The sequence below is a fragment of the Platichthys flesus genome, chromosome 5, assembly GCF_949316205.1.
Source record: "Platichthys flesus chromosome 5, fPlaFle2.1, whole genome shotgun sequence".
In the NCBI taxonomy this organism is placed as follows: domain Eukaryota; kingdom Metazoa; phylum Chordata; class Actinopteri; order Pleuronectiformes; family Pleuronectidae; genus Platichthys; species Platichthys flesus.
In genome coordinates this window covers 19,249,932-19,356,809 of record NC_084949.1, presented here as the reverse complement: position 1 = coordinate 19,356,809, position 106,878 = coordinate 19,249,932, and the positions used below count along the sequence as shown (strand labels likewise).

At 40.6% G+C, this 106,878-nt stretch overlaps 5 protein-coding genes across 7 annotated transcripts; 2 read left to right on the top strand and 3 right to left on the bottom strand.

The window, feature by feature from the left end:
• Positions 1-4,774: 4,774 nt before the first annotated feature.
• On the bottom strand, positions 4,775-46,786 carry gstcd (glutathione S-transferase, C-terminal domain containing). Of its 2 annotated transcripts, XM_062388736.1 has the most exons (12): positions 46,661-46,786; positions 46,098-46,528; positions 44,445-44,903; positions 42,887-43,156; positions 38,064-38,157; positions 19,375-19,490; positions 19,004-19,048; positions 18,544-18,672; positions 12,495-12,628; positions 10,238-10,268; positions 7,122-7,191; positions 4,775-5,151 (listed from the first exon to the last, which is right to left on the bottom strand). In XM_062388736.1, exons 2-12 carry the CDS (start codon positions 46,515-46,517, stop codon positions 4,955-4,957), a joined length of 1,965 nt encoding a protein of 654 aa, XP_062244720.1. In that variant the 5' UTR covers positions 46,518-46,528; positions 46,661-46,786; the 3' UTR covers positions 4,775-4,954. The 2 variants fall into 2 exon arrangements, 1 of the variants encoding a protein (XP_062244720.1); XR_009920775.1 differs by lacking the exon at positions 10,238-10,268 and having other exon boundaries at positions 5,072-5,151.
• A 178-nt stretch (positions 46,787-46,964) lies between these two features.
• On the top strand, positions 46,965-51,494 carry ints12 (integrator complex subunit 12). The gene is made up of 7 exons (XM_062388541.1): positions 46,965-47,089; positions 47,936-48,099; positions 48,230-48,388; positions 48,845-49,026; positions 49,168-49,327; positions 49,464-49,607; positions 50,673-51,494. Exons 2-7 carry the CDS (start codon positions 47,944-47,946, stop codon positions 51,231-51,233), a joined length of 1,362 nt encoding a protein of 453 aa, XP_062244525.1. The 5' UTR covers positions 46,965-47,089; positions 47,936-47,943; the 3' UTR covers positions 51,234-51,494.
• Positions 51,495-51,576: 82 nt separating this feature from the next.
• arhgef38 (Rho guanine nucleotide exchange factor (GEF) 38) lies at positions 51,577-65,484 on the bottom strand. 2 transcript variants are annotated; one of them, XM_062388539.1, is made up of 14 exons: positions 65,136-65,484; positions 59,356-59,540; positions 58,652-58,769; positions 58,400-58,547; positions 58,255-58,272; positions 57,604-57,803; positions 57,331-57,464; positions 57,010-57,114; positions 56,795-56,914; positions 55,601-55,963; positions 55,383-55,520; positions 54,689-54,896; positions 52,911-53,203; positions 51,577-52,272 (listed from the first exon to the last, which is right to left on the bottom strand). In XM_062388539.1, the coding sequence occupies exons 1-14, from the start codon at positions 65,350-65,352 to the stop codon at positions 52,090-52,092; spliced, it is 2,430 nt and encodes an 809-aa protein (XP_062244523.1). In that variant the 5' UTR covers positions 65,353-65,484; the 3' UTR covers positions 51,577-52,089. The 2 variants fall into 2 exon arrangements, with proteins under 2 accessions (XP_062244523.1, XP_062244524.1); XM_062388540.1 differs by lacking the exons at positions 51,577-52,272; positions 52,911-53,203; positions 54,689-54,896; ... (5 more) ...; positions 57,604-57,803; positions 58,255-58,272 and having other exon boundaries at positions 58,396-58,547.
• A 3,225-nt stretch (positions 65,485-68,709) lies between these two features.
• On the top strand, positions 68,710-73,948 carry ppa2 (inorganic pyrophosphatase 2). Its single transcript, XM_062387229.1, has 12 exons — positions 68,710-68,944; positions 70,315-70,379; positions 70,490-70,534; positions 70,624-70,677; positions 71,406-71,525; positions 71,736-71,822; positions 71,957-72,083; positions 72,649-72,776; positions 72,951-73,036; positions 73,152-73,221; positions 73,325-73,364; positions 73,457-73,948. Exons 1-12 carry the CDS (start codon positions 68,755-68,757, stop codon positions 73,477-73,479), a joined length of 1,035 nt encoding a protein of 344 aa, XP_062243213.1. The 5' UTR covers positions 68,710-68,754; the 3' UTR covers positions 73,480-73,948.
• A 1,566-nt stretch (positions 73,949-75,514) lies between these two features.
• On the bottom strand, positions 75,515-101,334 carry tet2 (tet methylcytosine dioxygenase 2). Its single transcript, XM_062387228.1, has 10 exons — positions 100,951-101,334; positions 81,237-84,155; positions 81,066-81,156; positions 80,866-80,959; positions 80,550-80,758; positions 80,223-80,373; positions 79,414-79,503; positions 78,966-79,103; positions 78,452-78,806; positions 75,515-78,203 (listed from the first exon to the last, which is right to left on the bottom strand). Exons 2-10 carry the CDS (start codon positions 84,109-84,111, stop codon positions 76,840-76,842), a joined length of 5,367 nt encoding a protein of 1,788 aa, XP_062243212.1. The 5' UTR covers positions 84,112-84,155; positions 100,951-101,334; the 3' UTR covers positions 75,515-76,839.
• Between the last annotated feature and the right edge of the window lie 5,544 nt (positions 101,335-106,878).

Sequence of the window (106,878 nt, the reverse complement as noted above, 5' to 3'; positions counted from 1 at the left end):
ACAATGCAGGTGGGAATTACTGGGGCTTGAATTTGAAGAGGACAAACAGAGGAGCATCGCACAATATATAGTTAATGAGAGGTTCCAGGAGCACGTGATTAGGCCCACCGGGTTTTGTTGGAGAGCTGTGGGGAGATTGTAAATAAAACCACAAGTGATGTGACTTCTGATTGGAATAATTATTGATGTAGAGATTACAGCGGCAGACAGCGTGTCTCTGCTTGTGTGTCAAATAGTTTTTCTTTGTGTAAAGATGTTGATCTAACTGCTTGTAATTAACATTTCAAATTAAACAACACACAGTTTGAACACTTGATGCTTTATCACTCTGGTTCATCAGTCAGGGTGATTGTTATGTCTGAGTCCTGATCAGCACCAATGGAGAAGAAAGTACTCCAACATTAAAAAGGTTAAAATACTATCAATAGTATACTTTCATTTCTCTCCTTTAGTATAAGTCAGTACTTGCTTTTGAATATACTTAAAGTAATATATAATATAAGTAAAAGTACTTACAGAGTGTATCCTATTCCCTACTGTCTCCTACATCGTTATTATGCTGCAGCAGACTGGGTGTGGTGTTACCTACCTGCTCTGGATCATTGGACCAGTTCCCCTCTCATTATCGATAACTTTAAAAAACATATATAAAAAAAAACATCGTGAACATTTAATGAACTAAAATGTATGCATTTACTGGAGTAGAAAGACCAAATATGTGGGGAAAAGGGAAAAATACCTGAACACAAATCCACTCAAGTAAAGAACAGATACATGAACAATGTAGTAAAGTGCAGTAACAAAGTAAACCAGGAAACCAGGAAGTCGGCAGTTTGATCCCAGTCACGCATTCTGCCTGCCAAAGATACAAAACTGAAACCCAAATGTATTGAACCAATTTGGCAGTGCTATGAGTGATGTGTGATAAAGTGCAGCTCATAGAGGAACTGAATGACGTGTATGAATCTGTGTGGGGATGAGTGAATAGCAAGAGGTGTACTGTAAAGAGCGTTGAGTGGTCATCAACACCCCTTACTGCACACCACTGATCAGCACTTCACAGCCCTGGTGAATTCTACTTCCTGTGGCACAATCACAAAGGCCTCCCTCAGCCTTTAGACTCCAGAATCCAAGGCGGGAAAATACTGTTCTCGCACGAGGACTCGGTTGACAGAAAGGAGAGAAGTGAGGAAAATGTGTAACATGTAACCAAACATCATCATTTTCAGTAATGGAGCAGGAGATGAATGAGTGTGAGGTTTGATGTACTGCGGGACCGTGAACAGGCCGGAGTTCCAAGTCACCGCTGCTGTTTGATACATGACAGCGCCTTGTTACGCCCCGTCACCCGGTTTGATGAATCTGCACGGTGGCACCGAGGTTCGACGTCTCGAGAAGCAAGCGATCGGAGAAACGCAGGTTGTGTATAATTACACCATTAATCACGTTATTTTCACCGAGACGGAACTGGAACAACGTGATTCAGTGACGACTTATCGCTTTTCAAAATGAGTTATGGGTTCTGCAGATCAACAGAATCACGCCTCACTACCGACAATATTCATATGTTGTTGAAAGCTGGAGTCTGATAAAGGTTTAAAGAGTCTGTTCACCCAAATCACAAAAATACATCGCTGACATTCAATCCATTCATCTCACTCAGCCAACTTGTTTTTTTTAATTTTATCTAGAATTCAAAGCAACTGTTGATTTCTATTGGGAGTCCTTGAAAGATTAGCGCAACTTAAATCCAGATAAAAATGAATTCATTGGCCAATGACCTCCGGAAGGGGAAATGAGCCACAGAAAACAAAAGCGTAAAATAAATGGAAATATTTGAATAAAAGCGTGGTGATCTTATATAAAGGGTTATATAAAAGGTGACGTGTGATGTGGCAAGAAAGATGAGAAGCGTCAGGGAACAGATTACAAGATTATTAGGGGGCGCAAAACAACAGCAGCTGGGACCGGCTGTAGGCAAGTGTGTGCATAATGATTGTTGTTATTCTGGGAATCCCATAATTATTTCTCTACATTGTTTATTTGGAAAATTAATGAATGCAAGTCAAATGAAGCATGGAGGTGATAATGCATGTTAAATGGAAATAATGACAGAGCAAGCCTGATATTTTAGATAATTGGAAGGGGCAGCTCGGAGCCATTTCATCTCCACTCGTCCTTTATACCAGAGCCAGGAAAAATGAACTGATAATCACAGATTGTCAAAAAGGGAATCTTTCAAATCAGCAGAGAGGAACCTCAGATGCACCGCGATGAGCTGCTGCACACAAACGGCCGTAAACGCCATCCAGGGTAATGAAGCTGAAAACTGTCAAGCTGAACATCAAGCAGAGCAGATTTTTAATCACAATTAAAAAGTGAAGTTAATTAAACAATGAAAGCGGCGTCATGTCCTGGTAGACGTTCTCTGCAGATTGTGGAGTTCAGAGCTGCTTTGGAAATACTCAAACAGTGCGAAGAAAGTTATAGAGTGAGTCCAAGTTTTAAGTCACCATTATTTTATCCACAATATCACAACTGCTGGTTAAATTACATTTTACTATACATGAAGCAAACCTTTGTTTCAGGTTCAGCTCACATGTTGGTAACTTAAACCTTAAAGGACAATCAGTTGATTACACCAGGAGCTAGAATGGTTCTCAGTCAAGCACAAAGCTCAACCAAGGCCCTTATACAACCTCATTTAAATTCACTAGATGTGGATTTTTATTTGGATCTGCACCAAACTGCACCCGTTCATGAATATCAGTCCCCTAAACATGACGGATTTCTTCCAACAAGATCCATGAATTATTCTTTACTCCTGGATCCGCCCCCTCATCTGTATCGCTGATCCCTCTTCCTCCGCAATGTTTTTCAGGCTCATTTTCTTACATTTTCAATATCGTCTATCGGATAATTGTCTGCTCGTTGATTTCAGCCGCTACCCACCATCTCTATATCAGACTGCAAACATAAAATGTGGAGGTGCATGTGGAATTTCTAGCACACAGCTGGCAAAAGTCCTCAATTGAGGTAAAATGGTAACCTGCCCAACTTTTGGCAACAAAAGATGGGAGGGTATCCTGGTCCAGGCAACTCAGGTGGAAATTAAACATTGCTCATCTTCATATACACTCGATATTGAGAACAATACAAGGCGGATTCAAAATGAATGGGTTCTTTGTTGGATTAAGTCCAACGCCTCCACAAAATGTAGGAGAAAAATTAGTTTTTGCTTAAAAAACTAACAGCACAGACGAGAACAACCTTCCTGGTGGAGGTGACAATACATTCTGCTCATAGAGGCTTCGTGACGCTGATCATTAGTAAATAAGCGGCCCATTTACAATCAGGTATCATTTCATTCGTGACATCTCGGTCTGGCCCCGGGTGTTCAGGTTAAATGCACCTCAATGTTCTCCTCTCTAATGTCAGCTCTACAGGGTGCCACCAACTACCTCTCCCCTCTCCTTTACACCTATTTGCACTGCTGAAATATCCACTTGTGCAGAGCCACCAGCGAGAAAACAGGCAGTCCGACGTCCTCCTCTTTAGAGGCAATTCCAGTCGTTGGAAGGACTTGTGTCTGTGGCCATTCACCTCAGGATAGATTGACTCTGCTGACTGAATTCAGATGAGCCCAAAGCTGGAGACGAGTGCAAGAGGGAAAAACCGGCGCTCCAGCTACCTGCTCAGTTTTCTCAAGAAGCTGCAACGCACTGTCAAAGCTGAACAGTGTTTTTTTTTTTCTTTCACAGAGACACAGGTGACCAGTTTCAGTCCTCGAGAATGAAAACTCTCAGGCCATCGTGCGTCCACGGTGCACATGATTGGAAATGGGGAGCATATTGTGTGATTTTTAGCTAATGGGCTCTGAACACTGCACATCTAATCAAGCACCCTGACCTTTTCGCCGGCATCATAAAATATTCATTGTTGCTGAACGTTTTACTGGATGCATAGCATACTCGCATCCATTCTTTATGAGGAATAATCAGTTTCTCTGTAGAACCTTGACAAATGCTATATTTCACCCGATTTGATACGGGTTTAAATCCGGTTCCTCCCACTCAGTTTCTAGCAAACACACACAGGAAAGGTAGATCATGATAATTCCCCTCTCATCTAGGTGCAGATGAGTTTTCTAGCACCGAGTTTCTCTTTCTTCTGTTAATAAGAGGCGACAGAGAGCCGACTGCTGGGATCCATCACATTTGGCTGCAGACACACTGTTCGCAGAAACAGCATGTGGAGGGATGGTGTACTTAATTCACCATGTGGGCGTGTAATTGTCATGGCTACTGTTTACCCTGACAGCTTGATCACAGTTTATAATTGAGCACATTTGTAGGATAATTCAAATATTTTTCAACTTGATACGTTCCCCCGTTAATGTGGCCCTATGGGCTGTGGTGGTGACTCGCCACCTGCGCTGGAGATTCGGAGGGGGGGGGGGAAATGTGGTCTGAGGTGATTTCTGGGAAATCAGCGCGAGTCTCCTTCAGCTTTCTGAATAAATGATTTTTCTCGGTGTCTGACCGAGTCACTGTGTACACGTAGGATCACATGCTGACTTACAAGGACCTACATCCAGGTCACAGAGCTCTGCAGATTCATCCACCCACATCGGTTTGTTTCCATATTTGATGGAACCTCCACTGCAGTCGTATTGTTCTCTGAGGTTGTTATCCAGTCAAGCATCATGGTAACGGTGCTTTTACCCTCAAGGCTGACAGAAATTGTGGAGGTTGACTTTTCAGGACACACGAAATAAGCAGACATCTCTTTTTATTTTCTGAGGCCATTACTTACAAAAACGAGACGCTTGTTAAAAGTGAATAAAAAAAAAATGTGGAGATTGGATACAAAATAGTCGTATTTTCAGCCCAGACACTGAGGACCTTATCGAACCCTGACCATGCAGACGATGCTCTGCTGTTCACTGCTGCTTTCAGTCCTTGTTTTGCACCACTGCTTCCAGTTGGCTTGCACTGACTTCCAGTCTGCTCTTCTGCGGCAGCTGCCCCACCAGCATGTTGTTCTTCGGTGAACAGCTTTCAGGCTCCATGGTCATCACCCGCACCAAGTAGCCGTGGGTCTCTGCTGCCCACGACCGGTCCAAGTCGACCAGGCCCATACACTCTTTACCTGTAGAGATCGATACAGAAACATACAGCTGTTCATCACATAAAAACTAATTCCAACATTTCCACAATTTTCCCAGGAAGAATTCATGGATTTTGATGGGGAAAAAAAACATTAAAACGTGACGTTGACAACCAAACATGTTCAATATACAATAAGATACAGGATAAAAACTAAAAAAAGCAGTCCTCACAGTGTAGTAGAATAAGAAATGCTTGATAGGGTTTGGGTTACTCCAGACCAAACCCTAATTGATCGGGAATAGCTACAGATTAATTTCTATCAATTAATTAATCCATTAATCCATTTATAATTTCAGCATTTTACAATTTAGAAATTCTGTTCAGATATCTTCAAGATGTAGAGCAGAATAAAAACTATACAATTTTTGGGTTTAATCTTTAATTTGTTCAGCAGGACATTTTAGAACAATAAAATGTATTATTTACTTTGAAGTCGATAATAGCTGTAAATAGAAATTTGTCATTATTTAAAAGGCACTATTATAATTGAACTGTAAACTTTATTGTTCAAATTGAATTTGATAAGAACTGTAAAAACATTTTGTTAAGGAAAACGGGAATTGACCAGCCTTAGGTTAGCAGATACTGCCACACATGTGCACTGTGCCATTAAATTACACATTTAATCGTGCCAGGCTTTACAACAGTTATAAACAATCCAGGGAGGGGGCCAGCTAACTCAATTTTGACTCTAAATGCCAAGAGGAGGAGATGCTGCTGTCCTGATGTGAGACGTCTCTTAGAGGAAGACAATGTCCTCATCCTCGGGGCACGGGGGGGTTAGGGTTAGGACGAGTATGAAAATGACGAGAATCGTATCCTGTCGCCTCTGCAGAGATCCGACTTTAACGCAGCTGAACACCTGTGAGACAAGCTGTCTCCAGTAGAGTTAAAGTGTTAGAGGAAAGAAGCCATTTTGACAGGCTTGGTAAATTAATTTTTTTTTTTTACGAATATGTGCATGATTCCTTTATCTCACATTCATTCATATGTTCTTCTCACTGAGTATCCTGCTGTTCTCTAAGGATCTTCTCTAAAAGCAGACTCCAGTTAAGCAGTTGCGTAGCAGGTGGCAGACACAGTAATCTGCGGTGCTGCCAGACGGTCGCAGTCACTGACGGGCTCCGCAGAGAGACGAGATCAAACACGGTTAGCAAAGTATTTGGGAGAGAGGTTGAGCCCCGCTAACTGATAAAGAGCAGGAGCTGCAGTGACGGGTGATGTCAGGTACATGTGAAAAGGCTTCAGAGTGACAGGGCAATGAAGAGCTATCAGGGTGAGGAGGGTCCTCAACGTAATGAAACACTGAACACTGACGTTTCAGCTCAGGCCCGAAGGTTTCAAACAAAACACTTCCCATCTGACTCTGACAAAACTGATGTGGCAGCTGCTCAGCGCAGCTGTTTGGTCCCGCTGCACAGATCCCTGCATTAACATTTGTCACACTTCTCCAAAGTCTAGATCGGTTGCAATCGTAGAGAAGTGATGTCAGGTGACGGTGTGAGGCTACATTCACAAACTATCTTTGAGTTGTAAATGCAGCACTGTTGCTGCTTTTATATGTTTATACCGTCTTCCAAAACACTTTCTCATCAACAGTTTCACTTCGACAGTCCAAGAAAAGAAGTTAATTATACTTCTTTGTCACCATTGATGTTTCAATCTGTACAACAGCACTCCAGGCCCAGTGTACGTGAATGTCCATGTGATTTGTGTTTTTAGTTGTGTTAGTATGGACAGGTATTATTACTGACATCAAAATGCTGTTTTAAAGAAAAACATATTTGTGTGGATGCAGCTTAAGAATCTCGCAAATCACGTCCGATGCTGTGGTAGCAGCATCACAGAATTCAGTAATTCTAGAAACAAGTAACTTTGATCTCTTATTCTTAATGAGGCTTTTATTTCTATCACCAGACATGTGAAAAGAAAGGGGGTTAAAAATAGTACCGATGTGTCGTCGGTCAGGAGGGAGCTGGCCAGCAGTTTGGTCTGCAAAGCGGCAAAGGATCATGTGTTCCTGAAACGAGGACAAGACAATACGCACAGGAACAGATTATACAGATGAAATTGATGTTAACAGTAACGCATGTTGATCCGGTCGATGCGAAATCAGCAAAATCATCAATCAAGTCTATCAGGGAGAAATAATTTTATGCATGCACATACAGGCATGCATGCAATTTACCAATCTACTCATCCATCATTTTCCTACGTATTCTCATTCTGCTTGCAGCTGTGGACGGTGTGTGCGTGTGTGTGTGTGTGTGTGCTGTGATTAGTCGAGGACCCCGATACTGCGGCTCCGCTCCACTGTCACTACTGTGGGGAATCTCAAAAGCGCAAGATGGCAGCCCCCACACCTGGGATACGTTTGGCCTCATATTCAGTGTGATAATTATGGGATGCTAATATTAGCAAACTCTTGACTGGAATCAGTTATTTTCCTTGTACAACATCCTCAGTTGATCATTTTAAAGGAGACTACACCCGTTTCCCTGATGTGAAATGTAGAACATCTTCGTTAAGTCTTCCCTGTAAACTCTGCTGAAAGGTCACACCCTGGCTATTTACCCTGTTTATTTAGTTCTATCAATTTTTTTTCACTCCTGTTTTTTTACCTCGCTACGGTTCATGGAACAAGTGACTCATGAGAGCGGTTAGTCATTACTAACCTGCTTCCATTTTAATTGATTCTATCCCTCACTCTGCGGGGTTGACGCTGAATGCAGGGCCACAGAGTAGGTGCTTAAACTTAGAGCTGAGCACCGATGTTTCACACCATTAGCCCTTTATACCGGCGATACACCATTTGTCAAAGTGCTGTCATTCTGTTTAACTACTGTAGTTGGGGAAGGACAGCTATGGTCCTGCAATAAAACAATGGGATGGAGCTTTTATATCTTATAGTTCCAGCTGGGGTTTGGAAGCAGAGAGACGAGGAAACGTTGGGATTCGTTGTATTGAGGCCAAACGAAGGGAATATATCAAACAGGGTTGATGGAAGCAAAACCATACGGGCAGGAAGGGGAGATTTGTAGTCCAGGTTTAAAATGGCAGATAATACGTTCGCTGGTTTGATCAGAACATTGATTTTTTTTTTCAGCCGTGCAGCAACATTATGTTTCGCTTCTTATTTCCGAAAAAGAAAATATTGCAATTGTGATTCCTTCTTCCTCTCTGGGCTGTTGGACAAACACGGCTCAGACACAACAATTTACCCGTGTCTAGTAAATAATATGAAATCTTATATGGTTCTCGAGCCTCATCTGTAAGAATGTGTTTCTTCAAGAGCACCAAAGAAAATAAAAGTTCGAGGTGGTCTGATTTCGGGATATGTCAACTCCTGATGTTGCTACGGTGGAGACCTGCAGCAACCTTTTTTTGTAGAAACTCTCCCCAGGCGCAGTGGCAGGTCCCATAGATCACCACGGGATGGGCCCTCCCCCAGCACAGAGCTTCGTCTGTGCTGCTGAGCGATACGGGATTGGAAACTGGAGGGTGTGAGCCGGCCTCTTGGAACTGCCGGAGGGAATCTTTGTTCCCGAGACAGTGATGGGCCCGGAGATCTCATCAATGTTTTACTACTAAGCCGTAAAATGAAATACAATTGAAATAAGTAAATGAAAAACAAATAGAGCAATAGAAAATCTTATTCATGCCAAGCCAAACAAATAATTTCATGTGAAATATGTTTTAATGGATTTTTAGATTTATGGTGAATCCAAACCCCAGCTGGCACAAAATAATTTGATTGCACCAGCTCTTAGTGAGTTAAGTATAATCTGATTCATAATATAAATGTAGATTAAATTACAAATGTGTTGGTGTAGCTTGGGAGATTTTAGACCATATTAAACCAAAATAACCAGCACAGGCCAAATTGAAATTAGAAAAATGAAATGCCGGTTTTGTATTTCCTATTTCAGAAGCACAGTGTGCAAGTATAAAAAAAACAGTGAAACCTGCTTTAACAAAGGGCTGCAGTTTTATTATATTACAATCTCAGAGCCCATCGCCTAGTGTCGAATAAGCCTCAGGGGGAAGCAGCCAATATATTTTGGGCTTCTGGTGTAGATGGCAGATATCCGGGCCAAGACTCCGCCTTTATCGCTACAAACTGTTAAAGGTCCACACAAGTTATGTTTCTCCACACAAAACACAAGCAGTGATACTTTGTGTTTGTGTTCTTGGTCCAGAGGACATTTTGGCTAATCACCTTTAACAGCTAACTGCATCTGAATGCAGATAAATTTAAAATCCATTAGCCCATGCATTTGGGTCTTAACACAAACTGTTTACCTGCAGGCAACTGACACCTGCTCAAACTGAAACTATAAACAGAAACCAGAACCCTGTCCCTTACCTACAGATTCTGAATATTCACATGCAAAATCAGTTTATAGAGAATAATTATATCTATACCGCCCTTACCCTGCAATTTTTTGTTTTATGTTTAAATTTTGGTGCTAGATAAACCTCCTGTTTACATACTGTAGTCGCACAACGGATATTTTTCAAGCAACCAATTCACATTTAAAAAATCAAACTCTACTTGTTAGACCTAGAGATGGATATACGATAATCTTGTGCAAACAGGTTTGTGTTTCTCGGTTGTCTGAACATCTGTCTGACTCTTGTGTGGCTGGTGTGTTTGCTGCGTGTTGACAATCGTGCTGGGACCGAACATTCCACCTCTCTCTGGGTCACTGCTCTCAGGTCTGGACGTGTGAAGCGATTCACTTTTAAACCATGTGCCTCTGATTCAATTAGACCTCTGATAATTCACAGGCAGCTCAATTAAAATGCAATTAGCGAGAAGTAAAAAACATGTGTCTCACTGTGTTGTAGCAAAGTACGTAGAATAATGAATACCAGGTTTTGAACAAAGTCATGTCCCACAAAGGCCAACAGCGGTTCTTTCGGTGTGTGTGCTCAGTGAACGGAATCTTAAACACAATCCTTGTAGAAACTTGCTGTAATTGAATATTCTGCACTTGATATTTTGCCTCAGTGCAAATGAATAATACATGCAACAGAGGGATTTAATCCCATTTAAATCCTACCTTATAAGTCAGAGTTTCTTTGAACCTTTTGCTGTAGAAACAGAAAAAAAGAGCAGATTTTTTCATGTTAAATTTACAGCGGGTACAAAATAGGAGGAAAATGTAAACTATAAACTTCTGTGTCATATGTTTACAATCACATTTTTAAGGAAAATATCTTTAAAAACAAACTTGGACAATATACAAATGAACCACATCATTAAAACCAGTTATCTAGTCTTGCATATTTAAACCCCCTCCCTACTGTGTGTGTGTGTGTTTTGTGGCGTGTGTGTACATATAGCCCATGCATGCATATAGCATACAGTAAAACTAAAGGCTCCAGACAAAAACAGCCTGCACGTCTCCCTACTAAAACACAGTCTCTCTGGGAAACATGAGCTTCTATAAAAACAAGGCTCCTGCATTAACATGAGAACGAGGTTTGTTTGTTTGTGGTGGTTAAACAAAGTCAGATCATTGTCAGAGCTGATTAAAAATCAACATGAGGAGGGTCAGAGGTTGGTCAGATCACATGGAGAGGCGTCTTAAGTTCAACTGGAACTCTTGGAGCCTTAATGAAGATGGCAGTTCACAGCTCGTAAAAAAACCTGTGAACTCCCAGAAATGTCTACACCTGCAGAAAATCCACACCAGTACCTGGAACATGACCTGAGGGGAAAACACTAAAAGTAGCGAGATGGAGATTGACACGGTCAGGTGCGTGGGCCCCTCGCACACACTGCCCTGCAGAAACACACAGCTTCTGGTCCATTACAGCTGCGTTGGGCGTTAATAAATATTTTATGAGGTGTCAGGAGAGGTGGAGTGTCAAGTTGGCAAAAGTCAGGAGGGTAGAAACTAAGTTGGTGAAAACTCCTGAATATCATCACTACATCTTGAGGGTCCTCCCCAGGGCACAGTTATTTTGTTGATTGGCTCTTTTACCCGCTAGGGTTATCTTTTTCTCTACGTTCCTCGCTCTAGTTGAAGTTGGACAGATGATGATGCAGCTTGTTTAGGGCAATCAGGCAAATGGTAATTTGTGAAAACAGGCTATAAAACTACAATTTAATATGATCGATAGAAAACAAAATCCAGCATCTGTAAAGAATATGCCACTGCTTTTCACCATCAGGTACATTGCTACTGCCATTCACATATACCACATTATACATGCTACAAGTGATCCTTGCTATTCAAATCTCACTGGCAGATAATACAGGTGTTGTGCAACAGTTTTTTCTCAAAATCCTCAGGTCTATGTGAAGCTGGAACTTTTAATTCAATAATAGAGCGCATGCAGCCGTGCAAAAACTTTAAATTAGATTCTTATCCATTAAACAACACCAGCAGTGAGGAATGCGACTGTGACATTAAGATAAAAATAACCATAAAGAGGTAGTGACTGATTTGGAAAGAACATTTGAAGAATCCTTAACCACCACACACTGAGTGATGTTCTCACACAAAAAGCCAAAATAAAAACAGACCTGTCAGTCCTAAAGCCCCAACCGTCGCTATAATCAGCCCAACGATTACACCCGTCTCCCCCTTCGCTTGCTTGTGATCACAGTCTCTCAGTTGCTACAACAACAATCCTACACAACAGCTTTGTGTGGTCTTCCACCGCTTCCCAATGTTGTTTTAGCGACATTCTGACTTGCGTCGGTTCTGAAGCCATTACAGTGCTGAGTGCTGCTATAGCGACAGGATCAACACCATTTAAATACACCCTCTCTTTCCACTTTACCTCGCCGCTGTTCTTTCTGCAATCCGTCTCTATTCAAACAGCAGCATAGTTAAGCTTACAGAATTGGCAGAGATGAAAGATTGAATGGTTAATTCTCACTAATACCATGTGATAATCTAATACTGATAAGATCAGCTAATATCGTCTGCACCTTAAACTGGATTTCCCTCTCACTCACTAATATCCAGGTGAGAAACCCTATTCTGTGTGGCCTCACCATTGGAGGCAATGCGATGCCGCTGCCTCACACAGTCAATGGCGATGGAAAGTAGTAGGTGAAAAAAAACGCAATGACGAGAGGTAAAGATTGTCTGTATGTGCGAGTGAAAGAGGCTGAAAATGCTAGAGCGCTAAAGAGAGAGTGGAAAAATCCCTCAGAGACAGTAGAGAGGGGGGTTGTGGGGGGGGGAAGAGGCACAGTGATCTAACAAGAAAACAACAAGGTCAGACACATCCTTCTTCTTTTTTAAAGACAGAAATCTGGAGAGGTGACACTGGACCGAAGTGCGGCGTGTAGCTACAAACCTCTTGGGGAAGGTGAACTTGACTGCGTTCTGAATGAAGCCATAGCAACAGGGACTGATGACAAACGCGGCTGCTGCCTGGATACAATGCTCCATCACCATGTCCGTCGCAACGCCACATGCATGGAGGGCCACCTGAAGGGAACCCGAGAGAGAGAGAGAGTGAGAGTGAGAGTGAGAGAGAGAGAGAGAGAGAGAGAGAACAACAACTTTCACTAATAAAATCTGAGCTTCCTGGAAAAGCAACTTCATTCAACAGAAAGGCCAAACCTCAGAGCGGCACAGAACAAGCACTCAATCTAATTGATTACTTCATAATGGCTGCTGCTATTAAATACATCTATACTCTCAAAAGGTGTGGACCCGGGGAGTTAGAGCAAACTAAATTTATTTTAGTTTGCTCTAACTCCCCGGGCAAACGGTGCTGATGAACACCTACCTATGCATTAGTAATGACGTGCTTATATATTGGACAGCAGAATAAAAGACAGACTATTACCGCCTTTCGGTTTTCCAGCCATCCCTCTCCCTAAAGTAAATCTGCAGAAATACATTCAAACTCTTACAAAGTACAGTGGTAGAAGAGATGATTACCTCTCAAGTGTATATTATCACACAATCAAAATGCATCATCAGCCGTCCGATGTAACAATAGATGCTCAGACTGGGTGAAATCAACTCGAGTAGCAGCTCTATTCTCCTCTTCCAAGAAGTTGTCATGGTGGCGTCTGGGAGTCTGAAGGCACCGCATGTTGCCCTGACAGCAGTGCCGCGGAGCAGAAGTTCAGAGCCGGTTAGGACAGGACTAAGCAAAGATTGGCTGCAGCTCCAGAGATTAGTGGAGATACAGACACTCTGAACATGGCCTAACCCACTCATAACGAGGGTGGTGGGGGGTGGGGGGGGCACATTTCTCAGATTTAAATGAGCTCTACCTCAAGCTTTCAAGTACATGAGAAACCAAAAGGCATAAGCTGAAAAACCTGCTGTCTTTTTATATGTGCAATTTCACAACCCGCTCTCGCAAATTAACCTTATTCATCGATGTAAAGAGCTCCACGTGGAAATATGATGCGTCTGCTCTGTGACTGCTCTTAAGCGATCAATGATTTCTTCTTCTTCAGAGAGATGTGCATTTATTTAAAAATCAAGTTAAACACGGTGAGTCTGCACAGGAAATAACAACCAGAGAGGGAAAATTGAGAAATTAGCATCAATTACCTGCATGGCCTTGCATGTATTTAACACCTTATTTCCGCTCAGGCATTTATTCATTGCATCAGGGAAAAGCTGTATTTTCTTTCACCAGCGTTTATCAGACTGCTGATTAGGAGGAGGAGCCCTATCAAAGATTGCATGATGTGACTCCCCACACATCTAAAGCAAAAATAATTAACAAAGTAACACTATCACTCTTACCCAGCTACTTAATGTCGTGCATTAGTCATGCCATGGTAACTCCTAATTACATTTTATAACCTTTAGCCTTGATTTAACACGGACACAAAGCCGCTCAAGCTAGACAAACGCTAACAACAAAAAATAACACACATTCCTTTATGCTGTAGGAACTAATTATGTTTTCTCCAATTCTCAATGTGGACAGAATCCTCGTTAAGGATGTTCACCCTGCTCGTCGCGAATTCTGGTTTATTATTTTCACCCTCGTCTGTGTACGTGCTTGGAAAAAATATCTCAATGCATGAGCAGATTTTCTACAAGCTTGGTCGCGTGGGCGTATATATCTCTAGTTGATTAACTGTCGGTCCGTCAAAGGTTAAGGCCTGGGTCAACAATAACACGGTAGGAAACACATTTTCTAAAATACATGAGGAAATAATAGGTCGAGGTTTAGAATTGATCTAAAGCTTTTATTTATCAGAAAACTGATTCCCCATTATATGATATATAGCCAGTGAAGTCGTAATGAACTCAAGGATGACATCATGCATATTTCAAAAACACAATTTACTGGGTAACTTACTGCCACTTGATGCCACTATGAATTCGGGGGAATAATATCATATAGCATAGTGCTGCATTACTTTTTGCAAACATAATATTAGAGATGCCACCGTTTATATAGATGAAACATTAAATCGCCTGTATATGGTATAAATGGCATTATTACAATATAAAAAGGTTAGCAGCACATGTTTGGAGTACAGTATATGCAGGGAGCATTCAGGGTAGGCATTGTCCCTCTGAAGATGTCTTATTTTCTCTGATTGAAGCATTATAGACAATGAATCGCCTCAACCCAAAATGTCTTTGTATTATACTAAATGAAAATTCATATTTGAAGATGACAATGTGTGCCTATTTTTAGGGGTTTTCTTACAGAACCTGCTAGGATTTACTCCTGCACAAACATTTAACTGCAGATTAACTCCAAGATGACTATCCATTCGTTAATTATTATTAATTTGTCCTTTGAGAAACCGAAAAGCTGCTTTAATCTGCATCACTCTCTAATCACATCAGAGGAATAATGAGGCTTCATTATTCACTCTTATTCAAGTAATTAAATCCCTCTGCTGTCCTATATGTGCACCTGAGACAGAACTAGTTCCTGCAATACAGGTTACTAATGCTCTACTTAATCACCATCACACCAGCACCATACTGTTGCAGGAGAGAGGGATGCAATCATTTCAAAGATTTGGTGCCACAGCTTTGCTGTGTTGTGTTTTGAAAATGTTGTTTTGTTTGTTGCAGAGTTTTTTAGAAGAGCTGCATTTAACTGGACATAAGCAGATTCAGTGTTAAAGTCTCAGAAAGAAGAAAGAAATAAATGTCCTTTAATCAGAATTAGAATTACACCTCATAAAGACAGTCTTATTAGAATTGATCAATACCCATTTCTACTTATCGCTCAAAGCAACAGCAGAAAGTACAATTTCCTTCCCACAGCATTAAGAAGCCAATTAAGAGAATCAATCACAAACAAACTTCAAGCAGAACCAATAACAGACCAGGATCCAATTAAATCAAGCACTTCCTGCCTCTTTGGCCTGTTTACTCAGTGTTTGGAGAAAAATAAAACTGTTAACAGTACAGACGGGTCCTGATACCAGTCTAATACATTGGCAACTACAGACAACAAGGCAACTATTTGGCAACTACAGACAACAAGAAGAATGAGACGCCTCACAACTTAATTAGCCTGATTAAATGAATGTGACTAAAAAATGGAACCGGTATAATACATAAGATGATTAAAACTGGTTCTTCAGGTAGAAGTATCTGTATCATGTGGGAGGAATCTTGATGAGGCTGCATAAATGCTGATTTGTGAATCTCACGCGGAGGAAACATAAGCACCTGCCTCAAACATTAATATTAACCTTTGTGTGAAACAAAATCCTTGTGTGCGCATTAGCACCCACATAATGTGTAGAAGAATAATCTGTGCTGTTTGTTTCTTGCCAAGTGGAACAGGTCTCAGCGGAGTGAAGACGCTGGAACAATAGCGATTTCTAATTACAGCAGGTTCAAAAATATTCCTGTTTGTTCCAGAGAGAGTTAAAATCAGGCTACTGGAACATCTGGCTTCTCTGGAATTGGGCTACGACACACATGAGGAAGACGGATTCTCCCCGGCATGTTTGGGTAGAAGACACTGACCTGAGAGACATAAATAATGAAAGCGATCAAGAGTGATTATAGTGATACGAGTGGGGAAAGCAAAATGATGCGTGTGTGAGAACAGGAATTCAGGAGAGTGTCTGCTGAGGGATTAGAGTATTTCACTTTGGATCCTAACGACTTGTCTTTGTGCGCTGGAGCGAGATTCAAACAGCCCATAAACAACCACAGTTAAGGACCTATTTGCTCTAAATTGATAGTCATTATCTGTTTGAGAAGTCAAGAGCTGTGGTGATGAAGGTGGGCGTTTTAAATAACACCAGCGAGGGTTTTTTCGACTTGCAGTTTGTGAGTGCTACTCAAAGCTGAATTTTAGTTTGTTTTAGCCCCATTAGGCAAAGAGTTTAAAGTGTGGTTTGAAAGCTACTGAAATATTTACTCTGTTGTCGCAGGTAGCTTTGCAGAATTAAAACACATTTGCAGAACTGGAGCGTTGTGCTGAACATACAGAAACAGGCACAACTGGCGTCTTGGCAGAGATATAGATGGGGAAAAAAATCTGTGATGAATTAGGCAGTAAAAGAGTGACATGGAAGCATTCAACTTGAACTTGATATTGGCTGGCGAACCATTTTCTTTTTTTATTACAAACCCTTTCCAAAGATTACACTTTCCTTAAGCCTTTAATAAGATCTTGGGAAAAGCTAAACCAAAAGTATCTTTGGACTACAGATGTTTTTACAGTAAAAAAATATTTCTCATGAATACCTTGGGGTACTGTCTGGTTAACACTACCTTTTCACTTTCCATTTATTAAAGAGGGAACAGTGACTAACTGTACATTTCTTGACTGAAATACATCGCTAAACGGCTTCTGTTTAAAAAAACCACGACAGGAAAATAAAAAGCCATCTTAGCTTCTCTGAAAAGACTAAGACGTTGACATTTCAGTTCCTGGAACAGTTTGAAAGAATGACACGTCTCTCAACGTGAACTGTTCTCTGTAATGTTAAGGCTGGAAAAACAATGTTCAGACACCAGTTTTGACTGTAGGACAAAGGAGGATAACACACATTGTTTATGCGGTGATAATCAAAAAGGTATTTACTTCGCAGTTTCAGTCTAACATCAGAAACAGTAAGCACTGGATTATTGGCTTTATTATTATCATTGATGTTGTGTTGTGCCTCGCGGCGGGAAAAAGAGGTTAATGTCTCGAAATTGCTTATAAAACACTTCTTTGTAATCTACCTCAGTAATAAGGTAGTGGGCCAACCCTTGTCTGATGATGTGATGGGACTGATACCTTTCACTTTATTTATGCTAACCCTAACCCTTTAGGCAATGTTATCCAATAGCATCGTATAAATCAGCCCTCACATTCCAATGCTACGCGGATGACACACAGCTGTATTATTTATCTCTGCAGCTGGATGATACTAATCAGATTTCAGGAATGTGTTAAAGACATAAAAGTTAGAAGACAAACTTCATATGATCGTTTAGTTACTTTGGAGGCTCTAACGTGGCCTCTCCTAAGGCCTGGATGACCGAGCTCCATCAGATATTAATGAGCTCATAGACCCATATTCCCCTGATGCACTGAGCTTCTCTTTCTCTCTCCATGTCACATAACTGCATGTCATTAACTTTTTGTTTTCACTCTCCCACGGCTTGTGCTTTGACCGTGTGCCCCCCCTTTCTCCTCGTCCTCATTCTGCAGGTGTCCCTTACTGAACAGCTTCAGGGTCCAGATCTATCACGGCCAATCAACTACCTTATAATTGTTAATGGTATTGCAGACATAATTTGTCATGGAATTCATAAAGAAACCTTATTATTATCATAACAACAAGTTAAGGCAGATGACCCCCCCCCCGGAGAAAGGTTCTGTTAGAGGTTTTCTTCCTGTTCAAACATATTCGTCTCTACACTGTCAACTACTGCTTTCTCATTGTGGGGAATGCTAGATTTCTCTGGATAATAATATGAATAATGTATGATCGAATTAGATGCTGTGCAATGAATTTGAATGGACTTGGAATCAAATTCTTTGCATTTTCCATGTACAGATGACGTTGCCTATCAAGCCTTACTAATTATATTTCCCCTTATTGAAAATTGTTGTGTTAACAGGAAAGGTTTCAAAGTGGAAAAGGTAATTTGATTTAACTAAAGTGTGGAGTTTGAAAATTGAAGAAAATGCAAATCCAATTAGATTAATTTACTGCAATAGATGTTGCTAAACTATGACAAACAAAACATTGTATAGTCCATGTAACATTATGACTACAGGTAATTCTAACATTTGTTTGATTTTAGTACCTCTATGACTACTTGAGCATCAGTTATTCAAACAATCAAAGTCAGGTCTATAATAGTTACCATCTTATCTACACAGTATGAATCATCAAACATAAGCTGAGAACAGAGACACAAGGCACCTTTCCTCAATTACTCACCCCAATTTGAAAAGGTCCAGTGAAGTAATCCAAATTAGCCTGAATGAAGCCAATGTTTTTCAGCCCGAGCTCTGCACCGCGACACTGGGCCCTGACCAAGGACTCTTCTTTGTTCTCTATGAGGATGACCTAGAATAAAGATAGAGAACAGTCACAGAGTTACATGTGATTCATGCTTTTTCTAAAGAATCGTACATAATAAAGTCCAAATGTATGGGAACATATAACTAGGTTCAAACCAGCTGCCATTAGATCTATGGAGGAAATAACAGCTCCAAGTCTTTCATTATCGTGAGATTACAAAAGGCCTATTTAATGATTTAAATAACCACTTTATTATTAGTTGATCTGTTAGTTTGACTGTTCATCTTTTAGTCTGAACAAGTAAACACTGCACTTGACAATAATTTTCACAAACGCAAAAATACACACACACAAACACATTAAACAAAGACATTACCTGGCAATCTGGAAGAGTGTGAGCCAGAACAATCCCTACATGGCCCTGAGAGACAGCAGAAAGAAAAGCAAAACAATTAACAACAGGAAGGAAGGACACATCAAACAGGCACATTAAACAGACACATTAAACAGTGGCAGCCATTTTTATTCATATACATTAACCATGCTAAACAGCTCCCCTGCTCCGGGTGTGCATTTTCATGAGTTTAATTACCAGTCCACCTGTGTGCAGAACCCAAAAAACAGGTTTTAAAAGTGAGAGGAACAGTTAGATATATAGTTCCTCCTAAAGGGGCAGGAGTCTAATGTACCCAAGGTCAGATAAATAAATATAGATACAAAGCTGGACTGATGGATGAGCACATTTACCGTTCCACTGCAGAAATCCACGATGGTGTCTCCTGGCCTGGCCATCTCCGTAACCATGGCGACCAAGTTATTCAGCTGTTGCCTCTTCCTGACGGCGCGGATGTTTGACATTTTACCTGCAATAGAAACACACCTTCCTCATTGAGTCTGAGCATGAAGTCGAAAGGCAACAGGTTTTTACAGGCAATTGCCTTGAAAACTCAATTATGGGAAGAACAAATCTCTCAGCTGTCAAACGTGCATGTTTTAAAAATGTTTGTAGCTTGGTTGGTTTCAGTCAATATCTCCTCTTTACATTACACCCAACTCAAGCAACGAAATGATGTCGCAATACTTTTCATTACTCTAATGAATTCCTTCCCTCCTTCCCTGGCAGCTGCTCAAATCGTGATTTACAACCAAACATTTCAGGTAATGGGAAAAGCACACAGATGAAAAGGCTCTAAACTCTCTCATCAGCATGATTCCAGCCAATGGACGACTGGAGAGTTCAAACATTCTTTCAATATCAACAACAGAAAGACTCCAAGATAACATTGTGTGCCCCCCCCCCCCCCCCCCTGTTTGCAGCACAACCTTCTGCGGCTGTGCGAGCAGTATATGTAGCCCATTAACTCAAAGCAGATTTCTGTCTCCTGCACGTCCGCCTCCCATCTTCCAGCACGCCACGTCGGTAGTGAGCTGTTGACACGATGTGCGGAAACCATCTCTGGTCCATAAGTCTAGAGTGATGAGTGGTTCATATTTACTCTGAGTCACACCCTCACATTCACACGACTGGAATAATATACTTTCTGGCTCACCTTGCATTGCCTATGACAACTGGGGAGGAGCGATGGCAGAGGAGACTTTTCAATCTGGCTACACAAACAGGAAATTTCCTTCAGGCTCTCATACTGGCTGTTATTGAGCTGATGCCAATTGAAGTGAAATGGATTTAAATATGGAGAGATTGCAGGAGGGTAGTGATAGGACTCTGGTCTTCATTTGGATGAGTAAATCACACGGGTGCAGCACAAGTGGATACTTGCACTTGCAAGTATCCACAGCTCGGCAGAAGCCTCAGAGTAGAACTCCTTTTGATGCATCTAAGTGCATTAAGATTGTTAATCGCTAATTCCAAGGCAGTGGGCGATACAATTCAACAAGGCAGAAATGAAATATTATTATGGAATTATATAAACCCAAATATAAACAGAGAACCTTATCCACACAGGACGCATTGGATATAGAACATTTTAAGAATAATTTAATATTTGCCCGTTTGGGGGCATTGGACAGTGCTTTTGAAAGAGGGTACAAAATTTATACAAAGATGGACAATGTGTCTCCACTTCCTCACACAATCCATAAATGCAGCTTAAATATCCCACATATAAAACTCGCCTTCTTGTGCATTTGGGCCCAGAGTCTGAACTGAACCAATTATGAGTCAGTCTGAGCCGTCAACCAAGACGTTTCACCCAGTTTTTACAGAATCAAATAACTAATTAAAACTAAACTTACAGAAAAAGGATTTGAACAAGGAGTGTATATTAACTAAAATGAAAAGAACCATCATTGATAAAGATTATTTTGTCTGACTCATGTTCTACCCATTAACATGGAGAGGGCGGAACTGATGACGCTGCATCCAGCCACCAGGGGCGATTGAGTCACTTGGCTTCCTTTTTTTGTGAGCAGTCATGTCATCAATCTTTATGCACGTTTTATGAAACAGAACAACATTTTTTTGAGGGAACCTGATTGATATACCTGCAATACTCACTACTTTTAGCTCTGTTTTCCTCTCCACCAACTCCTGAGGAAAATATCTGGCTAAAGGCTACTGTGCACTGTCTGTTCTTGGGTACTGGGCATATACTGTTTCTATATCATTCTTGCTGAAATCCTTAACTGCACACGGTGCATCGACAGGTGGTGAGGGGACCTGCACAGTTGTATATACACTTCTTAGGGTTTCGGGTTCTTTTAAGCAGTCATGTGATCCATTGGTAAAAATACAAACTCTAGCCACTGCAAGAGTAGAAGGTTTTGCCTAGAACTTTTAACAAGGATATGCTTTTAAAACCGGTAACTACAAACTTTGAATTGCTGTTGATGTAGTTGTGAGGATGCACACATCCTGGTTGCAGAGGGAGGCACGTTTGTGAGGTCACACAAAGGTGTTTACACATAGTTCGACAAATGTATCAGACACAGCGTTGCCGAGAAACAAAGAACTGAGGTCGGTTACACAAGTTCTAACAAAACAACACTGAAGTGCAAAAGGTGTGTGTTGCTTGTACAAATTGCTTTTACAGTCCGTGTGTGTGTTTGATGAGAGTTCATACACTGCTTAAGGTCAAAGCCATAAACTACGTAGAACTGAGTGGGTGGCAACAGAAGAGCTCACCACTTGCCGCCTCTCCCTTTGTTTTCCGTCTCATTTCTTGAATGTGGGTTCAAGGAAAAGAGCAAGTCTGAGAGAGGTCTTTTAAGTTCACGCCCTGGGTCACTGTAATTGCATCGAATTCACACAATTTCACATGGACATTATATTGAAGTAAATGTCAAATAGAGTAGATGTGAAAATAAACAGTGCAAACACATTGTGAGATAACTACAAGAACTTGTTTCATAATGTTTCTTTCTTTAATTTCAAGTCGTTAACTTATAAAGCAAACTGGACTTCCTTGCAATAACATATTTATTTAAATAGCATAATTTTATATATTTTCTTTTGACTAAGCTTATGTTTTGATATAGGTAGAAAAAAGGTAGAAGATCAATATCTCCAAATTAGGTTTGTAGTTTTAACATCATCACAATCAAAATAACATCAATCCATCAAACATAATTTCCCTCTCGACTTCATTTAAGGGTTTAATTAGTCCTCTGGTTTTTCCCTAACACAGCTGGAAGTGTGGATAAACTCTCTGGTTCTTAAATATTTAATCCCTAATTTATGTGTTGATCTCCACTGGCTGACACTTGCTAAAAATCAATGATCAGTATCAGTGTAAATTCCAGTAAAAAATTGCAGTAATTACACCCTAGTCAAATATTGGATTTTAGGAACTCTGAGTTATATTTTTTTCCAAGCACTTTCAAGCAAAAATTTGGTTCCTAATTATTTCAAACTAATATCTACGGATGTGATGCGTTTATTTCCAGAGCCGGTGTATGCCTTCGACCTGCCCTTTGCCCTCTATGCAGTGGAGATGAGTCCACTGGGTAATGCTGCTGTATAGCTTCTCCGCTGTAGGTGCAGGCAGTTAGACCTTTCAGAAGCTTTCAAGACACAAGAAACTTAGAGGAACCTAAGGGATACAGTGGAGGGTAAAGTCTCTCACATGGTGTCCTAAATTACGTGGGATTCGTAGTAAGAAATCGAAAAGGTATCTGATTTTCTCCAGTGGAGCTAAGAACAGCTACTCTGCTGGATGGAAAGATGGGTCATCATTGTCCTGCGTTGTACGATGTGTGCATGAACCTTCTTTGTGACTATACAAATTTAGACCATTCAACTTTGCTACCCTTTGAGTACGAGATGTACTGCACAATGTAATGGAGAAAAGATAGTCATTGTTGCACGGCTTGAAGAAGCCATTCAACGACAATGTGATACTCGAAATACTGGCTTAGGAATAATGTATATGCTAGCAAACACTGCCTCAATTGCAATGAGTACAGCAACTGCATCAGAGTGAAGCTTGGAAAATTGGAGCACATCACCACAATTCTGACATGGAGGACTTTATCCCGCCAACAACTCACAAGAGAAAAACAATCACAAACCATGTAATTCACGGAGCGAGAAGCCAATCTGCACGGTGATTTCTTTTGTACTTTTTTTTCGTGAGGAGTTGTTGACAGGTGGACATTAAATAAGCTCTCACACTGTGTACACACAACTGAGGCGAGCTCCATTATTTCAGCAATTAGTTTGTTTGCAGGCAAATCAAAAAGTATGAATCATCTTTGGAGGAGTGCAAATTAAGACATCAAAAGCTAGGAGTACACGTTCCAGGGAATGAAAGACTTTAAAACTGGATTCAAAGACACCTTTCAAACTGAACGTTGGCATCATGAATCTAAATCTTTATGTGTATTAAGCAATGGGATCTGAGGCAAAGGAAAGAACAATGTTGAGCCAACTGTGATTTGTCGTGGCAATTTCTGTAATCCCACTCTGACAATGACGGAAGAGACACATTGCATAATGACAATTTATTGTACCTTTATTTTCTCAAGGTTACAAACAAACAGATAATCCATAGTTTCATACAACAAAGCACAATCTACTTTAGATTTATATATTTGCTTAGTTTAGTGGAGGAAGACATTAATTTCGTTCATACACCATGGCCGTCCGCAATTCAAGTCTTCCTTTGCAGTGGAAAATGTGATTTGTTTCCTTGACCTCTCACCATTATTCTGCCGACACGTGCTTTGGATTGCAAGTTGATTTGAGCTCTTGTGCTTTCCTCTGAAATACTTTTCTGTTTAACCTCCTTCCACAGTCTGATGTGAGCTGAAAACAGAATATACTGATGTTGGTGGAGTTTATGAACAGGTGCACAGACACCATTACTCTTGGATAACTGCTGGCACAAAACCAGAGATGACAGAACCATTGAGAGTCTGGGTAAGGCTAAACAACCTGTTTTTTTTTTTCCAAGAGGCTGATGTCTCCCATTGCTCACTGACTACAATCTGTGTCTGCGACATTGGGGGCGAATGAGGATCTATTACCCTGTGTGTCCTCTAATGTTAATAGGTGCCTTCCTCGGCTGCTGCTGGCAAGGAGTCCTTTTCCCCTGATGCTGCAGAAGTGCCCACGGCCTTATCAAACAGGTCCATCACACAGATTAGAATGTAAAAACACTGCTGAGGCACAGGGGGCCTCTGTTTAGGCTCTGCAGGTTTCAACAGCCATTCATGCTCAGAGGACATGCTGGTTTGAAGACCAAACATGTGGAGAACCGGTTGGAGATTTAGATTTAGATGAACATTTAAAATATGAGACTGACCAAATTTTAGTTGTTGGATTTTATATTTGTTTGATCACAATGTATTTAAATTTAAGAGAGGGTCAGTTGAATTACACTCTTACTCTTACCCATATGTTCACCTAAAGCATGGGCCGCCCCAAAAGTGTTGAGTAGCCCACAGAAGTTGTCTGTAGGCTCACGTTACTCTTCAGGAGAAAACAAATTCCTTATGGATGGAAGGCGTCTCCAGACGTGTTTACAACAGAAATGTCCCAGACAGACTCATCTGTCAACGACCCAAACATATGGTGTCACAGGAAGTCATGTTAGAAGAAGTCAGGCCTCAAAGGACGTTCTTAGAAACACTTATGTTACAGACAAACTCTGTAAATGGTTAGAAAGTTGACTGCTTCCAGGAATGCGAGTTGTGTTTGACAAAAAAAAATCTTTTTTAACCTATGACAGTGATATTTTTATTTTATAAAAAATATTAAATGTGCTATGTCTGTCTACTCTGTTTAATTCCGTGGTTATCATCTTCAGATAGTCTTTACCCAGACCCGCCACTGCATAGCTTGTCATTTTATATTCATCATCTTAATTTGTGCCGAGATGAAATACTGCTCTGAGTTTTGCACAAAGTAAAAAGAAAACTGATTCAGGCAGCTATTCATGTAGGATAATAATACAATTTATCTCATAATATTGACTGTCAGCAGCTATCTAAGTAAAAGCAAATAATACATTTGAAAAGACAAGCCGTTAATAAAATGAACGAGGGACCTGCTAATACTTCTCCAAGAGATGGCGACTTTAATGAGCTCCTTTTTTTCACACCTCATCACCAGTTTAATGAAAACAAATATGCAAAACCACAAGTCAATAAATCAAGGAGAACCTCAGAGAGATAAATAGTAGGAAAGCTCTGTGTTGCATCTGAGGAAAACAAAAGTGGTAAACCTTTGCATTCAGTTAATGTAGGTGTATAAAAGGACCATGTGCACACGGAGCAAGTAGAATTCCACCGTATCACAGTGTGATTCTACACCAGATTATAATTGTTCATGTTAACACAGGGGCACAGAATATGAATAAGGGGAAATGGAAACAGGAAGGTGTGGTTGATCATTATCTTCCCAGCCTGGCTTCCAGCGGCTCCTGTGACTCCTATCATGTCTGAATACCTGGATGCTGCTCAAGTATATTGCATCCATGACTGATGAGGAGACATGGATGCTGAATGTACAGTCATGATCAGATTACTCTGTCTTATTCCTTCTGAGGAACAATAACAATGCACTCTTACTTTGGCAGCTGCTGAGAACAATGCAGTGTGTGTCGTAAAAACGCAGAGAGGATACTGTGGGAGCTCTAAAAATGTTGATTCCTGCATTCTGCAGCAACCTGATGTTGATAGAAAACTGCAGTTTACATTGGCATGTCTACATTGGCATGTGAATACGCCAGGTAACAATCGGCTGGCTAATGCCACCATGGCTCCTGTCAGGTAAGAGGGAGCATGCTATATTGCTTTATGGGACTGAACAAGTACAAATTACTGTGAATGTGCTGCAGCATTAAACTGACCACTGTAAAGAGTGACCACCTGATCAACAGAGTGCCTGGAGCTCAGCAACAAAGGTAAAATGGATTACCAATGTACAAGGAAGGATACAGGCTAAACAACATGGTGCCTGGTATAATATTGGCAGAGAAGAGCAGGGAAAACGTTGCATCGTAAAAATAGAGGAAAGTGAAAAATACTTTCCCTTTAATATGCCCAATACTTTCACAGACATTAAAACAGGTGGTTCAAGGTGATAACCCTGTACCACCGTCAAACACTTAAATAAAAACAACCACTTAATTATGTTCACTAAGTAGTTATGGTTAGAGTAAATCAAGTCAAAGAGTTTATGGTTTTTATAACTGCACCAATATAACGAACTGAAATATTCAGATGTTTTTTTTTTCATGTAAGACATTTGTCGCAAATTATAACTCTTATCACACAAAGCTAATTACACATTTGCTGTAGCCCGTAAGCACACATGCAAGACCTCAGCCTTTCAAGTACAACATTTTCTCAATGCATTCCTTGAATAACTGCAGAACAAAACAGAATAAGCCAAGCAATCCTCCCTGGGAACACAAGGTCTCTCACAACAAGTCTGTGTTGTACGTGCTGATGTGTGCGTGTGCAGCTGCTGCTCATAGAGAAGTGAAAGTACGATCAGAGGGAGATCAGAAGGAAAAGAGAATTGTTGCATAATTGTAGGAGCAAATAAAACTGTCAAGGTCTACTCCAAACTTTACAATTTGATCCACTGGTGCAAACAATCTTGCATTTAGCCATATAACCTTTATCTATATGGATGGAAGGAAAGCGTTAATGGGAGCAGAGGAGGAGAGAAATCTAAATTCAGAATGCTTCTTCCGGTCGTGTAAATATTCTAGGAACAATCGCAAAAGCTACAACACCAGACAACACGACTGCAACGGTGCTGTGAAGTATTGAGAAAAGTTTGGGGCTAGACAGCCAAACACTGAGCAACAACTAAATATAATCTTCCTGATTTGGCTTGAAGTGGCAAAGAAAAAATAAAGATATTTAAAAAACTGAAAAGCTTCAATTGTTGGTGGGCTGCAAGAAAAAAACAAAACGATGCTCCGTCTCATAGAACCAGTTACTGAATGTTTTCGATGTATTTGCACATCGAAGATGAGATGACAAGAAAAATCTAAAGGCAATGAAGACAAACATGAGCAGGAAAAAACACTCCTCGCTGTGCATCTCTCAGCAGCTTTGGAATGTCTGTCACAACATGACCAGACGTAGCTGTAGGCGAGAGGTCTGCATAATTATGGAACTCCCATGGTCCCCCTCACAGGTCACAGCACATACCTAATTTGTCTGCGCCGATTTGTTTTTAAATGAGCAAAGAAGCAAAGAGAGGCATCAATAAGGCTATTCTGAACACATCCAATTACCGACTTCCCTCTGACACAGAGCATCACATCCACACATGCTTAACGCTTTAACTGGGCAGAAACTGTCACCCTGATAATCTAGACTTGCACTCGTATGCTAAAGGCTGTTTTTTTAATAACTTGATCTGTCGTTGGAAGAATTAATTACTGCAAACAGCCTTTCAAACTCTAATTTGCTCATGTTTCCCAATATTATACCCAAACAGATTTTGCCCATTTGTATATTTTAGATTTCATTAAGTAAGAAAATTATGCTAACCTAAGCCAATGACACTTTAATTGACAAGTCCCATAGTCAACTCAAAAGGCTTTGTAAGTAATGCCATTTTAAAATGGTAAAAGTAGATGGATGTTTACTAATCATTCTACAAAAAACATAGAATTAAATTAATTAATTTTTTTTCCATTAATTGCCAAACAATGTCTCTACCAGTGGAAAGCAATGCCAATTTGAACGTTTGCTTCTATTTCTATCACTTCTTTGCTTCTACTGAAGTTGACGTGCTAACCAGCAAGCCCCAGCTTGTCCTGTTTACTTGGGTCTGAACAGTTCATAAAAAGAAACTATTTTGGAATTATAATCTTTGTGATAAAAAAATGATGGCAAGTACAACAAACAGCACATTTCCGATATTTCCATTTTATTTCAACATTTATTATTTTGTATATAATTCAGGTGTAACAAATTTACTGTGAAATCTTGTATTTCGCAGTTCAATTTCAATATCTTATATGTGCAATCCTTACATCTCCTCTAATGGGTTATAATTGCACTAGCTTCACATTGGCACATCCCTGGCAGACAGAGCGCTCACTCCTTTTGGCTACAGTTCGCTGTGCAAGCCAAGTGTTGACTTGCAGTCGGTCTCCTGAGTGCTGTTCACGGCGCTGTGTGAAGTGCATGTAGCAAAAGAACATCCACACTCCTCTGCTTTAAAACTGGGAGAGTTTGGATCCATCCTGTCAAAGAATCTGTATTTGCCAGCGGCAGAAAAAATATTGTGGTTGTTCAGAGAGGATTCAAATGACTCAGCTGCACTGATCCTAACCAACACGTTCACAGCTCAGGTAAGAAACAAATGACCTGAGGCTGCCCATGAGCTGCCACATCGGTAAACCATGCCAGAGGGGAAAACATAAGATGTTATATCTATGGACTTAAGATGGGGTTAACACTTTTCAAGGTCAACCTGTGATATAACAAAAGTATAGTTGTTCCTTATACCATCAAACAACCAGGACAAATTCCTTTCCATGACCTTAACTTTGACCAAAATACTCACTCTCCCTTTACTGATCTTAACATGTCACATTTAAGATGCATTACTGCACAAGACATTATAAGAAAGCTACTTTCAGATACTTTCATGTGTGAAGTAATATTTTTTTCATTTTCCTGAAAAAAGCAAAATTTCATTGCCTCCACAACTGCTGTCAATGCACCATAAAGAGATGGATTTACTCCACTGCTCTGAATGTCTGCTAAGATTTGGGCTCCTGACATTTTATTTTATACAGCATCAAATCACATAATACATTATCTCAAGGCAATTAAAGTAAGGTCAAGATCTTTTGATATAGAGAAACACAAAAGTTTTCCTCATTGTGTAAGCAGTTTTGTTCGATCAGTGTTTTGTTTCTCACAATTATAGTAATAGAAGAAGTTGAGTTACTCTAGCACTATGGAAGCTTTTATCTATAAAAAATAAAGTCAACAAAATATTGCAATGCCAGTGTTTTCGCCTGAAAACCCTCCCCCGCAATTTCCCTTTCAAAGTAAGTAGTTTGTTTTCATTCATCGCACACTGTCCCCCTCCATCCCTCACTTTCTGTACTCTGCCAGAGCTGTCAAAGTCAGGGAGTAAGTGGCACAACGCTGGCATCCGCGCAGGGCCGTGTCAATGTCTATTGGCCTCCCACCTCTGTAAAATCTTCCAGTATGGCTTTCAGCCCGAGCCTCACAGTGCCAAGTCAAGGATAAATAAGGGCTGGCTGGAGTCGGGCCAGCTGGTGTTCCTGCTCCTCCTGGTTCTCTCGTGAAATGTCGGGTTGCCAAAACCACGACCCCCTCTATTGAGAGAAATAAAAAGGGATTTTCCCCTCAGCCCACATTGTCACTGCAGATTTAGACTCCTGATGTTTTAAAACACAGTTTTCTACAGATATTCTTTGGCAGAGTGCAGGTCATTATCCCTTTTAATGTATTCTGAAATAGGTATTTTATATTTGTGATAGAAAGCATACTCTTGGGCTCAATATATAACTATTTCCCTATCAAGTCTCCAAATGCCTTGGCACTCTACAAATATTCTTATTCGGGAAAGTGGGACAAGAATCAAGGGATTGCAATTGGACAGAACAGTACATGTGCCCTTTGGATAATTGGAGCAGGATATAGATGAGTCATTATGTCTTACTGAGCCACCTGCACACAATTCCACAAAGCCAATGTTCCTAACCAGTTCTTGCAGGTGTCCCAAATTTCTGTTTTTCCCCCCAACTTAAAAATAACTAAATTATGAGACATGAAAGTAAAAACGCATAATAAAAAGCCACACATGTAGAAAAGTAAAAGATATTGCAGTTATCAGAGTGTGAAATGATAGAATCCACTCTGCATAATCCAGAGACCGACAAATCCCACATTAACTCCTCCCCCCCCCACACACACACAAATGACAACTCACCCCATAACAGTGAAAGCCAACACCATGTGGGTGGTATAAACATGAGGTGAAACTTCAGGATGTAGAACACAGACAGAAAGTTGGACACGCATGCCAAGGTCCACACACAACCTTATTTTGAGACAAATTACACGTGCGCACTGGGGGAGGTCTCTCAAACAATGGAGGCCCATCTCACAGTGCCACGCTGAAACCAAACACGACACGTCATCTATTAGAGTCAACACCAGATGCAGAACATTATAATTCTTCCTTTGAGCTCATGTATGCCAACAAAATTGGAGACTCCAGTAAGAGGCCATTGTTCAGGGCTTGGAAGAACAAATACAAAAATGGTGTACTTTCTTTTGACACCGGCAAAGTGCTTTGAATGTGTTGTCAGGCGAGAGTGAAAATAATGTTGTAACATTTCCTTCATGTGAATGCTGCTGGTCTGATGTTGTGGAGGGAAGTGAACATGTTAAGAGATAAGAATAATAATAATAATAATGAGATGGAAGACATTATTTAAAAAGAACAGAAAAATATAAGAATAAGTGTAAAACACACAAAACCACATTTCACTCAGACCGACTCTGTGAAGTATCTCCTGTAATTAACAGCAATGTGTGGACAGTTATTACATAACACACCAAAGCCATAAATTGTGCAAATGAAACTGACAGATTTAATGAGTGTATTTCGAAAATGAAGAGCCATGTCACTGCTTTCTAGTTTGAGTTGGTAATTTCAAATGATCTGGTTCAAACCACGGCAGAACATATTATTCATCAAATCAGGATGAAGCTTCCGTTTATTTGAAATTGCAGAATTGCGTCTGTCCACCTCCATTTGTGTCTTTCCAATTTCTTTCTTTGAACTAAATATTTTTTTTTAATACATGGCTCGAAGGTTTATATTCTATTTGCTGTACTTATTAAAATAAGATACTTGTTTTTAGCTTTATGAGCAACTGTGGAACAAAATTATTTTATTGTTGTGAAAAAAATATCTTAGGTTGTTTTCAGAACAAACAAGAGATAGTCAACAGGAAGTTTTTCTTCAAGGTTGGCCTTTTCAAAACTGTTAATTTTTTTCTTACTGTAATTACATCAAGTTAAAGTAGGAATCTATTAAAAAAACAGAACCATAAAAGGGTGGATAACACAATGGCCATGATTCATATGTTATATCACTGCCATGGAGTTAGGGTGGGTGGGTAATATTGGGGAGTGGCTTCACTTTTTGTATTGAGCTTGCATTTGAAATGTAAAATGCATACGTATAAGGGTGGGTCGATAAAAAGACGAAGGAAAAATAAATCTATATATTAATTTATTTTCTTCGTCTCTTTTATCTTCACTGCCATTTCTTGTCCTATATTCTTAATGGGCTGCTTGGTTCCCCTGTGCCTTTTTCCTTTAGTGGGAGCGCTTCGCAAACAGTGAAAGGAAAAAAACAGGCTGGCTTACTTACAAACTGTATGTTTTTTCTTTTCCCATACTTCAAGTTATAACCGAGAAGGGCAAAGTCACTGGTAGAGCAGATATTAAACAATTAAAAGTTGAGGAAAATGATTTGTCACATTACCTTGAATACAATTTTGGATTTCTCTGGTTTTAAACGATTTCACAAGTCAAGAAAATATATAGAAGGGTTCTCGTCTTTTTTAAAATATATTTAATGAATAATTATTTTATATAATATTTGTAACATTAAATAAAATTGTCAAATATGTATAACTGTTGAAACATTTCCATTTTCTCTGTGACAGTCTTTTATTCATCTAAGGAACAAAATAACCTTATAATTATCCACTCTTACAAAACCATACACACCTCTGCTGCATCCCTGGTGGTCAAAGTCTTAACAACTACAAGATAACAGGAAATTATTGTCCCTTTTTAAACTGGTAGAATTCAGAAGTCCAAACATTCAAGATTTCAAAAGACAAAGTGCATTGAACTATGCTCCAAAGGAAAAAAGCCTTCAGAGAACAGATTTCACATTCTGGTCAGGGCTGAAAACTCTAATAAGTGATTAATTAGGTGGCTGGTGAAATGGCTTAAGAAACACTATGTAATCCAAAACCCAGTGGAAGCTGGCCGAGGGTCAGGCAACTGTGTCCTCGCTTCCTACCCGCACTGCAATGCCTCACCAGAGATGACTGAACAAAACAGAACTGAGGGGGCAAATGAATATTCATGATATGACATTTGCAAAGAGCTCATCATGAAGGCAGCCACTGGCTCTGCATTTCAATGGGCACAACTCAAACATCACTGCAAACAGTGAAACTCTGTGGAAGGCCTCTGGGGAGTCTAGATGTGTTTGAACTTGAATTGTAGAAATAAAGTGCCAATTATCCCTCTAATTGGGAGTAACAAAGCTGGCTGCCTGTTGTGCTTGGTCCCATGTTTACTGCACATCTTTAAATCTTCAATTTAAAGGCTCTAATGAGTTCAATTAATTTAGAATGAGAGTAGTGATTTGGGAGTCACAGCTTGCTGTGTGGAGCTGTAAGCCCGAGGGGAATGAGGTGTTAACATAATGCTAGCACATTGTACAAACACATATCCTCGCAAACACTCAATTAAAACAATTTCAAAATGGCATCAATGTGGTCTTTATATTAACACGTGCTATCCCAAACTTTCATCTCTTGTTTTAATAACAGGCAATTTTGCTTAAATTACACATGCACTGACAGTGCTAAGTACAAAACTCATAAACACACACCTTTCTTCCAAGGCAAACAGAAACACTAAATGCAACTTTTACCCATGCTAGCAGGGTGGTTGTAGAAATGAAAAAGTCAGTCTGTTAGCCGGGAATTGCTACGAAATTGGTAAAGGATTGTGTTGTATGTTATAAGGTTGATGGTTAAACTGTCACTGTAAAATATCAACCCTCAGTTAGATTTCATAGATGTCGTATGATTTCATTACAACATCTATATACTACATATCATCTGAAATATTGGTTTGTGGTGGGTATTATTTCTACAAATACCTTATACACATTACAATCAGGAGAAACAGTATGTCTGTAAGGCAGTAATGAAATGTGAAGATAACGATTCTCAATAAGTGGAAAAAACGAAATAGCCATGTAGTTCCGTTTTAAACGATAACACCAGCGTAACACACAGCTGAAAGAAACTGTATCATGTCCTGAGGGCCCCAGTTCAATACATCTGATCTACTCTCTAATAACTTCGTTAAGTAAAACCTGATGGGAAATTCATTTATCTGAACTTGAATCAAAATCCTGATAATTATCTTTATCCAAGTTCAATAACCGTTAGATGAGACGATTGAGGGGAAATCATGGCCATACCCACTCACTCAGAGCCAAACTGAACGAAACAGAACAACGCTTAATCGGAATACACGTGTGCAACGTCTTTTAATCCAGCTCACAGAGAAGCTTTGATAAACATTGGAGAAAATGTACATATCCACCTACATCATAAATATCTGTTGAATGCACAAACCGCTGCTGCAATTCCAAAACTACTGTTGTGAATGTCTTAGGGATATCTAAGAAATACACAAGACAGATGCTTAACTACTTGTTAAAACTATGAAAATGTAGTGTAGAAAAAACATAAAGGGCCCTGGCCATGGGCCAGGGCCCTTTCCCTCCACGTTTTGTGGAAATCTGTTCAGGAGTTTTGATGCAATCCTGCTGATAAACCGAACAACAAACAAACGGACATTGTTGAAAAACACAATCTCCTGGGTGGAGGTAATTCAAAATGCAAGCTGCAGTAAGGGGCCCTCGTTGAAGCTTTAGCACCATCCATACACAGGCCCTAATAATGTCATTGCACTGTTCTGTGTTTGGCCGGTAACTAGACAAATAATGAATATTTGATCAAAGTCAGTATATTCTACTTGATTGGGTTACAGAGAGGTTCAGTCTACCCTTGCAATAATATCACAAGTGCAATTACCCTTTGCAGGAGGTGTATGCCTGTGGATTTCATGTTGGGATAATGGATCACGACTCGGATGATAACTGTGATAACAGTTCTACAAATAACAATGTCTTCAGCTTTTTTCTAGGTTTCATAGTTTACAGCAGAGAGGAAAAATAAATAAATCACACCAGACTAGTGTGGAGCTTGTGAAATCTCAATCACGTCTCTGCTGCTGTCTAAGCGGGGAGACAGAGACAAATGGAGCCAGCTTCCACCCCAGCGGTTCAACTACTGTCATACCCTTGTAACCTAAGACAAAGACATGGAAACTCATCCCGGCTCCTTGTACCAAAACAAGCCTGGAGGACCTAATAACAGCATGTCTCAAGCATGACAACTACGCAGTTTCCTCACCGGGCCCTCCTGTTTTTCATGCCTCATTGTCTCGTTCACCCCTCTTCCCCTGCCTTGTTTGCTCCTGATAACCCCTGTCTCTCCATGTGCAGCCTCACCCCAATCTCAATCTTCCGCTGTCACACACTCCATCATTCCCAGCCCGCTTTATTCGCTACCCACCATTCCTCCCCCTATTAAGTGAGGCGCTGGAGAAAAGACACTGGCTGCTCTAGACAATGGACCCTGTATTCGCATTGCTGTTTACCTGTCTGCAGTCAGCCCTCACCACATTTAGTGAAGCAGCCCTCGACGCTGGAGAGACTAAAACCCTCACATTCACAGACTCCCCTTTGTTATCCTATACATTGTACATACCTGAGCTTCTGTGTGTAGGATTTACAATCCATGAATGGAAATTAGTTGGGTGAACGAATGGAAGGATAGATAAGACAAGGGAGGAGAAGAATAAAGCAGTAGACATGGGCTATACATCCAATTTTCAGACATGGACTCTGGAAAGTACCCAGGAAATTGGGTTCAGACATTTTCCAGACTTTGCTTTTCACACATGAAAAATGCAGCAGAAGATTGTCTGTGTCAGACGAGTTCTAAACAACAGGAAAATGTCCTTAACATTCAGGTGAGGGGTTGTGTCTGGGTAGAGCATGTAGGAGGCAGGAATTCACGTATAAGGTCTCAAATCCCGATGTTTCTCCAAGTTGAGATCTTGGTCTGCGTGTTTCTACATTTATGACACCTATTTTTCATTCTGAGATATTAGTATTATTTTGTGTTATTCAAATTGTGCATCTGTCATGTTTGAGAAACATCATAAATGCTCCTTCTTGCTCACACTGAATTTTTTCCTGCTGTATTACCACATGGGCTCACTGACATTTTGCCGATGTTTTAGGGGGCTGGCCGAAAAGTTCAGGAAAATGTCCAGAGTCCAGAGCTCCTGAAGAGCAACGTACATTTGTGTTCGTAAATTTCAGGAAAATGTCTGGACTTCAGGGCATGTCTGACAGCAGCATAAGTCTAAAAGAAATAAAAGTTCAGTTAGAGAATATCCAGAGAGGGATATTTTCTATATCATTTTGCCTCAACACCATAATAATGCAATTCAAACGAGAACTAGGGGATTCAAGTGCAGACTTTCAGCTTTTTGAGGCTATGGAGGTGTTCACATCCATAGTAGATGTGCACAATCTAACCTCTTTTTTTTATTAGCCTTCAGGGATACGAATAAAAAGAGCAAAAATCGCTAGATGAATGTCAGCACTTTAACCTCAGAGACAGCGTTTCATTTTAAATCCAGTACTATGCAGTACAGAACTAAAACTTTCCTAACTTGCCGACTGAACTGTATTATATGCTTTTACTTGAGAGGAGAAGCCAATACACATAAATACAGCCTTCAAAGATGTGTTACATTGGTTTTACAGGTATGGAAATATCATGCATACACAAGGGTAAAAAGCTGCATTTTTCCCTGTAGTATTATACGTGTAGGCGTGTTTGTGCACACTGTGAGAGCAGATAGATGGAGGAGCCCACACACTGGGGTTCAGGACAACTTGGCTGACTTTCGTCTCTGCTACTTTTTAATTACGCAGAGCTGAAATGCAGGGGCTACCTACTATACCAACCAAATACTGCAGAAGGAGATATCTACAGCGCCGTTTATCATGCAGAGTGCCGACAAATCTGGACAGCTACAATTTGGTCTCTCTCCTCGATTCCCACTCTCAGAATAGACACGCACTGCCCACATCGTCAAGCACACTTCTGTTACGATGTCAGCAGAGGATTCTGGGATAGAAACGTATGATTAGTTCCCACCGTGGACAGCGGTCTGTCAAAATTACAAGTACAGTGCAGAATGAGAGTGGGAGGGAAGGGATAAGTTCCTCATTGGTTTGGCCTTGATCCAGCACTCTGTACTTGAAATGAAACAGTGAACATCAGGTTAAAGTCCAGGCTGTCAGTTTGACATACACCACACATGTTAAATATGATAAATCTATTAAACGTTAATTTACCCAATTATTTTCAGTTTCACATTTTCTAAAAGTGAGCATGTTATGGTCAAAGACATTATTTTATCTTACGTCCATGTTGCTCCAACACTATATACCAGGCACAATGAAGAAAGCATCACTGTTCTGTTGTCACTTATTGTACCGTAAATGTTGCCCTAAAGTTAGTATAATATCATGTGTGATTGAAGTTTGATCTTTGAACTCAACTTTTGCGCCCATCCAGATAAAAAGGAGAACATTATGGATTTTTACCCCTTACTTTTTCCAATGATGCTAGAGTGGCTTTTTTTTAATTTTCACCAATTCAACCGGGGGAATGATCTTGATGGGGGAACAACCAGGCACATTTAAGGGACTGATATTTGAGTGTGTCTAATTTGGTGCAGGTTGATTGAATTCAAGGGGACTGTCTGGTTCTGTCTGGTTCCGTGTGCTTTCCAAGTTGCAAATGTTTTTTTATTATATTTATTGGAAAAAAAAAGTTAACATGGTGAAATGAAGTAAAAAAGAGATATCAATAAGTGACAGATGGACCACAAACAGGGTTTTCCTATAGAGTCATCTCTGCAGTTGTTTTGTTGTGGTATATGTTTTCACATTTTCTGAGCATGTGAATTAGTACCTGTGATTCTTGTTCAGATTCTAAGTAATAGTTCATCAACATGATAAAATTGTAATGACGTGGAAGCTATAGGTCTGCACAAACACATGGGCCAAAAGATGGGAGGAAAAATAATCATTACACTGAATGTTGGAATGTCCAATGTCCATTTTCCTGGGTTTTTCTTAAATAAGTGCAGGAAATAACCAATGACAATGAAGTTCTGCTCGTTGCAATAATATCCACATATGTGAAAATAAAAGGTGGATTAATTGAAACAATGATAAAGTAGAAAGGACATATCTACATATTCATATAATGTATTTATGAGTCTTTATCGAGCTCCTCCATTTCCTCATAATAACAACACTGATTTATTGCAGCTGCTTCAAACACGTCTCACTAATACAAAGAAAAACAATGCAGAGAATGAAAGAGAAAGAAACAACATTTTTCTTTTATCTGCTTCACCCGTTCCACCTGGGGCAGCAATCAACAACCCTTTCACTGCCAATTAAATACGACCACAATCAGCATCCACAAACTAATTTGCACAAGTTCGATGTTGCACATTACTTGATTTGTGCCTTCAGTGTGCCCGGGTTTGTGTGTTTCTGTGGTGCTAAGTGTGTTTCTGTCACAGACCTATTTCACACTCTAACCCCCAGAACAGGAGAAGGATAACACATCGAGATAAGCACTTTAAAATTCATTAGAGGGGACTCATGGGGGAAACGCATCCAGCTGAGGCTGGATAGAAAGCCTCTTCATGTGTCAGTCGCTAATGTTTTCTTAAGGTGCCACTGAAACTCACCAGGACCCAGCAGTAAGGAAAGGTTTTATGCAAACATTTATGCACATTCCTCACTCATTGCTCCGTGTACTCTATCCATAGTATTTGTTTTTACTTTGACCAGGTAATAAGGTGAAAGAAGGACCAGGGAGAGATCTATGGGCGTACAGATAACTAGATGGGGCAGGAGGTTTCACTGCAGATAGGAGGTGGTGTATTTGGATGAAACAAAGAGCAATTAAAAAAGCTTAAAAATTAGAGTGCAAGGGCAGAGCCACAAGGCGGAGATTCCACTTTACCTTCAGTGGGGTTGATAGCTCCTGGTAAGCTGTCCCATGGGAGGGTCCAGGCAGGGCCAGGATGAGGAGCGAAGACTGCCTCGATGCCTTTCTCCTAAGAGAGGAACACACAAGCACAGACACACAGGTTACCATAGAAACCCCTCCACAGCCTTGAGGTTCTGAGGTTCAAATGGTTGAAATGAAGCAGATCTAAGAGATCCTCTTGAACAAGCCCTTTATTACTTTCCTCACACTGATCTGAGGCTCTGATTCCTCTCCTGAGGAAAAGAAACACGCCAGGACACTTATTACTCTCACAAGGGAACAAAACTTCTCTAGTACAGTGCACACACCAGTACATCGAAGACACTGGAAATACTGAAGAAACAGAGCAGACAAGGTACAGTACTCTGGTTTTTCTCTTTAATAAGTGGGCTGTCTGCAGGAGACAGGCGAAGGAAACTAATATACGAACAGAAAAAGTTAATGTTAAAACTTTTCTTTTGGTCAAATGTATTCTGACTGTTGCACTTTCGCCATAGCTTCAATTGTAATAACCGTGAAGGGGCTCGTGGCGCAGGGGAAATAATTTGGAACATTTGGAAAGTATCAACAAACAACTCAATATTATAACACTAAGGTGATGTTTTTATCTTATTTATTATTAATTAATGAAATTGAGCCTTTAATTGTTGTGAACTAGTTTGAATACCTAATATCATAGCACATCGCCCACGCCTAGTTATCTACAATGGACAGTATACAAATAACTTGAAGATTTACACCGAAAGACCACAAACACAGACGCGTATGAGGCACTTCAATTTGAGCAAACAGGCCCAGCAATAAACACTATTTCACTCAGAATATGTAATTGCTGGCATCGCTACTGCAGTAGCTATGACATACTGTAACTGTACTGTGTGGTGTTATGTGACATTCTGGCAAGAGAAAATACTCTGTGCTAATATCTTGTGCCACTTCATTTGCATAAATGGAGGAGCAGAAGTATTGGAAACACTTTAAAATAAAATTCAATCCAACAAACGAGAACTAAATAACAGCTTCAAAACGACAAAATGAAATCTGCACCTTTTATGATACTGTCAAAAACACAGTTTCCCATGCTTATATATTTCAGAAAACTGCTCTGTAGAAATGTATTCTAATAGACCTGAGTTCATTTTGTTCTGTCAATGGATGAATGCATTTGAGGTCAATTTCCTAAAGAGATCAAGTAAAACTGGGATTTTGCAGAAATCCAGAAGTAATTTAATCTAAACAAGTGATTCAGTTTTAAGATGTTCCATCAAGTCACAAAGTGGCTGCAGCCGGGGGCCACAATGACTTTAACTAAAACTTTTAATTCTGCTGAAATACTCAATGTAGATCAGACGAAAAATATAGTATCACATTTAAAACATTGACAGTGAAAATACTTTACATTAATAAACACCTAATCTCTGTGCAAAGTAAGATTTATGAAACTTATCAAAATCATTAATATGCTCTTTTCCAGTAAAATGGTTTGTGCACTGTCGAGGCATCATTTTGGAGAAAGCAGAACGCGTCACTGCTAGATGATAACATCAGTAAAGCACATGGTTGAGAGCTACAGCCTGAAAACAAGCTCAGGAGCAGCAGTTCAGAACAAGTGGATCTGCCTCAGCGGTTCACGGTGCAGAGGAAGCAGCAACAGTGTGGTTTAAAAGATCAGAAACATCAGAAGATCACATCACAATTCAAGATGCATCAATCCCATGCTAAAGCTGAGAAGAATCTGGGAAACTCTGACACGACAATAACAAATTACCTGGGAGAGATGATTCCTTAAAGGCTATCAATGAATATTATATTATAAATATTCATCTGGACCAAAACTATCTTTCCGACTAAGAATATAACCTGTCACATAGAGTTATGGTTAGTTTCAGAACAGCTGTTTCCGCAGGAACAGACACAGACACTCAGTAATCCTGGTTTCTGGAACACAGGCGTACCTGTTTCATACAGCAGAACATCCAGGACCTATTTTTACTGCTAACTTAGATTAGCTTGTTTTCTCATATCATCAAGAGACCTGTCAGTAATCGCAGAAAGGCTTCAATTTTGCATTTCGGTGTCAGGGCTACACTTCTGTTTACATTAAGTTATCAGGTCGTGTGTCTGCGTGTCATCGCACAAGCAGTTTGACTGGCATGCATCTGTGTGCGTTCTAATGTGAGGAAAGGATTTTATGATCCATTTATATTGTGGATAATGGATTGATATAAGCCTGGTGCCTCTGGTTAGCGGCAGTGATGGATCACGTGTCACCATGTCAGACGACGCACTTCCCCTAGCACGCACACACACATATGCATGAGGCCATGCACAGGCCCTTCAGCCAAGGCAGCTGCACTGCAGACATGGTGGTGGAGACACGCAGCCATCCTTATAATCCCTGTGAGGGGAAAAAAAGAATGGTGGCCATTGTGTGCGTGTCTGCGTCTGTGCACGCATTCCTCTCGGTTCTAATGTCTGATTTCACCGTGCCATGAAAACTGTCATTTGAGCACATCTGTGGCTGCCTCGCTAAATTTCATCCGGCAACATGGCACATTTGAGACACAGCCCATCCTGACCAACCAGCTCACACAGTCTCATTCAAACTCTTGCTCTTTTTCTATTTTTTTTCTTTTTTAACAGCTTTCTCCCTCTGCCTGCTTCCCGTCACATAATATCACACTGTTATAGACACTTAGCCAGCAGGAAATCACAGAAATATCTTTGCTGAGGGAGCAGAGCAACAAGACCAAGAGTCCAGTTTGAAGGCTCAGCACTAAGAGGTTAGTCAGAGTCTCCATTTAAACAGCCCTGCTTGTTTATCTCCTGCTGAAGAAGCTAGACCAAATAATGTTGGAGCGGCAATATTTGCTGTGCTGTGGAGCTGAGAAAGTTATAAATGTGTGAGTGTGTGTCTGTCTTGCCAATGCTTGCTCAGGGAATTACATTTTCAGAGTGTGGACACATAATGTTAGTATTGAGTGCCGTCTTATCTCTTTACACTAAGACTGTCAGCCATTACTAGAAACTACTAAGTCTGGCTATAAACATTGTTTTGTTTTGGACTGGATTCATTGTTTTTATTGCACCTGAAATGAGGAAAAGCTGAATGTGCGCTCTCTGCACTTTTGTAATTGTCAGTCGGATCCACAGAGAATACTGAAGTGACTTTTTAGAATTTAGTGAGGGCAGTAAAACATTGTTCTTAAAAGCAGATTCTGTTCTTTTTTATTTTTTGAGAACGGTCACTTTTTTTGTTCGTTTGACTTGACAGATAAAAACATGTAAAATAAACAACCTGTGTGAGAAGAAAACCGTGCCCACAGACAAGCATCCTAAGACCTTTAAACAGCCCAATTACACTGTTAATCCTGTGACTGAGAGCACTTAAGCCTGAAACATGCTTCTGCGACTGCGTCTGCGTCTTTTCACGCCGCTGTGGCGCAAGACTCGTTTTCATTCATGCTTCCCCAACCGTTGCGCGTCTTACAAAGCAATTCCGCGCCAGAACACTAGGCGGAGTAATGCTTTTTGTCGTGACGACCTTAGAGACGCCTTCTTTCTTCTTCGTCGATTGTTTATTTACATAGCCACTGCGGCTCCACGTAGCCTTTTTCTGGCGGACAAATCCGCCAGTCAGTGACAGGTTATACAAGTGATCATACTATCGGATATCTTCTGCCAAGTGCTCTTCTATTTGGTCCATATTCGCTCTTCTAAATCTTCCGTGATTTCTGCCGGTATTATGGGGCATGTAACCGGAAATGCAGCTCCAGAAGGGATGTAGAGCAGACCAATCACAGCCTTGCGGGCTGAGTGAGCTTGCGGAGCTTTGCCGTGAATTTTAGAAAAGGGGGTCGACACCCGTCAGCACGTAAGGAGGGATACATAAGCACGTAAAGGACCCGGAAGGGCTCTTGCGCTTACGGGCCCGTGAAAACGCAGAAGCATGTTTCAGGCTTTAGTGTAAACGTGGTGACAGAATGATGAGAATTTGAACAATAAAGAAAGTCAACCAGCAGACAAAACATTAACTTAAAGCTACACTCCTGATGGCACAATCAGCAGAAAACTGAGGCGTGAAATTATAGGGTTAATGGTTAACAACCAGTTGGAGCCTACACGCTGTCTATTTGTGCTGTGACTGGACGAGTGGAGACAGCAGTCAGAAGCTACATCCACACTACTAAGTTTTAGATTTAAAACGCATCACGTTTGCTATGTTTTCACCTGCTGTCCTTGCTACTCCCAAGTTTTTGATTACCGAAAACAAAGAAGTTTGTAAATGCTATTGGTTCCTTATTGGTTTGAAAACTGGTCTGGATAGTCAGATATTGAGATGTTTGGAACATGATGAAAACTGTTCCTGATTTGTTTTCTATCCGTCACGACTCGACTTTCCGCAGTGAAGGCAGAAGCTTTGTAAACACTGACAGTAACGGTTCCACCTTGTCGTCGCTCCAATGAAAGAAATCCCTTGTGATACTTTTCACCATTGTTGTTTCTCAGTCTAAGAAAACTAAGAAACCAGCTGCAGAGTAGGCCATCTGCTTCCTGTTTACACCGGTACGCACATGCCCAGTTTGAATTGTCACATGACGTGCATTTTCAAGGACGGGGATTAATAGTGAGGCACAGTTTAAATGTTTGTGTTGATGGAGATAGTTGTATTTTTTTTTAAAGGAACACATGATAGTATGGATGTGCATGTGTGCATTTGCATTCAAGCAAAATGTTTGGAGAACACAGAGAGGTAAAGCATGATGAGAAATAAGTAGGAAATTGGGATAAATTACTTTAAGTTTAGTCATCGTGGGCCTGGGGCCACCGACAAAAGGCAGTTGGGACGTCGTCTCCTGGTTTTCTTCTGGCTCCAGTTGACTAGTCAGGTTGTCCTTTGCTGACAGCCCTGGGAGAATGGACGTGGGAACTTGGAGGTTGGAAAGAGCCATCCCACAAGCCTTGGCTGCACGAAGGACCCCAGGTACCTCCTGAACACGGCTGAACCATCGCAGCAGGTGGGGGAGCTGATGCAGAGTGCTCACAGCGTGGGCTTGGAGGGAACACTATCAGAGACAAAGAGAGGGAAGAAAGGAAGAAAAAAAGAAACAAGAATAGTGATTAAGTGACTCATCTGATGTGTCATCTCCAATGGAGCGAGATGTCAGGTTCCACCAAAATCCCCTCATCACACTGGTGGACACACATGAGGGGCAGGCTGGAAAACACATCAAAACAACATTTGCAGGAGGGGAGGGTGAGGACACAAACAGAGACGTGATCAGAGCAGCAGTGTCACTTTGTGCGACTGTGTGTGGAGGACGGGGGAAAGAGAGGGGGACGCAGACCGAGAGAGGGAGATGGGGGCACTCTGCAGTACGACGAGTGGGCGGAGTGGAAAGGATACGCCGTGGCTGCATGTGTTGCGGACAGTGATGGCCGTTAAGAGGAGACACGCTAGGCTGAGTGTGAAACTGGAAACCACTGGAGCACAGCTGACTACTAAAAGCCTCATTGTGAGAACTTCAGTTTATTCCCACAGTTGAGGAATAGCTGGGTGACAGCTGAAGGGTGAAATGGAGGTTGAGCTCCACTTCAGTGTCAGACAGTGCAGCATTCCTAATCAATAGTAATATACCACTCAACTAAGCCCTGGTGCTCTCTGTTTCTGGTCTCTGCTGCTGTTGCTTTAATTGCTGCGACGAACTTTACCTAAAAACATGCAATCATCAAGAGTTATGAATATTCACTGAATGGTCGTGAGCTTCTGACGTGTTCTGGAAGATAAGAGTTTTAAAGGTCAACCTAACAACCAGCCGATTCTTGATCTGCTGCAGAGAGAAACATATTCCCAAAGTAAAGTCATTGAAATGCATTTCAACCTGCTGCATTTGAATAGAAACTCTCCCATACACTGTTATCGCTCCTTGCCAGGTGGCAGCCGACCACCTTTGAGAGCGAAGCGTTTGCCAAGAGTGATGCAGCGACTCTTCTTAACTCAGGTTTCTGCCTGGACGGAACTGAAGGAGCTGGATTTGTTGTCTGCTCAGAGAGTCAAAACTAAAAGCCCTGCATAATTTGACAAGTCATCATAATAAAAGCATTTAAAAAAAAAAGACTGTAAATATGTCTCTAAAAAAATTGCATACACCACATTAAGGGGGATTGTAAAGATCATACTGTGTCACAATAATGATAATATGTGGAGCAAGTGATATTCTAATGAGAATTTGACGTGTATTCATGGATCAAAATGTTCTGCTAATAAAAGGCAGCGATAGGAGGGTCCTTCGCCACAAGGATTGATTATATCCTACACCCTCAAACATAATTCATAAACTCCTAGGCTCTTACCAGGTACTGATAGATGCATGGCAGCAGCACCACATCCGTTAGAGTGAAGTACAGGCCTTCAGCAAACAAATGCTCCAGCGGAGGGAGATCTGCCGTCTTCACTTTCCTGATCTCAGAGCTCTCCCTGGTGGTCACAGTGGGGACTGAATCCACCGACAGCTTGGCCAGAGCAGCCCTGAGCTCGAGTCCATCAGGGACCTGAGGCGACGGGCCAGGCTCCCGCTCATTGTTCACATCTGCCTGGACTTCGGGCGACTCCTTCTTCTCATTCTGTCTCTGCTCTTGGAGTTTCTGCCGGCGTATTTTGTCATCGTTGTGAACTTTGACCGGCTCCGCCAGCCTTCGCTCCAGGGAGAGGATGGAGAGAGGCAGCTGCTGATATTGATCGGTGGGATTCTGGAGGTGCTCTTCTACCGCAGAGGGGATGCCAGTTTCACACAGTCTGGTCCACTGGCTCACCTGAGAGTGACGAATGGTGATAAGAAAAAGGATTTTTAAGGATTTTGAGGTAGAAGTAATATGGTTCTGGAACACTTTTAGATCAGTATGAAAGACGAGCAGCTCATCACTTGAGGGATTGCAATTTAATCAGTGAAGGAAGAAGAGCAGACTTGAGAACCACCTGAAATACTTTACATGAAAAGCTCAAATGTCCTTGAAGGTTACTGATGAAGAACTGTGTAATTTTAGGAAAAGTACAGACACAACTTTGAAGCATTTCTATGAGCTTTGTTAGATGTGTTGTTTATAAGCTGTTCAATTGTAACCAAACTAATATACTAAGTCATTCATTATTGGATGGTTTATTCCCCATACATATTCAGTCACATGTTTGCAAATCAACACATATTGAACATGTAGATGATCATTTTTGAGAAACGCTAAGTGAACTTTTGTTTAAGTAGTAAAAACACAATATGTTTTTAACAATTTAACAATTTTGAGCCTGATTGAATTTGGGCCATTGAATTCTATTTACAACTGTACACATCTGTACATGAGCTGCTGAGTAGAAACTGTCACCATCTCCTGTGAATAAAATAAAAGCCCAAATGGAGACATAATAAAGTAGCTCCTGATACTACACGAGTTGTGGCCTTTTACAGCTATAACCGCCCCTCTCCGTGAAGCTTGCATCAGGGACAGTCATCAGTAGCCAATATGATTGATGCTTAAAGGGATAGTTCACCCAAAAATGTACAACCACTCCTTTTGAGTCCACAAAACACTTTTGGCGTCTCAGGGGTGGATAGCATTGCCTTGACATTCAAATTTGATTTTACATTTACACCATTGTGTTCCACATGCGAATGCAGCTCAAGAGGACGATGACAGAGGACTTTTAGGCTAAAGACGTCATTTATGTGGGGGCTTACGGACACCACATGGAGCAGTATGGGGACATTTTAGGTTCTTTTCTGTTGTTTCTTTTACATTTGAGGAAGTGGTCGCCATTTATTTCAATTGGATTGGATTTGGCTGCAACGCTGTTTACCCCTGAAGCTCCAAAAGAGTTTTGTGGACACAAACACTTCACCCACCACCTCCATCGGCATAGTGGTGAGCATTGAAATGTTTCTGTGAACCTTCCCTTTAAAGCCAGTGAGCATCATCCAGGCCCTTCATGTTCCTCTCATGGATAACCCCCCTCACCTCAGCACAGGCCTTCAGGCAGGTCTTCTTGAAGCCCAGCAGCGCCTGCACGTCCTTCCTGGAGGGGTCAGCCTCCACGGTCTGGTTGATGATGTGTCTCAGCACCACGGCCAGTCCGGCCTTGCACAGCTGCCCGGTCTCATCCAGCACAGCGGGGAGCCGACAGCCCCTCACCAGCAGGGGCAGACCCTCCAGCTGAGACTCACACACCTCCACACCCCCCGGTACGAGACCCTGCCTCAGTGCCCGTGAGCAGGAGGGCGTGGAGGAGACCAGGGACACTTTGAAAGACTCACAGCCGCAGTAGGAGAGGAGGAAGAGGGTGATGGAGGAGTGCAGAGGAAGACGAGCCTCCTCACCTTGGCCACAAACTTCTAAATAGAGGGAGGGTCGCTTGGGCTCTGCGTCAGCGTGCGTCATTTTTAAATAACCTGTCAAAACACACGGAGGTTAGGGGGTAGTTTAAAAGATGGCGGCTTGGAGGTGTAAGCTAAACTGACACTTTCGACATTAGTATATACACACACACACACACACACACATACACACACATATACACTCACCGGCGAATTCAACAACCCACGCTGTTGGTTGTCCACGCTTTCTTCTTCTTGGCCTATGCTGCAGCTAAACCAGCACCACAGCGCCACCCGCTGTCCATTATCGCAACGATACTGATTTATATTATTGTGTATATGGCGTGTAATAAACGCGTATGTTAAAACATGAACTACACAATACATTTGTCACATATAATTAAGTTTTAGATGCTGATTATTATATCATTTAAGAATCTTGAAAAATAACAGGCAGGAAAGGTTCCACGCGTGTATATTCCGGACGTATTTTAGGGCTGCACAGGTTGTCAGAGAAGAACGGTCCGTCCCGGTTGATTCTTGTTGAGGAAGCGTTGATCGACCATCAGCTGTTCAATCAAACGAAAACACCGGATCACGGGACTGTTTGTTTTTTAAACTTAAAACCCAAGCGAGGTAATGTAATAAAACTTGAATTGATATTCAGTTTATTTTGGTTTTATAAGTGACGGCAGGGAGGAGGAGGTAACTTTAGTTCCTGTGGCGTTGTTTCTGTTTCTCTCTCTGCGATAGGGAAGTTTGATTTAAATTAAACACGAACGACTGATTCAGAGAAGAAGCGACACACGGGAAGTAATCACCAATGGGGATGTGAATGTGCAGGACACGGAGCATCAGCCAGGCTCCTTTTCTCCATTTGTCTTTATTCTCTCCAGCCTCGTCCTCCTCTCGTTACCATCTAAAGTCATTATTATCATCATAGCATCGATGTAAACGTATTAAATGCATCAATCAATGACCGTGTGGGTGGTAAACTGGGGCCAGGCTTCCCTGAGGAGAAATCCACTGAATATTTCAGTCCAGCTAAATGTTTCATGTGGAGGGGAACGTGTTTTTTCTTAATTTAATGTTTCTGGACAGAATGAGCAGTACAGCTGATTGTGAGAGAGGAAACTCAAATCACACTTGAAGACTAAGTGATTTTACAGTTTGCAGGCTGCAGAGTCCATATGGCTTTTGTTCACTGTATATTGTGTGGAAGGAAGCAAAGGTCTGAAGAGGGTAAAGACTCCAGACATTTTGTTTCTAAAATCAACGATGTGTTTCTTAATATCAAGTCTGGATCTTATCTCACAGTTGACACTTCATTGTCCACATGCCAGCTAAAGCCTTTTCTATGTTTTACAGTAATCAACCTTGTTAACCAAAACCTTTCTTAGAAGGGACATGTCAGTAATATTTCATGAAGATGTAACCCTTAACCTTGAATTTAACAATCTGACATTGTTTACTGATTTTCAGTTTAAGCCATGGCTGGACCTGTCAGTCTGGACTTGGATCCCATCTTCCTAAAGGGTCTGGGCTACCTGCACTCCAAGAGTAAAGACTCTGTTGATAAACTCAAAGCTTTACTAGAGGATTCCCTCTCAAGAGGAAGTGACTCATCGTATCGCTCATCACTAAAGGTACAGGGATTTCATGATCTGCTTAATTCGCATTTTATCGTCTTTAGTGTTATTTTCTCTTTCAATTTCATTATATGTCATTCATTCAACAAAATGCTAACTACTCTGTGTTATTATTATATATTCTCAGGACATAGAGGTGTCCAAGAGCTCTGTGTCAAAACTGAGCTTAAGTAAACAGGACTCCAAGTCCTCGTCGAGCTCCTCGTCCTCCAGCAGCAGCAGTGGCAGCAGCAAATCCAGCTCGGAAAAAATCAAAAAAGAGGTAGAAAAGAGACCCACTGAGAAGGTAAAGGATTTTTTTTTTTTTTTTATCTTTTTGATTAAAGTATGTTAAATGTCATCCTTAGGAGAAAATAGACATCCCTAAATAAATTCCAAACCCCAAACAAAACATGTCTTTGCAAAGTACAGCATAAATTGAGAAAGTTGTTGAGCCTTGATTAAATGACAATTGATAGATAAAGAAACTAGATTTATGTAATTTCAGAGCTATTATCAAGATAATTTATTGGTTTTCAAGTTTGTTTTAGATCGACAGCACTGTTCTGCAAAGCAGGTACATGCACTTCAGCTTAGAACTGATAAAGAGAGTTGAGTCCAGAGATTTACTTGAAAAGTGAAAAACACATGCATATTTCTTAAAATGACAACTTTAATAAAGCGCATGTTACTTATATTTTGAAGATGTGATGATTTGATGTCAGCATCTAAAGTGTCGTCTGTCCTTCTCACTGTCAAACAGGTCAGGGTTGAGTTGGCTGAGGTGGAACCTCCCAAAAAGCCTCGTTTGGAGAAACCTGAGAATCGCGCTTCTCCGATCACCGTCCAGACAAGCAAAGACCTCCTGCCAAACATTAATGATTATGATGAGACCAACGCTGATGACTTTGCCATGGAAATGGGCCTGGCCTGTGTGGTTTGCAGGTACGTGTTAATGATTAGCAAATTAATTAAAGTTTATTTGACCTTTTGCAATAGCTTCAGGTCAGGCTGATGTCTAATCCAACATGTGGTTCAAATAATTCAGTTTTTTTCCTTCTTGTGTTCTCTTTTGAATTATGTCAGACAAATGACCGTCACCATGGGGAACCAGTTGGTGGAGTGCCAAGAGTGCCATAATCTGTACCACCAGGACTGTCACAAGCCCATGGTGACAGACAAAGAAGTCAACGACCCACGGCTTGTGTGGTATTGTGCCCGCTGCACCAGGCAGATGAAACGCATGGTGAGGAAATATGAGTTATATTCCAACATCTAAATTGATAATATTTGTAGCAGATTGCCAGGTAGTAGGCAATGGACCGAGTTGTGTCACAAGGTCCAGTTCTATCAGTTTGAAACTGTTCTTGTTTTCCCACTAGGCCCAGAAACCTCCACAGAAACCGTCCCCTGCCTCTGCATCATCAGCGCCTGTTGTAAAAGATACACTGGTCAAAAAGACGGAGCTGAAATCCAAACCTGACACAACCAGCACCTTCCAGGCCTTTAAAAGAACAGAAGTGAAGGTAAGTGTCGATTCATCATGGCCGTCGTGTGTTTGAGACTTAAACAGCATGCAACATGGTGTTGATGGCAATCATGTGTCTTGAGAGAAAGTGAATGCTTACCAAGCATTCTGACTCTTTTGTGGTGTTCTACTGTGTCAAACTCTGGAAAACTAGGAGTCTGCCTCCTTATTACTGGTAGATAGTTCGAGAAAACTATAGTTGTCAATGTTCAAAATTGTTCTATAAGGCAAACTGCATAAATATCTCTGCAGAGAATGAGTATACGCTTATCTTTAATGAGCCAACCACTGACTTCTGCTGCTGTGTCAAGTCTCCAGAGAAGATTTGTTTTAAAACTTTCCAGCATTTTTAACTTATTCACCAAGTTATTTTGACAGCAAACATTTTGCCTTTAGTCAGTGATTTGATTATGTTAATTCGAGCCGCAATGGGAGGGAGTTTTGTTTGTTTTTCAAACAAAAGTGTTGCTCAAGTTGCATAGCTTGCAGATAAGTTTGCTGATAAACATGCTAGACTAGTCACAGGTAAACAATGACTGGCCCCAAGGTAAACAAAAGAATGCTGTTTTTTGTTATGGTCACCAAAAGCCGATAAAATGAATATTCCTTTTTCTAATGTTAAGATATTTGTTTACTTGCGTTAATTTCAAACCTTGAAAGTTAATATAAACAAAAACTACAGGTGTCCTAACTTTTGTTGTTTACTGACAAATCCTTTTGAGCTTCTGAGGGGAGCAGCCCCCGACTCGGGACGTAGCTTATTTGGATATCAGAGAGTTGAGAAAAAGTATCTATGGAAGAAAGACTGTTTGGTCAGGGCTTCATCCTACAGCAAGATAATGACTCAAACCATTATAAGAAAATAACTAGACAGTCTTCTCATGATGGAAGAGCACCACAATCTCTTTATTTAAATCCCTGGGAAATGGTTTCATCCCACTCACAAACGACAGTTGCGAACAGGCTTTTGATTTGTTGGCGTTCAACAGCATGGTTGTGTCTTAATTACATCTGTTGAATTTGTGCTGTGATAGTTATAATGACTGTTTTTCATTTCATGCAGGCATCCACCACATCAGCCACCCCCACCAGTGGCAGCTCCTCCTCCAGCAGTGGTCTTACAGGCTGGGCCGCATTCGGAGCCAAGACGAGCGCTGCTCTTCCTCCCAGCTCCAAACTCGGTTCCTCGGGTCCAAGTGGGAGCAGCAAGACCGTGACAGCTCCCTCTGGCCAAAAACCCGCCGGGCTGTCTGGACTGACAGGAGCAAAATCAGGACCTGGGAGTACCAAGGTACCAGGTGGTGGTAATGGAAATGGCTCTAGTCAGGTGCCCCTGAAACCTCCTCCACCCCTGACTCTGGGGAAGCAGCCACCGAACCGCTCATCGAGCAGCGAAAACCCAGGGAAAGGCTCTGCTTCGTCAGGGGCCGGCTCCCCGGGTAGCGCCCAGGCAAGCGCGGGGGGGAACGGAGGCAATAACGGAGGAGGTAACGGGAACAATGGGAACGGGTCAAAGGCTGCACCGGGGGACAAAGCGCCAACTTCTCAAGAGTCTCAGCTCAATGCCATGAAACGGTTACAGCTGGTGAAGAAGAAAGCAGCGCAGAAGAAACTGAAGAAATGAGAAGTGGTGGAGAGAAAGGATAAATAAGAGGGGGAGGAGAAAATAAACCTTGCAAACGTGTGAAATTAGTGACAAAATAATGTTTGTATGACAAGAGCATCTGTACATGGATTGACACGATCCAGTCAAATACTTGAATCTTACTTTACGTAAATGCTGCTGGACTCTGTGTGCGTCGTTCTGCCCTAACGAATCTAAACATTTATAATGTGACTGTCAGTTTTTATCGACGAATGTCATTAAAAATCCTCCTCTGACAAATTGCATGTATCATTGACTTTTGTAGCATGTGTTGTCCCTGAATGTGATACACACAGAACAAATGAAGAATGGCTCCCACAAGTTATCATAAAGTTTTTTTTTATACAGTATTATGACATAACTGTTCAAATATAAGTGACACTATATATATATATATATTTTCTTCATTTCACTTCAACATAAAACATATACTTCATCTATAAATCATTTCACATATAACTTCTGCTTCATCTATAAATCAGTTCACATATAAAATTTACTTCATGAATACATCACTTCATTATTGATCAACACTGATGTACAAAAGTGCTCAGCACAGTGCCTTGTATTTTCCTTCCATCATTATCCATAATCATCTGATTACTGGTGCCGTTGAAGATGAAGCAGATTATTTATCAACACTTATGGTATGAGACTTCTGATAATCACATTTTGTGAAACCTTCATCAACCCTTTGACAGATTGGGGACCTGCCAGGGTTAATTAACTTCCAACAGTTTTGTTTGAAATGCCACAGGTTCTTCTGGAGTTTGGTTCCCTGGATGGTTTTGTTTTACTGGAAATCCTATAGCTAAACAGAGGGCCTCTTTGATTTTTACGCATAGGACATCCTGCCAAGGTAGTTGGCCGGTACGTATCCCTTCTGTCCGTTAGCCTCAGCCAGCCACCACTCCTTGTTGCCTCCAAGGTCACAGAACTTGATGATGCGGACATGCTGGTACTCCTGTAAGGTCAGCTCCTGGTCACAACGGGCGTGGAATGCGTACACGGCATAAAACTGTGGAAACAGACGCATCAATAAAATGTCTGAGGCCCAGAAAAGACAAATATTTTTGTGTTTTTTATGAAATAATTTGGGTCAGGGAAGAACCCTTTACATTTTAAATGGATCCAGGATTTAATCTTCACTGTCTTCATTATTGTGAGATAGCTTGACTCTTAACATCAAAGAATAATTATGGATCTGGATAATAAATAATCCGGCATGTTTAGAGGACTGATATTTATGAGTTCATGCAATTTGGTGCAGATCAATAAAAACCTGAATCTAGTGAATTTTATAGTGGTTTCACGAAGGGACTGTTTTTTTCCTGTGCAGATGTAAGTGCTCAACTGAGTTCCATTGTTGTGCATCCTCCTGTCAATCCAGATGGGGGCACTGTTTATTAGTACATGTGGTGTGTGGCTTGATGCAGTTCCTCCTTATTTTCTGATTATTTAATGTTGATTTTTCAAAAAGGGTCTGTAAGCACAATTATGTACGTTCAAAAACATTTAATTTTCGTTTACCTTAATTGCCCTTTAGGTGAAAATTTAATTGATCTGAACCATTATTTTTTACACTCTTTGCTAAGTAATGTCGTATCATAAAGTCACATCCATATGTTGCAAGAACCTGGAGGCGACCACACGCACCTGCTGAGCATCTGTGTCCGATGTCTCCTCCAGGTACTCCGGGCTCTCTGACTCCCCCTGTAGGCCAGAGAGGGTTGAGCCACTGTCAGTGGTGGTGAGGTTGAAGCTTCGCAGGCTGCTGCTGCCACTGCCCGACACAAACAGGCTGAGGTCATCGAAGTCATCGTCCACCATGACAGTTGGCGGCTGCTGCTGTTGCGGCTGCTGCTCTTTGACCATCTTGCCTCCTCGCTGCGAGTCCCTCAAAGGGTTGTACTGCTTCAGGAATGTGGAGTAGACGTAGCCCTGTGCACCTACAAGTGACACACAGCAACAGTTTGTCAGGATGTCATACTTGTTAATTTTTTAAGGGTCAGTTCGGCCAAAATAACAAAACAGTAGCATCCCTGAGATTTCTGCCTGCGACACAAATTGATTTATTTATTTCAAGGGATAGTTCACTCAAAAATTAAAATTCTTTCATTTTCTACTGCCAATAATCTGGATGGAGGGGTGAGTGAATTGTTTGAGTCAACAAAACACTTTTTGAGTTTCAGGGGTAAACAGCATTGCAGTCAAATCCAATATAATTGAAGTAACTGTTTTACAATTCTTTCATTTTTGGGTGAACTATCCCTTTAAGCACCACAGGCAAACATTTACCATAGTGGGTTGAGCACAGAGACTGTATATAAAGATGGACAACATGCCTCTAATTCCTCCTCAATGTCAAGAAATGAAGCCTGAATGTAATAAGAATAATAATAAGAAAATTGTGCATCATTTGGATGAATGTGTTTTTAATATTTATGATTATGTGTCTCACATTATGGCCGTAAGCATAAGCCACAGTATTTACTATATCAAATCCAGTTACAGCGAGTAACCTGAGGAGTGTGTAAATATGAGATGAGCATATTCATAGCATGGATATCAACAGAGGGATGAACAACAACTTCCTGGGAATGCTTGTAATCCCACAGGAAAAGACGAGTCTGTGAAGAACACGCCGAGAAACCTACACACCCTTTTTTTTTTCTCCTCACGCTCATAAAATAGAAATTGTTATTGCAGAGTACAGAAAGGCACGCAAGCGGCATCTCTCTAACCCTGCTCCTCAATACCCAAAGGGAAAGGCTTTGTACTCTAAGTAACACTGCTTACAACGCAGAGCGGTTTATTCCAAACAAGACGTCGGGATCTCAGGTGTTTCTGTGAGATGTGGAGGGGAGATGGAGACAAGCTGAGGATAACCATCTCCAGAGGCAGGCAAAGAGGAGCCCGGCAACCATGACATCACAGGATCTGCTGGGACTGATTCTTGTGTGCTGACTTGTCGGAGTCAGAAAGTAAAGTTTGGTGCTTCTACATGAGCCTAAGTCCTCTCACAGATGCAGGTGTGTTATTAAAGGAGACCATTCAGATAATTAGTCTAAAAAGGATTTATCATTTTATGTGTCAAAGAGTTACTACCTCTGCCTCAAGTGTCTTTGTCCTCATGCACACACACACACACACACAAACACACACACACACACCATACAGATTTGCACAACTTATTAGAACTTTCCATTGACTTCCATTCATTGTGACCTTTTACCTGACCTTAACCATGAACAATTCATACCCAACTCTAACCTTAAACTAACCACAGTTCACATCTTAGCCCTAACCATAGCCAGGACCTCAGAAATGACGTTTAGGACTATGGTCCCCATAAGGTGAACTAGTCCTGTCATGGTTGGTGTTTATGCTGGAAAGTTCTTAAAAAGGTAGCAAAGATAAGTACACACACACACCTTTGCCTCCAGTGGTAACTAGCCAGCGGCTGCTGCTGCCCAATGGGTCTGTGTCCTCCAGCAGGGCCACCAGTTCTCCCTCCAGCAGGCTGAGGTCCTGATCCTGGCAGCCATTACACTTCCTCTTCAGCTGGTACAGACGGTTCTGGGGGTATTCTGTCAGCAACCGGGCTCGCTGTTCCTCCGTTTGATGCTGCACCTCGATTGTCTGTATAGACAGCACGACACAAAGGACTGTTGGTGTAAATATTCAAAGTGGGTGCCACGTGTGAGGACACATGCTGGCATATCACTGGTTACAAGATTCTTCTAGGGAGGGCAACAGGTAATAATCTCTTGAGAGGTATAGGATCTGGAATCAACCTGCTGCTCACATGACCATGAACAAACACACTTCTACATGTACAGATGAGTATGCATGTGTGCACACCTGCACATGTATCATCTCTACATCTCAGGGGACGGTAACCAGCTTTAGGTTGCCAGGGGCCGCAGTTTTATCAGCCTGGAGCTGTTCTCTTTGATAGGAAGAGAAGCTGCCAGTTCATGGCTTGGAATTTGTTGAAATGGTTTGTAAAGTATGTGGGACTCTTGTTTTTATGTGAGTTCAATGATGAGTCTAGATATACACAACTGATCAGGGATCTGAATAGTGCAGACTCTGTGGATCCTCTAATACGGAATGATTTCATACCGTTGTTTTCTTGTCTCGTTGTCTCTCAAAGCTGACTTTGCGCTCCATGAGCTTCTGTGCATTATCTTTCACAAAAGTCAGATTATTCAGCTCATCCATGATGCTGTTCTGCACCTCAGCAATGTTCGACAGTGGAGCCTGGAAAGGCAAGAATGGCAAATGTGAGTTTCAGGGTTAAATAAAATAAAAGGTGTCTGCATTATGATGAGAATCCTTACTGGTAGCTGCTGCATGGATGGAGCCCGTAGTAGTATTTCATCCATCAGCTCTCTAAGCAGGGCGACCAGATACACCACACAGTTGGTCAGGATGGTGTATGCGGCCATGTTGAACCTCTGCAACTCCTCCACCAGCAAGGCGTTGATTGCTTCGTAGTCCCTCCTGGTCGGGCCGGCTGGGTCCTCTGGTGCCGGTACAGGGGAGGAGGAAGGGGTGGACGACGAAGATGAAAAAGAGCGCTCGAGGCGGCTGCAGTAATCCAGCAATTTGTCATAGCGTTTCTGGATGAGCTTCTGTGGGGCTGTGAACATGCCCTGCAGGGAGGAGAGGGGGACGAGGACCAAGCGCTCCATACCGTCCTTCTGCAGGAAGAAACCAGGCAGGTAGCAGAAGTTGAGTAGAGATTTAAAGCATTCGAGAATTATATATTCTCTATGATTAAATCTCTTATTTCCAACATGCAGCAGTGTCTCTTTTGTACACAGAAAGCCAGTAAATTGTGCATTAACCTTAAATGCATAACAACAAGAGAGCTGCTACAGCATCATTTCCATGCAGACAGACAGATGTTGTTCAGCTTACAGTGTGAGTTCAGCACACATAACAGACGTCTATTATAGCAAGGTGCAGGCAATGGCTGGTGCTATTCATCAAGAAAAATAAAATCTTCTTCCCACCTGAAAGCATTGAATGTTATAGCTGTCATGTTTTGACTGTGGCAGACACAAAACAACCCTTTCATGCACAATAACTGTGTTGCTTTTCCTCTAAGAGCATGTTTGCCTTTGAGTCTAGAGTCATTTTGTCAAGGTCATCACAGATCTGGTTCGGGGGCAGCGCTGAACTGCTGCAGTGAAGAGCTGCTCTACAAAGAGTCCCATTCAGAGATGGAGTTACATTTTAGAATTGGAAACCAACGTGCAATCCAGAGAGAGGAGAGCTTGAGAGGCAAGGTGAGAGGAAGCTACTGGATTGAGTAAGGATTAATAAAACAGGCAGAAAAAAAAGACAGATGACCCACAGTTAGAGGATGAATGAGAGGTTGTGTAGGAACAACAAAGTGAGGCCCGGCACCAACTCAGAAGAATCAGGGAGGAAAGGGAAGAGTGGGAAAAAGCTGGACAGTTACATCAGTTGTTCTGTGAATAAAACTGGTGACTTTTTTATTGTGAAGCACAAAAAAAAAAACTCACAAAGTGCTTATAGGGATCATTTCCGTTATTGTGCAATGAGCCATTTATCCCATTTTTGTTTGGATCCTTAACAATGTTCTCCATGTCCTGGACGTTCTGGACAGCTACAGACACCATCTCCTGCAGAAAATACATTACCAGCAAAAAGGTTTACAACGTTAATGATGAAACAGCATCGAACATGCCCATTCTGCAGTGGGAAGTATAACACCTACCTGAATGTGCTGCTGGTAAAATTGAAGATTCTTGACTAGCTGCCTCACGGCTTTCTCCAGACATCGGAACAGCTTCTCCTCTTTGTCAAATACTTCATCTCTCACCTACAAAACAACAATAATTAAAATCCAAATCACGCCTGTAACTTTCTATATATTTCGACACTTGAAAATGCCATTAATAGCTCTTTAAATTTATAATATATCTCAAGGCAAGACATGGTACTGATTTAAACCATCAAGTTAACAAGCTTCGTGATTTCAATTTACATCTTTTTAATCGAGTTTTGACTGTGGAGTGAAAACTTTCTTTATTTTTACCTGTGGTTCAACTCCGGTGAGGATCTTGAGATAACCGGCGAACCTGTCGCCTTTCTTACGGATGGAGTGGAAATTGAACTTGTTTAGTTTCCCCCTCAATGTTCCTTCATCTTCCAACCGCTTATACTTCATGACTGAGAATAGATAAAACATGGAGGCAGAATGAAGATAAAAAGAAATTATATAAAATGACATGCGCTGTCCTGACTGAATTTCATGAAAGACTGAGGTAGAAAAATGATGCACTGGAATTAAAAAAACTGAAAATCTCACCTATATCCTTGCGCCTCTTGAACTCATTGATGTTCACATTAATGATTTTGGCAGCGGTGAACGCCTCCTGCAGAGGACGGCAGTCAGGATGGTCCTCGGGCGTGGCATGCCACAGCTCCCCGAGCAGCAGAGGGTACTTCATGATCCTCTGAACCGGTTTGATGAGCAGTGAACCCATATTCAGCAAGTTAGGTTTACCCCTGTGCAAATTACAAGAATATATTAAATATATATAGTAAAAATAAATATCTTCGTCAGAGCCTGGCTGACTTATGGCCATATAAATATACTGTATATATGACATATTAGCTGGTATCTAAATGTAATATAGTAAATAAATTTGGAGCAAAGCATCTTTTCCTTTCGTTTAAGATAAATCTATTGATGCATTTTCATCATTTCTGAATTAAAAAAACTTTTTTCTGCAGTATTTTCTGTAAAAGGTTTTATTCACATTGATGCATGATGACCAGTGCTGATATATTATATGTGACATTCCCTGTTCAGCCACACTGATGTAATGTTCATGTTGATGTTGAGATTCAAGAAAGAAAACACAAGACCAAAACTGCAAAATCAACACAATAATCCAGATCTATATATAACAATATACTAAGAGTGTCAATAAGTTTAAGATCATGGTATACTTACTCTTCGTCGTAAATTTTCCTGTAATTATAAAGACAAAGAAACACACCATCAGCAATCATAAACAGTAAATCACAACATTTAGAATTTCTGGGAAGTTAAGTTTGAAATGATGTGACGATTATTTAAAGGAAGTGACTTCACTTACTTGAGTGCCAATACACATGTGGTGAAATGTTGCTTTATTTCTTCCTCTTTCTCATACGATTTGAGCGACGTGTTGGCGTCATCGTGATGGTAACAGTAAATCTTATATACATCTTCTAAAGCTGCCTTTGCCTGGATGAATACTTCTCCTTCAAATAAAAAGTGGGACGTGAGATACTTTTGGTCTAAAAGGATCCAGACGCAGTAACATTTTAAAAAGTATCAATTCAGCCAACAGTGAAAATGTTAGTACCTATAACAACTGCTTCTGGATCAGGGTCAGCCAGGGCCTCATGCAGTCTGTGAAGGAGAGCGGCAGATACTTCACACAATGTCTCCATGTTGGTGAACAGCCGATCGATATCCACAACCTGACAGAACATAAGGAAACTGTAAAACGTGACTTTGACCAGCGGTTTCCCATAGAAAACTCTTGTCAGAGGTTATTGTCACGATGGGGTTAATTTCAGTAATTAGGTTAGAGATATGGAATATATTTATATTCTAAGGTTGGCCAGATCTAGTGTTCCACATGAGCAAGTGACACTTTTAACTCATTCGTAATTAGGGGAGCACTAGTGTTGACATTTTTAAATGTAGATTTATAAATACAACAATAACGAACACTTGAATGGAACTCAGTAACACGCAAACAAATTAACGAGATCCAGAGTTTGGAATTGTGTGTCCACTGAATTGCACACGGCCAAAAATGTCTGTCTCCTAAATATGCTTGTTTGTTTTTATCAATATCCATTTGTTCTTCCCTTCCCATGCTCCATAATGTTATGTTAAAGAAAGTAAACAAACAATGTCTGGATACTCTCCTTGTCCAGATCTGTGCCAAAATTTAACCAACCAAACAAACACATTAACAACCAACCAACCAACCAACCAAACAGGCAACAAACACACAAACAGATCAGGATAAAAACACAACCTGGTGGCAACACCTACCTGCATGTTGCGTAGCGGCTGCACCACCTCTCTGATGCACAGCTCCAGGTCTGTGAGGTAGTCCTTCTCAGTCTCCACAAGCTCCTGAATGACCTTTGCCCTGCGGTTCATCTTCCTCAAGCGGACCTCCTCTGGGTCCATGGCTGGAGAGGGGGGTGCTGACAGGTCGTGTGGAGTCATTTTCTCTGAGAGGAAAAAAAACATGATTTAAAGACATTATAAAATTAACAAAGATGTGAATAATATCATGTGCATTGTATGTGCTATTTACAGGTACATTACTGTGAGGTAGGCTTTAGAGTTCAAATCTAAATTCATACAGCTAATGATGTGAATACACGTACGTTTTGGTGGTATAATCTAGCATGTCATGTTTTTGCCAGCATTTCAAGCCACATGTAGAGTGTGTGCATGTGTTTGGATGGCAGTAAACACCCTGTTGGATGCGTATGCTTGGAAAATCATACATGTCTGCAAACGCATTCGCTTGACGCCTGAGCAGCCGTTGCTATTTCACGGTGATCTAATTATTTTGACTCAGACGCCAAAACGCCTTACTTAACATGCCAAGCAGGCACGCTGCTCATTTTTTTTTTTTTTATTGCTTTGCTGCCTAATCAGTCTGTGGCTGGTCTGTGATTTGCATGGCAGGCAGAGGTGTCTGCTCAGGGAAGAGCGATGCTTCCTTGCTGCCTAATCGACACCATGCACCACTTCCTCCTCTGAGTGGAGAGAGAGACACAAACAGAGAGAGAGAGAGAGAGAGAGAGGCGAAGGGCTGCAAGGCCTGTGTCAGGTTACAGAACTAATTGTGCCGCTGATGTAATGCCACGGCGTGCTCAGGCATTCCATCTGCTCAGAGGGGGAGTGTGTGAGAGGAGTGGCACGCGATAATGAACACACACACACATGCATGAGCGAAAGCACATATACGCTGACCCTGATTCAAAGAGGGACACACAAAACAAACACAAATACATAAACACAGGCACACACTTGTGCTTGCAAATACAAACACCATCCACTTCAGCTATATACAGGTAATGATTAGACGAGTCACACCCTTTGCATTTCCACCTGGGGTTTGTTTGTGCTGTCCTCAGTTATGGGTCAACAACAGATCTAAAGTTTAGTTGAGAAATAATAGGTCCGAGCTGAGAAAAGGAAAAAGAACTTGTATTTACTGATGTCAGGTAAAATAATTCCTGGTGTTCCATACATATTTCATATAACTTTAATAAGCAAGTAGAATTCAAAACAGGATATCAGTATCCATGTATGTTGTTTTGGCCCAGATTTGGCCCTAATCCATCACAACCCACATCCAGCCCACATACTGCATCAGTGATGGAGTGGCTGGATAATAGTGTATGAAAGAGCCAAGGTGAACCAAGGACAACTATACTGTAAAAACATAGAAAAACACAAATATGCTACAGATATACCACATGTCAACCGAAGGTGTCAAAGGATTTAATTTTTTGTGCTAGAGGGGCCACATTAACCATTTATCACATGGGCCACTTTCGGTTCACAAATTAAACCTTGCCTAAAGCGCCACATGTTTGCCGAAAAAGGTTAAAATTTGTTTTTTATTTGGCCCACATTTGTGGGCAACTTCAGGCTCATATACATTTTTATGCGGGCCACATGAAGGCCAGGCGTGCCGTATCATTTCCTGGAGTGACCTACATCCATATTGCACACTACTTGACGTGCATGCACAAGGGACCACAGACACACATCAGTACATATGTACATAGAAAAATACACTTTTGCGTGCATGCATGATCAAATGTGCTATGAGGAAGTTCCACTGTTAAAGAAAACCAGTTTGGCAGCTGCAGCTTGTTTCCATTTTATTTTCACACAAATCAGAAAAGTTCAGAGTAAACTGTGGCTGGAGCCATTTGCTGAAGTCTAGTAAAATATTGAATGAGCTCAATACTATCTTATGAATGCTTCAGAAGTTGTGTTCTGATCACATTCTGGGTAGTTACACCTTGTCTTCATCTGTTTATATAAGATACATGGGCAGAAAAAACACCCACAGTTGGGAATCATCAACTTTCTAACAAGTGAAAACCAGAACAACAGAATCTTCATCATAATTCATAATTAAAGGATCATTGGACTGGAATTCGATGTTCATGTTTTGTATCCTCCCCTCGTAACTTGGCACTGATCATATTTCAATACTTGGCATAAATGTGGCCACATTTTGTACAATCAGTCTGGGAACTTCCTACATACTTTTATTGTATTAATTGAACAGTTGAAATCTATGTCTCTGTCTAAATTCAGGCTCTCAGGCTGTCACACTGTGAAACATGTTTAGAAAACAGCACATCGACTGTCATGAGACTGAATATGCTGGTGCAGTTGTTTTTTCTGCAGCAGTTATTAATAAACCTGCCAGTGCCTGGTAGTTGCTCCAGGAAAAAGCATGTTAACAGGAATTACTTCTGAACATGTTTCTAGTTTTAATGTGGAAAACCACTTTTAATGAATTCCAGTAAACACATTATAGTGGGAGTGTTATGTAAAAAAAAAAAGGATCACATTCATGTTTCAACCGGATCATTAAGTGTCACATGTCAACATGGGCATTCACTGTGAAAAGAGACCCCGGAATCTGTGAAAACCTCCACCCGTGAGAAAAGTCCCCCATAGTACGAGATCAGATGAGGGTAACCCTTACATGAAGCATATACTATACTATAATAGAATCATATATATATGATAAGAGCAATGGCATACAGATTATTTCAGAATCTTAGTGAAATTTGTTCCATTCCAAAATTGGCCCTGAAAAGATTCCTCCATTCTAGGACAATGTTAGAATTTGTATAATATAACCTGCTGCAGTATAATTCAGCAGCAGGTCTCAAACTATGCTGACTTATCCTTTTGCCAGTATTATGTTTGGTGAGGAATGGTTGCTGGCACAGGAGTTCCCATGTAAGTGGATACAGGGCTTTTCAATGTGCAGCCCATTGAAAGGGATCCAACCGAAACCCCCGGAACAGAAAACAAGGCCTGGTGTATCAAGTATCGCCATCATGAGGAATGATATGTTCGATTTTGCCATATAGCAAAGTGCACAGCTGGATTTTATCACAGTGAATGTAAATCCTGCAAGTCCACTGACTTTGACGTGTTGCCTAAAGATCAATAAAGTATATTTAGGCAAAGGAAGGTAACACACACACATATACACACACACTGGTTTGCGCAGCTGCCATTTTTAGGACACAGCGTGGCCTTTAATGTGAACAGCCAAACCAAAACCTCATGGCTGACCTTAACCTTGACCATTGGTATGCATGGGCATAGTCACCGTGACAGATTCTTACCCCTGAACCTAACCTAACCTATATTAATCAAATTTAACCCAAACTAACCCAATCTAATTTAGCTTACCCTAACCTTTACCTAATCTAACCCAAGCTAACCTAAACTAAATTAATCAAATCTAACCTAAACTAACCTAACCTTGCCTAATCCAACCTAACCTAAATTAAATTAATAAAACCTAACCTAACTTAACGAAATCCGATCAAATCTTAATCATCAAAAAGCCCATTGGAGTTGTAAGGAAATGTCCTCACAACAATTATTTGAACCTGAATTTGTCCTCATAATCATATAGAAAGACAAATATATACACACCTACACGCAAACACACACTGTAAGAAAACAACAGTCCTCAAACATCATAAACCAACAAAGTAACAACAAAGTAACCCGCTCCATAAATGATTAGTGGCTAAACAAATACATATGAATATGTGCTTTACTCTTGTCCTTGAACATGAATTCTGTGTTAGTAAATCATTTTCTGAACTTTTATATTTAGTCATAATGCTGTAAATAATTAGACACACGCTGATATGATGTTACCATGGCGCTGTAGCTCAACCAACCTGTCTGACAGGCAGATGAGAACTGAGCGGGAAGCAGCAGGTCACATGTTTCCTCTTTAGATGAAGTCATCGTTCTGTCAATATTTGCAATGGTAATACCACTGTAATACTGCCTGTCAGCTGTGAGGCCGCTTACATCTTCTTTAGATTATTCAAATGATTTACAGAGGAATAATCTGCAGATTATTTTCTGAAGTCATCTGTTGATCGTACATTTTTTTTAGTAAAGTAGTAAAAGGTCAAAAGTTTCAGGGCATTTCTTTACAATGTAGAAAATGGTTATTAATAGTAAATGGGATAAATAATGAATAGAGTATCAAAATAGTTGCCAATTAATTGCCCAATGATCAAACCAGGAAATTATTTCGACAGCACTTTTTGATTATTCTGTGTAGTTTATCTAGTGTGAAATATGTAAAACAGAAAAAAATGTTTCCTGTAAATATATATCCTACAAGTTATATTTTCAAAACTTTATTATGATATTTAGCTGCTGGTCGACATAATTGTGAACACCTGAAAGTGAAGTTTTCAGCCTATAAACCAAAAAATAAAATCATAATTTTGACGCCGAAGAAACAATATGATTAACTGAATATATTTGTTTGCTGAAAGGAGATGGGTGTTCTCAGGGAAAGTATCATGTAATTTACAGTCATGGAGTTTTCCTGCTGGCCACTCGGACACTATCATGGGAAGAATTGTCTCTTAATCTAGATTTTCCAAATCAGTACTGAGGTTTGAATTGATCAAATATCACTTTTAGTCTTAGTCACATTAAGTCAATTAACAACACCTCACATGTTTCAGTGAAGCCATCATTCTGCCAATATTTGCAATGGTAATACCAGAGTAAATACTGTAGCCTACGTAATGGTGCACGTCAGTCTGAGGCTTTGGAGTCAAAGAGGGTGGGTGACTGGTTTACTGCAAACAACCCAGTGTTATTTTTTTTAAACCCTGACTACGGTACAGGTTGGTCAGAAAAACAGAAAGTGCCAAGTAGTAGAGATTCTCTCTATTTCAGGTCAATACAGCTGCTGATAAGGCAATTGTGTGTGACAGCTTGTTTGTCTATATGCCAACAAGTGACCTGGAGGTTTTATTCGATTGAACCCAGAGTCTTTTTGGCTCCTTTGGCTGGAAAGAAAACCCCAGAAACCAGTGATACAGGAAATCCTTCATACTTTGTCTAATCTTTCCTTCCTGCTGACACAGTGATGTCAATCATTTAGCCTGAAGTGCAACATTCCCCGTCACTGACTGACTGCATTCTGAGGGCAGGTGAGCCAGTTATGTTTTTCCCATGAACATGGGCATGACTTTCTCATCTTTTATGATGAGGCAGCATCAATGATTTATTTGTTTATTGTTCTTACTTTCAAGGCCAATCGCTGCTGGTTAAATGTTTTGACGCGTGTGAACCAAACAGAAAGACCAAGGGCCGAAAATATCTTGAAACTAAAGTTATGATTATTCCCAACAACGTACAAGACGTCACCGGTGTCAGTTCTTGTTTACAAGCTGGTCAGGAGCTCTTCTAAAGCCACTCCTCTGTGCACAGTTTGCATATGAGCCTTCATCCCTCCGGGACTATCTCCTGCTCAACACATGGTAACACAACAGGTGCCTTGCATCCAGAGCTGTGCAGCAGTGTATACTTTACGTGTGTGTTCATCCATAGTGGACATACTTGTCTAAAATATCACATATCCAGTGTGTTTTAGTTTTAATTGTTTAAAGTGTTTTCAGTGTAAAGAGTTCAGAGACGTGTCAGACTACTTGTGGCTCATGTGTGTGTGTGTAGATTGTTGCCATAGTTGTGACCCCTTGGGAGGTCATTAGCTGATGTACCTTTAAGTTTAGCGCTGTACTCCGTCTTGTCAGACTGACTCCTCCTCACCAGCGTCCCCAGGTTGAAGTCACCTTTGGCCATGTCATCAGCCACTATGGTGTCCGTCTTTCTCCTCTCCAGGTAACGCAGGAACACAGGCCGGTTCCTCCTCTTTATCACCTTGTCCTTCTCTTTTTCCTTCTCCTTCTCACCCCCAGTGGCCTCCTTGGGATCCATGGTGAGCCCTGTGCCTCCAGACCAGTCAAGGAGAAGAGGGGACAGGAGAAAGAACGGAGAGCGACAGGGAGAGAAAAGAGAGCCTGCGAAGTGCAACAGGTGTAATGTGCACTGGCTGCCTGCTCTGCACAGGTAATGTAGCTCCTCCCTGTGTCCACCTGTCATAAGAGCTATAGTGGCCCCACCTCTCCTCTGCTGTGCTATGCTGCTTCCCTTAAGACCATTCTTTCCACCCACTTTCCCTCAAAGGTCTGCTGACGTAGCAACGGCCACTGGCTGAAGTCTTGTTTTTGCGCTGACTAAAAACAAAATGTCCTCAGAATGAAAAGAACATCATCTCTCACAACGACACAGAGGACAAGGAAGTATTTATGTAAATAGGTTAGGTACTGGAAATCACAATTATCAATTCAGGGATTTCAATCACACAGTGAGGAGTGGGTGAATTTCTAAATCAAATAATTAGTTTCTATGATGCAGTTTAAACTTGAAAGAAAAATAAACCACTCAACAAGTCAAGCTGTCAATTGTTGAGCTCATGTTAGCTAAAGATAATGGATTCAGCAAATAATTGAAAATGTATCAATTGAAACTAATAAATGCATGAATAAACATTTAAAACTGGCAGGGAATTATAAACATTTGCATTTGAACGATACTGATTCTAAACAGAGTTGGGTGTATGATATTTAATGAATGAAGAGTGGGTTGTGATTCTGGGTTGGGTTCTGTTTCATTTTTTGAATACTCCTCAAATTGTTATACACATTCTTTGTTTCCTTTTACAAAATCATAGTCTTTCTAGTAATAACCCATAAAGTGGAAGTCGTGAAATGCCCAAACTAGTTTGACAGGTAAGTCACTGACACATGATGATTTCTGGTCATGGCAACCAGATACTGTGAGTCCCAGTCAGAACAATGAATGGATGCATTTCCTCCCTATTGAAGCTCAGGTCATGAGGGCTCACACTGTGTTCTCAGATCCCTGTGTGGTGTGCTCACGCAGCACACCTGTTTAACTACCACATGCATGTCTCAGAGCGACATAACAGCTGCTCAACACAAGACTATATCAAACATTAGCAACATTATACATTCAATAAAAACATGCAGTATCCATTATTATTACTTTATTACCTGTGAATTATCTTCTCAAGCAAATACTGTCATTTGTACCAAAATACAACTGACCCGTTTGCAGCATTACGTAAGTGCATGTAGTAACCCAAACACTGAAGAGTCACGTATGCGGTACAAACATGCAGGAGGGTAAACAGTGTCATCTCCTGTGCGCTGTCAGCGTGGCAGCATGAATTGTTTTGCCCTGAGGAAGCTATTGTGACATCATGTCCCTCAGGGTGTGGCTCCTCTTGACCTCGACGTATACACTTAATTTACATCTAAAAAAGCCTCTTTAGGTTTATACTGATTAAAGAATACTTTTCCATAAAATATCAGGAAATTGTAAAAAAATTATGTTTAACGTCATTTGAGGGAGGCTGGAAATAGAGAATGTTTTTCATGTTGACATAATCATTGACTTGTATCACAAATCGAGTGTAATGATAGTTGCCAATTCGTTTTTCATTGTTCAACACAAGAAATGGATTCATTATTCTAACTGAAAATATACAAAACTACACCTGTACGTCTAATGCACTTATTTTGAAATATAGTGGTAAACAGAAAATAAGTGTTACTGGGATAAGCTGCTTTTGTCAATGATTAAGTAAAAAAAAAATGACCTTATAAAAAATACCCAACTAAACCGAACATCTTTGTGGAGACAAAAATAACAAGACAAACCTTGTTTTGTCAGGGAAAAAATGAAAGAACAGCAATTAATACGAGAAAAAGATAAACAATCTATAAAACAGGGTAGAATAAAAAACTGAACACATGGACAACACCAGTGAACGAGCCATTGAGTGCTTTACCCTTTGACAATAGCTAAAGAGAAGGACTCTGACTGTCATTCAAGACAATCTGACCTGTAAACATTAAGCCGCTGCACACCGGCAACACATGTTGGCAGCATGAAAAATGTCCTTGGTAATAACTTTTCTCTTGTGGTTTAAACAAATAGAGTTTGTGGGGTTTGTTGCACTGGAAATTCAAAGCCCTATGGCAACATTATCAAAGGCAAGTATGCACTTTTTGTATTTTAATAAACCAGCTTTTATGGCTACTCTTATGTGTGTCATTTGTTTGCACAGAGACCGACCTACAGTACAGATAAAGAGACACATCAAGGCAACTGGGGTGTGTGTGTTTGTTCATGGTACATGGCCACGTACAGACTTTGATCTTGTGATGCATTTGCCAAGATTTCCACCATCAAATCCGTTTACACCAGGTTGTAAAACCAAAAGAAAGTGGGCAATAAAGCAAAAGTAACACATTTCTGGAAAGTTTCAAAATCAATAACAAAGCTGCTCTATTCTCCAGTCACCATGGAAAAATGTATTCGGTACGTCTGATGTGTTTTAGCTTGATTGGACAAAAAGAAGATCACATGAAACTCTTGCATGTTTTTCTTCCTTCGTTTCAGTCGTAAAAAGCACTAAAGATAAATCAAATGCGGTTATTGCACACAAATAGACATTGTTGCCTCTTATTTTCTGTTTATATTTCAGCTGGAAAGTCAATGATTAGGATAAATGTGTTTTCGCTAGTCAGTTACACTCCAGCAGTTACTGCCTAGGTCTGAAATAAACTAGGTGGGAGCAAAATAAAGCCACTACTCGGGTTACAGGCATGCAAAAGAAGAACTGTCAAGTATAAACGGGAATAATACTGTCTTCCTTTGCTATCGATGTCCTTATCAAAATAAAGGCACACTAGTCAAAATGAAATGCTATAACTGGCAAGTGGCTATAAGTAGTCGAACACATTTCAGAATATGTTGTTTTAAAACTCAGAAGATGAAATAAATATGTATGAATAAATACATGATAAGCATAGGTATAGAATGTGCCACTTATGTATGGTAGACCACGCCTCTCCCCTCATCATTTGATAAAAACAAATGCTAAACTTATTGCAGCATGATTTACATCGCACATTCAGGATTGTGCTAAAAGAACCCTTGTCATTGTATCTACACCAGGAGATTTCTTACTTTGCCACATATTCACATTCGTAAACAATAAAATGGCGTAACTGATTTTATCACACTGATGTTTTTTTATGTATCTTGACCAGTTGTTAAAATTAAACATATTTTTCAGTCACTGTGTCTTGAAACATTTTATTATCTTTTTTAAATAATGTTTTCGGCTGCACATGCTTTTATTGTGAAAGCCACAGACCGGAGCCTCCGGCTCCTCGGTGGTGGTTGTGGCGGAGTTGGATGACGGGAAGCAGGAACCGGAGGAGGAAGAAGACGTGTGTGTGTATAATGACGCCTCCGCCGCTGCGCTCCTGCCTCGGCTTCCTGCTGAAAGTCAGCGGCTCGTTTTCTGTCTCCAGAAACAAACTCGTCGCACAAGCAGCAGCTCTTCCTCATCTTCATCACCTGAGAAAAACCATGCACTACATCGCAGAGGAGAGAGGAAGACCTCACTCTCCGGACTACCGGATCTATTTTAGTAAGTTAAATCACCGTGAGTTCGGGAGGAGCCTCATGTGTTCACAGGTTTAACGGCGCCGTGCTCCGGTCTCCGGTCACCGGAGTCACCGGGCAGGTAACCTCGTCTGAACTGGAGGTTATTTAGTGTAAGCACGCAGCACTGTTATAATGCTGAGTGTTAGCATGAGAGCTAAAGCTCTGTTACTGTCAGACTGTCCACATGTTTAACTCCTTCATAAGCAGATGGGAAGGAGAGGGTTTGTTTTTCACGTGCTTGTACTTCCTGTTTAATGGTCACGTGGTCATACACACACACACACGCACACACACACACTTGCATTCACACATACTAGACATGTTATTTCCACATTTCCTAACCCTTTGTCTTAATTGTCACTTTATAACTTATACTACTTAACCTTGTATCAATCCCCAAAAGCAATTTGATGCAATGATAACTAGTCAATATTACCTCAATGATGGTTTTATATCAAAATATGTCGTTAAATTCATAGAAAGATGTATACAAACACACACACACACACACACACTTAGTCATTTCCTTGCCCCAACCCTAACTATCCCAATCTATACCTAATAATAAGTTAACTCTTCAACCTCGTCTTAATCCTAAAAAGCATGTGTCCTCAAATCCAGAGAAACACATGTACAAACACACACATACAATTTCCACTCCACATTTCCTTGACCCTAATTCGAACCAAAACTAGATTCCTACTTGAATCGGTCAAACCTCGTCTTAACCCCTCACAAAGCGTTCATTCCCCTAAAGCATTAGTACAATTCAGTCCCACACATCAGATAAAGCTAAACTTAAATGAATTGTGATGCAGAGGTTAATTACTCCTCCTTTTTTTCTATAATCAAACCTGAAGATTTCATTGACCATTTCATTATTATTTTGCTCTGGTAATAGTGATAATGATCAAGGCTTGATTACAAACAGCTGACTGCCCACATGCTCAAGACCCCCAGGGGCCCTACAGCCTCAGGTTTACCCAACATCATTTGTTTATGTGAACAAATGGGTGGCTTGATAATGTCCGAGAAAACATTAGCAATGTGGACTACTTAACAGTTCGTCCTTTTAGGATCACAGGGGCTGGAGTCAATCCTAGCTTACTTTGGAGACTCAAGTCATGAAGTGGTGAAATGTCAGTTCATCAGATTTCCTATGTTGATATGATTTTAAACTTAATTCTGTTGCTAAGAACATTTGAGGTTCCCGCCCTGAAAGTGACTTTAGAGGGAAACCTGTGTGATAATGGTGAATTCTGACCAAAGAATAGCCATCTTTACACTTACACACAGATTTCTATAACTTTGTTATTCCACGTGCATTTCTATTTTTTACTTTATTTTCCTTAGAAACCTCTGAAGGGAAATATGTTTCGCCGTTCCATGATATTCCACTTATAGCTGAGCTGGAACAGGTAAGTCTACTGGTTTCTGCTCGATAAATGTGATGCAGAAAATGTGACGACAGCTTTTTGATATTTATCACAACACAACAGTCAAAATAGCAGCTTATTTTTTTTAACAGGACAATGATGTACCAGCAAAAAAACCCAAGCGTAATGAGAAAGAGGTATTGTCAACTTGATCAATTTTATATCATTTTTACTTTCACCATAGCATATACTGGGATTAAATGAAAGATGTCTTCTTTACTCTCAGGTGCTCTTTAACATGGTTGTAGAGGTGCCTCGATGGTCAAATGCTAAAATGGAGGTAAGTATAGATTTATATAGCATATTTATATATCTATATTAATCTATATACAGGCTATAGCTAGTGTATCACTTTTGATACTACTACGACTGCTTCTACTTTAGTAAAGGAATTGTTAAAGTATTAACTCTGCTCGTTTACACAGACTTATATGTTAACTTCATTCACCCCCATTTAATTTTTAATAGTGTATTTCTAATTGTTTATCAACTAGCTAGCATCGCTGTAGCTCGAAGCTATTTTATTTATTATTGGACAAGCTAATAAGTTGATTGTTGAAATTAAAGCTACACTAAGTAACTTTACTGAGCAACAACGCCCTCTGCAGCAATTATTCTGTTGGATGGCGTGTCCAATCGAGTGGTTTTCATGTGGAGGAAAAACTAAGCCTATCAATTGAGCTGAGCTCTGACTGTGTGGTCACTGAAACAACACAACTGAATGATGGATATTCCTCATGATTCAAGGCTTCTTGAACCTGAAGAGCTGCCGCTGCAACAAATTCCAGTTTAGAATTCCACATATTTTATAAGTTTCCTTGCTGAATATCGCGGACAGGTGTTGGTTCCAAGTCAGTGTAGCATCAAGATAAATCTTAATCTTCTATTTTAAAATAAAAAATGCGTGATGCTGCTTTTTGTCATGTTTGTTTGACACACAAATACATTTGTGGTCGTACAAACACACAAATACATTTACCATTGCTCATATTTGCTTCACTTTTACAGATTGCTACAAAGGAACCACTGAATCCGATCAAACAAGATTTGAAGAAAGGCAAGCTCCGATATGTTGCCAACATATTTCCACATAAAGGTTACATCTGGAACTATGGAGCTCTCCCACAGGTGAGGAAAATGGCTCACATTCACATTAGAGCATATTTTATAAGAATTTAGTGTATATCTAATAACAATACAGCAATTTGAACACAATGAAGAGTTTAATTTAAGCTTACAGGTGCATTAGACTGATATTTTTATTGATTTATTTAATTAGTGACTTTTTAGGAAAAAAAATAACTTCTTTCATGTTTCTGAATTGTTCCCCTGAAAAAGACATGGGAGGACCCAAACCACACAGATGCAGAAACGTCATGTTGTGGTGATAATGATCCCATTGACGTTTGTGAAATTGGGACCCAGGTAAGACTGCAGCAGTTTGTATAATGAATCCTAGAATTTTTTAGGATGTTTTTTTGCTTGCTTCATTACACATACCTTTTCACATTGTGAGAATGATTGACAATTAACTATTTGTATTGTGTTGGTCCATTCAGGTGTGTTTTCCAGGTCAGGTGATCCAAGTGAAAGTACTTGGCATCTTAGCCATGATTGACGAAGGAGAAATGGACTGGAAGGTCATTGCCATCAATGCTCAGGACCCGGAGGCCAAAAATCTAAATAGTGGGTGTGATCATATATTCAACATCCAGAATGTCCCGTACTGATCCATGATTAATTTCAGTCCAGGAAACCTTTAAATTAGAATTGTATTTGGAATTAGCAAAAAGATACGACATAGTAGAAAGGAAAAGTTTCATAATAAGATACAAGTTTAAATGGAATTATGCAGAGCTTTTTGGAATAAGATGCCCAACCAGTCTCAGTCTCAAACTTTGAATATGGTATTATTGTAATGTACATGCAAAGCTCAGTAACTTCAGACGAACCTAAACCTAGAATGTGTAATGTTTATTGTCAACTCCGTTTTGTTTACTTCAGCTGCAACTGACCTTGTCCTTGTGTAGTTTTAATGAAAAAGTGTAATAAATGTATTACTTGCTTGGGCATATGTACCCACTATTAACATCAGGAGGATATATATAGTCATAAATGTTATCTTTTGTTAAGATGAAACTCTACTACAGAGTGTAAGTGGCACGCAAATTTATGTCTAATTCATAACAACCAATCTGTAAATCCTGGGTCCCTTTTTTCTTATCTGTTCAACATGTTACTGTCCTTTAAGGCATAGAGGATGTCTGCAAGAGCCGACCTGGTCATTTAGAGGCAACCGTCGACTGGTTCAGGAAATACAAGGTGCCCGATGGAAAGCCTGAAAATCAATTTGGATTCAATGGACAATTCAAAGACAAGGTACTGAGACCTTTGCAAGACTGCTTAACAGTAATAAACCTTGACAGTTGATATACGAGGAGTCGTGGTCCTCTGTTGTTTAGTGGTTTAAATGTTTCAAACTAATTTGACTGAAATGAACTGTTCCAGAAGAAATCCCAATGGTGAGTTGTCTGATCTTTGTTCTTTTGTTAGGACTTTGCAGTTGAGATTATCAAGTCCACCCATGAGCACTGGAGGGCACTAGTGCAGAAGCAGACAAACAGTGAAGGGATTGAATGGTAAGGTGGTGGAGGTAAAGCCTCTGCAGTGGATCTGTGGCAAACATGGAATTGACTCTGTGATTAGCATGAACAGGACTGACTTTTTATTTATGGACAATCCCTATCTGTTCAGCAAAAACATCTCTTGCTGTGAGAGTCCTTTGAAATGCAGTGCTGATGAGGCCAGAGATGTCGTCCAGTCGGTGAGAACTTCTAAATTGTGTAAATGATAATAAGCAAAATAGCTTGTAAAACATTACAAATGTCGGGTTTGGTAATTTTCGTTTATATTTTGTGACTCCTCAGGCCCCAGCATTTGGTAGCCCACATCCTGTGTCTCCAGATGGTAAGTTAACACTGAGTGAATCAAACTAAATTTGTGTTTTTTTTAGGCATTTTATGGTTGTATGCTCATACTTTTGATTTTTGTTTTGAAAGTGAATAAGTGGCATTTCGTCTGAAACCCTGAAGACAATATGGAGACTGACCTAAGTTCCTCACATCCAAGATTTATCTATATGCAGCTGGATTTATTTTTGGTAAGAACTCTTCCTCAGCTGTGTGAAGTGCCATCTGCATTTGCCATCCAATCATTAGTTAAAAAAGAAAAATGAAATGAAAAAAGATTATACAAATACACTGACAGCACAAGCAGGTGTAGATCTTTTGAGTAGAATTAAGAACATCAAATTGTTTTTTTAAATTAGAAGTCTAAAGGTTGATCACAAAATATTCTCCTTTTATTGTAAATTATTTTTTATATGTATTGCAGTTCTTTTGTGGCAAATGTACAGGTCCAGCCTTGCCTTCTATTGGATTGAACGTCTAGCTAACATGCTCCAAATCTGTTCTGAATTCATAATTGTACCTGCAACCACAGTTTCTTCTTGTTTGGATAAATAATAAATAAATAAGATGTGAACCTGATAAGATCTCTTCAAATGTTATCAATAAATACACATTTAGAAGTTTCAACATGTTAGATAGTAATATTAACTTGGAGTAACAAATCAGATTGCATTAAATAAATATAAATTTTATTAAAAAAACACCCACATCTCAGCAATATCAGGAATGATATAATAAACAGCTTTCAAATAAACTGCATTCAGTACATTACAATACTTACAGTATTAATACCCATCCTTAATTCCATTTTTTGTAGCACACCAAACTTCAGAAGAACTAGGAAAGCCGTAAAAAAATAAAATGACAGGCAAAAAGTTGCACTTTTATATTTTTTTATACCTTTTTAGTGTCTAACTGCAAAAAAAACAAGTGTGTATCAACTGCTAGCTTAACCTTTGAGCTGAGCACATATAGTGCGCAAGTTAATCCCAGAAAGTTATTCAAGTAATGTTGACTCACTTAGAAACACTCTGAAGCATCTTCAAGTATGGCTATGCTTGTAACCCGCTATATCTTAGACACCTCGGCTTTCTCAACCACAACCTGCTACTGTAGCTGGGTCCTGTACAATGAAATTCAACATTTTTATGTAGATTTATTTTACAAAATTGGAACAGTTAAAAGAAAAAAACCTAGACCTTCTAATGTCGTAGCTAACAGGATACTATAACTGTAAACATTGCTGTGACAGTGACCGTAATATTTACGAAGACTTCCTGGATAATCTAACTATGATCATTCTCTTAACCTGAAAGAGTCAAAAGGATATTTTAGGATATGATGAGGATTGCTGATAGAGAAGCTGTGGGTCAAATTGACAGAAAAGAAGAACCTACATTAAAATCGAAGAATTAGTTGTATTCCTGCAATACAAATTCTCGGTATGTACACTGTGACATAATTTATTTATTTTTTTAACACATTTACAATCTGTTTAAATAAAATGTTTGTAATTCTTTGTTACATATTTTTTTCCTGAAAAAGAAATGAAGTGCTTGCAGAAAATGAATACGTTAAAGAGTGGGGAAAGTTGTTACCATAACATGGGTCATTTCTTTATATGTCGCATTAATTAATCGGAATAAAATCATTATACAATTGCTTAGTGGTTATAAATAAATTTAACTATACACAGGCACAAAGATGTGCAATACCGTTAATCATTGCCCTGGTCTTTCCTCAAAGCAAAAGCAAATACATTGCTTTTAATTTAATCAATATCATACTTTCCCTTTAATCAGCTCAGTGCATATATGTTCAATTACTTTTAATAGATTACCACCATCATTCTAGCTAAAATATAACTAAAGGATTGCAGGGAAATAAGTTCATCTGTGTGGAATAGACAATAGCTCGGGATGCAATGGCAAGTCCCTGAATGAGAAGATGACAAGTTGAATACAGGCGATGAAGATGTACAAAAATTTGTTTCAAATGTCCCTGATTTTACAGTAACATCAAAGATTCAAGTTCAAGTGATACTTTCTAGCGGATTGATAAGAAAGTAGGAAATGAACCTTTATTCCTTTTTTTAAGTGGGCTTAAGCCGAGCTGTTCTCAACATTTTGAAAGTAATGTACAGAGGAAGAAAGAAAAATATGTTATAATCATATTGCCAAACTAATTTTGAGGTATTACAGGTTTGTACTAAACATTATTTAAAAGCCTTCTCACTGCCCCAAGAGTCTCACATTGTATTCGTCTAGTAGGTTGAATAGCACCTTATGAAAAAGTCAGTTGAAACCCAAAGAAATTCAGATTGCATTTTTTCAACACAATCTATTACAGCAATTCCAAAAACGGGAAATTAATTTACTGTACAAATCTCAAATGTTTATATTACAGTTAGATTACAATAATTAAAGACCCCACAGCAAGCCAGCTGCCCTCTGAAACTGACACTGAGCCTACCCTGTTTCATGTTCCTCAGTGTATAAAAAGCATATTTACTAAGCACGATAGACAAAACTACACGAAATATTCACATCCAGGTTTGTTCAATGAACCTACAGTAGGGAACATTAAAAACAGTCGCTAACAACAAAGTCAACCTGGTAAATATTAAAATAACACAATTGCAAAGTTTTTCTCAAAATGTTAAAAATGCACCAATTAGTATGGCTCAATTTACAGTAAAAATGACATAGGAAAGGGAAAGAAGCACCAACACAATGATCGTTGTGAACTCAACTTATTTCATGGATTGCTCATACAATCCTCTTATAAGTTTGTCAATCAAAATGCCATGATGCTAGGGAATTTAATTACTGTTATAAGAGCAATAAAACCAGATTTTATGATTTAAAAATATTACCATATTACCAAAACATTTAATTTGTATTATTAAAAAGTGGTCCAAGAAGCACCGACTTGACGAAAAGCATTATGATGCTGATGATTTTAAAGCGGGTTAATATTTTCAGTGTCAGCTGAGATTGAGTGTCAATCGTAGAGTGTGTTATGGTATTGTGTGAAGGCATTTGATTTAAAATAAATGGGATTAAGCACACTTTAGCACCATGAATGTTGTAATTTACAAAGTCAGTGTATCATGCCAAGTTCGACATCTCCAAATTTTCGTAAGAAAACTAAAGCCACCATTAAAGAAAGAGAACTTTGTTTCTGTAAAAATAGGTCCTTATGTATCTGTCTAAAAGCACCAGAGAATTTGACACTCTTTCAAAAGTTGTCAAACTAAAATAAATACATCCTTGGTAGGATCAACTCGTAAAGCTTGATTGTGAAAGACCTGATGTGAAAGGTGATTTCATCTGTTCACGGGTTCCTTTTTCTGTACAATGCTGTTGTTAATATTATGGATAGAAAGGAGTGTTTAAATGAGGCCAGTGGTGCTTAAAGTCTTTGTTTATCATCTATGCAGCCCCTTCACTTTTCTTCATTGTGAGTGTTTTCTACACAAACTTACTGTAAGGTCCTGTGACCTTGGTGAAGGCGTATGGAGATGTACTGACATAGGTGTTTGTTGTGCATGACAAGGATCCCTCCATTAGTGCCTGGATAAAACGCTTGTAAGGAGGCGGAACACTGGGATCCGACTCCACATGCTCCCGCTTTACCCCCTTTTTATTGCCCTTGCTAGGTGTCCCCTCGCCACCGTTCCTCTCTGCATCTTCCTCCTTCTCTCTAGCCTTTTCTGCCATCTTGGCTTCCCACAGTGCCAACCCATGCTTGGCCTCATTCATATTTTTGTGCTGGTAGAATACCAAGGAGATGCGTGTTGGGTGGTTGCGGTCTGGATTTTTGAGGGGTGTTGTTGCATGGAGCTCCCGTTTTGCACACTCAATCAGGACTGAGCCATGGCTAGGGGCCAGTGCCACACCACCAATATCTGGGTCCAAGAAGTTGTGCTCATTGTCTGACCACATCTCTGGTTTTTTTGGTGTTGTGGGTGTCGGTGGTGTTCCAGGCTCTTGCTTTATACCAGAGCCCATGTGGCTTCCATTAGGAAGACCTACCCCTGGCTGTGTCTCGCGGTTTAAACACCCACCACTTATCTGAGAAGAAATCTGTGGGCTAGGCATGCCCACCTCTGTCTTGATTTGCATATGGAAAGGATCTTGGCCTGGTGGTAAGATTTGAGGGCTCCGAGACAGATATGGATTTTGGTATCCTCCAAACTGATTGCCTTTGTTTACAGCAGCTGTATAGTCTAGACCTCCATGGGATGATGGTGCTCTGGACAGGGGGTCCATAAACTGGGGTTCTGAGGCTCCATTAGGACCATAAGGGCCATAGGGTCTCATGGGGTGAACTGGCCTCATGTTGCATGCATTGTAACCATTGACCTGTAAACCTGGCTCATTGTACCTTGGGGGATAAGTGACGTCATAACGTTGATGTGCACCATACTGCTGCTCTGAATAAAGCACTGGCCGCTGTTGTCTGTACATGTCTAGGTGCTTTTGGTTTGAAGTATAGTATGGATGGTAATTGTCAAGGGGCATTCCTCCATTACATTGATAACCTGGGTATGGACGATTTGATCCATTAATGTAAGAGTTTGGTACATGGAGTGGGGAAGGATAAGGGCTGGCTGGTGTTGGCGGCTGGTGGGGATACAAGCTGCCTGGCTTGGAAGTGCTTGGAAAAGACCCAGGATGGTTAGGGAACCTGGGGTAGTTGGCTGCATTTGGGGAGCCAGGATAAGGGGGTAGAATACTCTGGTGCTGTTGTTGTAGTTGCTGAGGATGAATCCCAACGTGGTGGGTTGGCTGCCCTGGATGATAGGTTGCTCCAACTGCACCTGGAATACGTCCTAAAAAAGATGTTGGTTTTTTTTAATGAACGCCTGAGAAGTAGCAAAAAGAATTACACCAACCGCCAACTCAATCATCAGGTATGAATTTTGTAGATTGATTGCTCTTAGAGTTTCTTACTATTTATTTAGCACATAAACAATGTATCCCTACAAAGAGATACATTTTTACATAGACACAAGACGATTTAAAGAATGTGTAATAAAGGTTAAACAGTAAGTGAATAAACAATAAATTCCTACAGTACCTGCCATAGGAGTGCTGTGAGTGATATTCTCGTAAGTGCCTGCTTTTGACTTAGCCAGGAGTGCCTTCTCTGCCTTATCATTAGCGCTGTCCAACATGGCATTTTTGTTGGCAGCTGCCTTTTTAGCATCCAGCTTCTTTTGCCGGCAAGACTTGGCGGGCTCTGCAAGCATGCGCACCTGGCGGCGAAATGCACTCAGGACTTGGATAGCGCCTGACTTGATTTTCTCTTGTTGACCCTCTTCACTGCCAAATTCATCAGTCTTGGAAGCCTTATAAAGAGGCAAAACGTGGAGCTGCTCATCCTCTGGAATCTTTCCAATCTCTCGGTTATCCTCGCTTGTTAATGTGCACACCTGTAAAATGGATATGAGTTAAACACTCACTTAGTAATGTTACAGACATTAAGTACTTTTAATCATGGGAAAAGTATGTAACGTGATGTGCATTTTAAGTCTCAGCAACTATTCGATCCTCAATCTTGGAAAAATATACATTGCCCAGGTTCTGCTTACCACAGTACTGCCACCCTGCATGTTATGGAGGTCTCTGTGAGAGTGGGCACAGAAGTCCAGGCAAGCAGTGACCCCAGAGAATGGTCGGCCCTCCTTGTGGCCCAGACGGCAATCTGGTGCCCTTTGTTCATGTTCTACCTGTGTCCAGGAAAACAGGAGGTGAATTTTAGAACAGAATGAGTCATGCATTTATTTGTAGAAATACCCAATCACATTGTTAGGATCTGATTGTTGTCGGCAGGCAAGCTACATTTCTTTGTATGTATGCATTTGTGTTAAATTTGATGAATGATATGAGATATATTATATCATTATTTTAATGTATTATGTGATGACTGATACTTTTGACAAGTAGGGTATTATTTTTCAAGTTTTGTTGATTTTGATAAATCATTAGAATGTAGATTGGGATTAGTAAACAGCCTGTTCAATGTTCACATATACTCACCTGGTTTCCATAAGCTTCAGGTGCCATGTCTTTATACACTGGACCCAGTAAGGTTGCCAAATTTTGCAAGTTATGATCAAGTCTCTCTTCCTGAAAGACAAAAAATTGCACTCGTACGTTACCAAAGTGAAGTTTTCTGGAAGATGGTGAAAGGAGAACTCAGGCAACAGCTGATGTCTTATGCAGAAGGTTTTAATGTAGACTTGATGCATCAATGAGACCAGAAGGTGGAACAATATAACAATGCTAATGGAACAACATGAGCAATTGTCACCCCCAAGTCTCAAGATGTCTCCCACAGCATCCCAGTATATCTCCCTCTACTTGTGTCACCCATTCCAACAGCACATTCATGAATGGTGAGAATTGCTGTCACTCTCCATGTTACATGTAGGTGCTCGCATCCTATTGAATAGTTAAGCCTAAAACATGCATTCCTAAATCACATTGTGTCCTTACGTCTTTCCATTAGTGAAATATGCAAAAGAGTTGAAGTTGGTGCCTCTCTGTCTGCCGCATCTGAGTTAGATATGAAAGTCCCTCAACGTAGACACTACAATGGACTGTTTGGCCCTTTATCTATAACCTGACCTTGGGTAGTGTTTAAAGAGAGAATGGAGTATCTGTGGAATTAGCACTATTCTCCTGTACAGATATAATATGTAATATACATTATACATAATAGTTAGTGGCATATACAGTTATGTGTTAGTATGGTAAAAAAAATAATTTAACAGTGACTTTAACATGTTAATTTAATATATCCATTATTCACACTTAGACTACTATTGTAAATCTAGACGAAATACCTCCTTCACATCATCTCCTAGTAGCTTGAATTTCCTTGGGATTTTGCTTCGGGCAAATTTGCATCCATTGTAGTACATGCTCCAAGAGCAGCCGAAAGAGAAGGATGCTCCACAGGCATCAGGGTTTAGCCCCTGGCATGCACAGGTCCTCCTGAAGGGGAAAGACATAAGGTTTAAATTAGTCATTTTTGTCCATTTTAAATCTGGTAGGCAAGAGTGGTGAGTGAGGATCCAATAGGGAATTGATACCCTTCAAGACTCTTGTACGCTGGTACATGTAACATGTATATTTGAAGGATTTTTGAGTCTTCTAGTGCCAATACTTACTCCTCATTGAGAGAGCAGCGTCTCTGGGTGAGGGCTCCATGCTTTTTCAGAGTTTCACTTAGCTCGAGGTAGAGGCGGTCAGCTACGCTGGGTAGGACGCCCTCCCAGACCAGGATTACCACAATGATGCAGGCTGTCTCACATGTGTGAGCAGTACGTTCCCGCACCAGCACCAGTAGCTTTTCGTCTACACTTGATCGACGAATCACCTGAAACATGATTGGTATTTGAACATGGGCACATGCAGAGATGTGAGGCAAATACATTGGACCTGATTTACTTACTCAAAAAAATGTAATATACAATCAGTTCTTACCCATTTGGCTATGGGGCATCCCTGTGTACTTTTTCCTTCCTTGCCGGTAAATATTACTTTTTCAATCCTGAGTGCGCTACCAGTGAGACCAGACCTTCAAAGAGGAATATAGGCATTAAAGTAAATACAGGTACAATAGTGCACAGTGGTTATAAAACACACAATTAAATTTTTTTCAAGAGGACTAGTTTGTGGCTTACCTTTTCTCCATCATCTCCCGTATAAGAGGAACACTAGGTGCTGATCCCAGGTGAGTGTAGTATGGGCCTTCATCCTTCTCACTGATTTGTTCTTAGGTCATAAAGAAACTGCATTAATATTTACACACCAACTGATCAATCATGTTTAAAAACAAACATAATGAGACTTACCAACACAGTGACAGGATGCAATATCATATTGCGTTTTCCCGGGGGTATCCAGTAGATTCTTTATAGGTGTATCCAGCAGCTTCATAGGTGAGTCCATAAAGCTCTGAAGGAGGTTTTCCTTCTTAGGAGTGGAATCATGTGGTCTCTTTGGAGCTACTGGGGCTGAGGCAGCTGCATATGATTCAACTCCACCCAGGTCAGTATTTGTTGAAAGGATTGTGACAGGGCCAGAAGATTCCACTTTGACTTTGTTTGCTGGATTGATGACAAGGGATTTCTTCTCAAACACAGGTGAAAGCTGATACTGCCTCAGACTCTGTTCCATAGAGGCCAAGATGCTGTCCTGCCTCTTGCTCTGAGCACACTGGGATTGCTGATTTTCCTGCTTCACCTGTATTCCACCTATTCCTGCCTCTCGCATCTGTAACTGATGCTCCTGCTGCTGCGAACAAGGGAGCTCAAATCTGGCACTGTTTTCCATTTTCACAGCCCTGAAGCTGTGATCACTAGTGGTCTGGGGAGAATGAACAGGGCCCTGACGCTCCTGCCTTTGTAACAGGTGCATACGAAGGGCTGCGTGCCTCTGAAAGTCTCCATGGGGACTCACAGGTCCCAGAGGTAAACGAGGCCCCCTTTGGAACTGGGTGTGTGATGTCTGCAGATGCTGTTCAGTTTTAGGATACATTTGTGTTGATACCTGTTGGTTTAATGCACCTTGTGGTAAATGAGGTTGTGAGTGTGTAGAGGACTGGGGAAAGTCTGTGTGGTTTGGCTGGTGGCAGTGGTTGATAGGCTGCTGTGGTTGGAATTGCGTGAGGTTACTGCTGCCTGAGTTTGGTGGATATTGCCGTTGTTGTTGTAATTGTTGCATTTCTTTTGAGTTGTTGTAACTGAATGCTATGTGGTCAGTGTGCTGATTATGTTGGCTGTTGGGTTGAGCAGGTTGGAGCTGCTGTTGACCTGGAGCAGGCTGACTACGTGGTCTGTAAATGGTAGACTTGGGTTGCCCTTCAAATTGTGGTGGGTGGGACAATGGCCGCTGAAGATGACAGTGCTGTTGTTGCTTTGTTGTTGAAAGCCCAGGTGACAGTATATCCTGCAGGTCAGGGTCTTCACATAAGTGCTCTGACTGCATCTGGGTGTGGTAGTGGCTGTCTGCTTGCCGATTTGGGGGAAAGTTATGGTGCTCAGGTCTTTTCTGGGGTTGCTGCATTTGAGGTGCTTTAGCATTTGATTGCTGACACTCAGGGGCAGTGTTGTGCTGTGCTGGCACACAGTGAGTTTGGGCTGGTAGACAGTCATGTTGTTGCTGCTGGAAGCTGTTAGACCCTTGACTGCTATCTCTGAAAACTCCCTGTGTCTGGAATCCTTGCGGTGAATTCATTTCCAACATCTGGCTGCGAATCTGCTGGTTAGCTGCCTGCTGCTCTGACTGAGGTTTAGCAGAGTAGCCCCTCCACATATCCTGCTCTTGAGCCTGGGGTGACGGGCCATTTCCAGATTGCTGGGGAGAATGTGAAGAGTTCAGCTCTATCCAGCCTCTCTGGTGGGAAGTCGGACATGATAAGTTAGCTCTCTGCTTAGACAATGTGTTCTCCATCCCATTTTCTAATCCAGGATGACATGGCGGCTGGAGACTGGGCCCCATACTATCGTCTCTATGTGGCATCTCAGCATTTTGTTTAAAGTCCTGGGGTTGCATCTGGAACTGATGGCCCCCATCAGTGCCATGATGCTGACCAGACCTGGGTCCCTCACTTTGTCGGATCTTATCTATCCCAGAGCTAGGAAAGGGGTCATATCCACCCTCCTCTGGTGTTTGTAGAGGAGCACTGCATTCGAGAAAAGAGTTCTGAGTAAACCCCTGGTTGGCCTTCACATATATACCTTGAGGATTTGTGTCATCTGGGTAACACTGTGAGCCATTTGGATGTTGTTGTGAGCTGTTGGCAGTATTTGTAGGGGATATCCCATCCTGACCAGAGTAAGAACGTGGCCGCTGCTGATGCTGTTGCTGATGGTGTTCTGCTGCAAAACTGGTTGAGTATCCATTCACTCCATAGTTGACAGAGTTGTAATTTTTACTTCCTTCAGCACTGCCAGATGCTCCAGGCGGCTGCTGTTGTGAGTCAGGCCTTTGGTCTGAATTGGACAAGCCTGAGGTTAAAGAGGGGTGTTGAGCACCTTCACTGGGTAACTTGTTTGCCAGTGAACCATTGACAGCATCAAGGTTTGACCCAGGTGTATGTTGTGTAATTGAAACTTGCTCAGGATAATACTGAGACAGAGTTTTCTCTAAAAGGTCACCTGGAGCGCTCTCTATGTTTGAGGGAGGCGATACAGCACCGTTTGGAATTGAAACTTGTTTATTCCTTGGTAGACAGAAAACATCGCCATTGGGAAAATTACAGTTCCTCTTGTCTAAGTTAACCTCTCTATGTGGGGCCTTGCAATCAAATTCTGTTGCCTTTGTCAACTCAGGAAAATTTGCCAACAAACTAGAACTCGTGTCATCATTACCTTGAATCTCAGTGTCTACTTTAAGCTTTTTTGTCTGGTGGACCATTAAGGATTGCTCATTGAGCCCATGCTTCAACTCTCCATTCATCAATTCTCCATTCATCATGTAGGCTCCTTGATCAAATAGCCCTTGTCCTGAAGCTGGGCTGTTGCAATTCTCTCTGTGCCTCTTCATGGAGTTGGCACCTGTATTAGGCTTGTAATGGTTCCAGTTTGTATCCCCGGTGTTCTGCAGAGAATCTCCCTCTGAAGACGGATCTCCATTCTGTAATTTGTGTTTGAGGTTTCGAGATTGGCCAAATTGTGCTAATATCAGACTTTCTTCCGCCTCATGTCTGGCCTGTTTTGTTTCCATCTGGCCGGCTCAGATTCCATCCACAGGGCTGCCCTCTGTCTGTCCTGCAAGGCACAATGTAGGAGATACATATTTAGTTATTTCATTATTCAAGCAGAATTAACAAAATGTGATACAGTGAAATTGTTCTGCTGCATTGCCAATATAACATGTAGGATAAAGTTTAGATTTACTTCCAACAACTCAAGTGAACCAAATTCATCTTACTACATTCCTTACAGGATTATTTGTTATGGAGCTATGCACATGCATTGATGATTAGGTTTGTCTGTAGGGATATAATCTTGAGGATTTTAAACTTTACATTAAGGTTGCTCTTCTATTAAATTGTGATTTGTCTCTGTAAATTCAGTTCAGACATATTCTTTTCAGGAAGCCCCACCTTTTTGGTCCTTAAACACCAACAACAACGATTTTATAATTGTTAATCACACCAGGCTGATAAACCACTTAGTCTGAATATGGCCAGAGTGAGGGGAGGGTCAGTAAAGTAATGTGTTTACACTTGGCACTGAATGTGTCAGCAGATTGCTAATAGAAAGTAAAGAAGAAGATGAGAATGCAGACTGGAGGTTATCACAGAGATATCCTGGCTGACCATTTGAAAAACTGTACGAGTTTTACTTTACTTTACAATCAGTGATCTACATGTTCACCATTTTTTTCAGTCAATTTTTTTAGATGCCCTGTATCTACACTTCATGGCATGTCACTTCCTGTTCATTATTGTATGTGGACATTAATTCTAGAACTACAACAGCCAAAATCCTTACTGTCCCCCACCAACTTTTCAATAGGTTTAAAAAATTTGGCAATATTAGGGAAGTGCCTTTACTCTCCTGTTTGAAGAGTGTTTCAATATTTCATTGGAATATGGAGTAAACTTAACAAATGGTTAATTTGTTTTAGTACCAAAAGACAATATATTAATCAAAATACAAAAGTATAATTTATTCAAGACTGAAGGACATAGGGTTCATGTCACAGATGGTAGATGGTAGGAGAAGCTGGCTGCTCTTCAGCTGTTCTGTTGTATTCCTCGGCATTGCCTCATTGTAATCTCAAATTTGCAAATATAATTAAGTTCTCAAATTTGAGGCCTTTGTTAAGGGCTATACACAAGTTACAAGCTTTGGGTAATGAAGTAATGACTAACCCTAACCCTAACCCTATGACTACAGAATCTTAACCCACCCCGATGTCTGAGAGACCCACATAAATCGAACTAAGTCCATATGTCCAGAAAATAACTATTGTCATATTATCAAATTGCACGCTTTGCACAAAATTTACAAAAAATATATTTGACATTTGTAATATACATTAAAAAGAAAGCTGAAGGAGAGATAGCTTTTAATTTCTATAATTCAACAAGATTTCATCTGAAGGTTAAGCGGCAGGCTGAGCTTATGGTTTCATTTCATTTTCCCTGTGCTCCCTGCCAAAAGCAAATAGATTCCAGTGATTCCAGTAGAATATTGATTTTTCTCTGCTGCCCTTCATTGTTAATGCATGTCACATCCGCAGCATCTGCAAAACAATTGCACTGCACAGGCACAAAGAGCCGCAGTCTAATCCATCATAATTATGAGCAACTCCCTGCAGATGCTAAAGGAATGGGCAGCTGATAATCACCAAGAGGGGGCCAAGAATTATTAAGTGTTAAAGTAAGAGAGTTAGTGCTGGGCATTAAAGCTGGCTGACAGAAGATGTCAGCTGAAGGTACTGATACTTCAGGTTCATGGTTTGCAGGAGATGAAGGGAGTTCAGATTTTCAACAGTATACGTCACAAACCTGTCATTCAAATTTCAGTTTCTCCTTTTCTTCAGATGGTAACAATCGTATCTTGCCTGCATCTCGGTCAGTTTACAGCTGAAATGGATGTTCTCGATTTCAACTCTCTCTCCACTGTCGTCTTTCCAAAAATATTTTCCATTTAGGTTGTGTGGTAATCAATTTCAAATGTAGTGTGGGCTGCTATCTTTTCAAATGCTCTGTGCTTGTCCCTGAGGGTTATTTTTCGTACAGATGTTCAACACAATAAAAGATTAATTTTCCTGACTTTGATTGGTGGTTCCTCGGCCTAAATACAAGCCCACTGGAAGCCCTCTCCAGCTTCACAACCACCATCTACTCTGAGGTACATGGCATGTTTGATTTAGCGTAATAGTGCGCAATTGTCACATCTGGAACCAGTTATGGCTACTTATGATTCTGGCAAAAGGCATTTGCTTGATAACCTATTTAGAGTTTTTTACATTTTCTTGAGTATGTTCAGATTCACTTTGAACCATAAAATGCATGGACTTGATTAATCAGCTAATGTACAGGCTACAAGGACTGTAAAACAAAGGAAGGATTCAATAATGCTATGCAATACGTGGAAAAGTCTGAAGTATAAGGGAATTTTATTTACTCAGTTAATATAGGTTAGAGAAATATGTATCAAACAACCCATCAGCAGCAGAGATATTAATTTGGGGTGATTTACTTTTGAAAAGTTTCCATTTCATTAAATACTTCAACATACTTTAATCTTGTAGAGACGACATGGATTTCAGTTGTCCTTAAACACAAAGCTCAACCAGGACAAGTGGACCAAAAACTAAATCACTCCTATGCAATAGTAGTCAAGTCGACCATCTGGATCACGACCATCTACACAGAAAACTGTCAGGCTTAGCTCTGCCCAGGCGAGCTGGTCAACATAATGATCGCCTTCCCTGTTTCAATCAACCCTCCAGGACATTAGCACCCCTCCAAACCCCCAAAGTTAGAGTGCTAAATCTCCCACTAACGAGCCAAGCTGTTACAAGGGTGTCTGGAAGCTCCCACCGTTGTCACAACAGAGAGGCCAGCTGCCTGTTAGCAGGTTGAAGAGAGAAGCTGCACAGTGAAAACAAAGACAGCTCGCAGGTCAAGCGTTGGAGAAAATAGTCCGAAAGGTGTTGTTCCATCTGCAGTGAGCAAAGTGGGCGCATCTTTCACCCCAAAAATGAACTTTCCTTTTTAGAAAAACTGCTTATTAACTTGATGAAAATCAATTTTTGGGGGTGCTAACCTAGTCAAAAGATGTTAACACATCACTCTAATAGAGCTATCATGCATTTACCATTAAAAGGATGTATAACAAAACATGCAGATAAAAGATTCATTATATCTTTTACATATTAACCCTTTGTGTTGTCGTTTTCTAGATGTTCCATTGTGATTTTTTTTAAGGAAATATCTGTGTTTTTACTATGAAATAAGAATCTATGGTCAATGACTGTGGACAATAAATAAGACTTAAGTTTTCAAGTTATGCTGAGACAGTGCTGGACCATGAATTTCATGAGCTGCTCGGGCAACAAGTTGCAAAGTTAATCTCCTATTTGTTTCGGGATCCCACCACCAGCATTGTAATCAAAAGTGACACAGAGCCTCTAGGATTATGTCAGTTATTAAAATTGAAATGTGTGGGGGGTTGACTTCATTGGAGGATTGATAAATGGTCTTTGCATCCAGAATGCATCTTTATTCATACACAAATTCACACATTATCATTTGCAGCAGTTCTTCTTGTTTTTTAAATGTGCTGTTTGGGCAGACCAAGAAAAGTGACTGACAATGACTAACAAGTTTTCCATTTGCCAACATTTCAGGAAAATGTCTGCTTAAATAGTAACTGAGGCTGTTTTCATTTAGAGGACACCGATTTGAGTTTTTAAAAACTCCTAAATAGGTTGTTTTTATATTTTAACTATATACTATAAAAGAGCTATTGTTAAGTTGTGACTGTATAATTTCCCAAATTTCAAACAAGCATTTCATTTCTTCATTAGACCAAAGAAACAAACAACCATGTTTAAAATGGATGGTAAAATTTATAGGATTTTACATTCTGAATAGCAAACCACTTCAGTACTTTGGCAAAGAGGGACATTTTGTTTTGTATTTTAAATTTTCTCATGAAGTTAACTCGCTATTAAAGCATTATTCTAACTTAATTTGCTTTTAGAATAAGGTTTAAGCTGATACCCCCACCCTTTTTTTACCCTCACATGAAAAGCATCTGATCCCTGAAAATGAAACAATGAGATAAGCGGGTGAATACCACTTCCCGACCCCATGTGACTACTCTATTGTTTTGTCTGGCCCTAGATGCAGTCTGTAAATCAGTAACTAAGTCAAGAGGTGAACACCAGTGCTAAGCTGTTCTCAGTGCAGCTCCAGTCCTAAGGGACAGTCCAGGCTTTACAAAGGACCGAGCGGAGCCAAGCAGCTTGTCACAGTTGGATACACCCACACTGACAACAAAAAAAAATCTTTGCAAACCCAGAACAAAGCCAGAGATCCCAGCTGAGCGTGTGTGCGTGCGCCTGTACACGTACAAACACTCACACCAATTACGCAACGTTGTAAGTCCAGCTTTGAAGGTGCTTGCTTTGAGACATTTGGAGTACTGGCTGCATTCCCTTCATTATTTATATGATACAGAGGGAGGTCTATTTTTGCTCTGGAAGTAGAGCAGAAAACTAAACCAGAGGCACTGTGGTGTTGTGAATTTAGAGGGTTTGCCTGCTAGAAGTTGTGGTGCTTTGATCTATCTAGGTTTTCTTGCAAGTAGATAATGTCAATCAGGGAAATGTGCACTCTTTTTCAGGTCATAATATAACTTGGCTTGTTTGGCTCGAACTGGATTCCCAACAAAGCTTCCTTTCCCTCCAGATGTCAGTTTCTTTGTCTTGGTAGGCTGTTGTTTGGTTTCCCTCTCTCTCCCTCTCACAGAGCCTCACCTCCAGCTCTCTGCCCTGTAATTACACCCCAGATTCTTCTGTACTCCTGCCATTCATCTACTTCCTTCCTGTCCGGTCCATCAAAATAGTCTGTTTAGTTATGAAGCTGGCTGTTGTAGAAATTGGCCTATAGTTACAGCCTATGCATTTATTTGTTGGCATTTATGGAGGGTCAGTTGCTTTAGTGCTTTGAAGCCTGGGGGCAAGGATGGACTATTAGACACAGTGTGATCAGTGTTGTAAAACAATGGACACAGTTTGCAGAAGTCATTTAAGGGCAGTAGTTAATGCACATGACAGTAGAGTATTATTTTAACAATTGTCTTTTTTTAATATAGCTTTGCTCTACCAAACACAAAAGTAACCAACATGTTTCAGTATGTCCATTGTCCATACAAGGCTGTAAAGAATCAGCTAGTAATCATAGTTATTATGGATATTTATCCATATCGACTCTGGTCGTGTGAAGCTTTATTATGTGTAACAAAGTTTAATCCACTGGACACACACTGTGTTTTTGTTATTCCCAGCAAGAGCCAGTGAAATATGAGAGCTGCCATAGTAGATGGGTTCTATATGGCGTGACTTGGCAGCCGTATGTGACATTCACCGCTAACAGCAGCTGCTGGGAGACTCAGGTCTCTGCACTTTCAGGTTGAGGCCTAGGCAGCTGGGCCAAAGAGCCCTACTGTTGAAGAGGGAGAGAAGGGGAGATGTAGAGCAGACCTGTAAATCAAACACACACTTGCCAAGGCACACCCCTGTTTTGCAGAATAGACTCAAGAATAAGCCATACTCTCAAGTGAACATTTCCTTTTCTCTGCTGAAATGGGCCCATTTGCATGTTCCTGTTTGAAAGATAAGAACATGGAGTATGCATCCAGTCCAGAGACTATAAATTTTCACAGCACTTTGTAGGCTAGGTAAAACCCATATGAAGCGGGTCACAACAAAGTCCTTTCATTACATACATACATATTGTAATCTGACTGAACATTGTAACTTTAATGAACTGTAACTTCATTTCTACAAGTCTGTACAAACCCATAGAACTATATTAACACATACTGTATAGCATTTACCTAGCTCGGACTGTTAGCAGGAGAAGCATCAGTTTAGTAAGTTCTAATATCAAGTCAATAGTAACTATCAATTGCTATTCTTAGCTAGTTTGCGATCATTTAGCCACTGATAACACAGCATTGCTAACTCTTGTATAAGGCCAAGTATTAAAATTGATTTCATTAAAAAGGAGGATTAAGGATTGTTATTAAACTGATCCAAAGTTAAATCCAGTTTTGATATTGATTTAATACAACTCAGACTTTAATTCAATTTATATGAAAATAGTAATTGTAATAAAATGCAATTTACTTGGAAGAACTATTCAATAAAATAGTTATTTAGGCCTCTATTGCTTTCCATGTCCCATCAAAAGTAAAAAAGAGAGTAGTTCTACATTTGTTCAATATAGTGGAAATTAAAATATGGCAATAACAACAAATATAAATGGTATAAGCCTAATTTGAGTCACTGAAATTTACTGAAATCCCCCATTCAATTTTTAGAGATAACTAATTTCACATATCTTTCTCTAAACATAAAGCTTTATGGAAAAGGAAATGGAGGTTAAACAAGTCCTTGTTTGGTAATACAGTAATGTAATGGAATATGATGACAGACTGGAGTTAGACAGTTCAGACTGTGAGTGAAACACTACCCCCAGAGACTTCTACCAGTCTAATTAGGTCAGATGACTTGCATTCTGCACTGTTTCAAATCCCTCCCGTAAAATATAAAGCTGGATTCGCGGCTCCGCAAACCTCATGACCTCTGACAACATTTTAACAACTCTGCATTCCAGCTGGCTGTGTAAATAGCAGCCATGTAGGCTCAAAAACACTGCACATCCACTTCACGACCATTTTTAAATCCTACAGTGAATTTCTGCTGATCTTAGCGCTTAGACTATACCTTCAAACTATGTATGTCTGGTCCAGTTTTTGACACCAGACCATTTAACAGCCTGAAACATACACGTTTGCCCAACTTAAGGCACTGTTTGATTATGCTTTCAGACATCTGTGTAGAATTTGAATTATGACAACCCATGACATATGGCTAGCATATGATCTGAGGGGGTTTACTCCATTGGACGGAATTTTAGGGAAAAAGTTAAGGGGGGTGGACTGCAAAGTCTGGAAGGTTGTAACACACCAAGTCATAAAGCACAATGAGAAGCAATGTGTTGGTAGCTTGTGTTGTTACTGACGGTTTAAAACTAATCAGGCGCGGGAGGACACATGTTCATCTTTTGCATCGCACAGATTCTTGCAGTCAGGCCACCTAACACTTGTGACTACAGCATGCCACATGTCACACACATGTACTGTGTACAATGCAATTTGTTTGTGCTCTATGTCTTTCCTTTTTTCTACTAGTCTGAACATATGACACCCTCCACCCTGGCTGCGAAACAGAAGCGCCCAGTGTCTTCAGTGGATTCTGTAATCCTCCAAATTTACTTGGCGGGTCAAAATTTGTTCGGAGTGCCTTGATCTAGTTACAATCCTGTCACGTTAAGAACATTTACAACATATGGCATTGATACACTCTTACAGCAACAGCCGCTGACAGAGGAACAATCTAAAGAAATCCAACATGAAAGTGAAATCCGGAACAAAAAACCCCATAAAAGAAGAGCACACACACACTGGTCGGAGGTCTTGGCCATTTCCTCATTTATCAGATCTGAGAGACCCATCGTTTTATTCACCCGTCAAAGGAATAGTTTTAAATTGTGGGAAATGGTTTGTTTGCTTGATGTTGAAGACAACACTACTCTTGAGTCTCACATTTGTTCTAAAAATATGAAGGTTCTCCAGTAATTCACTGCTCAGCACTAATTCACCAAAAACCACAACTTGCCATTTGTTACAACTTTTATTTGGGTACAGATTAAACATGTCAAATACAACATTTCCTAGAAGACCGTTTTTTTTCAACTTTTTCTAGTCTTTGAGCTTTTGTGTGTTTACCGAACAGACTTAAGGGTGTAACGATCTAATCTATCTGTTGGCAACTAGATGAAAAGACATATTTCCCATGTTGAACTATTGCTTTAAGTTTGAAAGGTAATCTGACATGTGAAGGTGTAGCACTGTTCTAGAGAGTTGTGGTTCACCAGATGTTTTTGATACACATATTGCCTTAATTGTCCCAACTGACGGTTGATCTATCTTTCCTAAGTTTGGGGCATACACCGTCTGTTTTACTTTAAGGTGCTGTGATCTTTTGTATCGGTAACTGAATAGATGCAGAAACATGTGTAAGTTATTATCATGAATACAGAAGCATGAGTATCTGATTTGGTGATGTGACCAGAGTACCCCTCAAACCAAAGTATAGTTTTAGAGTCAGGTAGAGCAGATTTCCTGTAATATATGTACACATATACATGCAAACTATATTCTTGCTCTTGGTTTTCTTTTTGGAATCTGAAGACAAGATTAATAGATTACCACAGAAACACAGAGGACGTACACTTCTGTTTGTAATTTCTTCCCTGGAGAATATCCTCCCCCTCCAGAAGAGAAATGGATCTGCACAATCTACATTGTTCTTTATGTCTAATGCAAGACAGATGTGGCCTACTTCAGGAGACTCCCACTGCAGTATTTATGCTTGCACTGCTTTTTGTGCCTGTCTGCCTTCTTTGATTGTATTTTGAATTCTAATAACTTACTATATAACTATTTGAGCAAGTTAATTTGAACTACTCAACATTATTTTACTGAATTGATTTATTTTTTATCAATCGTAAACCGATAACAACAATTTATTGTGTGCTTTTGAGGAAAATCTTAAGCCGCAGATCTAGAGTCTGATTTCTACTATGTTATATGAGCCTACATATTATGTTAAGGGAAATATCAAGGGGTCTTACCTCCCCATTTTTTGGCTAATGGTAGCCAAATCTACAGAGCTTTGGGCTACTAGTGAACCTACATCAAGTAAAAGGGAGTAACAAAGGAAATACATGAGAGACAATCTGGCACCAACAATAAACCATATTTAAGTGCTCATAGCCATAATTAGGATCAACGTCAACATTAATCCAAGATAGTTTGATAACTATGTAAAGGGTTCAGTGGGCTTTTTCTTTGTGGAGCTCAGGAAGTAGTGAGAAGGACATAAACATATATAGGAGTCTGTGATTTGTGGCAACCTTTAAAAGACCCAAGGACAAGACTGGTTTACTCAGTCTAGTTTTAATGGCTTAGGTTGAACCGGATGAACTGCTGACAGTTGTTACTTGACACTGTTCATATTGTGGATCCAGCATGTTGCTGGCTAACACACAAACCTTTGTCTCAAAGTTGTTGAGCTTGATGAAGAAGTTGAAAATACTGATAGAGAATTAGTACATTAACGTATGTTGTAGCCTATTATGTAATTTAGTTAGAAGATATTGCATGTTTTTATGCTTTTAGATTCATGGCCTTAAATGTCAGTAGGTTTGAGCGGGTTTTAATGGCAAAGGTGAGATGGAATTTAAGGTTTTTTAGATTACATATTAGTATGAATTACTCAACAGTCTGTGGTGACAGGAAAAAACTGCCTCTGTGCATGTGTGATACAACCTGTTACGCAAGTGTTGTGGAATAACCGCACACACAACAATTGCAAAAAAAAAACATCCTCCTTGCACGTACTACTGTACTTTTAAACTTGGTCTACTTGAATCAGTATGATCTTTTCAGCACTTTCAAATCTTCAGAAACAGCTACTTCAAAAGTAAATGAGAGATTAATTCATATCTTTAATTAAGCGTAACTCTTTAACACAAAACTGGGTCATGAATTTGCAGGGACTCATGAGCTAAGAACTAACCTTAAGTTACTAAGTGCCAGTATGACACAAAAGATAGATTCGCATACAAAAACTGAGGTGGACTTGAGACTTAAGTTGCAAAACAATTACTGTGTCAAACCTCTGGGCCAGTATCACAGATCATATCTATTAATCATCAGCCTTTCCTTCAAATATGAAGGAATTGAGGTTGAACGTTTTAAAGAAGAGGTCATTCTTGATATTAGATAGGCCCATCTGACTCATCCAACTGCCTGATCTAATCCGGTAGTTGTTGTTTTTCCTGTTTAATCACCACAGCCTGGAGGAAACCTTGCCTAACTTTGAAGCACACTATGCAAAGTTTGCGCTCAGAGTCTAATCCCTTTTCTGTGCCTTCAAGCTGCATCACATAGAGCCTCTAATGAAGAATTTGGCTCCTGAGCATACAAACCCACTAACCTGTCCCCAACCCCTCACAGGTCTGCACCTTTCCTTGCAATCTGCATGTCTCCTTTGCCCTTCAAACCTTTGTCTACGCAACAGTCAATATATGTGACTAACTCGATGAACTGTGTGCAGAGCAAAGTTAATTTCATTCCGAGTACATGGTATAGCCATGGCGACCATCTTATGAGCCCATCTGGTCTAAACATTACCCCAGCATGGCTGACTGCAGAGCAGGCTGCTTTGCTGGGGTGTGCACATGTGCTTAATGCATTGATCCTGCTAGTAAATCAATAGTGCCACATATTCAGGAACCTACATTTGCACTTCCGCAGATCCATATATATGACTGCATTTCAGAAATGTGTTTAGCCACAAACCAGACAAAAAATAATGTCTCACTCTCATTTTTTAAATGTAGGTTGCACTTCTTGTTTGTTGTCTTTAGCTTCTGCATTTATGTTTTCAGCATTAACAAGAAAGATAGTGTAGTTGCTCTAAGCTGAACTAGTTAGATGAGAAACTCATTACTTATTGACCCTTTCCTCTTTATTCATTGTCTTACTCACTACAATCTGGCATGAGATGGAACACTCATACACACAGAAAATTGACAAACAAACGAATCCCATGTTTCTTTAATTCACCCTCCAGCCTGCAAGTCTTGGCATGTGATTACCCTATAGGCACATTTATATAGGAAATTTCCCTTTCTGTTTGCATGATCTAAATCCAAACCAGTTACTAATTAAAGAGGGAGTGAAGGTGAACAGTAAACAGAGCAAAGGGACTCAAAGGAGAGAAAATGAAAAAATGGAGCACAACATGGCAGGGAAGGACTTTTAAATAGGTACCAGGACAGACTTGTATGCCTGAGCTACATATAGGAGTTCACTGTGAACAGAAAGCATGACAAGATTGGAAATCTATATTTTCTTTCTTCTATTCTAAAAAAATAAAGCCACAAATATAGTATAGCAGTGCCAAGAGTAACTTTTCTCCAATATCCTCTTTTGTTATCTGTAAAGCGACTGTGGAGATATTTTTTCCCTCATTGGTTTCTGAGCAGCCTGACCTAAGCCGCTGTTGCTAAGCGCCCTCTTTCCCTCCACTGAGTGGGAGTCACATGACTCTCATTGAATAGAAATCACAAATCCTCCTGGGTGAGGGATATTTTCTGGGATTCAGGGCTTCACCGTAAGGATGTATAAACCGAGAAGTACACTTCTTGCTCCACTCAAATTTTAAGAAAGTACTTACATTTTGTGTGTTGTTTTATATTTCCCTTAAAGACAACATTTTATCCTCATATGGTATAGCTTCAGGAATAACAATAGTCAAATTCTGCCATGTTGATTGGTGTTTCCCTGCATATAAATCTGTATTTGTACTGACCTTACTTCTAAGACTAGTTTTAGGGGGTAGGGTAGTGTATGAATGCAAATTGTGCATGAATGCTGGGTATTATCCTGGAAGGAGTCTCTATCCATTCTGACTGAGAGCTAAAATCAGACAAATGCATACATGGATACAAATCCAACGTGATTGTCATTGAGTGGCCCGACTCGGAAGGACACCAGCTGCCACACTCGTACATTCCACGTGGGAAACCTAATAGTGAACCTGAGCCACTTGAAGCCCCCAGAAATAGTTAGTGATGTCATTCAAAGCCTTTGGTAGCATTACGCTACTCAATGACATTCAGGACCAGCTGTCTGTCTTTGTGCTTCTTGTGTAGACAACAGGGGGCCATGGAGCCTAACCTTTCAATGACGGCTCCCAGCAGCAAAATCGTCCATATCTGACAGCCATTTCAGAGAAGGCCAAACAGCCATCAGAAGCAGTTGTTTGGATCAGCGTGGTCGCCTTTGAGATAGCTCTGTTATGACAGAGCTTTGCATATTATGTGACAGGGGCATTAGCTATTGAAATTGCTTTTCAGATATACATCTAGATCAAGATGAGTTTTGACAGGCTATATTATCTTGAAACCAATGAACCTTTCAGCAGCTTGAAAATGTAACCTCTTGCAAAGTCTCCTCATCGTCACATGTTTAGTTTTAGGGGAACTGAGAAATCTTTGACATTAAAGTCTTTCTAAAGGTCAGATCTTAGCATGAGGTCAGGTCACAAGATTTGTAAGCATTTTGACAGGCTGTGTTCAAGACTTCAATCTCCACAACCATCATGCTTTTGTTTTAACGGGCACCTCTAGGCGTGTCCTTATAGTGAATCATTTTGATCTGCAACTTGTTCCACTTACTAACTGATTTTTCTTACACCATCTCTTTCAAGAGTGCTAGTTTTGTTTCAGTTTCATTCGCTAAAACGTTTTTATTACTATTATTATTTTATTATTCCTAGAATTGGGAAACGTTATCTGAATGGATTTTGGCCAAACCATGTTTCTTCCTTTGAAGTCAAATGTTCCTATATTATTGTCTGGATGCATACAAATGTTTGTTTTTAGGATAAGCATTTAGTTTTATGGTGACACTACCCATAAAACTTTGCAAATATTGAAGTTAAGTTGTCATACCGCAAAGCAAGAGCTGTGAAACAAGGTTATGAAATCATGTAATCACTTTAATCTCCCAATTTGCCACTATTAAAGGCTGTAACCTTCGTAAGAGCTATTCATTATCAAACTGGCATCAACATAAGAAAAGGCTTGCTCTCAGTCTCGCCACGTTCCCAAGCACAGACGCTGTTGAGGCCATGTCTCCTAATTTTTTTTTTTATCTTATCTTCTAGCAACGGAACCGGCGAAAACAGCTTTCAAGAAGATTGTCCAAGCGTAGGAGGAGCGCTGTGGCGGGAAGCGGGAAGAGATGCTATTCGCTTTGAGGCCGTTACGTAACATCTCACTTTCCTCTCTCTGCGGAATGCCACGATAGTGTTTGTAAACAGAGCGGCCATGTGCGCGCACTCACGTGGAGGAAGCTTTTGAGTCGGTGCCCTCGCTGTCTCACCCCTGAGGTAAACCCTGACATCGATACATGCTCACAGGGCCAGCAACACTCCCGCCAGCCCTGTGCCACTCAAACAGTGCCTTATAACGTTCACTCCATAATTACGCATCAGCCGGTTAACAAAGCACAGCCTTGAGAAAATAGAAGGCCACGAGTCCTAGTCGGGATTCACAATCTGTCTCACCCTGTGACATTTACTGATAAAGTGTTTTGTATTTCAGAACTTAAAAAAACATTTTGGTATTACCCTTATCCAGTGACGTACAAAAAAAACCCTTCCCAATCCATTATTACATTACAGACTTTTTAACAGGGTCGGGCCTTCATGAAAGACTCTGGTTGGGGTTTGGCACGAGTCTGATTGGTTATTTATTGATCACCGACATAATTCTTTGAGTATATATGTATCTGTATATATACATATGTATTTTCAGAAAAGAAAAGCACAAAACTCTGAATCCTGATGTTACGAAGCTGCAGGATCTCTAACTGTTTTCATACACATAGCATGAATAACCGTTAAATGCTTTAATGTGTGCTATTATTCTGGTGAGTAAAATGAAAAATAGCCGCATTTCATCTATCTCCCTTAAATCTCCACAAGGATGCATGAGGCTAACACCATGCAGCTTTATGTATTCATTAACTACACGGAGCTGTGCATTGCTGATGGTAAATTCCTTACAAATATATAAAATGTGAGCTAAAATAGTGACAACATAGTCACACTCAGATTCCATTGCAGAAGCACCTCATTGTGGTTTGCAGCTCCTCCCTTGCTTTCTATGAGGAAAAAAAAACAACCCCCGATAGCAGACAAGAGGGAAATCAATAATGTGGAAATCAATAAAAACACTCAGTATCTCGCCATTTTGTCTCAGGAAAGCAGCTGAGCTATGGACCAGTAAGCCAGCAGGTAGTGCAATCTAAAATGTCTAACCTACCACTGGGCCTGTTACTCTGTGTCACTAGTGCAACTGCCCCTGGCTCGAAATATGATGCGTGGGCTGGACAGAGCAGGGTCAGAGGTGAGGGCTTGGGTAAAGGCTTGGGTATTGTAAGTAGACAGCATTGTTGTAGCACGCTATGGCAACTGGACATTCTTCCCAAAGGTGATATTGTCTTTTCCCCTTGGAGTGACATAAAGGGGACTTACGGCCATGACGAAGGAGCAATCCAACCGCAAGGCTTTATCTGTAGGTGTGGATAGAAGGGAGACGCTATGTGCAAGAGATTGATCTATCTGGCCCTTCCCCCACTCAGCCCCCTGTAGGCCCATTAATGCTCTGGTGCCTGCAACAGCAGCCATGCGGAGACTCTTGAAAACCTCCCCAGTAAGATTGTGGGGGTTTTATTTTTCAGTTTTAAAACATGCAAGTTATGCAGTTCAGGATTATCATTGTTAAAACCTGCAACTGAAAACAATGGACAACACAAATTGTACATTCAAACTATGACCATCATGTGCTTTCATTGGTATGCAGAGAACTGGGTTAGAGGCAATCCATCCAAACTAGGCAGTAGATATGGAGTGGAATGTAACAATCCATCTGCTTAAGGATTAGATAAAAGTAAATCAAGAAATCTAAAATAGACTCGAGGTTCATGATATAGAGCTGTGTCTCAAATGTTTGGTAACAAAAGAAAAAAAAATCAAACTGATATGACTTCATCATGAGAAATTATCTAAAATGTCTTACTTGTTAACATTATGAATGGGGCAATGGGACCCACATGCGCACAAATGTGTGGATCAACTGATCTCATCCAGTCACAACATATTCATGGATTCTATGGAGAACACCACTGTTTCAGCACTCGTGTTGACACTACAGTCAATGACCATGCTTGCAGTATCAAAACACTGTCATGCCTTTGCGTCAGAGAGCCACACCACCATTGTTGGTTCAAAAGTTTCTTGACAGTTCACGAGGATTTTCATCCACAACAAGCAGATACATTTTTGGGGTTAGGTTTGGGGTTAGGGTTGATAAGAAGAGTGGAAAAAAAACTTTGGCAAAAAGATAAGGTTCCTCTTCTCTTTCATCTGTTCACTTTTAAGCTCTGCTATCAGATTAATTTGACTTGACTGCACTTTCACCCTGTCATTCATTTATCCATGCATTTCTTTCTAATAGAAACTCACTGTCACTATTTTCACTATAAATGTATTTCCTTTAACTTTCAGAAAACTTCAGTTTGAACTTTAAGTAAAGCTATAGCCCTGCGTTGGTCCTCTGGCCAGACTGTTAAACTGGGCCCAATTAATAGTGGGTCATTATTCTCCACCCCCCAGGCTTGCCTTTATATAGCTTTTTACCTGAGGCCATGCTGTTGGAACATTACAGCTGCAGTCAGGACAATACACAAACCCAATACACAAACCAGAGATAGACCCGTTATATTCCAATGGGCCACTCAGATAAGTAGTATTTAGTTCATTCAGGGGAAAAAACAACTAACAACAAATTAGCTAATTGCTTTTGAGATAAGAGGTTCTACAACTCGTACGAATTTACATGTTGTAAATATGTTATTAACCACTGCATTTCCAAAGTATACAAACTCACTCAACTATGGATGATTATCTCCTTGTAATCCCTCGAATATTTTTTTTCTTAACGGATTCCTTAAAAAAATGATGAGACATCACACAGAGACTCGCATTTCTCTTTGTGTTGTCAATGATCTATTTGCCAATAGCTCTGTTTACAAAATAACACACCAGGCTGATAGTACTAACCTTTAACTGCTTATACTGCATTACATTATACAACCCTGCTGAGCTACTATTGGTTGAAGTTGTTGCAGCTCTCAGGCAACTATCCCCTGTTTAGCCGATAGTTAAAAAACCTGCCTCAGAATTCCCATTCTTTTGCCCCCAGTTAATGGTGCGGTAGGATTGAGTTTCAGCTCCTTCAGAGCTTTCTGACCTTGCCTGCCTTCACCACTCTCTGCCACCACCATTCTCTTCTCTTTTGCTTCTCCTTGGGATTTGCCTTTTGTCGCCTCTTGTCATTCAGTGGTGAAAGCATTGAAAGCTGATTCACAGAGATACACAAAGCCAGAAGCTATGCCACTGCAGACACTGTGAGCACTCACTGCTGGACATGTCCTGGTTGGACTTTTCACTCTCCTACACACAGTCTCCCCCGTGAACGGCACAAACAAACATATACACGGCTATGGACGTGAAAATAAGAAGCCACATGGGGTAGTACTTTGTTTATCTCAACATATTCAACGAAGGTTATTATATTTCTCTAATAACCAATTATTGTGCATAAATGTTAAAAATGTGTTTCTGTTCTTAAAACAAATGATCTTACACAAACACACACACTAACACACACACACACATTCCATACTCAAACACACCTTTACTAACATGAGCCTAATAGTAAAACAGCCAGGTTGAAATGTTACACCGGAGTAGACACCGGCATTTGCTTTATGCCTCAAGAAAAACTCCTGAACAAGCAGCCAAACTAGACTATTTTCTATGATGCATTCAAAAGCAGCAAGAATGTGGACTGAACACAACACACAGGAAAACAGGGAAATGTTTCTCTCAAATTCAGCTTGCAAAAAAAGAAAAAAAGAGAGAAAGAAAATCGTCAGCCATGTTGAGTAGCTTTATCTAATATCCCCTCCTTATTATGTAGCTCTCCGTTTTACGGTGGGGGACATTTGCTTTCCCTCCCTTGATACAGAAAAACCCCACAAAATACAGACAAGGTTACATGGGATTAGGGTTAGAAGAGTATTAAGCCTACGAGCAAAGTCTCACCTCCTTTTTACGTCCCTCCACTTTGTAGAAATTCCAACAAACCGTCTGGATCTCCTCTTTAACAAATCCTAAAGGGCAGCCATCTTGCCTCCTTCTGTTCTTCTATGAAACAGACTATCCTCCACATCAATATTCATGGAAACCGCTCTGACGTCGGCTCTCATCATCAGGAGAAGCCCGGGTGTCGCTGTTTGCCGGCTTGAGAAGCACACTCATTTGTGGCCCTAGCGTAAGGCAGCCGAGGCACGCCGAGGGCACAAGATGCTGCTGCCGGTCAGGGGGAAGAGCCTCGCTTGCTGGCAAACTCTTAATAATCACAAAATCACTTTCCTGCTGAGTCCTTCCCACACAAAGAGACGGGTTTTCTCCCCCCTCTCTGCTCCCTCCTCTTTTTTTCTTCTTCCCTTAGCCGCACACAATAGTGAACACTATGATGGCTGCCCTGAAGCACTGGAATGGATTCGGTGAGCAGGACAGGACTCCTCCCCCCAGTGCAGCTTATGTTGAATATTGCACTGGTCTCAACTGTCTGACTCTGGGCACCTCCACCCCCTTCCTCTTCTCAGACAGGAAGCCAAGTGACTCAGGGTTTTTCCCTCCCTTTTCACTCGGTCTTTCTCGACTTCCTTATTTCTTTTTCCTCTCCGCCTCTGTCACAGGTTGCAGAAGTTCCCCTCCGATGTAAAAGCGCTTCTCTTTTGAGATACCATTACAGCAACAATCCGATGTGACCAGTTTGGAGCCAAACCAGTTGAGCAATGTGCTCATTTCCAACGACTGTGTCTTATTTTGGCACGCCTTGGCTGGCCGGTTTGCTGGCTGGCTCATTTTTAGACCAGGGTGTAAGACAACTCTGCAGCATACTTTGCTTCATGTTTCTGCCAAGACCCACCTCCTGTTGACACTGGCCACGTGGGCTTGAAAAAGATAGAGGGAGCAGTGCAAAGGGGGGGGGGGGGGGGGGGCAGGGGCTGAACACTTCTTAGAATCACACGAGTCAAAATGTGCTTCAATGGCAAAAGGACTTTAAGTTCCTCTGTGGTTTCTGTTGTGGGTTTCCGTGTTAGGTCATAAAGCAGAGTTGTACGCCTGAGGTTCCATGAGCAAGAATGTGCTTTTTTGCATTTTGGATTTTAAAAGGTCAAAAATATAAGCTTACGAACACGACCTACATATATTTTCATAAAAAGTACAAATGTGTAATGATGTCAAAAAAATCATGTGACTACAGCTTTAACCAGCGTGCTCTACAGTCAACAGCGCCTCCATTCACTGGACTATTTAATTCCTCCTTTGCTTTACTAACAGGTGGGTCTTTTCTGAAAATAATCTGCCTTTAGCTGCAGTTTAGCCTTAAAGGAAGACCCCACCTCTTTCCCAGCAGCCTTTGCCTCGCTGCAGTGACATTTGTTGACTCAATAGACTCCGGCTCAGAGCAGAAAAGGAGATTTGTTTTTACACAGAATGGGGGAGGGGAAGAGGCAGAGAGGGGAAGGAGGAGTCACCCGAGCTGCAACACATATCCCACAAAGACAAAATAGACCCTTTTACTCTGAGCCTGACATCTTTCTTTGCATAACTCGGCTCTTGCAGGCAAATGTTAACGTGCTGAGGTGTAAATGTATTTAAACCTCATTGTACAGCTGCAGTTGTCGCCTGTGGAAATATTTCATGTTAATGTTTAGCAGTAATCATCCAAACTATTTTACTCTTTGCATGAGGAGAAGAGTTAAGGAGAACCTGATTAAAAAGTGTCATTGATTCCCCTTCCAAACTAGACTGATCACAAAGCAGATATACAGCATTTATAAGTTCCTATTATCTTTACTGCACATATGCTCATCGTGTTAACAGCTTTCAATACACCTTCTGTTTGAGGCAAATATGGAGTTAATTTAATCAAGAAAATAGATTTTACAATGTTAAAGGCAGTGGTAACACAAAGTCTATCCTGGCTATATTCCTGGGTAATATCATGTTTGTCGGGTCTCCAGGAAACAGCCGACAGTGGCATGTTAACTTGTGTCCTTTGTTGTAAATCCTTGTGTGCATAGAACCTGAGGTAACCCGAACCACTCCTTGCGTGACTAAAAGTTAGGGCGCTTGTGACTCCACAGTTTAAATTCCCAGATGAGTTGTCAACATCTCAGAAGTGTTGAATGAAAAGCCCCCTTTCCCCCGTCCCATCAATAGCCATTTACTGAGAAGGGCAGTAAACCTGCACCAGTGAAGTGCCTCACGGATCACCGCTGCAGGGCTTTGGACTGGTCAGCTTCCCTCCATCTCCAATGGCTGCTGTAAACAAGAGAGTGCACTAAGTCAAACAACATCTCACCATGCAAACACACACTGACGTTTTCCTAACCATTGTCCAGATTAGATGTTTCTAATGGCCTCTGTTGCATTGAGGCTCTAAATGAAGGTAACTTTTACTTTGCCAATGAGCTTTTATAGTCCGTGCTGTCTGAATAATGTGTTTAGGTTGCATGGGCTTGATTTTCAAGCTGCAGCTCTCCAATGCATTTATATAGGTTTGTCTTACATGCATTTTAAAATGGCGGCATTGATTTGTACTCTCAGCAGTCAGGCAGCAGAGCTTCTTGCTGGGGCTGCTTCCCCCTGACAGCTACTGTAACTCGTAAATCAGAGATTATCTTGTCATTCCTCTCACCTTGTCACATTTCAAAGGGGTGGAGGCGTGTGGCTGTTCCATCTGTAAACACAGAGCTGTGGCCTCATGCTGACCTGGGGTCACAAACATTTAGGCACACTTGTCACTTGACTGATTTCACACCTAAAGATGATGATGAGCGCTGGTGAGAGATTTTAACTGTTTTTGTTGTGGGACCAGGGCTCTTGTTGATTTATGTCAAACCCAACAGAGACAGGGTCCTACTGGCTCCCCAGGTCAACTCTTTGGGCCTCTGGTCTTAACATCTCTGTCACTTTAAGCCATGCTGTGGTTTATAGTCCTGCTTCCCAAACAGAATTCATCAAACTGGGTGGTGTAAAACCACAAAGGGAACTTAGTCAGTGTTTTTAACGTTTCTTTCAGTTTACAGGCAGCAGCACACTGATGTCTAAAGGGGTTAGAGACCAGAACTTCTGTTAAAATATCACTTATTTCAATTAGACAAAGCAGAGATGTAAAAATTTGTCATTATATGATTTATTTTCCAATTGTTGTTAGTTCTTTGTGAACAGCACATGTTAACGTTAGGGCTGAGGGAATGTCTTTACTGCCTGGATAAGTTTTGTTTTTATATTTGGTGTGAATCATTTGGTCCTAAACTCTTTGGGCCTCTGGTCTTAACATCTCTGTCACTTTAAGCCATGCTGTGGTTTATAGTCCTGCTTCCCAAACAGAATTCATCAAACTGGGTGGTGTAAAACCACAAAGGGAACTTAGTCAGTGTTTTTAACGTTTCTTTCAGTTTACAGGCAGCAGCACACTGATGTCTAAAGGGGTTAGAGACCAGAACTTCTGTTAAAATATCACTTATTTCAATTAGACAAAGCAGAGATGTAAAAATTTGTCATTATATGATTTATTTTCCAATTGTTGTTAGTTCTTTGTGAACAGCACATGTTAACGTTAGGGCTGAGGGAATGTCTTTACTGCCCGGATAAGTTTTGTTTTTATAATTGGTGTGAATCATTTGGTCCTAAACGAGGGGGAGGAAGATTTATAATGAGAGCAGTGATTTACAGCTTTCCCTACATAGGCCTGAAAGTGGTAGAAAAGGGTGACATCTGAGGCGCGACTGTGAAGCTGAGAAAAGCAGCACTTCTCAGAGGAACCCGTCGTATCAACACACATCTCACCTGGGGCAATCTAAACACACACACACACACACACACACACACACACACACACTCAAACTCTTTATTTAGGGTAATAACTAGCTATCCTCTGCTTACGCCCAATACACAAGCGACTGACCACAGGTTTCCATCCTAACAAGATGTCACCCACTGCTGCCCCTCCTCCTGTAGTTATCTTAAAAGACAAGAGAGAGTCGTTAGTTTTGGTCTCACATAGCCTAATTGTTTGAGCCACAGCGGGGGGTCTGGGACAGGGTGGTGGACACGGGGGTGTTCAGAAAGCAAGGGAGAGTAACTGGAACACATTACTTTTATGCTATTTAGCTCCTAAACACAGTACATCTGAACATTTTGGGGCACTTTTGCACAAAGAAAATCTAATTTGCTGGGACTTGCAGGACTTTCTGTTCCACTTCACAAACACCTCTCCATCTGCCATGTGTGTGCAATCTAACGATGGACAGAGTTCCTCCCTGGGCACAGCAGGGTTGGAGAAGGCCAATCATGGCCTGCCGCTGTTCCCGTGGTGACCAACTGCTTCTGAAAGGTTTAAGAGTTGGTTCCCGCATTCAGGTTCATCCTCCCCTCACGCACCACCCCAAGCTGAAAGCTCCGGAGCCACAGCCAGCTATTAAGGGTGGGGAAGCCCTTCTTCTTTGCAGCTGTGTGACGTAAGCCTCTCAGCCCCTTAATTCCAGGGGTGGAATTAAAAGCCAGGCCTCGTTTGTGTCACTACTTTGAACGGGTCTCTGTTTTTAGCGCCTAACTGGATTCTTAAACCAGGAGAGGACACACACTTAAAACACAGTGGTTGGAAAAATGGTTGACTTTGCAAAAGTGTGAAAATCTTATGAGAATTTGTCTTGGATAAAAAAAATGTTTATCAACACTAAGTGCAGCATATATGAATTCTATGTGATTTTATTCGTTTAGCCCATTTTCATAAATTACAATTTGTCTCATAGGGCTTAAAATGGTGAGACACCAGCCGTCCTTAACCCTCACAAGAGTAAGGACAAACTAAAAGATATATATAAATTAACGGGGGGATCCCTCTACCAGGACAGCGAGAAGTGCAATAGATGCTGCATGTAGCTGAACACATAAACAAAATTGCAATATTTTAAACATTGATTGGTACTGTTTTTAAGATAGTAAATCAATCAGTGTCAGATCAGTGAAAAGTGTCTCACCCACTCTAGGGTGGTCAGGATGAGAGTTGAGCTCTTTCAGTACAGAGACCCCGCTCTTTGTTGAGGATGTGCTCTGCTGTTTGGTGTGCAGCAGATGATGACCCCTGCTGGTGAAGCATGATGACCGACAATGCTGCTGAGCCCTCTTGTGTGTGTAATTTTTTTTCTTCCTTTTAATGGACTTTAATGGCATCTTATTTCTTGTAATTTCCTGGACACTAATATTTAAATGTTATTTTAACAATGAAACCTCAATTCTGTTTCGCATTATCCAGAGAACCCCCCTGCACCTTTTTTGGTTTCAGAAAGGTCAGTGTTTTCAATCTTTAATTTAGTATTGCAGTCCAGGTCTGCAGAAAAACACTGTAGCTCAAAACCTTAAAGCCTTTTAAGTGAAAGTAAACAGCAGGATTGTTTTGCAGAGGCACCGAGTTATGATTTGTGCCTCTTCGAGAAGGAACAGAAAATGAGATGCAGCCACTCCATATGCAGGCAGCTGGCACTTGACATTTGTGACTGTTAATGTCACATTGCAGCACAGCAGCTTTGAATGGTCCCCACAGTCAGAACAACACCCTGATTCACCATCCTCCTACAGGTCCCTGCAGCAGACACCCTCTGCCATAGCTTCCAGGACACGTCACAGCCCCCCCGATAAAGTTCAGTATAGATTGATTGTATCGTGAAGGTACATTCATCCAGTGGAGGCAGTGGTGGAGAGTGTATCCAGATCCTTCACTTAGCCATAGTTTCTTCATGGTCTTAAAAAGGTCTTAAATTCAATAATGTAAATTTTAGGCCTTAAAAGGTCATTATTATACACTAGCTCCTACATATATGTAGTGAGGTTTTTAATATGATGTTAGTTTAATGTTACATCTGTTGCTCTCAACATTTTATTTTTGAGAGA

Bases quoted from the DNA above. Each gene is read 5' to 3' on its own strand.
- gstcd (XM_062388736.1), bottom strand. From the start codon at position 46,517: ATGACGCACGCTGACGCAGAGCCCAAGCGACCCTCCCTCTATTTAGAA. The intron at 38,158-42,886 runs GTAATTTATCCC...TTCCTCTCTTAG, and splicing joins CCACGATGACTAAACTTAAA to GAGAAAGGCATCGAGGCAGT. The intron at 19,491-38,063 runs GTAAAGTGGAAT...TTTCTATTGCAG, and splicing joins AGCTATCAACCCCACTGAAG to GTAAAATGTCAAACATCCGC.
- ints12 (XM_062388541.1), top strand. From the start codon at position 47,944: ATGGCTGGACCTGTCAGTCTGGACTTGGATCCCATCTTCCTAAAGGGT. The intron at 48,100-48,229 runs GTACAGGGATTT...ATATATTCTCAG, and splicing joins CGTATCGCTCATCACTAAAG to GACATAGAGGTGTCCAAGAG. The intron at 48,389-48,844 runs GTAAAGGATTTT...ACTGTCAAACAG, and splicing joins AAAAGAGACCCACTGAGAAG to GTCAGGGTTGAGTTGGCTGA.
- ppa2 (XM_062387229.1), top strand. From the start codon at position 68,755: ATGACGCCTCCGCCGCTGCGCTCCTGCCTCGGCTTCCTGCTGAAAGTC. The intron at 68,945-70,314 runs GTAAGTTAAATC...TATTTTCCTTAG, and splicing joins GGACTACCGGATCTATTTTA to AAACCTCTGAAGGGAAATAT. The intron at 70,535-70,623 runs GTATTGTCAACT...CTTTACTCTCAG, and splicing joins CCAAGCGTAATGAGAAAGAG to GTGCTCTTTAACATGGTTGT.
- tet2 (XM_062387228.1), bottom strand. From the start codon at position 84,111: ATGGAAACAAAACAGGCCAGACATGAGGCGGAAGAAAGTCTGATATTA. The intron at 79,504-80,222 runs GTATTTCGTCTA...TTTGTCTTTCAG, and splicing joins TAGGAGATGATGTGAAGGAG to GAAGAGAGACTTGATCATAA. The intron at 78,204-78,451 runs GTACTGTAGGAA...CATCTTTTTTAG, and splicing joins TCACAGCACTCCTATGGCAG to GACGTATTCCAGGTGCAGTT.
- arhgef38 (XM_062388539.1), bottom strand. From the start codon at position 65,352: ATGGATCCCAAGGAGGCCACTGGGGGTGAGAAGGAGAAGGAAAAAGAG. The intron at 59,541-65,135 runs GTACATCAGCTA...TTTTCCTCTCAG, and splicing joins GTACAGCGCTAAACTTAAAG to AGAAAATGACTCCACACGAC. The intron at 57,115-57,330 runs GTAAAAATAAAG...GTTGTTTTGTAG, and splicing joins TCACCGGAGTTGAACCACAG to GTGAGAGATGAAGTATTTGA.